The following is a 144,179-nucleotide window of genomic DNA, read 5'->3' as shown; positions in this document are numbered from 1 at the left end:
CATGTTTAAAGCCTCAACGTTATTATTAAGTCATTGAAGATTACTCGAAATTTTTAATAATTTATTTTTATAGTGAATTATTAAATATACATATTATTTTTATACTTGAGTTCTCCTCAGGTGAATTTAGAAAAACAAGAGAACTATTTTCTAGTTTGAGCAAAAATTAGTGTAGATTGCCTTAATCAGTTAACTATAAAACATTTACTTTCCTTTTGGTTAAAATAATTAATTTAGTTAGTGAGATCTATAATTGAATTGATTGATTTCATCAACTTTAATATATATATATATATATATATTATTTTTTATTGGGTAAAATATCAAAATAGTCACTTTTGTTTACCTCAAGTTTCATTTTAGTCACTTATGTTTGAAATGTTACGTTCTTACGTTATCACTTTGTAACATTTTAGTCACTGAGCTGTTAATTGCCATTAACGTTGTAATGGCAAGCTGGCGTGGCACGTTAAATCATTATTTCAAACAAAAATTTTAGGTTAATTTATACAATTGGTCCCCATATATTTTTTTGTTTTGAGCAATTTAATTTTTTTTTATGTTATTTTAACTTTTTTTTTCTTTTTCTTTTCCATTCTCTTCTGCTTCTCCCTCTGTTTTCCTCCCTTCTCTATTTCTTTTAACATAGTTTTTCGATGTTTTCTATTTGTTAAAATTAGTCCCTATACTTTTGTTTTTTTTGAACAATTTAATTTTTTCGAGTAAGACGAGCTTGTGGACTAGTTTTAACAAATGAAAAACATAGAAAAACTACGTTAAAAGAAATAGAGAAGGGAAGAAAACAGAGGGAGAAGTAGAAGAGAATGGATAATAAAGAAAAAAAAAGGAAAGTTAAAAGAACATTATAGAAAAAAATTAAATTACTCAAAATGAAAAAAATATAGGGGCCAATTATAGAATTTAACCTAAAATTTTCATTTAAAATGATGATACGTGCCACGTCAGCTTACCATTACACCGTTAACGACAATTAACTGCTCAGTGACTAAAATGTTACAACACGATAACGTAAGTAGGGGTGTAAATGAATAGAACGTTCGATGAATTGTTCGTATAATGTTCGTTTATTAAGCTAAATACACGAGTATGAACAAAATTTTTATGTTCGTTTAATAAACGAACGAACACGAACAGAGGTGTGTTTAGTTCGTTTATATTCACGAACAATCTCGTTTATAAGCTCGTCTATTGACTCATTTTTGACTCTTTTATTTATTAATGATATTTTCTTATAAAAATTCCATTAGCATATATTGATACAATTATCTTAAAACTCGTTTATTCTTCCATTAGTATATATTAATAAAATTATCTTGATTTGTATTTTTTTCATTTATAATATAATTATTAATATTTATATTTGACTATTTTATATCTAAACAATATATGTGTGTATTTATTGTTTGTTTATTATTTATTAACATTGTTTGTGAAAATGTTCGTTTAATGTCCGTGAACATGTTCGATTAAGTTAAATGAACATGTTCGTGAACATTAAACAAATGAACATGAACACACATAATTTTAAATAAATGAACATGAACAAAAATTTGAAATTCTTAACGAACACAAACTTAACACGGACAAGCTTAAAAATAAACAAACGAAAATGAATAGAGGTTTGTTCATTCAAGCTCGGTTCATTTACAGCCCTAAACGTAAGTGACTAAAACGTAACATTTCAAACATAAGAGACAATTTTGATACATTACCCTTTTTTATTTATTTGAAATATATTTAATAAAAAAATAAATACATAATATATGATTTAAATTAATCAAATTATTTTACTTAATTCTATTTAGTTCTGTTGAGTTTTGAAATTTGTTAATTTAATTTTATAATTAGTGTTTTAAAAAAAGGGATACATTTGTGTTTCGCCCCCTCTAAATTTTTCGAGTTTTTTTTAAAGTTTGATTTATTTTATAAGATTTATAATTTTTAATGATAAATTTAGTAAATTTCTAGTTTAATTTGGTAAATTAATATAAAGTAAAGGTAGCATTCTTAATTTGGTAAGATAAAGTTTAATAATTCTAATATATAAGTATAAATAGTACCTAAATATTAATTAAATAAAAAATAAATTTAAATAATTATAACATATCATACAAATTAAATATTTAACTTATTTTTACCTAAATTTTGGTGATCAAGATTATCCCAAATTTAAAAATACTTTATCAAAAATAGGCCCAACCCACATAGGTTGGGTCTATTTTGAACAAAAATATTTTATATAAATATCTCGGCCCCCCTTATCAACAATTCGAACTTCACCCGTGGTTGGAACATTTTTAAAATATATTGTTTCAATAATTGCAAATAAAAATTATAAGTAACAAATAGTTATATCATTTGTTATTAACAAAGATTTGTCACTATTAAAAGTAATGAATTATGTCATTTGGTTAATTAATAACGAATTATAACGATTCAAGTACATAGCCATTGAATAGCTTGAATAATTGTGTTCATTGTTAATAAATATGACTATACAAATAGGCATCTATTAAATACTTATGTCTCTACGAAAGGGAACGACGTGCCGGTGAAGGTGCCGCATAGTGTACTGGTGAGCTTGGTGAAAGACATTTGCAGAGACTGGGACATTGACTATGAACTCGACTTGGGACTCATCATTGATCTTCCGGTCTTCGGAAACATCACCATACCGGTTAATCAGAAAGGCGAGATCAAGCTTCCCACTCTCAAAGACTTCTTTTGATTTTTTCAGCAATCGTGTCATGTTTATGTCCCTCTTTTATGTGTTCTAATATGTTTTTAATTTGTCTGTCATTATATTATGTTTTTTTTTTAATTCAGTGAACCTCTCTCTAATAGTTACATTTTATTATAATAATAGTTAAGTTTATAGTATAATCGATTTTTATGTTGTATTTTTTCTATAACAAAAATCATAAAGTGTATCAAATTTTAGTAAAATTAATTTTATTACTAATTGAAATAAAAATTATAAATTTTAGTTAAGTTATTACTTTAATAAAATATTTAAATTTTATGTAAAAATATATTAATTGTTGTTTAATAAATGAAATTTTATTAAAGATATAGTTTGATACTCACTATGTACGCAAATTCAAGTACATGTTATATTTAAGTAATAAAACTTTGGGAATCTGAGGTTGATCGGAAGTTGATTAGATTTTACAATGTTACAAAATGCTAAAACAAATGTTTACTACTTAATTGTGGAATGAGTGTAGAAATATTAAAAATGAAAGTGGGTGAAAAAACTACTAGAAATAAAATAAAATAAAAATAATTTCGAGAGATAAATTAAAGATAATAAATAAATACTTGGAGTAAAATATGCTGAGGTTTGAAGATTCACTTATAACAATTTAAGTCCAATGATTATATATATATATCCATAAGTAAATGTATGTCCATCAAAGGAGTGCCCGATATGATAGTCTAATGTTAGGACCGACTCGATTAAGCAATAAGTAATAAAAAATAGCGGAATAAATTGAGAAATTGAATACACAAATTTAACGTGGAAAAACCCCTCCAAAGAGGATAAAAAACCATGGGCAAAGATAATTTTACTATAATGGCAAAAGAACGAAGAGTACAAAAGATGGAGATAAAAAACTAAACCCCGAAAAACCCCAAAACAAAGAACCCTCAAAACGTAAACACAAAATTCTCTAAATGTGTTATGAGTTCTAATCTCTAATAGGTGTATATTCTAAGGTTGTAAAAGAACCTATTTATAGGCTAAATTAGTAGGTCAGATAAACTATGCTAATAAATGCTAAATATATTATACTAATAAATACTAAATCTTTTAGAAAGAAAATATATTTTGTTTAACTTGATTTGCAAGTAATCTCTTAGAATTTGGGTCACACAACTCTAACAATTTACCAATTCAAGTCCAACAGTTTAGCAAATAAATCCATTAAATAAAGGATGGTGTAATATGAAAGTTCAACCGTTTAAGTTCAGTCTAAAAATGTAACATATAATATTATACTCACTTGACAACTTCAAAACTTATAAGAAGGTGCAAGTATTTATTATGCCAATTTTAGATTTCTACAACAAATCAATGTTAATTTATCCAAACATTCATTGTGTCATCTATTGTCAATAATAAATCAAGACTCTACTGCTTTGCAAGAATGACTATAACAAGTGAATGATAATTCATTTTAGCTCAAGTGATGAGTATGAAATTTACCTTAGTATTTTCCAAGATTTCGTCCTTTCATCTTAGCATAGAAAACTTAGATTAACATAAAAAAAATAAACAACTCAAACTTAAATGAAAAAGACATATTAGATATAATAAACTTAATATTTTATTAGGATAGTGAAGAAAAATGAAGAACACAATAAACACTAATAAGAAAATGGTCTTGATCTTAACTCTAATATATCTTTCATACTCAAAACATAAACACTAACAAGAAAATGATCTTGATCTCAACTTCAATATACCTTTCATACTGAAAACTAAAAGTTATTTATAGAAGTTTAAGAAGAGCTAAAGGACGATGAATAATCTTGATAGTAATCAATTGCTAGGCCACTTTATCATTTTTTGGAATAATTGTATACATGCTACTTGATGGCTTCTTTGAACCATGACAATGACGGAAAAGGCCAAAATAATTGATAATACATTCATCTTGTTTATTTACGGTAGAAATTTCTGTTCCAAACTCCAAATATATTAGGAGATATGGTCCAAACACGAAAATACGTTAAAATTATCCATCATTTTGAAATTTGTAACATTCTCTGTACTTTTGCCTAATGCATTTTGATATTGATGTTCCAATATTTGGATAGAACTTCAAATTCCCTTTTTGACGATATAAAATATACCCAAAACGGAGTTCTAGAGTCTAAAATATGATCTGAACACTGAAAAGTGTTTAGGCTAGAAGTCCAAATTATCTATCATATATTATGATTTGAATATCTTTGATATTTGTTTTGCAGAAACATAATGTTAGTCCACTTATTAATTACAAAGAAGAAGTGGTTAGTGGTTGCCTCCAATTATGTTGATGATGTTGATGTTTATCAATTTGCCTATGCCACCATTGCTACCTTTGTTGAATATTACTTAATTTCAATCGTTAGTCTCATCAAACTGGGCAGAAATGCAAATTTCGATATTTTTCGATTTGGTCAAAATTTTTTTTGTAAATATTAAATCTCGAATTTAAATTTAAAAAATTTATTCCAATGCCCTATAGAAAAAAAACATTTAATATAATATTTGATACTGAATTTGGCATTTTTTTCTTAATTTGGCACCTAAATTGATTAAATGTTATATAAATTTCACAAAACACTAACAATGTTACTTTTGTTTTGTTATGCTACAAAAATTTTGTCAGTGTTAGAGGAAATTCATGTTTAAAAAAGTAACGAATTAATATTAAATAAGAAAAAAGAATTTTTAAAACTCAAATTAAAAGAAATTCATTAGTTTCAATTAATAAAATAATTAATTAAATAAATCTAAAAGTGATTGAACATATAAAAAAATTATATAATCTGTCACATGTCGGTCATACATTGATTGTTTTTGTTACCTCATAAAAAAATAACATTGTTAGTATATTGGGTAAAACATTTGACAAGTTAAAATATCAAATCAAACAAACAAACAAAAAAAAGATTAGGTACTAAAGTAGGAAAATGATTTAAGTTCAAGTACCAAATTGGACCGCAAAAAAGATTAAGTACCAATTTAAGAAAAAGTGTCAAGTTTGGGCATCAAATTGGACAAAAAAAATTTAGGTACCAAATTAAAAAAAAGTGTGGAGTTCTGATACCATAAAGTATATTAAGCCAAAAATAAAATAATAAAAGTGACCGTGCAAGGTTAAATTTTCATTATCTCCTATCTCTTTTCTAACTATGAAAAAAATTGGGAAAGCAATAAATACTAACTGTCTCCAAATTCAATGCAACCCGAAAAAAGGAAAAAAAAAGCTTTAAGTCAACACAGAGCAGCCTGAGATTTGAAATCTTGTGTAGGAACACAAACAACAAATTTATGATGCCTCAAATGCATTAAAATGAATCAGAAAGTCCTCCACTTAAACTTGGACTCACCAACTAAAACATTATTATAAAACCACAAAATGAGATCCCCTCCAAGATTTCCTAATCTTCCTTCTTCCCTATTATTCTTCCTTTTCCCAAATTAGCTCTTTTAATCATGGAAAGGGATCAGGTAAAGCCTCTAGCACCAGTTTCGGACCTTCCGAGTAGCGACGACGGCGAGGCAGCTTTGCATCTTAATCAAGTTCGACGCAAAAAATTCGTCAAGTGTTTGGGTTCTGTTGCAGCTCTAGCGATCATCCTAGTTGTGGTGATCATAATTTTGATTTTCACAGTGTTCCGAGTCAAGGACCCGATCATCAACATGAACGGCGTCGCGGTTATGAGGCTGGAACTGATCAATGGCACAATCCCGAAGCCAGGTTCCAACATCTCCGTGACAGCTGACGTTTTGGTTAAAAATCCCAACGTAGCATCGTTCAAGTATAGGAATACCACTACAACACTTTACTACTATGGCAAGGTAGTAGGGGATGCCCGAGGCCCTCCGGGCCATGCAAAGGCCCGTCGGACTGTGAGAATGAATATTACCATTGATATTATCGTGGATCGGATCTTGGCCAGTCCAAATTTGGTCACGGATGTTCGGTCCGGGACGTTGACCATGGTCAGCTACTCAAGAGTTGGGGGAAGGATCAATATATTGAACATTATAAAGAGGCATGTTATTGTGAAGATGAATTGCTCCATGACGGTCAACATTTTCAGCCAAGGAATTCAACAGCAAAAATGCAAGCGGCAGGTTGATGTCTAAGCTAAGTAGAGTGTATATGTGACATTATGAGAGATATTATATAGTTTATGTAGTACGATTATAATTTGGATTTTTTTTCTTTGTATATTATTACATATTGCTAGTGAACTATATGATTTTAAAATTTAATTTGGGGTAAATTAGTACACGGCAGAATAGTACATGTACTAAATTGAATTTTTTTATTTATGTACCACATCACACATTGAGTGAAAATTCAGGAGCCAAATGTGTTATTAACCCCTATATTAAAGATGCATAATATGTAAATGCTATAATTTTTTCCATGAACTATATTATTGGAGTTTCGATTTAATTCAAACTTTGGTTTTAACAGCTTTATATTTTTAGCTGAGAAGTAGGCCATCAATTATAATGGGATGGTTTACATTTTGGTCTAGATTGTAACTGAAAGGCTAATGGGGGACCAAAATGGCTTTAATACTAAGCAAATTATTTAAATGAAATTTTCTTCAACAACTCTGTTTCAGTCTTTTTCTTGCATTGATTATTTGAGTAATTGAATTGCTATATAAATAACTAGTTATAGGCCACAATCAATGCAAAATAACTTTCTTTGAGAACCAAAAAAGAAAAAAAAAGGTCAAATTTCGAAACCATAAAGATCAAACTGCAAATTTGTTGTAGTTGGGTAGCATTTGGTTGGTAGTTAATTTATTTGTGTTTTTTTAGGTGTGTTGAGGAGAGATTCGACTCTTATTTAAAAAGTCTTCAAATTTTAAATGGGTTGTTGTATAAAAAATTGATTAAACTTGAAAACAAAAAATTATAAAAATTATAAAGGCAAGGTATTTTAGAGAAATTTTTTTGAAAATAATTTATTTCCCTCTGTTTTTAGAATACAATCTCTAACAAATCATAATAAAATTTGGAGAACACTCTTGAAAGTTGTTTTTCTCTTAAAATTGAAACCAAAAATTTATATATAATACACAAATGAATGACTAAATGCCTTTTATGAATGATTACAACCTCTCATATTAGATCATCATTTGATGCAACGAGTTTGAATTGAATTTCAAGTTTTTTCCATAAGGAGCAACGATACATATACATATAGGCACTTTGTTGGTTTTATGTTGTATATAATTCTTTCTTTCATTTCTATTATACAGATACACATGATATATATATGATTGTAACATCTCTAGCACCCCTAAGATAAAAATAGTGTTATTTCGGGATTTGTGCATATTAGAATCTTTGGAATAAATAAAATAGGAATCATCAATGTTAGTAAAGAAGGTAGTTGGATACCATAGGGAATTAAAAAGACTCTTGAATTGAGAGAAATTAATTTGAGGTATTGACTAAATTGTAATAGTGTGAAAAGTGTTGAGGAAAAAGTGTGAGAATTAAAAATAAGAATGGTTAAATTGAAGTGAAGTGAGAAAGAGAAAAGGCTAGAAGTGTAACTATACCATAAGAATGTCATGAAGCAAAGATGGAATTGTAGAGATTGTTAAAGGGTAAAATGATCTTTTCAAAAATAGCTATTTATGAGGGGAAAATCTCATAAAATGTTGAAGAATTATGAGTATTAAGATCATGTTGGAAATTGAGAATGAATATGTGCCACTTGATGAAAATGACAATGTTTGGATTTTTAAATTATATTTTATTATTTTAAAAATTAAATCAAATAGATTTTTGTGATAGAAAAATGTAGAAATCTCCTTATTCTTCATCCCTTTTCATGTTACTCTCATTTCTCATGAGACTAAACTTTCATTTTATTCCATCTTAGTCCTTTCCATAATTTTCAACTATCTCAAGCTTAAAACTTCAAATTTTTCCATGGATTCTTAGTGAAATCAATAAAGTAACCTCATAGCAAGCTTAGTTTCTTGCTAAGACAACTATTGCATACATTAGAGGAGAAAGGAAAGTTAAGTTTAACATAAGGATGATAAGGTTTCATTGTTAATTTCATGAATTAGTAAGATGATGATGTTTGTTTCAAGTAAAAGTGCATGGAAACATTATTTTATTATTGTTTCAATATTGAATCTTGTATATTCTTTTTTATGAAAATGAAGAAAAAGAGAAGAGGGGTGCATCTCAAGTTGGTAACAAAGGGAAAGAGGTAACTAAAGATTGAAGGAAGAATAAGGAAGCTCATCCAAGCACTTTGTAACACCCCATACTCGATTTGATTGCTGGTTTTGAGCTATGGAATGTCACAACCAATAACGATAAAATTAGCATCACATAAGCATCAAACAATCATTCATACATGTAATTAAGTAGAAATCACATTCACTTTAAACTATATATGTAACAACCCGATTTACAAAGGTGTCGAAAATAGTGGTTAAGGGGACCACAATTCCGACGATTGAGTCAATAAATATTATTTATTTATATTTACTAGTCCATTATAATGTTTTATTAATGTTTGAATTGGTGAATTCGATCAGCAGGTTAGAAATGAAAGTGTATAAACTAAATCGTAAGAATTAGTGAAAAGCTAGTCAAATGAGTTTAATAAAAATTGTTCAAGGTTCAAAGTGGTAAATAACCACTCTTGCATGGTAGTAAGATTGTGTCAATGTTTAGTGGAAACACCTATTAATTTCCATTAATGATGAAATTAAGAGGTTAAGTGTATAGGTTGAAGTGGTGGGCAAGAGAATCTCATTCTCATCTTTCTTCACCAGAAACATTTTTTCTCTGTAGAAGAAAGAAAAGCTCTAGGTTTTCTTGATTAATCAATTTTGCATGTAAGTGTTCCCAAAGCCTGTTCTTTATGAGTTTTGTGTTTTTGAGATCCTTGTATCTCGATTTAGCTAACCTGCATGTCTAGTCTCAAAACTGTTAAAGTCTGAAGTGTTGTCATTGATAAACTAAATGTATTAATGTATAGATCAAGAACCAACTCAACTAGTAGATAATAGAGGAAAAGGAAAGATCATTGGTTGATCATTGACGTTCAATTCTTGCTACTCTACCAGGTAAGTTCATATGGTGTTGTTATGTATATTTATAAAATGTTGTATATGAATGTATATGGTAAAATGTTAGTAAACTTGTATTGATAAGGTGAGAAAGGTATTAATCAATAAAAAGAAAGTTTTGTTATGTATATGGAGCCTGTAACACCCCTTACCCGAGACCGTTGCCGGAGTCGAGCATGAGGCGTTACTTGACTTAACTTAAAAGTTCGGGGCATAAAAATTTACTTTTAAAAGTTATTTCACTATTCATAATAAGGCTGCCCACCTGCATAGCAGTTACTAAATTAATTATAACTCGAGCTATGAAACTCAAAATTTAGATCCGTAAATTTTCCCTGAAACTAAACTCATATATATTTTTACCATAAATTTTTTAAAATTTTTGGTTCATCCAATTAGTACAGTTTATTAGTTAAATTATCCACTATTTCACTAATCGACTGTCCTGACCTCTCGTCACTAAAATTAAATTATCTCATTGTACAGACTTCATATAGTGTTCTCACTTATTTATAAAAAAAATAGACTCAATAAGGAATCTAGAAATATAAACTACAACTCATAAATATTTTTGTACAAGTTTTAATGATTTTATAAATTTAGAATAGGGGACTTTAGAATCCATTCTGACCCTGTCTCACTAAAATTCAAATATCTCAGAATATAAAATTTATTTACCCACACAAGTATTTTATATGAAAATAGACTTGATAAGATTTAATTCTATATATTATTCACTCTCTAATTCATTTTATACTATCCTTGGTGATTTTTCAAAGTCATGTCACTGCTGCTGTCCCAAAACTATTTCATTGCAAATTTTTACTCTTTCATAATTTCTAGGTATAAACTATCACCTAGGCATTCATAATACCAAACATATTCTTACTTAGCCATTTTAATAGCTAAACATTATCACATATTTACACATCATACTTTAGCAATATCATAAGGACATACATTCAAAATGACTAGTTCCCTATACATGCCATAGCTCAAACATTGATCATCATAAAATACCGAGTTGTTGTTGTTGATAGTGTGAGCGTTCTCCAACGTCTTTAAGATCCCCAAATTAGCTTTGCAATACTATAAAAGAAGGAAAATAAAGGAAGTAAGCATGAATCTTAGTAAGTTTACAAGCGAATAAATAACAACATTTAACACAAATAAATATACTCAAGTGTCATGATCTCTAATTTCCTCTTTACTTAATCTCTTACTCGTTCACTTACTTGTTTACTTAGATAACTCATGATTATAACTTACTCTTCTCTTGCTGAAATGTTGGTTCTCAATTGATAACATAATATGTTCTTAACTCTTATAACTCACTTGAATTTGCTATTTATGCTTTTATCTGAACTTTCATGGAACATAATTTGTTTACTAGCCCGTTAAGCCACATTGGAATAATAAGGATACTTGGGTCTCTTTTCTGATAATAACATGCCAAAACCATATCCGGACATGGTCTTACATGGGATGTTTCTTGTACTGCCAATGCCATATCCCAAATATGGTCTTACACGGGAGTTCTTATATCGGTGCCCATGCCATGTCCCAGACATGGTTTTATGGGGGACCTCTCATCTCGGTGCCAACACCATGTCCCAGACATGGTCTTCCATGGGACCTCTCATCTCGGTGCCAACGCCATGTCCCAGACATGGTCTTACATAGGACCTCTCATAATCTCAATGACGCCAATGCCATGTCCCAGACATGGTCTTACATGGGATCTCTTTACCCAAATGTCATGACATTTGTATCCGATACATTCCTAATGTTTCAACGGGGCTTTTATCACTGATTCTCTATCATCTCATACTTAAGTCAACATTAGATATTTTCATGAAATAAATACATAATTTCTGAAAAATAACAGCATTAATAATAATTATCAAAATATTGCATTTATTTACCGTAAACTTATCTCGGTACAAAAATGTGATCAAATCTAACACTTTAGTCCTCAATCTTTTTCTTTCCTCGGTCCAGCTCCGGATGTTGTTCTTCGTGATCTATAATTGCAAATTTAGCTTATTTAGTACCCAAATTCATCAAAACAGTCCTCGACTCTAACTTTGACAAAATTATGATTTTGCCCCTAAACTTTTACATAATTACACTTTTGCCCCAAAGCTCGGAAATTAAACTTCATCTCTTATTATTATGTTTTATAACATGCTGAACATTTTTTCCCTTTTATGACAACATCAAATTCTTACTCTGACACTTACTTATGAACATTAGGTATTTTTGCCGATTATGTCAATATACTTGTTTTCACTTAAAATCGACTAGCAAAAGTTGTTTAACATAATTTATAGCTTCATATTCTACCATAAAACACCAAAATTCTACCATAAAACATCAAAATAAACATATTTCACCTATGGGTATTTTTCCAAATATGAACCCTAGGTTAAATTATTGCTAGAATAATCTAAATTAAGCTACCAGGATTCAAAAAACATAAAGAACATTAAAAATGGGGCTAGAACAGACTTACAATCGAGCTTGGAAGCTTGAAAAACCCTAGCCATGGTTTCCCCTTGTGAAATTCGACCATGGGGTTGAAGATGGACAAAAATTGGCTTTTAATTTTGTTTTTAATTCATTTTAATAACTAAATGACGACAATGCCCTTAATGAAAAACTTTGGAAACATGCCTAACCATGTCCATTTTTGTCTACAAAATTAACCAATGGTCTAATTACCATATAAGGACTTCCAATTTAAAATTTCATAACAATTGGACACCTCTAATATGTAGAACTCAACTTTTGCACTTTTTACAATTTAGTTCTTTTGACTAAATTGAGTGCCCAAACGTCGAAATTTTCAAACGAAATTTTCACAAAATATTTTCAAACGAAATTGTAGACCATAAAAATATAATAAAATAATTTTTTTTCCTCATCGGATTTGTGGTCCCGAAACCACTGTTCCGACTAGACCCAAAATCAAGATGTTACAGAGCCCGAATGAATAAAAGTTACAATTGGCATGCCAATATGGGTATTTGTGCACTATATGGGAAGAAGGGTGATGGGAAGAAGATGGAGGAAGTTTACTGAAGTTTTCTGGAATCCTACATTTGTTGCAGATTTCTAATTTAATCTCTTCAAACTGGTGTGTTATTGGTTGGAAAGCTCTTATGAGCAAATTGGCGTGTTATCAGGGAAGAATACTTAGCCTACGAGCTTTGCACCATGTGCATCTGGTGTGTTATCGATTGGAAAGCTGTTATAAGTAAACTGACATGTTATCGAAGAAGAATACTTAGCCTACGAGCTTTTCACTATGTGCATCTGGTGTGTTATCGATTGGAAAGCTCTTATGAGATAACTAGCGTGTTATCGGGGGAGAATACTTGGCCTACGAGCTTTGCACCATGTGCATTTGGCGTGTTATTGATTGGTAAGCCCTTATGAGCAATCTGGGGTGTTATCGGATGGTTACCCGCATATCTCATTCTGTTTATTCAGAGTTGTCGGGCTGAAGGTTTCTGAATTAGAAGTGTTGACTGAATGATTTATATAAATTGAAATAAGGTATAATTGAGTGTTGATATGTTTGAGATACATATATGTTTGAATGCGATGCACTCACATTGTACATGTGAAATGTGTTGGCAGGATAAAGAAATTTGTTAACTGGTATAAATGTATGAATTTTTTGCAAGGTAAGTTTAACATTTTAAAACTATGTACTTACTAAGAATATTTAATGCTTACCCCATTTATCTTTTCCCTTCCATGTAGAGATTTTGGCGGAACTCAACAGGCGAATTGATCACAACTCACACTATCCAGCTTCTATTTTGGTAAAATTATTTTAATTCTGCACTGGGTCAGGGGGCATGTATATAAGGTTTATTTGGTGATAATGTACATGAAATGAATGATGATGTTTTGAACATTGTGTGTATATATATATGCCCTTTTGTGATAATTGTTCAATGCTAACACAAACTATTAGCATGCCTAAAATGAAAGTAATTACGTGTGTTACAAATGTTAACTCATTTGGTTAATTGGTGGACTTATAAAAGTGGACTATTTGGTGGATAATAATAAAGTAGTAAGAACGCACGATGGATAGTCTTTTGGCGGATAGGTTCGAGTGGTCACTATTTTAACGGATCACCTTGGCTCGTTTTGTTTAGAAGTATTCTTATAGAATTATAAAATACTAAAACTAATAAAGTTGCTTAAACCATGATTAGTCTCATAAATGTTTATACCTCTAATATGTATGTATGATTAGAATAAGAATTATAGTGACTTTAAAATAGATTTCTTTGACAATCTTGCATGTGAATGCCTCTATTTTTCTATATCACTCCGTAACTCGGGTTCAGCGATCGGTCTTGGTGAGGGGTGTTCCAATATAATCATTTTTGGGCCTCACACGAGCTTACAAAAGCTCTTTTGCTAACCTGAGTGTGAATGAGGACCAAATTGTGAAGTTTTCAAAGTTTCAGATCAACGTCATGACATTATGACCTCCATGTCGCGGCGTTATTGTCGACCCATGTTACGACTTCAAAGTTTGGAGGTTGCGACATTGTCTCCGTTTTAGCAACTTAACACTTAGGTACCTATTCATTTACTTTCAAACCAAAATGAATATGATATATCTCAACCATTTACATGATTAAAGTTATTAAACATGCCTATTTATACCAATTCAAGTATGTAATCATCTACTAAGTTAAACATGCCACATTTTTAAAACTTTAAGAGCTTATCACTTAAATGACTTCTATATGAATCACGCAAGCATAGATTCAATTTCGATCTTATACTTAACATTTAAATTTACCATTTCTCAAGCCATTTATCAATTTGGCTAATCCAATTGTCATACTTATAATCTTTAACAAGCCAAAACATACCAATTAAGATTATTACACATACTAGCATCACTCAAGACCAAAACATGCATCAACTTAATCACATAATAAACATATTACACAAGTTCAACCATTATCACATTTTCACAAGACATTATCTCCAGTTTGACCATTTTCACAACAAAGGTTCTTATGTATATGCCACAATGTCTAGACTCAAAATGAACATATAACTACCGTCTTTTGATAGTGTATGCTCCTCCGCTAATCCAGCTCGGCAAGTTCTGCAAGGTGTCAATTTACAAGGGAAGGAAAAACAACCAGAGTAAGCATACCAATGCTTGGTAAGTTCAAATGGAATTACCATACTTACCTTGGTCATTAAAAGTAAAATATCTACTAATCATTTTGGTATTCAACATGACTATCCTTGTCACTTAATGGCATAACTAGACACATATGAACATTACCAAACAAATATGCTAGTCATGTTTACACATCATGAGTAATATTACTAACATTAAGGAAATCACATATTACATATCAAGTTATAAGCATAAGTATTTCATTTCCAATTCACTTTCAAGTTTTCCATTTCAGTTCAATTGAATATCGCCTGATGAAACTATAGTAAAATGAACTTGGAGACATGGATGATTAAGTTGCTCAAATAAGCTGACATTATATTAGGGTTGCTCACACAAGCTGACATTATATCAAGGTTCCTCACACAAGCTTGTTGGGAAATGTGTCCATATTGTAGTAAACATATAACTGTTTTCTATATATTTGAACGATGAATAAATAAATAAAGTTAATTTCACATTTCACTATTATATCTTTTGTGTTTCTGTCTTTCATGTTTTCCATAAATAACGAAATTGTGATGAGTAAATGTTAGCTCATTGATTGTCTAAGTTCAAACTGATGATAAGTGGCACCGTAAGAATGTTTATATTGCGATAAAGACAACTTACTTTAGTAGACAATCTAAACAAATCTGTAATCCTATAAAAGAATCAAAGTGAGCATTTGATTCAAATACTTAGAAGGATTATTATGTCATCTACAATTCCAATTAGGGAGATGACTAGTATTGGCTATCGAAACAGCTGACTCCACGGGTAGAGATGTAAATGTACTCATTAGAAGGATAATACATTGAACTAGACCTAAGTTGAATCAATTCGGAATCCGTTTGTGAATTAATTCACTTGTGACATTCATTGTGTGACTTGCCTAAATCCTAAGTTAGTTACTGACCATGCGTATGTAACTCATGTGATTTGATATAAGTGGAGGCCTATGCTCTAAAGATGATTGAGTAGATAACCGATATGTTGGGTACATGACTTGTGTATGGCATTACTTTACTAGCAACAATGAAATTCATAGCTTGATTAAAGAGTTAACGATATCCTCTCATTAGTATTGTGTGGATTGATAAATATGAAACGTGACCACAAATTGCTTATTCTCGAACGAGTAATTTATCATAGTCATTAGTTGACAGTGATCATATTAATCATTATGAAGAAACAATGGTGACAATGAGATAAAATAGAATTGTATTGAGTGAACGGATTTAACTCAAATGAATCAATGATATCACATGAGGGTAACATACAAATGACAAGGTTATTAGACAAAACAGTTGGATGAATTGCTTTCATAAATAGTATACAATAAGGAGTTTTCAATCATGGTACTTCTTGTGGACTGACTCCATGATTAATTAAATTGGGAATCATCAGAACGATGCTTTTGGACATAATTGCAATTACTTGAGCCTAATTGTATATGTCCAATTGGTCCCTTCACTAGCTCAACAAAGCTCGACCAGATTGCATTTGAATCAAAAGAAAATTCTACGACTTCAGAAATAATTTAATTGAGTCTATTTATTCGATGTGGAATTAAATTAGGCGATCATGAGAATTGTTCAACTACAGAATTTGATTAAAGAATTTTCTTGAAAAATTAATTTGGAAAATCTTAGTGATTTTTGGGAAAATTAATTTTAATCAAGTAAAATTAAATTAATAAAATTAATTAAAACAAATATGATATTTTTGGAAATTAATTTTCAAGTCTGACAATTGGTTCAGTGAGTAATTGAACTTGAAAATTGAACTCGAAGGCCTGAACTCGAAGGTCAAAACCCGAGACCAAAACCCAAAAACTTGTTGAACTGGGTCGACGGTCCAACTAGTGGTTGAATTAGATTGGCCGGGCCATCATTGGCCCCAAATTGAACCTGTAGTAACCAACTGGCCAGGCCCATTCGGGCAAAACAATGACGGTTCGGGGTGTCGAGGGAGTCACGCCGGCGATGGCACTGTACTTTGCAACTATATTTTGCAATAAGACGACTATATTATGCAACGTAAACGTATTTATTTGGGCAAACGGATCAACAAAGAAATGAAAAAATGTGTGGCAGGAGGTAAGGTTAGAAGCTATTGTCTAAACCTGATCACTGATTTATGCCATCGAGCAAGGGTGGTTATAGACCCAACCAAACAATTCTATCACTCTTCTTGCAGCATCATAGGCAATTCATTACTTTAGCAGTTCTAGAAATTGCAACGCAAGCAGATTCAGGAATGGAGACGTCATTGCAAGCATAAAATGAAGATGTTGCGTACCCTCCCGAAGATGGCCTCCCCAAAGAAGGGCAGCAGGGGCATACAGTTGCAGCTAGAAATGCTCGAGGAATTGCACTATAATAATTTCATGCTTGAGACAATGAGGCCATATATTGACCATTATGTGGCTTAACAAGGGTTGGTGGATTTGGAGTGGTCGGTGAAACCAAGTTGGCATCCACCGGAGGGGACGGAGATGAGGAAGGAAACGAAGAAAAAGAAGAGAAAGACGATGAGGAGGAAATGAAAGACGATGACACCGTTCTTTATATTGACTACTACGAGGCGATGTTCACTCTCGAACACCCCTCCATTAGGGGGAAATTTTTTGTGATCCAAGCGAGGACGCGTCACAGCGCCGACCACCTCAACTTACCTACAAGAGGAACACCAAGAAAAGGAAAGGCAAGATGGTGGTGGAGTCAGAGACTGATTCTAGTCCCAATGATTAGTACATATCTTTGCATTTTTTATTTTATTTTTATGTAGCATGTAAGTATTAAATGATGAATTCTTGATGGATTTTTTGGATTTGTTTTTGTTTTATTTTTTATTTGCTTTCATTTTTATGTGTTTTTATGTTTTTCTATATAGCCACCCCTTCGGAGACTACACTACAATATCGAGCTTAAATGTTAAGGTAGACAACCCTAGCTAACGGCTATGAGCCATCACGCCATTCAGAGAAGTCCGATTACCTTCTAATTTGTTGTTGGGATACACATTGGGGGCAATGTGTAGTTTAAGTGTGGGGGATGCACACTATTTTATTTTGATTTGATTTTATGTGTGTTTGTTTTGCTTGTTTTTGACATTTTTGTCATTTTTCAAAAAAATATTCAAAAATATTTTTATTTTGTCTTTTTATTGTTAGTGTTTTTGCATGGTTCTTGGACTGTAATTTGGCAATAGGCCATTGGTTGTGAATATTGAATAGGTGTATTGGACTATCAAGCATTTAAAATTTGATTGATATTAGATAATTCGGTATTCGTAAATCTAGACTAGTTAGTTCAATAAATTAATTTGCATAATAGACTAGACGCAAATGTTTTTATGCAAAATGTTCAAATTGTGCCATAGAATAGATGGATTGTATAGATGCTTGTAGATAAATAGAGTCGATTCGATGGTTATTCATTCGAATAAATGTAAGCATGATATAATTTGTGTCTTTTGAAATGTTATGGGAAGGACCTAAGGCATTGTTTGTGTTGCCTAGAGCCTAAATTCCTAGCTTGTATGCTTTATACCCTTAGTTCCCATACTTTGAGCTTCAAGTATCCCTTTCTTTATGAGCCTTAATTTTCAAAGTCTTGAGTTTAAATTGAGTCGAAAAACTCAACCACTCTTTATCCTTAATACTAAAACGCACTATGAAATGTACGTCAAGCCATGGATATTAGGGTAGGTAGAGACATTGTCGTGGCTTTGTTATGTTCGTGAGAGAAAAGAGAAAAGTAATGTATATAGACTCTTGCTAAGTATACTTAAAAGAAAAAAAATTAAGAAAATCAAAATTTTGTGAGTTAAAAGCATGGTGAGTGTTAAAAGCATTGTGAGTAAAAGAATGAAAGATTGTAGAAAAGAAAGCTCAAACGAAAAATTAAAATTGAGTTTAAATGAAAATATTTTGATTCATAATGCATTAGTTCTTGCTAGTTTTTTTGTATGCACTAATATTGAACATTATCTTTTAAATTTTTGAAGAGATAAGAAAAGTGAGAGAAAGAGAAATAAGAAGGTGAGCTTAATGATAAAATTGGGGGCAAATAGGGAACAATGTCATGTGCTTCACTATTTCTAGTGCTTGAAACCATTTTGAGTTACCTTTCATTTGAATTACGAATCGTCCTAAACCTCAAAATGTTACAACTTAGAAGACTGAAGTGGTCCGAACATTTCACGTGCATAATTCTCTAGACTTGCTTATGTTTTCTCTGATGAATGCTTTCGATTCACTTTTTGTATCTATAATGTGTCTATATAGTCCATTATGATGGGTAAGATGATTGTATATATATCCATTTGAATTACCTCTAGATTCATTAGCATTTTAATTTATTGAATTAAGTATGTTTGCCTTAGTAGTATTCAAGTTAGCCAAATATCAATTTTAGGTTGTACGTGAGATAGTCCTTGTACGAATTCAATAATTAAATACCTGTACCTTTTTGCTCGATTTAGTTCAAGGGTCATCTTTTGCATGTTTTGTGTGTTTGCTTGAGGACAAACACAAACTTAAGTGTGGGGCAGTTTGATCTACCGTAATTTGATATGTCAAATTAGGCTTCCCATTACATTTAATGAGCTTTTTTTTCGAGCAATTTAGAAGTCTTTGTTGTGTTTTTAGTTAGTTTTAGTTCTTTGCATTAATAAGTGATCGGTGTGCATTTTTTTGCAATTTTGAGACTTAAGATGGCCAATTGGCCCCTAAGGAATCTAACGAGGTTGGTGAGTCATGCAAAGAGTCCATGATGGTTCAAACGACATGAGAACATCACCTAGAAGGGGGGTATTGCGTTATTGAAGCATGAAAGTCGTAAAACCCCTAACAATTTTGAAAAAAAAGGAAGATTGAGCCATCAACAGCAGTATCGCGATACCTTGTGATACCCATAACTCCTGAAGGAACCCCATTTTAAGATTGTCGAGGATATCGCGATACTGGACCATGGATATCACGATATCACTGTCGAGGGGAGACAAAAAATGACTGTAGGGGTTGTCTTTGTCCAACTTGTCCCTCAACCAAAATTAGACGATTAAAGGCAATTTGGTTACTATTTTTTGGGTCTATAATTTGCTAAAAAGTGCCAAAATTAGATACTATTTTTCTCTTCAGTTTTTAGGCTTTAGTCTTCTTCTCCATAGCTTAAAGGTTTAAGTTTAAGTTTTCTCTGGTTTTTCTTAGTCTCCATAACTACTGGTTAAGTTAGTTAACACTGTAGATAGGTTTATTTACTTGTTTAGTACCTCAAAATTCTTTTAATTTTCAGTTTAATCCTAGTTTCAATGCAACTCATTTACCTTTTAGTTTCATCATTAAAAATATGATTTTTAAGTGTTCTTTTACATTCCTTTACTGCCATTGTTACTGTTTTCAAGCTTCTTCGAGACAAGCCCAAGCTTTTCTCTTTTTTCTTGTGTTTTCCATTTATGCCTATTGTATGTGATTATCTTGTTTTTTTTTTGTTTGCTTAAGCATGATAATGGGTAACCAAATATGAAGTGGGAGGTTGATGGAAATGTTGCTAGTTAACTTTTGGGTCAGGGACTAAATTGTAAAAATTAGACTAAATCGAATAGACTTAAAAACTTAGGATTGACGCCTCTAAGGAAAAATCAAGATAAGTGAGACCGGGAGGAGATCTTATCGAGAACCAAATTGATAAGTCTCAAGTTAGTTGGGTGAGGTCGAGAGATAAACTGGACTAATTCGTCTAACTTGATAAAATTGAGATCCAGAGGTAAAATAAGCAAACCTATGAGTCTAACTAGCAACGTGGATGTCAATCGACCACTGCTTGTTATTAATCGATTAATTTCATAGTTTTGGTTATTTTACAATTTAGTCCTTTCTAGCGATTAGCTAGTAAATTAACATAATTAACTTCATTTATGGCCTGTCGTATTGTAGTGCTTATAGAGTAGTTGGCTAGACTTCTTTTAATTACATGTCCATAGTTTAGAAATCGCTCAACCATTGACTCCCATGGGTTCAATCCTTGGAATACTCTGGTATTCCATTGAACATTATAAATATTACAATTGACTTGTCACACTTGTAGATACCACTTTATTAGTTGATTGTGTTAGTATTGATTTCTCAGCCCCGGTGTTCACGTGTCGACGGATGAGGCGTTCAGCAGGTTCATCAAAGATCTTTCATAAATCCCTCTATTCATTAACAAATTCATCCAATGAGGTCATCTCTCACTTAAAGGATTCAGGACATCGAAACCAACCTCTACCTTAAACAGACTTTCCAAATCTACCCATATAAGTTAAGAGGACCCCTAGTAGCCTTAATGCTTAAAGTAATATTTAGCCTAATTTTTGGAAATGCATTGCTTATATTCACCTGGGGTTGCCTTTTGAACTCTTCTAGATCAGAATTTTTACATAACCTTAAAGCTCGCAAAATTAGCTTATTTAGCAATGAGCTTAAATTTAGCCTCCTTTAGTTTCTCCTTATGTTTAGCCTTCAACGAGGTTATCCTTTCCTCCAAGGAATTTGATTTGGATTTTGCCTCAGTTTTCTCCTTCATTAAGGTTTTTTTTCTGCTTTTCGGCGCTTGTAGTTGAGTCCTAAATCTATCTTGCAAGCCCCCACTCTCAGCAATCATTTTGCCAGACTCCATAGCTTTTTTCTTTGTTGTTGTGAATTTTTTTCCATCTTATCAAATTTCTTCTTTAAAGAAGGTAAGACTTCTTCCAGTGCTTTTAAGTAGTGGCTTGTTGCAGCACTTTCATCAAATAATACCTTCATTAAGCCATTTAGCATTAACTCCAACTCCCTTACTTGTATGGTGTTGTACCAACAGATCTTGTTGGTGACCTCAAATATACAACTTCAACAATAGCTTGAGGTAAACCCCAACTCTGTAGCCAAGATATCCATAGTGCCTTTTGGAGGATCTCTAATAGAAGAACTTGATGTACACACAAATTTTGAGTCATAAATTGACTTGGAAAATTTGAAGTCAAATTTTTTATAAACTTTGAAAATAGTAATGTAACACCCCAAACACACCTCGATCATCAGGTCCGAGCTATAGATGCCATATTCGTTGTCAAAGTAACTACGAATAACCATATTCAAATTGTAACATTAAATACCCAAATACGAGGATGTCATGCTTAAAACATGATAATAAATCACTTCTAGGTCAAATCAAGCTTGTGAAAGCTCATTACCATCTCGAGATCGAACAAGGACTAAACTGTAATGTTTTCAAAACATCTCATGTGGATGTCGCGGCATTGAAGATAGTAGCTAAGTTTCCCAACTTGAGGACCAATTTTTAAAATTTCCAAAATAAAATAGGGTCAACGTCACGACCTCAAGCAGGGGAAGTCATGATGAGATGGCATGATGTTGCAACATTCATGGTGTGAAATCACGGCATTGCAGTTAAACTACTAGGTCTCAGTTTCAAATGATTTCCACTAAGCATGATTAACATTATTTGGCTTTAAGGTCCCAAATCAACCATTCCATATACTCAAACTTGTTAAAAACATAACTACCAAACCATTAACATCATTTATAAGCATAACTAAAACCAATTTCATATAATCACAACTTACATACATCCATTTTGACTATTTCTAAAAGTAGACCAAGTATTCCCTAGGTACATACCATTGATGTAACACCCCCTAACCCCAAACCGTCGCCGAAACAGGGTTACGAGGCATTACCGAACATTTCAAACAATTTACAAATAATTCTTAAATAAATAACAAACATATATAAAAGAATCATAAATTCATATAAATTTATACTAATTGGCTTCATTCATTTTTTTAAAAATTTTGACAGTATTTCTACTTATTTTTACATAAAACCCCCTGCAAACTTAAAACCAACAACAAACCAATAACAATATTTCAATCAATGATTTTATACTTTAAAACGCCACTAAATCATGCTTAATAAATTGATTTACTACTTTAATTAATGAAAACCCTATTAAGATTTCTAATTAGTTCATCAACTATTCACACCATTCCAATTCAATACCAATGCCATAAACAATTTCTACCATTTTACTACTTTAATCGTCAAAACACCAAATATCGTTCTTTACAACAAAATTATATAACATACTAAAATACCCATTATAATCCCTATGTACATGCCACTTTCACTTAAAGGAAGAAAACATCACCAAAATCTTTATGCTGGAGTCGGGATTGTCTTGGATGCTGAACCGAGACGCTGACTCCTTTTTAACCTGCGCACGAAAACAACCGTACGCTGAGTATTTTATACTCAGTGGTATTACCATAATTCAAATTATAATAGCAGTAAAGAAATAGAATTACCAAGCATATAACTATCCATCTTCTTAATTATCAATTAATTCTTAGACTTTCATCAATTAACAATAACAATAAAATTTATAGCTATTATTCAATTTCAATCACATATCACATGTAACAATTTCAATCACTACTTGAACATTAAATTCATGTCTTTTTGTTTTCAATCTCAATTTCAATCCACAATTTTAAATTTCCTCATATTCAATACTACAATCGATCAAATTCATTTGATTTTCTCATTTCAATTATTCACCTTATTAACAATCTGGACTTTGACGGATACACGGATTCCAACCCAAACACATCAGTACGACACATTGTGCCTAAAATGATACATAGTACCTGATTAGTATATGACACATTAGTGCCTGAAACGACACACGAGGTACCTGACACGACACATAAATTTCCTGATGTACGACACATAAAGTGCCTGATCGGCAAAGCCGATAAATCCCGTACTCTTCCAAATCCTATGGCATGCCAACTATATCCGACTCAGTCCGACTAGTTAATAGGGTATTTCAATTTCACAATCCAATTTTCACCTTTATTTCAAGAATTCATTTTCAATATCAATTATACTTTTTCATTCACTAATCAAAACACAATTCAATACCAACACATACTTTTCAAATTCATATTTCAAATTCAATTCATTATCATAATTCAATTCCAATTTTATTTTTCCATTTTCAAGTCAATATTCATTTCAATTCTACACATATATCCATTATTCAATTAAATTTCTTTCAACTTAATAATAATACTTACCTTATATTTCACTTACCATACATATAAATTTAAATATAACATTTAATAATGAATAATTTGAATTATAGTAATACAAACCCGAATTTCGCAGTTACTCCTCAACGACCTTCTCTTTCCCTTTTTGTGCTGATACCTCGAAATCTTTATTAGCTTTAAAGCTTTAAAACCTTAAACCCTAGTTTTTCCTTTCTTTTTCTTTTTCTTTTTCTTTTTCTTTTTCTTTCTTTCTTTCTCCCATGTTTCGTCCCTTCCTATTCTGTTCTGTTTCTCTTTTTCTATTCTTTTATTTCTATTATGATTTATATTAAAATAATAATTTTACTTAAATAATAAGTAAATACATAATAATCACAAATATATGTATTTTATTTATACACTTGGATTTATTTCTACCACACACTTGTCATAATTTTAGTTTATTTTACATGATAATATAATATAATATATTTAAAACATAAAAATCTAGTTTTTTTTATCAAACTTATGCCGCCTCATTTATGGGACTTGGCATATTTACCTATTTAGTCCTTTTAACTTTCTTTTAATCTATAATTAGACTTTCACTCTTTATTCAATTTGATTCTTTTTCCTAATTATTCTTAATTAAACTAAACTCACCTAATTAATACCTAATTAAGCACTCAACTAAACTCATAATTACTTCTAATAATTATTTATGACTCAGTTTACTAAGACGGAGGCCCGATAATGTACTTTTCCGGTGCCCACGGATTTTTGGGTCGTTATAATTGATTTAATGAAAAAGGTTATACAAACTTAGGATGAGTTCATTACTGCTGCTTGGATGCTGACTTCACTTTCTTGGGGCTTCGATATTACCTGCACCTGCGCACGAAATAAACAAACAGTACGTTGAGCAATAGGGCTCAATAGTACTTTCATGATTCAATATAATATAGCATAAACATTAACACCATAGTTTAATACAACTACAACTACATATTCATTCCATGATTAACCATTTCATGCCCTACAAATACAAGCTAAGTCTCATCATATCTCAATACATATAAGCATACATATAGCATTGATAAGCCAATTTACTAATCAATTACCATTCTTTAACCTATATCCTTGCTCATCATCAATTATAAACCAAACATACAATTATACAACTTCAACTATTAGAAAAAATGGGTTTGGAAAATGCAGCGAAAAATAAATTAGAAAACCAGAGTTTTAAATTTTTTTCCAAAACAAGATATTGGTTGTTATATCTAAAGTGATAAACCCTCAATCAAAATTGTACCTTTTCAATTCATCTAAGATGAGTGCTTCAGTTGAGTAGTCTTCTCTACTATCCTCAAGCTCATGTCTGTTGGGTGTGGGCTCGCTTCGAATCAAAAATTTTTTCACTAAAATTACTAGTGGGGTAATTTTACAATTTCTCTAAACTTTTGGGTCAAGTTGTAAATCAGAAAAATATCTCTAGAAATTTTCTGAAATAATCTATTTAGTGAATTTTCTCTTTACAACTTTCTATTGAATTTAAGTGTGAAAAATAATGACCAAAGGCTCTCTTTATATAGGGAGCGTTTAGAGAGTTCAACTAAAATTAAACTTAATCACTTTAATATTAAATTAATATAATATTTATAAAAAAAGATTAAATTTAAGATTAAATCTTATTAAAATAATAGAATGTTTATCTACAAGATAACCATTAAATAAAATTTAATATTAAGATAATCACTTTAATAGTAAATTAATATAATACTATTAAAATAAGTATTAAATTAAATTAAATATTAACCTATTAAAATAATATTATTTTTGGAATAATTAATCTGAAATTAAATTTTCTAGTAGAGTTCAGTAGGAGTGTAACTCTTCCACTGCTCAACCACCGAAGACCAACCAGCGTCAGCTACCGGGTTCGGTGGTGCAAGTGCGACACCTTTACGACACCATGAGCCGGTTCGGTCCATGTCAATGATGACTCAACTGGTTCGGTCTAGCGACCAATTGGACAGTTGACTCAGTTTCACATACTAGGCCTAGTTCGGCCAATTTTTGGGTTTTGGTCTCGATTTTTGGGAACCAAAGCCCAATTTACAATTTCAGGTCCAAATTTCAAGTCCAATTTTGAAGTTTAATTATCCATTGAGCCAATTGTTTGACTTGAAAATTTATTTCCAAAAATATCATATTAATTTTAATTAATTTGATTAATTTAATTTTACTTGATTAAGGTTTGCTGAATAGCATGATATCGTCTACTCGATAGTAGCAAGGATTGTTTCTTTCTCTTTTTTTTATCTTCTTTTATTTTTTCTTGATTCCCAATTACTTTAAGGTTTGTTCGTTGTACTTTTGTGGATTAAATCAAGAAAACTCGCATTAAATCAAGAAAAGTAATTAATAAAGACTGATTGGTTGTCTTCTCTATTAAATCAAGAAAACTCGCATTAAATGGAAAGAGAGATGGCGGATCTGCATATAGATGACGGCGAGGACGAGGCATGGGTAATATTGTCTGATTCATGTACACAAGAATCATGTTATGAATTATGTTTGGTAGGATGTTGTTTAATTGCAAGCATGGTACACTTTCTGGCTATGAGAAATACAATGACAAACCTATGACATCCATTGGAGGGATACAAATTTCTGATTTGGGGGATAAACGTTATCTGTTTAAATGTTTTCTTGAATTCGATATAGAACGAGTGTTGAGGGGTACACCATGGACTTTTGATTATCATCTTCTTGTACTTTATCGGCTAAAAGAGGGAGAAGATTCGAAGTTAGTCCCATTGATGTTTACAAATTTTTGAGTGCAGATACATGATCTTCCACCAGGGTTTTTCTCGAAGAATGTGGCTATATAATATGAGAATTTTATTGGAAAATTCTTAGAATATGATACAAATCAATTAAATCAAGGATTCAATAATTACATCCAAGTAAGGGTCTAGGTGGATGTGCGAAAGCCATTAAAAAGGAAGAAAAAGTTGATGATTTCTTTGTCAAACTTTGTTTATGCCAAATTTCACTATGAAAGATTATCGTTGTTCTGCTTTTTGTGCGAATGTTTAGGTCATGAGGACAATTTCTGTCAAATCAGGATTCGTCATGGAATGAGAGGGATGGAGTTGGGTTGGTACCTGTCTTTGAGGGCACAACCGAAGAGGGCAATTACTACTTAGAGTGTATGGTTATGTGATGATATAACTGATGATTCTAAGGGTGTAAAAGAAATAGCACAATCTCAAGAAAGCAATGGATGAGAGCTGATTAGACGGGAGTCAGGGAAAAAAATTTAATCCTATTAATATTAATCTGGGATTCAACCTAGAGGGATCATTATATCAAGAAGGATTAAAGAAAATAGGACAAACGAGTGGGATAAAGTTGGCAGATATGAAAGAGTATGGTAGGGAAAGACCATTGGGTAGTGGAGATGGGAAGAAATGATCTAGATCAAATAGACAAGGTTCTGATAATTTGATTAACACAATATTTACAGAATTGTCTGAAAAGCAAGAAGAAATTTGCAATAAAAAGATATTGGCGGCTGCCAATTGGCAAGCCGACTAGATACAATGAAACTCCTATATTGGAATGCCCGTGGATTGGGGAGTTCACGGGCTATGCAGCGTCTTCAGCATATGCTAAAGTTATATAGTCTCCAAATGGTCTTCTTCATGGAGACAAAATTAAGTGGTGTACAAATGGAAAGGGTTTGAAGAAGATGTGGCTTCTAGCTTGGTATTGATGTTTCGATAGTATGATCTAAGGGAGGATTGAGTTTAGGATGGAAGGAAGATAATAATGTAAGTCTAAAAAGGCTATTTTAATAATCATATTGATATGGATATTTAGGAAGAAAAGGGAGGGTCCATAGTGGTGCATGATAGGGTTTTATGGAGCCCTGGAACCACGAACTAGAACGGAAGTATGGAATTTGTTAAGAAGGTTAAAAAGTGAACAAGAGGGTCTATGGATGGCTTGTGGTGATTTTAACGAAATTTTATATTATTTTGAAAAGGAGTGTGGTTTGCCGAGAGAAGACTGGCGAGTGGAGGAATTTCGAACAGTTTTACAAGATTGTCAAATAGAGGATTTGTGTTATTTAGGTCATTAGTTCACTTGGGAAATGAGAAATTTGCCCGAAACAAATATTAGAGAACGACTTGATAGAAGTATTGCTAATTCCGAATGGTTGACATTATTCCCAGTATATTCTGTACGACACTTATCATATTCTTTTTTTGATCATTGTCCAATTCTTATTCAAATAAAGCAAGAGGCGTTAAGATTGAGGAGAAAAGGGTTTAGATTTGAAGCATGGTGGGCTATGAAAGAATCATGTGAGGAAGAGGTAAAGAGATTATGGACACTAAGTAAGGGAAGTGTGATTGAGCGTCTTGACATAGTGAGAAAGGGATTGCAAAGATGGGCAATAGGGATTAAGAAATTAAGAACAAACCTATCTAGGAAATTAATTGTGTGGTTAGAAGAATTGGATGGGCTAGAAAGAAACGATGAGAATTTAGCATAGCTAATTGATGTAAAGGTACATATGAATTTAGAGATTGAAAAAGAGGAAAGATATTGGAAGCAAAAAGCATAGACGAATTGGTTAAAATTAGGGGATAAGAATACGACATTCTTTCACAAGTTCAAATCTCACCAGAAAAAAATGAATCGTGTGGATGAATTAGAGAATGAGCATGGGTAGTTATGTATGGATCAAAAAGAGATGATTGAAGATGCAAAAAAGCACTTTGAAGATATATTTTCATTGAAGGGAGTTGGTAATTTGGATTATATTCTCTCAGGTGTGGAAAGGTGCATCTCAAATAGTATGAATCAAGTTTTGATTGTTGATTATATGAGGGAAGAGCTAGTGATAGCCTTAAATGGGATGAGGCCAACGAAAGCTTTTGATGCTGATGGATTTCCAGCTTTGTTCTTTCAAAAGTATTGGCATATTTTGGGGTGAGAGGTAGGCAGATTCTGTTGGGATATCTTAAATCGAGGTTGTTCTTTAGAAGATCTAAACTTGACAAATATTGTTCTTATTCCGAAAATGGATCATCCGAAAAGTTTAAAAAATTTTAGGCCAATAAGTTTATGCATGGTATTGTACAAAATTATTTTAAAGACAGTAGCAAACCGACTGCAAAAAGTTTTAAAAAATTGTATTGTCGAAGCCCAAAGCGCCTTTGTCCCAGGAAGACTGATTATAGATAATGTGCTTCTCGCTTTTGAACTCATGCATGCGTTTTAAAAAAGAAGGTTAGGTTAGAAAGGGAGTTTAACACTTAAGCTTGACATGAATAAAGCTTATGATAGAGTGGAGTGGGTTTTTTTTAAACAAATGATGAAAAAATTGGGATTTGCCGCTTCATTTGTGGAATTTATAAGACATTGTCTAAGTACAATTTATTATTCCGTATGCTTGAATGGTGAAATTGGGGAAATGTTTAAATCAGGAAGAGGACTACCACAGGGAGATCTATTAAGCCCTTACTTGTTTTTAATTTGCAGTGAAAGACTCTTCTCTTATGAGGTTAGCAATTCGAGGAAACATCATTAAAAGGGAAAAGCTCAGTCGACGAGGTCCAATTATTTCACATTTATTATTTGTTGATGATTGTATTCTATTTGGAGAAGCATTAGAAAGGGGAGCACACTCTTTAAAAAATTTTCTATGAGAGTGTGAATTGTTTTCAGGGTAGTGTATTAATTTTGAAAAACCACTTTCCTACTTTAGGCTAATGTTCCAGAACAAATAAGAGAATTAGTGTCTTCAATCCTTAATGTCAGGATGTCAAGGGATCTGGAGAAATATTTAGACTTGCCTGATATGGTAGGACGAAAAAAAAAGGGCTTTTCAAGTGTTGAAAGATCGACTTACTAGTAGAATACATAGTTGGAGTACAAAGCATCTTTCACAAGGGGAGGGGGGAAGGAAGTATTTATAAAATCAGTTTTACAAGCGATCCCTACTTATTCTATGGCGTGTTTCTTATTACCAAATTCACTTTGTATTGAAATGGAAAACATTATAAATAGATTATGGTGGCAAAAACAACATGGAATACATTGGTGTGGATGGAAGAAATTGGGTGAATTAAAAGGGAAACGGGGGATTGGGATTTAGGTCTTTGTCAAAATTTAATGTAACATTATTAGCGAAACAAGGATGGCGTTTAATATGTTATTTGGATTCCTTATTGGCTCATTCTTCAAAAGCAAAATATTATCCCAATTCAGATTTTGTTAATGCTCGGTTGGGAAATATACCTTCATATACTTGGAAAAGTGTTTGGGTGGCAAGAGGTCTTCTTGAGAAAGGATTATGTTGGGGAGTGGGATCGGAAGCCAAATTTCAATATGGAAGGATGCTTGGATTCTAGGACCTGAGGATTTAAATGTACAAATATAAGAGAATAATCAATTAGTAAGTTAGGTATCTAATTTAATTGTTCAAAGCTCAAACTGCTGGAAAGAAGATCAAATAAAGGATAACTTTAGTGCGGAAGAAGCATATAGAATTTTGTGTATTCCTCTTCTATGTGTCCTAAAGATGGATAAATTAGTGTGGTGTGGCAAAGTTTCTGGGGAATTCTCAGTGCACAATGGATATAAAAATTTATTACAAGAACATCATTCTACTACTGGCAACAACGGACAGAATACGTATAGCCCTATTTACAAAAAAACTATAGAGGCTGGAGCTACCCTCAAAAATCAAGATTATGAATTGGTGATTTATTAACAATTATCTCCCTACTCAACTTAATCTATTTCAAAGAAGACTGGTAAGATCTGCAAGTTGCCCCAAATGTATAGGGGAGATTGAAAGTACTGAACATGCTTTCCGGGATTGCCCATCTGTAGTAGAAATATGGGAAAAATTAGATATAAGATGGCCACAAGAGCAGAATCAGGTACAATTTAAAGACTGACAATTACATCTATATAACAAGAATTCAATTTACAAATGTAGAAGAATTGCATGCGCACTTTGGGCAATATGGACAGCTGGAAATAAATATGTGCATGACAGGATGCAACAGATGGGAGATGATACAATGCATTTTATATTGAGATTTATACATGAATTAGATGGGTTAAATCAAAGGCTACCCGCTCGAAGGGTGGTAGGCGAACAATGGAGGCCACCAGAAACAGTGGAGGTGAAATTAATTTTGATGCTACTTTTAATCAACAAAACAAAAAATCATGCTCAGGGATTTTGGTTAGAGATTCAAAGGGTCAAGTTCTACATTTTAAAGTATTTATCAATACAAAAATACCAACAGCTTTCGCTGCAGAGGCACTTTCTTGTGTCCAAGAAACTGAATTCGGGATAGATCTAGGACTTGAAAGGGTCATGATTGAGGGAGACTCATTAACAGTAATTGAAAAATTACAATCAACGAATGAAGATAATTCTGAAATTAGGGCATATACATCTAGTGCAAAAAATTTAAGTTCTGGCTTTAAGGCATGTCTATTTAAGCATGCAACAAGGCAGGCAAACAAAGGAGCACATGTTCTTGCTCAAGAACGATTACAAAGCGAAGAAGTTACTTATCTACAAAGTAGACTCCCGAAAGCAGTGGAAATGGTGGTAGATGATGAGTGTAGGAGGATTTCATCCAGAACGGACAGACAAAGATAATGCAGCAGTGAAACAGGAGGAGGGGAACAAACTCAAAACAGGTCTGGTCATTTTTGGCTCCAAGACAATAGTAATAGAAAAGAATGTTGTGCAATGGAGAGAAACCATAGACCCCTTGTTGATTTAAACAAATGGTTAGGGAAACAGAGGTACCTTGAATCTGGGCTTGATATGGATAAAATCCTGTTCAGAGGAGACAGTAGGAAGAAATGGAGGTATCTTCGGTGGTCTGAATCTCATAGATGAGGACAATGGACGGTCATGCAAGGGATTGGAATGGTGGAAGTTGTTTCGTTTGGAAACCTGAACGTCAATAAAAGGCCAGATTGCTGCTTAGGAAATAGGTTTAAGAAGTTAATTTAGGAAATTATGGTTTTCTTTAAAAGCGTGAAATGTTTGTTTCTTTTTATGCTTTTTTTTGTTTTTAATTTCTTAATGCATGCCAACTATTTCTTTCAAAAAAAAAATTACTTGATTAATATTAATTTTTCCAAAAATCATTTAGATTTTCCAAATTAATTTTTTAAGAAAATTCTTTAATCAAATTCTCTAGTTGAACAATTCTCACCACCATCTAATTTAATTTCACATCGAATAAATCGACTCAATTAAATTACTTCCAAATTCGTAGAATTTTCTTTTGATTCAAATACAATCTAGTCAAGCTTTTGTTGAGCTACCGGAGGGACCAATCAAACATATACAATTAGACTCTAGTAATTGTAATTATGTCCAGAAGCATCGTTCCGATAATTCGCAATTACTTAATCATAGAGCCAGTCCACAAGAAGTGTCATGAATGAAAACTCATTATTGTATACTCTTTTTGAAAGCAATCCATTCAACTATTTTGTCCAATGACCTCGTCATGTGTGTTACCCTCATAAGATATCCTTAATTCCTTTGAGTTAAATTCTTTCACTCAATACAATCATATTTTATCTCATTCTCACCATTGTGTCTTCTTAATGATTAATATGATCACTGTGAACAAGTGATAGTGATAAATTGCTCGTTCGAGAACAAGCAACCCATGGCCACATTCCATATTTATCAACCCACACAATGCCAATGAGAGGATATCATTAACTCTTTAATTGAGCTATGAATTCCACTATTGCTAGTAAAACCATGTCATACAAAAGTCATTTACCCAACATATCAGCTATAGGCTCGATCATCTTTAAAGCATAAGTCTCCATTTATATCAAAGCACATGAGTTGCATACACATGGTCAGTGGCTAACTCAGGATTTAGGTAAATCACACTATGAATGTCACAAATGAATTAATTCAAAACCGGATTTAGAATTAATTCATCTTGGGTCCTATCCAATATATCATTCTACCATTGAATACATCTATGTCTCTACCCGTAGAGTCAACTATTCCGGTAGCCAAGATTAGCCATCTCTCCAGTTGGAATTGCAGACAACATAATAATCTTTTTCAGTATTTGAATCAAATGCTCACTTCGATTCGTTTACGGGATTACAGACTCATTTAGATTATCTACTAAAGTAAGTTGTCTTTCTCGCAATGTAAACATTCTTAAAATGCCACTTATCTTCAGTTTGAACTTAGAAAATTAATGAGCTAATATTTGCTTGCCACAATTTCGCTATGAATGCAAAATGTAAAAGATAGAAATACAAAAGACATAATAGTGAAATCTGAAATTAACTTTATTTATTTATTCATCATTCAAATAAATAGAAAAAAGTTACATGTTTACTACAATATGGGTATATTTCCCAACATCAACAACATGTCATTCCTTATCATATTCATTTAACACCTTTTTACCTTAGTAGCTTACTATTCAATCCTTATTCTAGATTTTATTAACTCATTTACAATCATTTTGGCCCCCAAGGCTCGTTTTCAAATGATTTTTTCAATAACTTATATGATCTTTCTATCACAATTCACATTTGAACATAAGTGAGGTCATATCATCAAAAATTTCAATTTACAATATCATTTACCAAGTTTACCAATTATAATCCCCATTAACATGACTCACACTTGGACAGATACACGGATCACCCAACCAACACACCAAACTGGCACCGAGGTGCATCATCGGATAAACCAAATTAGGGTAAACTAGCACGTAAAGTGCATACTGGCACTCGAAGCGCATCACTGGTGCACAAAACGCATATTGGCACACGAAGTGCATCTTGAAGCACGAAGCGCATACTGGCACACTAAGTTCTTACTAGCACACAAGGTCTATTTTGGCGCATACGTGCATAACCCCATACACAATCTAATCCTATGGCATGACAAGTATATCTAACTCAGCCCGACTAGTTAATAGGGTACCAATGTTCAAATATATTATACAATATGATACATATGCCAGCTCCCATTCATATTCATAATCATAAGCCAATTTCATCATCAACTCCTATATTTCATATCAAATGACATATTTCATTTCCATTTCCATATTACATATATCATAATTTAAGCAATCCATATCATTTCCTATTTTATTTAATTTAGTCCCTTATTTCGATATTACATATTAAATTCAATTAAAGCAATTCATACTATTTTCATATACTCATTTCAATGATCATTCATTCAACAAACATGTATATGCAAATAGATATTTCTATCTCGAATCATAAAAGTACAAATTGTAGTCTCGCGTCACTCGTCGACAACTTTCGCTTTCCCTTTTCCTCTTGAAGGTTTCGCGTCGACATTAGCTATGAATAGTCACAAAACATATAATACTATCAATTTCCATATAATTCACAATCAAAAATCAATTAATTCATATTTTATTTTATTCAATTTAGTCCCTAAAATCGAGACAAACATAACTTTCGATCTAAAGCTTCGAATTAAAATCCAATTTCATATTTCCTCATTAGGGACCTCATACTTTCTATTCCTACCAAAATTTCATAACATTTTGTATTTTATTTAATTTGGTCCCTAATGTAAACAAGCTAACAATCAAGTTTGTTTATTAAGCTTTATAATTTAGTCATTTTCATAATCTAAGCTTAATTTCTATCAATGTCACACCTAATTCATCCAATTCTCAAAAATTACAACTTTCCAAAATTTCACCAATTGATCCATAGGTTAGCTTAGTCAAGCTCTCACGATTGAAAATCTATAAAAATCAAAGAAAAATGGCTAGAGACGTACTTGTAAAGTTGATCGAATGCTCAAACTAGGTTTTTAAGCTTCCTTCAATGGCTTCTAAGGTGGATGATGATTTTTGTGGGGAAGATGATTTTTCTCATCTTTTCCCACTAAATTTCCGTTATATATTAATTAATTAATTAACTTAATCATGATTAGCTAAACATTAATCTCTAATCAACTTAAGCAAATGACATTTAACATCACACCTTACTATCCATTTAGAATTGGTTTATTAGCCATTTTAGTCCTTGGAATAATTGTTATTTAAGTCTCCAAGATTTTTCATAATTAAAAATCTATAATGATTAAACTTTTACAATTTAGTCCCTAGGCATTAATTAACCATATTTTTGACTAAATTACTTATCCAAATTTCAATTCATTAATATAGTAGCTCTGTAAATATCCCTAAATACTATTTATGGACTCTGTTTACGAAAATGGGGTTCTACAACTGTATTTTTTGACACCACTAGAAATCGGGTCGTTACAAGTACAATATTTGAATTTCTTTACAAAGAAAACTCCTTTGGTTAAGCTTCGATTCAAGGGTCATCTAGACTTGATCTCAGAAGGATGAGGTTTGCTTTAAGTGTCATAATGACTTGCTCTTGAAACATGTTTGGAAAGATGCTTGCTTGAGAATTTTATTTGAGTTGGATTTATGGGTCATCGAGGCTTGATCTTGAATAAATGATATTTGCTTTAGGGTCATCAAGACTTGATCTTGAAAACATGATTTATCTCTTTTCTTTAGTTGAACTGGATTGAAAGGCGGCTTTTCTTCAAACTGATATGGTGTTCATCAAAATTTCTTCAAGTTCTTCAATTTCTTCAAAGAATTTTTGGATTTCTTAAACTTGTAAATGTATACAATGTCTTGGAGGTGACCCCCTTTTATAGTGTCAGTCAATCAAGTAAAAGTGGGTTGTTGTAAATTAAACTCTTTTATTTAGGATTTATCTCTTATTAATTGAATTAATTAGAGATAAAATAATCATTTAATAATATTACTTAATTATTTTATTTTAATTAGTGATAATATAAATTTTTATTATATGTTTATTTCTTAATTAATTTAAATTAATTTAAAAAAGAGTTATGATAGTATATGATATCATCATTTTCTTTCATGGTAATTTCAACTTGACCCACAGTAATTCCAATTTGACATATTGCACTTTGTAATTGGTCTAAAAATTTCATTATCTACACTCGATTTCCCTGCAAATGGCAAAACGTATATGAGATTAGTTCAAGAAAAAGAAGTTTGTGAACTACCAAATTTTGACATACACCAGAGTCATAAAGTGTAAACAATATGGCATCTTCTAGTTTAACCAAAATAAGTACTCAAATGAGCTATGTCCAAAATATTAACATCATAGTTAAATCAATCTGAGGAAATCAAATCATAGATCAAATTTTCAAAATCTAAAATGTTTAAAAATGAGTAAATTATTAAAATATATCAACTAACTAATAAATTTAACCTGATAATTATGTTTGTGTGTATATATTAATGAATTTGTGGTAAACTAGATTAGATGTTATTGCTTTGAACTCTCCATCAAGGGAAACCTATAGATTTATTAGATAAGGAAATATGAAGAAGTTCTAACCTTTTATTTTATTCTTATCAAATAACATAATTGTAATTATATTTTTAAAAAAATTAAAATCAACAGATTATGTGTCAAGGTGATTGGTCTTAATTTGCAACTTTAAGAAAACATATGCATCTTAGATGTGGAACTGAGATTGTACAAATTTTTTGTAACACCCCTAACCCGTATCCGTTGCCGAATTAGGGTTACGAGACATTATTGAACAAAACACAACCATCTCAAAATCAATACATATACATTGTATATATTATTTAAATATAATAAACTTAGTCTAATATTAAATATGTAAAATGTTAAACTTCTCTTCTAACCATTTTTAATAAACAAATACATTATAATCCAACTAATAAAAACATTACAAACTAGCAAATCCATAAGGAAATAAACCATTTTAGTATGGCTATTATATTCATATACAATATAACAAAGTACGACCTTCAAAAATTTATCTAGTCTGTACATGCAATAGTTAGAATTTAAATATTTTAAATAGCGAGACAACAGGTAGGGTGATGAACTTGCTAACGATCCCTGAGCTTGAAGCTTGATTTTTGATCTATAAAACAAATAGACGTAAACAAACAAAGTAAGCTTACATAGCTTAGTAAGTCTATAGCATAACTAAAATATGTATAAAAAGAAGAATCATATAAATTCATAATTAAACTTATTGAAATCGCAAATACCACATATGTTACTATTTGAATATTTGCTACTCATAATCATCTTATTTGTAATCAAATATATGTACTTGTAGAATGCTTACCAATGAATATATAAATATGTATATACAATATGCATACCACCAATTGTATATTTAAATACTCATCAAAAACTTACAATCGAATACTTTTATATATCATTTACATATAAACAAATGCATACATCATTATCAAATACCTAAAACCGAATGCATATATACTTTATATGTGTATAACCGAACGCATATATATATACTTAACAAATTTTATAACCGAATATATATATACACATCAAACGAATATAACCGAATACATTTATACTTACAAAAATGCATATATAAATTTCTCACATACATCTATCCGAATGCGAATATACTTAACAATTTCATAAAATTGAATATATATATATAAATACATACTCATCAAATACATATAAACGAATGTTTATATGCTCATCAAACACAATGACCAAATGTATATACATATTCTTTAAATCCATATGACTAAATCATATTCATATCCAATACATGTAAACACGTAATATGAACAGATTTATCGGCACAAAACCTGCTAGGCTTAAAGCCTGATTCAATACACTGGCACTTAGCCTGCTAGACATAAAGTCTGAAATGTTTCACCGGCATCAAGCCTTCTAGACTTAAAGTCTGAAATGTTTCACCGGCAATAAACCTAACAGGCACTGAGCCTAAAATCTCAATTCACAGAAGTTGTATCTCATATTTGTATATATTATCCACATAAAAATTTAACTCAATAATTTATAAAATATATCTTTAAACCACATAGGTATATAAAGTTCAGACATCAAATCCAGCTCAATAACTTAATTATACATCCAAACATATATATAACTTAATACATTAAAGCCTACTACTTAATATCATACATTCGAACACCTTATGATATTCCAAGCTAATAATTTCATATCTTCAATTCCATTCAAGAACTTTTACATGAATATACATACATAATCGAACCTCCCTTATACATATATAAATTTCATACTTAAACTCATTACAGAACATATACATGCATATTTGCATAATCGAACCTCATATACACTTGTATAAATGGCATACCTAAATTCAATACAAGAACATATACATGTATATTTGCATATTATAGATCCAATACAAAGTTTTGTACCAATATTAACCTATGTTTATTTCTGAATCTTAAGTACACACACACACATATATATACCTTTTATTAAACCAATACTTTATACTTGTATATACATGTATAAATTCAAAACTTGTACATATAAAAGTATAAAAATTTTATACTCCAACTAAATTCGATAACTTTTATAATTGTATATCCTTATAAACCTTCATACTTTAACTAAATTCAAATGACTATATAAGTATATACCTATGATTCGAACATGTAATAATAATACATATAATTCACTCATACTTTTAATTATTTCAACCAACATATTTTAAGTTATAATTCATAAAAATACAGCACATATACATACCTATATACTGATTTTATGACATTAAACAGCTAATAGACTTGCCTCGGACGGTGAAAAGTCGAAACCAGACGATTAATCGATAACTTTAGTTTTTCCCTGATCCAACTCCGATTTCTTCAGTTCTTGATCTAAATATATTCAAAATAAGCTAGTTTAAATATAAATGTGTTCAATTTAGTCCAAAAACACATAAATGGGCAATTTACCATTTTGCCCCTGACATTTGCACTTTTTGCAATTTAGTCCCTATTGCATAAAACACAAAATACACAAAATTTGCCCACACCACACAAGAGCTGAATATTTATAGTGCTCATACAAGTCCTCACATTTCATTTATTTTACATTTTAATCCCTCAATATTTTAATATTACAATTTGGCCCTAATTACTCAATTTCACCAAAAATTCAAAGACAAAACATGTTAATCTTTCATCTATCTTTCATATTTCATCATCAACAAACAAAAAGCTCAAACATTCATCAATGGCATATCTCAAAATCACCGTCAAATTCTAAATTAAAGCATGGGCTAGCTAAAACACAAAGCAACGATCACAAAAACGTAAAAATTATCAAAAAACGAACAAAAGACTAATCTTAATCTAACTCAACAATGGCCGAACCCTAGACAAGCTTTTATCTTTTATTCTTTCTCTAGTTTCGACAATGGAAGAAGATGATATGATAATGGCTTTGTTTTTCTTTTATTTGATTATAATATATATTAGAATATGATTATTGTAACTTTTATTTTTAATGTATAAAAACCATATAATAAAATGATATGCCATCCACTACCTTATAATATTGGCTAAATTTCAACATAAGGCCTCCAAATTATAAAGAAACAACAATTAGGCACTTTCTTATTTTAACCATCAAATTTTTATTTTACGCGGTTAAGTCCTTTACTCAAATTAAGCACACAAATAATAAAATTAATTCACGAAACTTTCACACAAGCAAATTCACACATAATAAACACATAAAATAATATTAAAATATTTTTTTGACTCGAATTTGTGGTCCTGAAACTACTTTGTCCAATTAGAGTCAAAATCGGGTTGTTACATTTTCTCTTGAAAGAATTTGCTTTAGAAAAATATAAAGACCTAACATCCATGCCCATTTAACATATTTTATTTCATGAAAATTAATTATTCTTTTTGTTGATAGAAATAAAAGAAAAATATTTTTTTATTATAGATGTAACATTATTATATAATACAAATAACATTTTTTAACAAAAATCAAGATGTAAAAATTGAGAGGAACAAGAAGCAAGTCTTCTCTTTTATTAGGGAAAGACTAAGTAAGTGTATTTATAGTTGGAATAATAAGTTTCTATCTTGGCCTATTCAAGAGGTGATGTTAAAGACGGTGGCACAAACACTTCTAGTTTTTTGCATGAATGTTTTTCTTTTGTCCTTTAATATTTGTGACACATTACATAAGATGATGAGCTCTTTCTGGTGGGGTTTGAGTGGTGTTGATTGATGAGAAATTCATTAGGCATCATGGAATGCTTTATGTTTGTCGAAAAATTTTGATATGTTGGGTTTTGTGGCTTACAAAATTTTAATGTTGTGATGTTAGGAAAGCAAGGCTGGTGTTTGCTTTCGTGTCCGAATACTCTATTGCTGAAGGTTTTCAAAGCTAAATACTACTCAAAGTGTGAGTTTCTTGAAGCAACGGAAGGTTTTAATCGTTCTTATGTTTGGCGGAGTATCATTGGTGGGAAACAATTGCTTGTAAAGGGGGGTACACATTAGAGGGTTAGTGATGGGGCAAGAATAAAGGTTTTTTTCTGATCCATGACTTTGTGATGACAATGATTTTTATATTCGATCTGATGCGTTAGAAGGAATGAAGAATATAACAGTGAACCAATAGCTCATTGTTAATGGTTATGGTTAGGATAATGTGTTGCTTGAAGGGTTGTTGGTGCCGGTGATGTTTCAAGGGTTCTTCAAGTCTTGATTATGCATGGCCATTTTTTTTATCAAAAGGTGTGGCATTTCTCTCCCAATGGGCATTATACTATAAATTCAGTTATCGTTTGGCCTATGTGTCTTTTGGTAGGGGTGAGGGATTATCTTTTGCTGGCCTTCGGCAACGACTTTGGAACAATGCTTTACCTCCTAAGGTGAAGGATTTCACCTGACTATATATGAAACAGTTTATTCCATGTAAGGCTCGTCTGCTCAGTAAGGGTGTTGCTGATTGCACCCCTATTGGAAAAAATCCAGTTCGAAAACAATTTTCTTAGCAGGGGAAAATTAAAATTTTGAAAACTGAGTCAGTTTGTGATATTTATAATAATAAACTTTTCTTGAAATCGCACCTGTGTTTTTGGCTAGACAGATCCTTGTTGCTCTTGGCTTTCAATCAAACGACCTTCTCCGCTATTCTCATACGATGAATTTCTTCGAGTGTGGGCTCGAACAAATTTGAATCAAATACAGAACCATATATTATTTACTTTACTTTTAGTAGGAAAGCAAAATTCACTCTTTAAAAGAAACAGGTAGAATTGTTATTCCGGAAAATAGAATTTATACTTACAAATAAATTCTCACTATTTCTGGGTAGAATGCATTTACTGCCTATTTAATAGAAAAAACAATCGTCTAGTTGAACTAAAAGAGAGGGCTCCCTTCATATATATTATGATGGGGATTCGAGCCTCTCTTGTACTGAGCCCAATTATATGTGCTTCTCGGACCTTTTACCCAACACTTTATAATTTAATCCAACCCAATACATGTTTTTTCTATTTTCTCAAAATATACATTATTTATTAAATTAATTTAAATTAATTAATTTTCCCATCAAATAATTTTCTCAACCAAATTCTAATTCCGTTAAAATCATGGCAACTTTATCGTAAAAGAATCTGTGAGAAAATATATTTAATTTCTACATTCAACGGATTCACAATGACCAATTAATTAAATTCTATTTTCAAATTTCAATTAATTAATTAATTAATAAGTCAAAAAACCATAAATTAATTCTCAAGTTATTTCCATGCTTAATGAGAAACCACATTCATTTCCGAATGTAACCTATTTCTCTAAATTTATCATTTCTATCTATTTTTGTTCATTTGATGTAGCATTCAATTTATCATAACAGATTGGACATATATGATTAGGGCTCAAATGATTTATAATTAATTTTCAGCTTTTCACCTATTAATTATAAACTCATTTTGTCACAAAGTCATTCCACTATAGTATCATGACTTAGCACTCCTTAATGACATATTATTACGAAAGCAAATCGATCAGTGCTCGTCCAATAACCTTGCCATGAGTGTGTTACCCTCATAAGATATCCTTATTCTTTCATCAAAAGTTAATTACTATCAAATAGTAATTAAGTCATTCATCACAAAGATGAATGACCCATGGCCACGTTTACTTTTCATCTATCATGTAATGCCAATAAGAGGATATCATTTACCCATGTCTTGGGCTATGAATTCCACTATTGTGAATGATGTTACTTACTGCAGAAGTCGTGTACACAACGTACCAACTTTCAATTCCTTATCTATTTGAACTCAGACTTTTACTTACATCAAAGTATACGACTCACGCATACATAGTTCATCATCCACTTAGGATTAAGGTATGTCACACTACGAACGTCACAAGTGAATAAATCCATAAACGGATTCAGGATCTATTTTGCTTGGGTCTAGTTCGATTTACTGTCAGTCCAATCAGTCACATCTATATTTCTATCTTCTAGGAGTTATATGCTCCCATGCCCAAGACAAAACATCTCCTCAATTGGACTTGATAGACGACATATTAGTCTTACAATCGATTTTTTCATTTATGATTAGACTAAAAATGTTTATGTTCCTCTACTAATATAAATTGTCTTTCTATATTACAATCCGACCACATAATACCACTTAGTATTAGTTGAACATTAGACAACCAGTGAGCTAATAGTTGCTTCTATTTTGCTTTACATGAAAAAATCACATCATGACAATATATAAAAGGTATTAATGTAATTCATGACTAATTTTATTAACCAATCTGTTCAAAAAAATTACAAGTGTACAAACGAATATACTACACTTTGGGCATCAGATCCAATAGCCCTGATGTGCGTGTATCATGGCTTAAAAAATTGAAATTAAATATAAAAATATGTGCGATGTCTCCAAGTGTACAGGTCAAATTGTAATATAGTTAATTGCAAGGAAACACTTTGGAATTATTTCGAGAATTGTACCCAAGAGAGGTCTATTTAAATTAAATTAATAGTAAGGCCTAACACACTAAGTCTAGGTAGCTACTAATTTACTTATTATAGTACGAAGAAATACTAAATTCAAGATTTGAATACGAAAAGAACTAAATTGCATAAATAATCAAAATTCCAAATTAACAAATGAGATTAACAAGTTGAAGGATGATTAACGTCCATGGTTGCGATTAACCTAAAGTTGGGGATTTTACCAATGAATTAAGAATTAGCCTAATTAATACCTTTCAGCCTATAATTAAATTAATTAATTGACTTATTCCACTTATCTTTTAACTTGATGGATCTAAATCGGGCTAGATTGAATCAGTTCTAAGTAGAATACCCTTTCGGTGTCATCTACCTAAATTACTTCTTAGAGTTGTCAATTCTAGGGTTTAAGCACATTCAACCTAATCCAATTAATTGGTTTACGAACCCTAACTTTAAGCTAACCACACCTACTTCGGTCAACCAACCTTCATAGGGATTTAGTTATGTGACATTCTAGATGCAATTAATCCTACCCAATTATCAAACATCAAAATAATGTAAAATAATAAGAAGGGTAAGAAATTCTTAGAAATTTCGATGATTCCAAGACTTGTGATTGATTGAACGTCCACATTAATCCACGAAATATGTCGATTACCGCTTTACAATGAAGCACAAATGAAAACTGAAAATAGATTAAATTGAAAACTAATAAATAAAGTCTACATGTATTTTGACCTAATTAGGTCGATCACACTCTGAATTATATGTTAAATTAGATTGTACGGACGTAAACACCCTTGAAAATTTTGGCTCTTCGTGCTTCAATGTCACGACATTCACTAACCAATGTTGCAACTTTGCAGATAGTTTGCTCGATCTCTTGGACTGGGTTAATGTAGTGACTTTACTCTTCTGATGTCGCAACTAAGGATGAGCATTCGATTGAATCGAGTCGAATCGAATCGGATGAAAAAACTTCAAGTTAATCAAGTTCACGAGTCCTATTTTATCATTCTAACTCAATTTGAAATGAAATTCGAATCAAGTCGAATTGAGTGAAACTGTTTAAGTTAAATTAAAAAAATTAAACATGTCAAATAAAAATATTATTACACTATAACTAATTCCATGTTAGAACACATAAATTTGAAACCATATATATTTAAAAAAAATTTCAAGGAAAAGTAATAAAATAAGATACTTGAGTATGATAAATTTGAATCATTAATTAGATCCCCCAAAATTATTATTTTAGAAAATTTTTAAAATTTTAACTTTTTAATAATTTTTATAATTTTTTTTAAAATATAAATTTTCAATTTTTTTATAAATATTCTAAATTTAAAATTATTTTTAATTTTTGAAAATTATTTTGATTTTTTTTGTAAGTTTTGTTGAGAGAAAGACCAATTTGCTTATTTTCAAAGTTGACAAGGACCAAAAGGGTATTTACACCAATCTGTCATTCAAATTATTCGAGTTATTCGAATTGTGAAATTCAACTCGACTTGAACTCGAAACTCAAATCGAGTTATTCGAGTTGACACGAATAATTCGAATAACTCAATTCGATTAACTCAAAATTTGAAAAAAAAATTCAATCAATTTGAGTTTTGCTCACCCCTAGTCGTTACTTTCAAGCCAATGAGCTTTTCTTGTAAATCTTGGTTGAAAATTCGACTAAGTGTTAAGGCAGCATCCAATGTCGCACTTCCATGTTGAATGTTGCGACATTCTATCCAGGTCACTGGCTTCTTAGCTTCGGTTGTTTCCTGCGCACTCGGTTAACTTGTTAGATCTACCTTAGGCCCAAATAAGCCTAATAGGTCATAGAACATCACCAGAAGCTCAATTTATTCAATTGTAACTAGAAACTAAATACTTCTTAAAATAAATGAAAATAACATGAAAGTACTTGAATACAAGCTTCTTAAGTAGTGAAAAGAGCCTATTTTTCCATAATGAATTATAGCAGATCAATTGCTCTAAATTCGAGGTGTAATATGTAACAACCTATTTTCAGTGGTGTCAAAAATAATGGTTTTGAGACAATAATTCTGACAAGTGAGTCAATAAATATTATTATTTAATGTTTACGAGTATTTATTAGTGTCATATTAAAATATGGTTAAGAAATTTTTAATGTTAGTTAGTTAATTAAGTAAAAAGGACTAAATAGTAAAAATTGCAAAAGTTAGTTTCTATTAGTTAAATGTGTTAAATGGCTATGAAAATGTAAATTAATGGACCTAAATGGTAAGCATACCATATAGATATACAGTGGACGGTTATGGACATTGTTTTGTTAATTGTTAAGTGAATTCTTAAGGGTAATATGGTAATTAAATAAATTATTACATAATCAAATAGGCAAAATGCTATCATCTTCTTCTTTTCTTTGTTTTGATAGAAAAATCATTGTGGTAGCTTAAAGAGCATTCGGCCAAACCTTGTTCTTCATGCATGGTATGTATTTTTTGCTCGTTACTTTTATGTTTTTGTGATCTTTTTAGCTTAATTTAGCTAACATGGGGGTTAATTTGTAAAACTGTTAAATGTTCTGAAAGTTTCCATTGATGAGTTTGAGGTGTTTTTGAAGTTTGATGGTGGATTATTAAGCTTTGATAACTAAATATGATTATTTTGTAAATAGTTTTTAGTGATTTTAATGTTTAGGGATTAAATTGTTAAAATAGTAAAAATTCATAGAATTATTATGAAATTGTCATAAATATGGGCTGTAGAGAGACCCTAGGAAATTCGGCTAGCATGGATTTTTTTTAAAGCAGTTAATTCGTAAGTTTTGGGTTTAGGGGATAAATTGCATAAAGGGTAAAATATTGAGGTAATTCTGTAAATTTATAATGAATGGGCTTATAAGTTTAAGTTTAATTATTTGAGCTGGATGAATGGACTAATTGAGTGGAAACTATTATTTAGATCAAAAAATGAATCAATCAGACTCGAATTGTGGAAAAGCTAAATTAATGGATTAGTCGTTAGCATCGTATTCGTAACCATTTTTGTTTAGGTAAGTTCGTATATTGTTTAAACTTATTAATTGTTGCTTTTGGTAACATGTTAACTATTATTCATGTTAGGTATAGTTAAATTGAATGATATATGTGTCGATTAGTGATTTTGGACTAAATTACGGTGTTGATTAAATTGATGATTATGTTTGGAAAATGTGAAATACATGGATGTGAGCTTGAAATGGTATAGTGAAAATGGAGTTAAATGATTCGGATATGTAATGTGGCCCGCATGAAACTTGTGAATACTTAGGATACAAATGACATGTCATTAAGGGTTATTTACAATTTCAAGTACTGGTCTTGGATGTCCTACCGATGGCTGAGGTCATGCATTTGTTGCGGATTCTCCACAACTCGTGTGAGCAGTATCGTGTAGCCTAACATCCCTACCCACAGTTCGCGTGAGCATATACGGTTACAGTCACAGGTTATGTGATCATTTTCTCAAGTATCTGATGTTATTTCATTTGGTCTAATGGGTGATAAAGGCTTAAACAAATGTATATACATGAAATGTGATATGATCTTGACATGTGAATTGGAAAATGTTGGTATGAACACTTGAAATGGCAAAGTTATGCTTTTGGATATATGATGGATGAAATGTATACTTGACATGTTTATTATTACATGTTCCATGATATGTTGGAATTATATGTTTCATTGTTATAGTTACTAACCTTATGAGGTTTGTGTTGTATAGGAAAGAAATATATGCTTACGATCTAATGAATGAATTTATGCATGAATGGTATGAATATATACATATTCGGTAAGTTTAAGTTTATGTTATACAAGCTTACTAAGCACTAGTTGCTTACGTTAGTTATTTTCTTTCCCTGTAGATCATCAGAAATCTCGGTCGGTTGGAAGTTCAAGTCGGAGCACACACACTATCCGTTCTTCAACTCGATAGAAGTTTTAGTCATTTTGATGTTGGGTTATAAATGACATGTACTAGGAGCTTTTAAGTTCTTTTATTATGATAATGTTGTTTAAAATTTAGTTTAAGCATACTTGTGGATATGTATATATATAATTTGTTTTGGCTTGTATATGTCCATATATATATGCCTTTGGTTATTTGCTTCTTGCTTCTTGGAAGTTGGTTGAGATATGGTAAAATGAATGTAAATGGAATGGATCAAGTGGGTAATGTTTTGGCTTGTTTTAGAAATTATTTTAGGTGCTCACGGCCTGAGACACAGGTTGTCACATGATCACTCCACACGACCATGTGACCTATTTCGAATTGTACACGGTCTAGCGACATGATCGTGTGACTCTATTTTGAATTATAGACGACCTGGCAACACGACTGTGTGACCCTATTTTGAATTGTACACGGTTTGGCCACACAACCATGTCCCTAAGCCACACAACCTGGGCTGTCACACAACCGTGTGACCCCTGTTTTCAGTTTTTCTATATTTTTCTGTTTTGTTTCAAATTAGTCCGTAATCGTTTCCAAATTGATCTTTAGGATTTGTATACTCAATTTAGAGCTCGTTTTGTATGAATGCCATGAATGATGATTGGTTATGAATAAATAGTATTTAAACTAATATTTGATTGATTTTATGATGTATTGAGATTCGTTATGTGCCTAATACTCTAAAACCCTAATTTGACGACGAAGACTAGTTAAGGGTGTTACATAATAGGTTTGGGGAAGTAGAGAGTATTGATCATGTTTGAGTTGAATGTCTACAAGCTCGAATGGGTGGTTGTGCTAAAGTTGGATGATTGCAAGGGTTGGTGTCAAATCAAATCGAAATAGTGTTGTTGGATTCAAATAGTAGATGCTCTATGCGTTTTTTTTACCTTGCTTTGGTCATTTTGTTTTTTCGGAATATGTTGGTATGAAAATCAAAAGATGTTTCTGCCTTTCATATTGTTTCTTTGTAGACAATTTCCTGCATGGCTGGAACTATGTGCATAGACCTTTTTCCCAACTGCAAGCTGGTCGCGTAGGCAATGTAGAACGATGTGCTCATTGGACCCTACCACCAATGGGGAAGCTAAAATGCAATATGGATGTGACCAATGTGACATCTTGGGCATTAATGGTGCAAGATCCGGAGGGAGCTTTCGTTGGGTGTTGTTTGGGATTTTGGGATGGGTGTATGGAGGCCAACACTTCAGAAGAATTAGCGGCTCAAGAGGCTATTGCATGGCTGAAAGAGATGAGTTTTGATATGGTTATTATAAAGATGGATTGCTCCCGGATTGTTGAGTAGTGTAATAGTTTGATGAATAAGATTGAGTTTTAGTGAATTCCCATTTACTGATCCCATCTTTTACGAAATCGATCCCCTACAAGAATATGTGGAGCTCGGCATGTCTGGAAGCACAAGAAAATGTTCTTTTGCTGATATTATTGCCAGTATTCGATACTGGGTCATTCATAGTATTACTATACCTTCCCTATTCATCATGGGTTGGTTATTCGTCAGCAAAGTTTAGCTTATGATGTGTTTGAAAGCCGTCGTCCAAACGATTGTCTCAGAGTTGGGTATAATAGCTTGGGACAGTTTCGAAGCAAGATGACATTTTATTTCTTTGTCTATCCAATGGACGTGTAGGATAGCAAATAGAGCAGCTCCTAGATTTGCTCGGGCAACTTTGTTGCGTGCTAACTACTTTACATCGATTGAGGTTCCTAGTTGTTTTTCGAATAATCTTTCAATAGGTTTTACCGGAGCCAATGGACATAGGTGTGGGTGTTTGGGGTGAGCATATTGGCTCGGGAATAGTGGTCCTGGCTATGGTTTGAAATCTTTGCTCGTTATTTGTTTGTTTTTATGGTACTTTAAATTTAATCGGATGATTTTTACCTTAAAAAGAATCTATTATTAACTTAGATTCAGTAGGTTAATGGGCCTTATTTTAATTTAAATTACATATTATATTCGGCTTTGATTAAAATAATATTGGATTGGATTAATTTAAATTACATGTTTATTCAAAATCAGTTAATTCGATGAATTTAATTATAAATTTATTGAATATTAATTAAATTTCAAATGCATAACTAAAAGTTACAATATATATATTAAAATGTGATGTATGAATAAGTTTATTAAAGTTTTTAAGCCCAATCCTTAAGGAAGTCTTTCAGGTAAAAAAGCAATGAATATGAGATTAGCATGTCAACTACCTTCCTGCAATTTAATTAACAACTGAAAATCTTCCGAGGGTTTTGCACGATTCAACAATACATGTGCAGCCCTTGAGTTTCCTTAGTTCTAATAAACCCCATTGAATTAGCAATAAAATCCCATGCAAAGATCATAAATCCAAAGCAACAACACACGAAAACACGATAATAAATGCCACCCTCGCTGTTTCCAAACCCAGTATTAAATGCAGCAGCAGCAGCCTCTACCCACCTTTCATCTTCTCCTTTTTCCCTACCCCCTTTCCCTTTTCTTTTCCCCTAATGGATCCTAATCATCTTCCCTTCAAATGTCCACCCCTTCCCCTAACTATCTCACTAACTTAGGCCTCGGCTATTCCATCGCCATAGCCCTCGGTTTCCTCGTTCTCCTCTCCACCATCCTCCTAGCTTCCTACATTTGTTGCCGCTCTTCCTCCTCTTCTTCTTCTTCCCCTCGCGCTTTCTCTCCCAACGCCACCGTTGCCTCCGCCTCCGATGGAATCAACCTTCCCAGGATTATCTTCGTTGCTGAAGATGACGACAACGAAAACGCCGCCGTGGGGCTTGACCAAGCCGTTATAAATTCTTACCCAAAGTTTCAGTTCAGTAAAGATCGATCGGCTGCGGTGGATTCCAGTAATGTTAACACGACGTGTTCGATCTGTTTGTGCGAGTATAAAGATTCGGAGATGTTGAGGATGATGCCTGAGTGTAGGCACTATTTCCATGTTCCTTGTCTTGATGCTTGGTTGAAACTAAATGGGTCTTGTCCCGTTTGTCGGAACTCGCCACTACCGACTCCGCTTTCTACACCTTTGTCGGAAGTCGTTCCTTTGTCTCAATACGCTGCGGATCGAAGGAGTCGAAGGTGACTTATCGTTTTTAGTGGTTGTTTTCCGGTTGTGTTTTTGGGTTGTTTCAGTCAAAGAGAGTAAATTTGTATATGCATAATTGCACAAATTTTTGTTTTTTGTGGTGTTTATTTGACAGAGAAACATTGATTTAACTGCCATGTTGCTTTGGTTCCCCCTTATCTGATTGTTTCACATTCTTCTTCAAGCAGTTGACATTTGACAAGAATTATGCCAACTTAAAAGAACAGTCGAGCTTCGGGTTTCGATCATGTTTGGACTCGAATCGAATTAGATCCGATTTTAAGAACTTGACTTGTCATCAATGTCTCCTTCTTGAGTTTTAATCGGCCTAAAGTTTGTAACTTCATTGAAACATAAACCTGTTTAACTGGGAAACGTATACAGAGAGACCCATAGTGTGTAAAAAAATGTATGCTTTTGTTGAGACGACGTGAGCGTTGACCCCCTAAAATTGGAAATATGCCTGAAAGCTCTCTCAAATCCCAGAAACCTTAAATTATCAATATCCATTGCAGATCACTAACTTGTTTATAAAAATAACGCAAATTGTGGGAGATTGAAAGTCAGAAACTTGGAGATTGATGCTTTTATAACATGGGACTGACATGTGAGTCTCGGAAGCGTTGACATGGCCATTACAATGCATTCTCAAAAGCTCAAACCTCAATGAAGAATAGTATAAAATAGTACCCATGTGCCCCAAGCTCAAAGCTCATTGTTTTCCAAATTAATATATATATATCAACTTGGCTCAAATTCACTTTCATTTTCTACTTTGTTACTCATCGTCTTTGCTGTCTCATGATTGCTTGTTTTGTACATTAAGCGATTTCTTTCCCGAGTTAACTCAATAGGTAGCTTTTATTTGTTGGATTCAATCGCCGATTGGAGATGATACTTCTCGTTCTCGATAATATGGCTAAAGTAAATAGTCTAGTGAAGATGGGGACATGGAAAAGTGTAAATAGGACAATCTTTATATTGGGTATTTGTGCTCTTCTGGTTTCAGTGGCTACCTTGTCTGGGTCTTATTCTTTTAGATCTCTCCTTGTTACTAATTCCTTCTGCGACTATGTGAACCCTTTGAATGAAGGCGAAGCGAGGATGAATTTTGAGGTTGTTATTCGGAAAATCCGACAAGAAATGGATGAGTTGAAGAACGGCACGTTGAAAGAGTCGTCGTCATCGGAAATCTTGCTTAGACATAGTGCTTTTCTTGCTGATATCCTTGGTCTAATCGAGTCGATGCAGGCATTGGGTCCCGACGTCGAAAACTCGACCGTCGATCATCCATTGGTAAGACTGAATCATCAATCCGATGAGCCTGCGGATTACTTCCTGATCGAGGAAATTCGGAAGTACGTTCGGGTGAAGCCGAACAGACTAGGGAAACAGAACTTCATGGGAGCAAATGGTACGTTCACGAGCATCGGCCACGCTTGTTTCGCAATGAAGGAGGAGCTGGAAGAGTACATGGATTACGACGTGGGCGAAATCTGCAACGACGATTGGAAGCTAGCTCAGAAACTAATGGTTCACGGCTGCGATCCGTTACCGAGGAGGCGGTGCCTCGCGAGAGCCCCGCGGCTATACACTCAGCCTTTCCCCATCAACGAGTCCATCTGGAAACTGCCCGACGATCGCAACGTCCGATGGAGTGGATATCGGTGCAAGAACTTCACTTGTTTAGCAAACAACGGAACCCGCAAAGGATTCTTCAAATGTGCAGATTGCTTCAATCTCACACACCATGAAATGCCGAGATGGATTCAACCCACGGATTTAGACCCCGAAACAAACATAACCGCAGACTTTTTAATACCCGAAGTGCTTAAAATCAAGCCTGGGGAGGTCAGAATCGGATTGGATTTCAGTGTAGGTACCGGGACATTTGCAGCAAGGATGAGGGAGTTCAACGTGACGATAGTTTCAGCCACCATCAACCTCGGGGCACCGTTCAACGAGATGATAGCTCTTCGAGGATTAGTTCCTCTTTATTTGTCAATAAACCAGCGGCTACCCTTCTTCGACAACACCCTGGATCTGATACACACGACGAGGTTTCTGGATGGGTGGATTGATTTTGTACTTTTGGACTTTGTGTTGTTTGATTGGGACAGGGTTTTGAGACCGGGGGGATTGCTGTGGATCGACAGTTTCTTCTGTTTAAAAGAAGATTTGGAAGATTACATGGAGGCATTCAAGGTGCTGAGGTATAGAAAACACAAATGGGTCGTTGTTCCAAAGCGAGATAAAGATGATGATAGAGAGGTGTTTTTCTCAGCTGTGTTAGAGAAGCCGCCAAGGCCATTCTGATATATACTGTTATCTTTTAGTTCATAGTTTCATGTTAGAAACACAGGTACAAGTTTCTTAATTTCTTTACAGAATTCGATTTTATTTTAGTTTATTGGAATCAAAATGTTTGTAGATGCCAACTAGAAATATTACAGTAACATCATCTTGTTCCTAACTAATTTCTGAATCCTGGTCTCTGTTCTTTGTCACTGCTATAAGATGAAAATGTTTGAATTTGGTTTGATCATTGTCGACAGGGACGGAACTAAATGGAAGGGGGGAGGGGCATTTGCTACTTTTTGGTTTAAATGCGTCCTAAGTTATGCCAATTGAGCCCTGATCCCTCTTTTTCTTAAATATCTTTTATGTCCCTATAAATTTTGAAATTGAATAAATTAGATATTTCTAATATTTAATTTTTAAATTGGTGGCTTAACCATTAAGATTTCAAAAACTTTTATTTTTTATTTTGTGGTATGAAAATAAAAGAATGGAGAAATTACACCACTATCATCCTCGTTTTAGTTAAACCATCCCGAGCCCCTTATCTCGCCGTCAAGATTTCATCTGGCTCAGCATGGTAAATATAGAGATCAATAAGCTTACTGAAGGCAAGGTTCACCATCACATCTACCAATACATTACCTTCCCGATAGAAATGGTTCACTTGCAACCTCCCCCCCCCCCCACATTTCAGCTTCAAAGACCGAGCAACAACCAATATTATGGGTGAAACCCTGTACCGACCATTTCCCCTCATGATCTCTAACAGCAACTCTCATAGTTGTGATCCCGGAGAAGGCATTCCTCACTCCATTTATATTGATCAATGCAAGTTGTCTACCACCCGCTCATTCCTAACAAAAACCTTCTTAATTTTTTATTTCACATTTCTATCTTCTTTTTTCTTTGTTTATCTTCATTTTTACTTTGTGTTAAGTGTCATGAGACTAGAACTTTAGTCTCACAATTTGAGTAGCCTTAGTCGATTTTTTCGCTTCAAAAACACCTAAGTCAACCTAACTCCCAACAATTGAGGATTCAAACAGAATTCCTCCAATGCACCAACGCAAAGCGAAAGCAACTCAAAGATGAAAGAACTTGAAAGATGAACAAAGCCACAGAAAAACAAAAAAACACTAAAAAGAATGTTTGAGTGAATGCTCTCAAGAATCCTATTACTCAAAACTGAAGTGATTTACAATAAGGGGGAGAGGCCTCTATTTATATTTAAGCCTCCCCAAATTCAACGGTACAAGTTAAAGTACATCAACAACTAAGATTAAAAGCTATCTACAAAATCAAATCTCTAAGATTACATAATCATATCTTCTAATATTACAAGTCATATCCAAGATTGCATATCCTTGAAGATTACGTTCCATGTTTTCCATGATTTGTAGATGAGCCTTCAATCTCTCCAAGCAATGGACTAGTCCAGTTGGGCCTAATTGCCTATCTTGAACATGATGGATCACACAAATGTGTCATGGTTGTGGGCTCCCATGCGCAACCCATGACATTCTCCCCCACCTGTTCTAGTGACGCCCTCGACGAGTCCTCCAAATTGAACTGGTCTATCTTGTCTTGGAACTGTCATAAGACCTCGACAGGGTCCCAACTTATTTCACTATTAGGAAGTCCCTTTCATCGCACTAAGTACTCATGCCTCGACCGATAGGACTTTCGTCTGATAACTTGATCTGCCATTATGCAATCTATTTCTAGATCATAAGAGCCCTTTACCCCCATTAGAGCTCGTTCAGACTTGCCTCGATCTGAATCTTCTTAATCCTTATAAAATGACTTAAGCATATTGACATGGAACATCATATGGACCTTGAGTTTTACTAGCAACTCAAGTTTGTAGGCGACATTGCCTACTTTCTTCACCACTTGGAAAGGTCTCCGATACTATCGGACAAGCTCTTTATGCAAGCCATTGTGATGTAATATTAAATGTAATTTTGCAAGGACAGAATCACTAACCTGAAATTCCACATCCCTACGACTCTGATCAACCCACTTCTTGTTGCACTTACTCGCCCTGTGTGGGCAACCTCTGGAAAAGTAATTATGCTCTTACCACTCCTTTGTAAATTTATAAACTGCTAGATTTGGTCATCCATTACAAGTCGCAATAGTATTGGCTGTGAATGTCTGTTGGCCCATTATTATCTTGAACAGATTTTGATTTGTGGCCCCACTTTGCTGCAAATTGTAAGAAAATTGGGCCACATCCAACAATTTTAGCCTATCCTTTTGGGTGGCACTCACATAGTGCCGAAGGTATGTCTCCAACAACATATTCACTCATTCGGTTTGCCCATCAGTTTGCGGATGCATGCTAGTGTAAACTTTCAAGTCTGAATCCATCAGCTTGAACAACTCCATCTAGAATTGACTTGTAAATTACACATCTCTATTACTAATGATAGATTGTGGCACTCCCCAATATTTCACCACATGTCTAAGAAACAAACGAGTTGCCTCCCCAGCAGGTCACTCCTTGGTCGCTAGAATAAACGTTCCATAATAGGAAAATTTATCCACCACAACAAAAATGTTTGCAAACTCATCAGACTTAGGCAAACCAACAATAAAATCCATGAATACACTCTCCCATGGGCCTTTTGAAATGGAGAAAGGTTGTAACAATCCGACCGAAGTCTTCAACCTTACTTTATCTTATTAGCACACCAAACAAGTTTTGACATAGGTTTCCACATTATCACCCATGTGAGGCCAATAGTAACGATCCTCCAAAAGGGCCAAAGTGCAGTGCATACCTAGATGGTCAACCCATCTCGAGTTATGACACTTCTTCATGACTTCCTTGCATAATTTCCCATCTTGAGGCATATAAAGGCGATGCCCCTAAGTGTGTAGTAACTCTCTTTCAAGCCAAAATCTCCTCGTTTCCCCTCCTTGGCAAGCTCGATCAAATTTTTTGCTATGGGATCATAGGACAGTCTCTCTCGAATTCACTCTAAAAGAGAGTTATCAGGCTGGCTGATTGTCACAAACTCCATCTTTTGGTTAAGTGCATCAGCCACTGTGTTGGCACTCTCCGGCTTATATTCCATGCTAAAATCAAACTCTTCTAAGAAAACCTACCAACGAGCCTATTTGGGAGACAACTTTTTCTAAGTTAGAAAATAACTGTTTGCAACATTATCAGTAAAGATCATGAACCTGGAACCCAACAAATAGTGTCTCCATGTGTGCAAGCAATACACCATAGTGGTCATTTCTTTCTTTTGGACCATATATTACCGCTCCATCTAATTAAGCTTTTGACTCTCAAAAGTAACTGGAGGCCCATCTTGCATCAATGCTCACCCAATCTTATAGTCTGATGCATCTGTGCATACCTCGTACGACTTTGAGTAATTTGACAAAGCAAATATTAGTTCCTTTGTCATCACTTGGTTAATTGCATTCTCCCACTAGTAATTCCAATCCCAAAGCTTACTCTTCTTCAACAAATCCATCAAGGGTGTAGTGATTTTGGAGTAACCTTCAATGAAACGTCATTAATAGTTTGCAAACCCAAGGAAAGATTGCAACTACATCACCTTAGTTGGTGGTTCCCAATAAAAAATGGCCCGAATCTTACTTTTATCCATCTAGATCCTGCCACCTCCCACAATGTGGACTAAAAATGGCACCTCTTGTTGGGTGAATGAGCATTTCTCCTTTTTGACATATATCTCATTTTCCCACAAGCGATTTACTATACACCACAATATCATCAAGGTAAACAACCATAAAATGATCTAGGAAGGATTGAAGTACCTTAATCATTAGGGTGCAAAATTTGGCTGGAGCATTCATTAGTCCAAATGCCATCACAAGGAATTCATACAAACTATAGAGTATCAAAAAAGCTGTCTTCAGCTCGTTCCCTTTGTCTATTCAAACTTTATGGTACCCCAATCTCAAATCTAACTTGATAAATCATCTCGCACTACCAAGTTGATCAAACAAATATGCAATAAGAGAAATCGAGTACCTATTCTTCACAGTGATCTTATTTAAGGCCCGATAATTTATGCGCAATCTCAAAGACCTATCATGCTTCTTTTGAAAATTGGATTGCCAATAGTGTCTTTCCCTCCATGCCTCTTTTCCTTTTCATTCGCACTATATATTAATGGTTTGAATCCGATATCAGCATGTAATTGCTAGAAGAAAAAATAGAGACATAAATCCAGTCAAGAAAACTCAATCCAACCAGAAAGTCATTGTCATCAGGTGGTATTACTTTAATGGTTGCCTTACCGGTCCAATCACCAAGTTGGAGCTCCAATCCTTTTGCTACACCCTTTACTGAAACACATTCTAAGTTCACTGTCTTGATCCAATCCGATTCATTCTGGATCTTGAGTAGTCTCTTTGGACATAAACAAATCTAACACACTTATGTAAAAAATGTAAGACTTTTTGTTAATTCTATGAGAGGCAGATGACCAGGAATTTGAAGTACGACTAGAGCCAATAGAAGTGGAATAAAAGATATAGTCATTTGATCTGAAGCTAGAACTCTTGCCGAAGCTTGTATGATCTAAGTATACAAGGAAGTTGTAACAGCCCAATTTTGACCCTAATCGGACAAAGTGGTTTCGAGACCACGAATTCGAGTCTAAAAATATTTTAATATTATTTTCTGTGTTAAATATGTGTGAAATTATATATGTGAAAGTTTCGTGAAATAATTTTACTGTTTGTATGCTTAATTTGAGAAAATGGCTAAATCGCGTAAAGTGAAAATTTGAGGGTTAAATATGAAAGTGCTTAATTGTTTTTGTCTTTATAAATTGGAGGTTCTATGTGGCAATTAAGCCATTTTCCAAGTTAGTGGACGGCATTAGGTGATATATATGGTTTTCTTATATTATTAATATAATATATATATGTTATAATAAGGTATAATATATTATTATGTTATAATAAACATTAAAAAAAAAGCCATTATCATTTTTTTTCCCTTCATCTTTATCACAAAACAAAACAAAAGAAAACAAAGAAACAAAGCTAGGGTATTCGGCCATTGTTGAGCTTGATTCAAGGTGAGTTCTAGCTCGGTTTTTGATAATTTTTATATTTTTGAGATCGTTGCTTCGAATACTATCCGACCCATGCTAGAATTTTTAATTTTGATGAATATTTTGAGTTATGCCATTAATGAATAATTGTGTTCTATGATGTTTGATGATGGATTATGAAATATATGTGTTAGATTAACATGTTTTGTCTTTGAATTTTTGGTAAATTTGAGTAATTAGGGCTAAATTAAAAAATAAATTTTTGAGGGACTAAAATGAAAAATAAATGAAATGCATGGACTTGTATGAATACAAGGAAGATTCGGCCTAGCTATGTTGTTGTGAGATTTTGTGTAAATTGTGTTTTATGCAATTGGGATTAAATTGCAAAAAGTGTAAAATATTAGGGGCAAAATGGTAAATTTCCTATTTATGTGTTTTTGGATTAAATTGAATGTTTTAATATTTAAATTAGCTCATTCTGGATATATTTAGATCAAGAACCAAAGAAATCGGAGTTTGATCGGGGGAAAGATAAAATCGTCGAATAATCGTCCGATTTCAATTTTTCACCGTCTGAGGTAAGTCAACCAGCAATTTAATGTTATTAATTAATATACATACATATATATATGTATTGTATTTGGATGAGCTTAAATTGAAAGTATATAGCTTGAATTTAGTCAAAGTAAAAATGATATGTATATATATAAATATATGATTAATGTTCGAATATACATATATGTATACACATATATGTAAGCTCTTGAATTTAGTTGAAGAATGAATATGGCTTATGTATAAATTCTTGGTTATTACTCGAAAGGTATATATATATATATAAGGTTCGAATGTGTATATATATGTAAGTACATATATGTACAAACTATTGGATTGATTAAAAATATATATGTTATATTTGCATAAGTAGTTTTGAAATGGTATGTACATGTGAGTTGAAATTTATATGTATATGATAGAATTGAATGAGCACATAAATATATATTTACATGTATATGTTTTTGTATTGAGTTTGGGTATAATTTTTATATAAGTTTATATGAAGTTCGGAAATACAAATATAATTGAATATGTTTTTGTGTTAAATTTAGGTATGACTATTATATAAAGTATGTATGAGACTCGAATATATACAAACTTATATATGTACATGTTTATGTATTGAATTTAGGTATGATAATTATATAAGTTTATGTGAGATTCAATTATGTAATTATATTCATGTGAAGCTTTTGAATGGAGTTGAAGGTACAAAATTGTTAGCTTGGATTACTATAAGATGTTCGAATGCATGATATTAATAGTAGCCCTTAATGTATTAAGTTATATATCTGTATATGATCATATGTATAATTAAGTTATTGAGCTGGATTCAATATCTGAACTTTATATACCTATGTGGTTTAAAGGTATAATTTATATATATTGAGCTAAATTTTTATACATGGAATCTTATATACATATACATTTTGAAAGTGATTTTTATTTATATAAATTGAGTGTTCAGGCTCAGTGCCTAGTAGGCTTGATGCCAGTGATATGTTTCAGACTTTAAGTCTAGCAGGCTTGTCGCCGGTGAAACATTTCAGACTTTAAGTCTAGCAGGCTTGACGCCGGTGAAACATTTCAGACTTTAAGTCTAGCAGGCTTGACGCCGATGAAACATTTCAGACTTTAAGTCTAGCAGGCTTGACGCCGGTGAAACATTTCAGACTTTATGTCTAGCAGGCTAAGTGCCAGTGTATTGAATCAGGCCTTAAGCCTAGCAGGTTTTGTGCCGGTGAGTCTATTCATATCATGTGTTTACATGTACCGAATATGTGTATGATTTAGTCATATGGATTTATAGAATATGTATATAAATTTGGTCATTGTGTTTGATGAGCATATAAACATTAGTTTATATGTATTTGATAAGTATGGATTTATATATATATATATATATATATATTCAATTTTATGAAATTGTTAGGTATATTCGCGTTCAGATAGATGTATGTGAGAAATCTATATATGCATTTTGGTAAGTATAAATGTATTTGGTTATATTCGTTTGATGTGTATGTATATATATATTCAGATATAAAATTTGTTAAGTACATAAATATGCGTTCGGTTACACACATATGAAGTGTATATGCATTCGATTTTAGGTATTTGATAATGATGTATGCATTTGTTTATATGTAAATGATATATAAAAGTATTCGGTTGTAAGTTTTTGATGAGTATTTAAATATACAATTGTTATGCATATTGTATATACATATTTATATATTCATTGGTAAGCATTCTACGAGTACATATATTTGATTATAAATAAGATGATTAAGAGTAACAAATATTCAAATAGTAATATATGTCGTATTTGCGATTTCAATAAGTTTAATTATGAATTTATATTATTCTTCTTTTATATATATTTTAGTTATGCTATAGACTTACTAAGCTATGTAAGCTTAATTTGTTTGTTTACGTCTATCTGTTTATAGATAAAAAAAAATCAAATCAAGCTTCAAGCTCAGGGATCGTCAGCAAGTTTATCACCTTATCTATTGTCTCGGTATTTAAAATATTTAAATTCTAACTATGGCATGTACAGACTAGACAAATGTTTTGAAGGTCGTACTTTGTTGTATTGTATATGAATATAATAGCCATACTAAAATGGTTTATTTCCTTATAGATTTGCTAGTTTGTAATGTCTTTACTAGTTAGATTATAATGTCTTTGTTTATTAAAAATGGTTAGAAGAGAAGTTTAACATTTTGCATATTTAATGTATATGTATATGTATAATATATATGCATTGATTTTGAGATGGTTGTATTTTGTTCAGAATGCCTCGTAACCCTAATTCGGCGATGGATACGGGTTAGGGTTGTTACAGAAGTTTCAGTCCTTGACGATATTACTAGTATCTTTTCTATCTCTGATGTTACTATGTTTGCATTAATTAACATTAGGAACTGCACCAATCTCAGTAGTTTTATGCAAAATGTCTTTAACCGAATTAAAGGAATCAAAAGTTCAATTGTAAGGATTAATCGACAGAGGTTTTATTTGAGTGGGTGCATCACTTTGGGACACGCTTATATTATTCTATGAAAACGGAAAACGAGTCGATAAGTTTGTATATAGATTACTTGTAGTTGAATAAAGTCACGATAGAGAATAAACACCTGTTAGTTCGTATTGAAGACCTATTCGACCAGTTGAAAAATGCTACAGTATTTTCAAAGATAGATTACTAATCTAGTTACTATTAGTTTTGAATTACATATGTAAATGTATTGAAACAACGTTCAGAATCCATTATGAGCATTACGAGTTTCTAGTTATGTCTTTCATATTAATTAATACTCAGTAGCATTTGAGGATTCGATGGATCAGGTTTCTTTTCAGTAATGTTTCGACAGAATCATTATTATTCTATATTGATGATATACTGATATGTTATAAGACTAATTTAGAGCGTGCTAAGCATTTGAAAATCTATATTATAGATGATGAAGCTATTACAAGAAAACATCAAATTTCTTTTGTAAAGTCAGGTAACCACTTCAGTCTAAGTTTGTGAAGGAATGCATTATTTACAACAATGCTTCACTCAGATGATCTTGAATTATGCCAGTTCAATTATTGCAAATTTGAGAGTTAGATCGTAAATTCTTCAGAGAGTTTGTGTGATATAAAGAAAAGATTCGAATTTGTTAGTAGAACGAGAGCATATTCAGAATAATTAGAACAATAAATTTTAGTGTAGATTGTGATAATAATCTATATTTCCGAAATAAAAAATGTGTACTGAATAGTTTTGAGATTGTAAAGATATTTTACATAAGGTTCTCAGCAACATCTATTTGATTAAGTCAAACAACGATAAAATGTGTAATGACTGGATATAGAATTATTAGTGGTCAGAATTAAGACGAAAAATTTCAGAGTTTTTACTAAGATGTCTAGTATGTCAATAGGTCAAAGTTGAATAGCAAATTTTATTTGAGTTATTACAGTTTGATATGAGTTCTGATTGGAAATGGGAGCAAGTCAAGATGAATTTCGTATATGGACTACTTTTGAATATCAGAAAGAAAGACTTGATCTGGATTGCTATTACCAGCTGAGAAATTTCGAGGATGAAATTTTCTTAAAGGGGGAGAGTTGTGACAGCCCATTTTTTAATAATGTCGAAAACAGTAGTTTCGGGGCTACAAACTTGATGAGCGAGTCCATAAATATTATTATTCATTATTTATGATTCAAATATAGTGTTTTAATAAATTTTTATTTGATAATTTATGTTATTTGAACGAATATTTAGTTTCAAGCGGTATATCTCTAAAGTCAAGTGGGTTTAAAAAAAATGTATTGAGACCTGGTTTCTATAAACCGAGCCTTTAAATATTTTATTAAATATTTTTTGAGTGTTAATAGGATCAGATTAAATTTTGGTTAAGAAATTTTAACGTTTAAATAGTTAATTAATTGAAAAGGACTAAATTGTAAAATATGCAAATGTTAAACTCTATTAACTAAAAAAGGTTAAATGGCTAAGGACTCTTAAATTAATGGATTAATGTGATAATTATACCAAATTAGTTTGTGATGGACGGTAGTTTCATTGCTTTTATTGAATTTTTAAGTATAATTAAAGAGTAAACTTGTAATTATGTAAATAAATTAAATTAAAACATAAAACAAAAGATGAAAAGAACAAAAAAAATGGCATCATCTTTTTAGTTGGAGAACCGAAACTCCATGGGAGCTTGAAATAAGCTTTCGGCCAAGCTGGTCTCATCTTGCATGGTATGTGATTTAAGCACGTTTCTTATAATTTTTATATTTTTAATATCGTTACAATTTGGTCCAACTAACTCGTATCTATATTTTTGAAACTGTTAAAGATTTTGAATTTTTCCATTGATGAATCTTAGTTATTTTTTATGTTAAATGATGATTTTGTAGTCTTGATTTTTTTAGGACTATTTTGTAAAGTGATTTTATTTAATTTTTAGTTAAAGGGTTAATTTGATAAAATATTAAAATTGACATGGAATTTTTGTGAATTGTGAATAATTTTGGATTGTATCAAAAATATAAATAAGTTTGGCTAGCATTGGGTTTTTTCAGAAATTTTGATAAATTTGGAAATTTGAGTTTAGGGACTAAATTGCACAAAAGTTAAAATATTAGGGGTAATTTTTTAATTTCATAATAGAGGGGCTTATAAGCTAGAATTAATGGTATTAAGTTAATTGGGCTATTAATTGAATGAAAATTTTTATTATACCAAGAAACAAATCAAATGGATTTAAACCGAGGAAAAGCTAAGGTGTCGGGTTAGTCGTCTGCTTTGTTTTTACAGCTATTTTTGTCGAGGTAAGTTCGTTTTTACAATTGATAAAGATGTGATAAATTATTATTATGGTTCAAATAGATGAATTAATCAAATAAAATGATATGAGAGTTAACACTAATGTATTTAGTGATTTTGAATTATAGATTGTTTATTTAAATGTTACTTTAATTAAAGTTCATGGTAATTCGATTATTGAATATAATTCACTTGAGTTTTATAATGTTGTTTCTTGTTAATGGAATTGTATATATATGTATATGTGAGATATCTTTGGTTATTTATATAACAATGAGAATTGCAAGTATTATACATATATATATAATTAAGAAGAGATTGTTAGTAGTAATTCTGGGATTTGAAATAAATTATTTGTGAATGTAATGAGTTTTTTTGTTTACAGAAATGAAGAAGTGCCCATGTTTGCACGATTGTGCCCCTGTTCGCACTTCGGTGCCCCTGTATACACTTAGTGTCCCTATTTGCACGACTATGCCCTTGTTCGAACTCTGGTGCCCCTGTTCGCACTTTGGTTCCCCTGTATACACTTCGGTGTCCCTGTTTGCACATATGTGCCCCTGTTTGTACTTCGGTGCCCCTAACTGCATGTATGTGCCTATGTTCTGCATCTATGATGCCCCTAAAAATGGAGTGATGATTGAGCATGTGAACTGAGTACTAATGATTTAGACTAAATGATATGGATTGTTACATGGAATTGGTGTGGGTACTCAAGTACTCGAGTTAAAATTACTAGTTCATCGGGCTATGGAAAGAGTTGAATTGTAAATTATTTTGTGCTTATATATTATGGCATAATTATAGTAATGGTAAGTGAAAGATATTATAATGAGTTTATTAGTTACATATATGGATTGTTACTTTGAGAATATGTGATTTATGGCATGAAAAAGTCCTTTGAAATGAAGATTGTTTTGATGTATTTGGATTGAAGAGATAACATTTGAGTTATGTGGACGAATGATTTATATAGTGAAATTCTTTTCATGGTATGAATGTGTAATTAAAGCTTTACAGAATATATAACTATATAAAATGATATATGATTTAACGTAAGAATATGGAATTTATGATAAGCTTAGTTAAAAAAAGACGAAGATACATGGTAGTCATATAATAGATGAATGGTGAAATTGAAATGTTTGATATATTACATGCCTTGTTTGGGATAGATTTATATGTGTACTGCTTCACCTATTAACCTTGTGAAGTATGATGTATAGGAAAAGGAAAATTGGCCTATGATTAAATGAGTTTTCTCATGGTTGTTTAATTCAATGCATTTGGTAAGTTTAAGTTCTTTTATATAAGCTTACTAAAAATTAGTTGATTATATAATTTTTTTTCTTTGTTTTGTAGATCACCAAATAGCTCGAACGGTTGGAATCTTTGTCGGAGCATGATCATACTATCCATCAATCCACTTTGGTAGCTTTTGAATATATTGAATTGGTTATAAGTGGCATGTATAGAGTTGTGTGTTATTTTGATATTATTTGAATGTAATAAGGTATTAAGTGTTGTTTTGGTGGTTGGTTTGTTTTTGAATGGTGCCAAGTTCATTTTGGTTTATGTCTTTTTGATGAAGGCTTGTAAATGATGTGTATTCATATGAGATGATGGTAGCTATGCATACTCTCATGTAGGTAGAAAGAAGATGGTTGTTTGATATGTTTGTGATATGGCCTTTTGGTATGTATATGGTATGCTAAATTATGGAAATTATATTGTTGAATAGGTTCAAAATTGATTGTAATTGTGGTACCTATTGTTGGTACATTGGTTAGAACATATAGGATGATTGATTTGGTATATTATGAGTAAGTTTGGAATGAGTTTTGGTATTATGAATGTTTATGGAAATGGTGCATATTGATGTGTAAGTTTTAGTTCATTTAAGGGTTTAATTTGGAAGCACACTGCTTGGGACACGGGATGTCACACGACCATGTGCCACACACGGTCACCCCACACGGTCGTATGCGCTCTGTTAGTTTTAGTGCAGGTTTCACACGGTTTGAGACACGGGCTGAGACATGGCTATGTGTCTCAAGTCAGTAAGTTACACGGTATATGTCACGGGATGGGGCATGACCGTGTGTCCCTACTTCGAATGCTCACACGACCGATTTTCCAAATTTTAAAGTCTTTCCTAAAATTTATGTTTTGATTCCTTTTGATCCCTGATTACTTTCAAACTAATTTTAGGGCCCCGTAAACCTGGATTATGGCCAAAGTGAATATTTATTCTATGAATTGATATATGTTTATAAATTAATTGAATTTTTGTTTCGACTCAAGATAAATTGTTCTATTTGGTTCTGTAACACTTCGATCCTTAATCCGACAACGGAGACAGGATATGGGTGTTACAACCCTAAAATGCAATAACAAACCTTATAAGTACAAGAGTGCTTAGTGAATCCCACTATAACCATACAATTATTATGGATACTTTGCAATATGGTAAGAATTTTTTATGAGCCAACCATAGTTTGCACCATTTACTTCGACTGACACCATCACCGTGTTATCATTTTTTTATACACCAATTATCATGCACTTATCATACTTAATCTTCCATATCTTATTAATTAAGGAATCCTTCCAATCAATTCATGAATCTCTTATCCCATAATACTTACCTAACAGAACATACCCTTAAAAACTACTTCCCACACCCCTCATCTTAACCCATGCTCTTATTTCAAACAACTACCCACTGACATAATCTTGGGTGGATAAATATATATGGCAGATACTTACGCAAAGTTTCATACCATTGGTTCACACTTAGAAATACCCTGATCCAGTTCTGTACACATATTCATATTGATAATTCACAAGGTATAACAACCAATTGAGCTCCATATCATGCTATTACAAAATCTCATAATTCATAATGGCACTAACTCAGATTCAGAATAATTTTAGAAGAAGATGTGATACCCCTTACTTTTCATACTAAGAAAACACCATAACAAATACCCTTCTTGACATACAAATACACATCTCTTTTTCATGGAAAACCCTTAAAACTTTATTCAAATCTTATTCCAGAGTATATCAATACATTATCTTGGTTATACTTATTACAAAACTACTAGAACTTGCTCATATTTTACCATAGAGACAGACATTTAGATTCATAACTTACCATATATTCTTAACAGTTCACGCTACATAGACTTATCAGAATACACCATACATGCAATTAGTTAGAACACGCCACAAAGGCATCCCTTTCAGAGTTTTCCATAAAGGCTATTCTTTTCAGAGTTCACCACAAAGGTTATTCTTAATTGTCGTGTTTACGATATGGATTTGTCTAAACTTACATTACGTGAGGTTTTTCCATCATCATCCTGGGACACATAGAGAACCTCATTAGGTAATCACCATTCTTTAATTGTTTTTCAGAGGATGCCATGTGCATGGATTTTTCCTTCAGAGTTCATGTTTTCAATCCCAACAAACTTCATCAGACACCACCACGGTGAACAAACACAAACTCTCTTGAAAGACTCTTTATGCATTAACATAATCTAAATTCAAACTTTTACTTCACCAACATACACCCAAACAGAACACACCTCTCCTTCATACATATACGTACTAAGCCACACTTCAATGTTTCAATACTAGTATACCAATCATCACATACTATACTTTTCATGACTTTGGATCCAAAGTTTAATCAATTTCTTATAGGCATACTTCGAATATGAACAATATACATGTAAGAGTTAGAATAAAAACTCACCTGATTCTCACCTATTGCAGTTCAAAGCTCCAAATTCAGATATCCATCACAAACCAGCAACAATCATTGCTTAGAAACATAATTTCACCATGAATACTCTCATACAAACAAATTAATTATCATTTCAATCGCTAACCATCTCATGCAAAAACCTTATACTTACAATCTTGTTGTTCATTTACTAAATACAGATTTATTCATCTAGTACTTAACATGCAGAGTTGAAATACTTACCCTAATGCGAAGTAACTATTGATCATAAAATAACCTTAGCCTCTAGATTATCGAGGTGGGATACATTCATATTTAAGGAAGTTTTCAATATATACCACTTAAGGAAGAGGAAGAAAAAGAAAGAAGAACCCCTTTCAGAACATATCCTCACTTATAAATATGAATCATCTTGCTTAATGGAATTTAACAAGTATCATACGTATCAGAACTTGCCTTCTTATTGGCCTATAGTTTCTGAGAAAAATATAAATAAGTTCCCTTCATCGAACTTATCAGGCTAAACTATACAGTTGGTTTCTAACCAGATTACTTAAAATCTAACTAGAATAGTATTCCATACAATTTAGGCGTACTATACCTTTGGCGAATACTCATCCTATATTTCCCTTTTATCCCTTAACATGGATGTCTCCTTAATACATGAGAAAATATTATAAAATCAAATTCTTACTTACTATTGTGGCAGATACTATACGCCCAAACATATATGCAAAAAAAATCTTTTTGGCAGATAATGTTACGCTAGACAGACTATTTACTACTATACGCCGAAACTTTGGATCCTTTAGATCTGGGGTGTTACACATTAGCCCATGATTCGTCCTGTCTTCGACACCCTTAAGTATTGAACCAAGATTTTTTCTTGTTTTTTCCTGCTTATCACTCCCATTGACAGTAGAGAACTCAGATCGCTTTGGGAAATCTCTTACCCTATGTGGGCCTTAATAAAGGTAGCAACTTATCGGGCCTTTCTTCTCTCATGGCATGTCTTGCTTAGCTTTTTGGGTCTGGCAATTTTTTTTGCCTTGTCTTTGTCTCTCTCACCATTACCCTTGGGTTTGAATTTGGGCGTTAAAGACTCAGAATTTTTTGATTTCTTAACATTTAGCTGAAGAAGCGATTCAGCAATGGTTATGGTTTTGGAGAGTTCTTCGACCCCCTCCAATGTTCTAGTTCTTACTTAACCCAAGGATTCAATCCATCCATCAAAAAGAAAAATGTCTCATCTTCACTCAGATTAGTGATTTGCAGCATCAACATATTAAATTGTTTCACGTACTCCCTGACTGTACCTATTGCGAGAACTGACGCAACTTAGCCCGTGCCTCCTTTTTGACATATTCTAGGTAAAATTGTGCTTTGAACTCATCTGTGAACCTACGACGCTACCATAACAAAGCAACATCAATGAGATACAAAGAAGCAGTGTTTACCTTAGCATCGTCATCATTGATGCCTATGTCATGAAAGTATTGCTCAATCTCCCATAAGAATTTGTCCACCTCCCTTGTGGACCTTGCCCCCTTGAACTTCTCCAGTTTGGGAGCGTCAACCTTATAGTTCGATATTCCACCCAACACCCCTTTTCCCACATCAACACGACACAAAGCAAGCTCTCCCTCAAGCTCCTCAATCTTTGTGTACAACTCCTCCATTGTGGCTTCGTTATATGCCTTTATTTCCATCATAATAACTTTAAGAGTCTTATACTTTTTTCGTCAGCTTCACCACAGTAGTGTTAAGGAGAGCTTATAATGCATCCACATTGGAACTAAGGGCCTTTACCACATGCTCCTTGATCTGCTTATTCTCTAAGCCAAGCTCCTCGATGCATCCCCCCATCATCTCGAGAGTTTCTTTTATGTCCCCCATGGACTCCTAAAGATTGACCACTCGTCCTTCTAGTGCCGAAAGCATTTCCCTCAAACGGCTAGCTTTCTTACCCTCCCACGAGTTTCCATTGGTTCAACTTGTTCGACAACTTCTTTCAACATCTTTTAACGGTGCCTTCATAACCCTAGCTCGAATACCAACTGTCACGGGGCTAGAACTTTAGTCTCGTAATCCCTATCGTATTAGGCGATTTCTTTACTTCAAAGTGTAAACTTGAAATTATATAGGATTTTTTTAGTAATTTTTATCACCTTTTTACTTAAAAATAATATTAATCTTGAGTATTTGTTAATTCATTAAGTGGATTTTGCTTAAATGTTAATAATGAACACGAATTTATAAAGTATGTGAATTTGTGCCTTTTATATGATTTTGTGCATAAAATTAAAGTATTTCATGTTATGTATTAATATGTTAAATTTACTTATGCAGTGGCACCATAAAGTTGAGTTTATTATAATGTTGCATGTACATGAGCTATTATTCTCTTTTTTTGGACGACAAGACCAAACTTAATGGGTCATCAAGATGCCACATTGACCCAATAAAAAAAGATGATACATGTTGGTCAAGTCTACAAGCTAGTTGGGTCATTAACTATCCAGTTCAAGAGAAGAGAGGTCCAATCCGGAAACCATAATTAGGCAGACAAGAAATTAATTTTGGGATAATTATTTGAAGTTCCTCACAATTGGGGGAACATTGGAAATCTGTACACAAGATTTGCTTGAGAAACCGTCCACCCCTTGCATGATTCAAGCATGAAACATGCTTGATTAAGCAACCAAACCACCTTCTCTTCCACATATCATGGTCAGTTATAGGAGGGAGAAATCCAAGGGATTGTTGCTGCTATTTTTAGTAAACTTTCCCACCTTTTTCAAGTATAAATACCACACCTATCTCACATTTTCAGTCATCCCTTACTCATCCCTTCATCCCTCATTTTCACAATATTCTTCATTCCGTCTCTTGATCTCTTCATTCACCATGCCTATCATTCCATTTTCCTTTAGTTTTTAGCTAGAAAAAGCTGTGAAAAGATCATCTCTTAGCTGGCCACCTTGATAAGCCATTAGTAAAGGTGCAATAGGAGGAGCGGAGGAAAACACTTTCAATCAGAGTCCGCGAGACTGTCGACTTGGAATAGAGTTTATTCTTCCCTTACTTGTTATTTTAAATTAATTATGTTTGCAATGTGTTTTATGATCTTTACATCAACAATGGTAGCTTAAATTTGTTTAACTAGGTTAATTGCATTAATTCAATGAGATTTGTTTGATTCATGTTTAAAGTGTTTGAAGTGCATACTTAATTTAGATCCTAACTTGACTAAATTAAAGGTTCATAATAACTTTAACGAGCTCTATTATCTTGCATAGTTTTTAGGTTATGTGATTAAACTGTTTCAAACCTAACCCGTCCCTGTTACTTCACATAAATACTAAGAAACCTTTAGTTTAATATGATCAGTAAAATGCATGTTTCACTAAGTAAAAAAGATTCCGAAAGGACTTAATTTGGTTTCCAAACTCGTGAAAGATCGAGTTGCAATGAAATATTTTTCGAACACTGTTAAGCATGATGAAAATTAATCAAGTTGATTAATGTAGTTATCCTAGTCTATTCATGTTATTGATTGTTGAAGTTGTGTTTCTACTACTAAATTTATTCATACATTTAGATAATATGCATACTTAGATTAAAATTGCATTAGGGATCAACTTTGCATCTAGTTAAATTAATCTAGTCATCATCACTCAAATTATTGTGTTTTTACCACCAAATTGTTAACTTATAATTTTGCAATTAATCAATTAACATGCACAATCCTTCATTTACTTACTTATTACTTGAACAACTATGTACACTTGCACAAAATGGGCATTACAGAAACATCCAAGTCAACCTAACTCCCAACAATTGAGGATTCAAACAGAATTCCTCCAATGCACCAACACAAAGCGAAAGTAACTCAAAGATGAAAAAACTTGAAAAATAAACAAAGCCATAGAAAAATGAAAAGCACTAGAAAGAATGTTTGAGTGAATGCTTTCAAGAATTCTATTACTCAAAACTGAAGTGATTTACAATGAGGGAGAGACGCCTCTATTTATATTTGAGCCTCCCCAAATTCAACGGTATAGGTTAAAGTACATCAATGGCTAAAATTAAAAGCTATCTACAAAATCAAATTTCTCTAAGATTACATAATCATTATCTTCTAATATTACAAGTCATATCCAAGATTGCATATCTTTGAAGATTACGTTCTTTATTTTCCATGCTTTATAAATGAGCCTTCAACCTCTCCAAGCAATGGACCAATCCAGTTGAGCCAAATTACCTCGCTTGAACATGATGGATCACACAAGTGTGCCATGGTTGTGGGCTCCCATCCACAACCCATGATAGTAAGCTTTTCTTTATGTTCGCCAAGTTGATCTGCATTTTGTTATTTTCACTTTTCTTTTTTACCCTTACATACTATCGTGTGGCAATTCATATTAAAAATTTAAAATATATATTGTCTATTTTTTTATCAAGATTTTTTTCAATTATAATTTTATTAAACTTTTAAAATTTTGAAATAATCAAATTGAACTTTTTTATTATCAAAACAAACCCAAAGAAACCAAACCAAACAAAAATCATGTATTTAATCACGACCCAAATAAATCAAGGCATGTCTATCAAAAGTAAAAAAAAATACAAAAACAAAAAACCATTCTAGAATTATATCCAGTCATGATGAATGAACTGGCAACCATCTTCATTTCTCAAAACAACATTTCCATGTCAATTCCAGTTCCCCGAGGAGACCAAACGATGCTACCAAAATGAAACCCCAAATCTCAACATCTTCTCCATCGATTGAGTTCCTTTTGATCCCTAATCAGGCTCCCTTTCTCTTTGTATTTCCAGATAAATTTCTTCTCCCCGTTTTAAACTCTCATTTGCGATTAAATGTGCCATCTAATTCACTAATCTTTGATTATACTTGAATAGAATGCTTTGAAAGTTAAATGCAAACTATTTGATGTCTTTGATATAAAACCTGATTTCTGATTTACCAACACTATTGGACTGACATTTCTTAATAATCGTTAATGCATCCCCTTCTATTTCAATCCTCCTCACTCCCATTTGGATCCCCAATCTCACTGCCCGAGTGCATGCACAAGCTTCAGCAGCAAACGAAGATGTAATCTCTTTCTCCAAATTTGCTTGTGAGGCCAGAACCTCGTCGTTGCTGTTTCTAGCAACCAACCCAGATATCGATCGGAACTGATGGCGATTGTATGCCAAGTCAAAGTTAATGCGAACAAAACCATCCTCTAGAGGTCTCCAAGTAACAGACATATTCTGTTTAGTTAGATTCCTAACCCCCAACTCTTCAAGTTCCTAGATATATTTGAAAATCTGTTCAATTATTCCTCTGCCTGAAGTATATTTTCATTCGTGTACTCTTCTATTTCTTTCAGTCTAGATTAGCCATATCGTGCAACAAAAGAGTTGGCATTGATAGCTCAAGGCTCTTTGAAACACCCAGGTAAGCCAATCCCAATCTTCTAGATTAACCTCCGAAATGACCCACTCAAGATTTAATTATTCCCATACTTTAATTGATATAGGGTAGTTTCTAAAAACATGGCCAGTGGTCTCCACCCCCTCTTTGCACCTTGGGCAAATTATGTTCACTCGCAACCTTCTATGTTTTAGATTAACTAGAGTTGGCAGAAAATTTTAGGAAACTTTCCATAAAGTAATTTTATGTTTTTCTGTAAGCTTAAGGGTCTAAAGTTTTCTGTAAAATTTAATCATGTCATTCTGCAACTCAGTAGAATTAGGATCAGTTGTATTTTTAAGTAAAAGTTAGTATCCACTCCTAACCGAGTACTCATCAGAAGCTCACCCCTCCAAACCACTAAATCATCATGTTCCACCAAAGCTAAAGGGATCCACAAAATTCTTTTCCCATCCAGCTCAGAAAAGGTATCTCAACAACTCCAATTTTCCATGTTCTAGTACTACTATCAATTAAGTCGGAAACCTTTGTTACATCAGGATTTCTGATAACCCCATGAATTAAATAATTTTTAGCTCCTGGGATCCAAGCATCATCCACAATAGAAATCTTATCTCCCTTCCCCGCTCGCCAACAAAGCCCCTTCTCAAAGAGAGCCTTTGCTACCCAGATACTCTGCTAGGTATAGGAAGGTAGATTCCCTAACCTTTCTTCCAAAAAATCACAATTTGGATAGTATTTAGCCTTTAACACTCGTGCTAACAAATAATTCTTATTACAAATAAGATGCCAACCCTGTTTTTCTAACAACGCATGATTAAATTTTGCAAGGCTACAAAAACCCAATCCTCCCATTTCTTTTAATTCACATAAACCATTCCAATCACACCAATGTATACCCCTTTTACCATGACCTTTTTGGCACCAAAATTTAGCCATTATGCTTTCTAAGTCTTTACAAAGCGATTTCAATAACAAAAAACACATCAAAGAATAAGTCGAAATGGCTTGTAGGACAGCTTTAATGAATACTTCCTTCCCCCTTGAGACAAAAACCGAGTGCTCCAATTATCTATCTTTTGCTTGACCCTATCTTTTAAAGTTTGAAAAGCTAGTCTCTTTCATCTTCCCACCACATTTGGGAGTCTAAGATATCGCTCTAGATTATTCAAAGCCTTAACACCTAAGATTTTCGAGGCTGATAGCTTCTCACTCTCACTAGTATTCGTACTGAAAAAAGCTGTGGACTTATCATAATTTATGCACTAACCTGAACTATTCTCATATTCCTTAAAAACCTTGTTCAAAACTTGTACTCCTTTCCCATTTGTTTCACCAAACACGACACAATCATCAGCAAAAAGTAAATGCAAAATTTGTGGTCCTCTTCGACTTACCTTAGCCCCTTTTAGCAAACCATCGCTGACCGCCAATTTCATTACAAATAAAAAAAATGAATGGACTCAAAGGGTCCCCTTGTCGAAGCCCTCTGCTTAGTTGAGAAGCCTTCCTAACTTGCCCATTGATGATCACAAAATTCTTAACTGATGAGATACATCGCATAATAAGCTCAATCCATGACAAAAAAACCCATCTTTTCCATTATAACTCGAAGAAAACCCCATTCAACCCTATCGTATGTCTTGCTCATGTCTAACTTTAAGGCCATAAAGCCCTTTTTACCAACCCTTTTTCTGTTTAAAATAGTGTAAAACCTCATAGGCAAGTAACACATTATCATAAATCAGCCTCCCAGGTACAAAAGCACTTTGAGCACTCTTAATACAATCATCTAACACTCCTTGAAACCTATTAGCTTAATCAACTTTTAAATTTAATCACACGTGTTTAGTCTTATATATTTATATAATTTCTTACTCATATTTAACTTTCAATTGTTATTCATATTTTATGAAAACTTAAAAAAATATAATTAATTTAAGATTAAAAAAATTAAAAATTACTTTCTGTTATAAAATAAAAAGATAATATTTACAAAGCTTAAAATATTAAAGAGAGAATGAAAGATTAAAGAGAGAACGTATTTTATTGATCAATCGGAATATTTACAAAGCTTCTCCAAAGTCTTTATTTATAGGCATAAGAAGTATAAATGAAGTAGAGATCTACTTCTAATGACTATTAGAATAGTACATTAAAGCTTATTTTGATCTTGATAGACACCCACTTAATAAGATATTCATTAACACTCCCCTTTGGATGTCCATTGGTAGATAATATGTCTCATTAAGATAAAAACCCTATAGAAAAAATTTCTAGTGAAGGAAAAAGTGTAACCTCCCAAATCCAGCCTAGACGTTATGGCTAAATTGAGAAGGCTACATTAGCCACCGAAATGGCTAAGTTAACTTACGTTACTTTTGAATACTTTAAATAAACTCATTTTAGAGAAAACCGTAGTTGTACTTTGAGTTAGCTTAAAAGTGTTCATTCATTAGGTTGTGTATGTTTAGGATTCATTTTATTGTTAACAGTGTTGTTTTAGAAAAACCGTTTGCTTGTTGCTCTTCTTTAAAGAAAACTCAATGTTAAACTAATACAGCGGAAATTAGGGAACAATGTCAAATTTTACTTAAGCCCAATATCATGCATTTTCCGATTATTATGCTTGAGTAATCCATGCATGCAAAAATCCCCAAATAAAAAGTTACCAAGCCACAGACCAGAAATAATTAAAAATTACAAACCAAAATCAATAAATTCTTAATAATACTTATTAAGAAAAATAATCCGAGGTCCAAAGTGATTCTCCGAATGCCGAGTCCAGTCCTAATTTCAAGGTTTACCTGAAAGGTTAAACACTGTTGGGGGTGAGCTTATGAAAAGCTTAGTGTGAGTCAAACAATTATTTAAACAAACATAAATATCAAATACAGTGAAATAAATTAGCTTTAACAGAAGAAAATAGAACCATCATAGGAATTTCATATCATTACATAGTCATTATCAATATTGATGTCAAACGGTGTATGAGCATAGGTCATCATTCATTCGAGTAACAATCATTAATTTCGATACCATTCAATATAGCGCAACACAATACAACACATATCATATATCAATAACATTCGAATATGTCGTGAGCATGATGCAATGCAAAAAGGTTCCTACCCATACCATCCGCTACAAACCATGAGTTTCCCCAGAACCCGTCATCCGAACTCAAAAATATTATGGGCTTAAGCCTGTTGTGGTTAAAACCACCGATAATAATATGCAGAAAATTCTGCTAGTAATATTGCGATAAATCGTCATTCCCCTCGATACTCTAGGTGTAGTGCACTGACTACGAATAATGCGAACTTAATATGCAACCGGTACTCCACGAAACTCCTCCATCAACCACAAAATCCTAACCCAATGCATATGCAATATGTTACACAATCTCACACATAATCATATCTCAATACTTTTCAAATTCATTTGACATGCTCAGCATGTCCTCAATGATCACATACTTTCAGTAATTGGAAACAGTGTTCCAATATTTCAAATTACCATTGTGTTGGTATCAATCAATATCATTCAATTTCACATACTTTATGGATTTTCATTGAGCATAAATAGCACCCTTTTTAGTACACAATATAACAAATATCTCATGCATTTAAATCATACATAAGCCTAATATCTCAACACATTATATCATTCAGTCAAGCATTCTCATATCCCATAACTCAAATATGCAATTACAAACTCAATCAAACATTCAAACTATCAAACTAGCAATTTTGCCAACATGTCAATCTTTTAAGGCTCGAAACATACATGGTTCGACCATTCACAAAATCAATAATTTGGCTATTAAGTCAATCCAATCAGCAAGATAATTTATCAAATATAACATGATACTTAACATTTTCAAATAATTTTATGAGTTTAGGACCCACACCTTATTCTTCGCTTCCTCGCAGCACACTAACAAATCTTCCAATTTTCCTTAATAATTCCTTAAATGAACACTGTATCAATGCAAACCATACGTACAATTGTTCTTCGCCTTTACAGATAATTTGGAGCGTTTGGGTTAGCACGCTTCGCGATTTGTGGGTTTTGAATGGCCAACTGATCAAGAACGTTTTTCCCCAAGCTAGTCGAGAGAAACGGCAATGACACTTTCTTGACAATATTCGGGATCGATCTTGGAGTTCAAGATTTCAAATTTGGGGATGATTTTAATGAGGAAAATTGACAGGAATATGGTGGAGAATATGTTAACAAATCTTATGGCAAAAAGAAAAAGAAAGAAAGAAATGGTAAAACTAAGTTTAGGTGACGACAACAATGGAAGAAAGGAAAAAGAATTAAAAGCAAAGAGAATAAGAGGAGGAGAGGAACGACTAAGACAATGAGGAGGAGGATTAAAGGATGATTATTAGTGAAAAATTAATATTTATACCTAGGTTAACTAGGCTTGGATGGCCCACACATTAAAACAAGGGGTTTGTATCAAAGAAATTAAATTATTTGCATGGGAATGGAATTGAAGTTAGGACCTCAAGGATAAATTCAGTAATATTTAACCATCAAACTAATAACTCATTCTTGATATAATTTTGAAATATTTATTTTAAAAATATAAGACATGTCACAAACTAGGGTTTAAAGAAAAATTTTCAAAATAATAAAAATTGTGAGAGATAAGGGATTTGAACTTGGGTTTCAAGGAATATTTCACTAACACTTAACCAACAAACCAATACCTCATTTTTTTCCTAAAAATGCATAGATAATCTCAAAAATTAAGGCATGACCACTCTCTCTCAATTCACAAACCTGATTTTACTAACCCCCGATTTTTGGGATGTTACAAAAAGAGTACACATATCTATAATACGCATAATATACTGCCTTATTAAAAACCTTACCAAGAAAACCCAATAGGACAAAACCTAAATTAAGGAAAATAGAGTACAACGCGTATTTACTCCCCCTCATAAAAACATCACATAATATCTTTCACATTCTATGTATTCAATCTTGAATACTAGCTTTTCAAATGACCATTTGAACCTATTTGTTAATTATTTATATCAACATTCTTTTGAAAGTCATGAGTGAGGGAAAATTTTTGGGGAAATATATTTTGATCTCTTTAGAAGTTTCAATAATAATCATAACAAACTTTAATCATGATCCCTCTATAAAAATAAAAATAGGTATTTTGGATCATTTTATAATCCTCTTTCAACTACTATTGACTAAGCTAAATTTACCACATATGTTCAATTATTTCAATTCATATAAATGAACAATTTCCCAATAATTTCAATATGCTTCTGGCATTCTAAATCCTTCAAGGATTTTATTATAAACTTTACTTTATAGTGATTCATAAAAGGTTGTAACAATAACCATTAGACACAAGTTAAATATTTTATGAACTGTTAGTTTAATAATATATCTAAAGGTTATTGCATCCACCATAAAAGAATATTATATCTTTTCATAATCAATGCCAAGACTTAGCAAAAACTTCATATTTTATTTTGTTTTGCAAAACTACTTTATTTGCACCCTCACTGGCTTTATACCTTTAGATATTTGGTCTATTGGTCCAAAAACTCCACAAATTTAATTGTACTCAAGTTGCATCTTTCTATTTTGACCAATTTATTCCATATCTATATTTCTCAATAGATTTATTCAAGATCCTCATTTTATTTCATTATTTCAATAATATTGCATGTAAAACCATTGTTGATCACTTTTATTATCGGTTTGACATTTTCTCAAATTGACATAACTTATTGAGATCTCTTATTTTCATTATTTTAATCTTCAATTTTAGATACCTGAATCTCTTCTAGAGTTTTACTTATTAGTTATGTCTTGGGTCTCTTCTGGAGCACTCGCCTCCACTATATGACCATCTAGAAGAATTTTCATCTTTGGAACCGATCAATCTATTATTTATTCTAACTAATTTTCCTACTAAGACTTTGATTCAAATTAAAATATTAGATGGTATATAACACTTGGTTAATTTCATTAAGTTTGTAAATACATCTGACAGTTAGCTTGTAATGAGTTATCCTTGTTGAACTTTTGGTTCAAATTACTCTCCCTCTAACTCATTACAAGTTATTATTTCTTTCCCCCTAATGTCGGGAAAACTATCAAATCAAAATGGTAATCACAAATCATGTCATAATTAAATCTCTAATACATTCAAAACATCTAATAATACAAATAGACTTAAAATTAATATATATCCCTAACTTTCTTTGAGGATTCACTCATCTTTGTCGTTATGGTGGAGCAATTGGAACATATACACACATACAAAAATTCAAAGATGAGAAATATTTAGATCTTAACTAAAAATCAATTGTAATGGGGAGTATTTATAACTTATTGGCTTGATGCATACAACACGTAAATTAACATAATCTCATGTTGAAATAGGAAGTTTAGTTCTCATAAGTAATGGTTTAGACATTAATCAGAGGCGTTCAATCAATAATCTCTCTAAACCATTATGCGCATAAATAACAAACTTTTACAAAAGTTTTTCAAACTCAATCAATAAAAGACTGAGATATAAACTCATCAATATTAGCAAGATAAATTGTCTTAATTGCATGGTCTGAAATTAATTATTTAAACAAGCAATCTTGCAAACGACAGGTTACAAGTTGATAACACATACATGATTATTTTTTAGATGCATCTACCAAAATCATATAATATCAAAACCATCCACACTGTGGATGAATGGTCCCATATTCATTTCAGAAATACAAGCTATTAAATCTCAATTTTAGCTAATGAGTTTCTAACAATCAATTTTCATTGAGAACAAACAAAAAATGAGAGTTATTTAAATTAAAGAATCTTCTAGTTCTTTAATGAATGTCTATATGAATTCTCAATTAATTTTCGCATCATATATGATCTAGGATGGTCTAACTGGTCACGCCAAGTAGTAAATGCATTTGTATCAGTAAACTTTTGGTTTACTTTAACATGCGTTTCAATTGTACTAAATTGTAACAAATTGATAATTTTACTATCATTTCTTTTACTTTGTATCCACATATAAGTACTATTGTGACATTTACTACTGGAAATATCTAAATCAATGTGAAGTCTATAATGCCAATAAGTCAATAAATATAATTTCCAAATAATTATATGCAATATTCGCTTTAGGGAATATGCCAAAATCTTCAAATGTAGGGCATTTGGTCTAGTGGTATGATTCTTGCTTCGGATGCGAGAAGTCCTGAGTTCGATTCAAAATACTTTTAAAACCCTTTTAACAATAGTTTTGTATAATCAGTTAACTACCAAGAATAATTGTCTAGGTCATGTATAGAAACAAGCCTATACTAAATATATCAATAAATGTCACATCTCAAACATAAAAATATGACATAATGAAAAGTAGCAAATTTTTTTCATAACCATCATTATAAACATATATGAAATTTAATTCAAAATCCAACCATTCAAGCTCATAGAACTTTATTTACAAGTGCTCATCTTATTTCTCTAAATAATTAACAAATGAAATAATATAAAACGTATGAACTACTACCTTTAACAATTATTTGAATTAAATCAAATCTAAATAACCATAAAATCCATTGGTTTGTTAACATAAATTTGCATACTAGATATGTTTTAATCAAATATATTATTTAATTATAAAATCTACTATAACGATATAAATAAATCAGTTAATATTCATTTTCATGAACAAATGAGATTCTTAAAACAATATGTAACACATGTAATCAAAACTTAAAAAGAAAACCATCTCAAAATATTTAAATGATATATCAAGTTGATTTAATATTTAAAGACGTACCCTTTTTTTTGTTCTATGTTGAGTCTTGGCAATAAAAAGTAAGCAAATTAAACTTCAGTAGTAGACTTTGAATCCAATCAAAATCTATTAATAACAAACTTTGAAAGTGGATCTTATTTACTAAGTGTACCATAGGTACATAACCAATGACTCTTCATAAATAAATTGTCTCTTTTCTTAAAAAGTTCTTGGGAATTCTTGTTCTTTTCTTGTGTTATTCATTTTTCCACTTCTGGAGGTGAGAAAATTTATTACGACAATCCCCTGTGACTATTATTATAATCCAATTTACTACATCCACGTTAAAGATTATGTCTTTCAAATTTATTACATATTGTTACATTCTCTTCGGGGAATTGTTATATTTCGTGGTTAAAAATTTTTGTTCAAGCATAAGTAAATTTTTTTTATGATATTGCTACTATAGAAGCACATTTGAATCATAGAAAGTTGAATAAGTTCTCTCTTGCAAGGTTCTCATTAGTAATATTTTTCCTATTCTGAATACTATAGAGTTATACTCACAGTTTTAAAAAACTTGCAACTTCAGGTGCATGCAACCATAATGATCTTTAGATAGATTTACCATATTCTATTACTCATAAGTAGATATTTCATAGTCAAATATTTTGCTTTCAACTGCTTAACGGGGATGATGATAAAAGAAGATCACAAAGATAGTCACGATCAATTCAATTTATAACAAGAGTAATAAATATAAATCAATAACTCAATCCTCTTTTGATTCATATGAAATATAATGTTTTCTCCATTCACAATCCCAATATGATATACATTATAATGAATATCTTTTAAAACTAATGCATTAGCTATCACAAATTTTGTGCTTTTTAGATATTGATATATTAGTTCTTCTAGAGCTTTCAATTAATTTTGTACTATCAAATATTGGAATAATATTTGTTCGTTTCAATATCAAATAAGATAAATATTTTCTATCTATAATGATAGAATTCATTACTACGTTCTCATATCCTTCTTCAAAGAATATTAACAGAAACAAAATATTTGGGCATACGCCACATATGTGGCCAATAATATTTCATATCACATTGATAACATATGTTATCTTTTACCCTTTAAAGAGTTATCTTAAGAACTCTCATTGTTCTCTTATTTATTACTATGTTCTCACTTTTAGTGCTCCATGATTATATCTTTTATTTTCTTTATGTTTGCATTCATTTCGGGGAATGCAACAAATCTAGTAGGACAGACTTCTAAACCCCTCCATCGATTCTTTATTTCATAATCACCATCGCAAAACATGCGTGGATTTCAAATCAAAATCTATCTATCATGATTAGTCTTCAATTATAATAAACATGATCTAATAAATAAATCATAGTAAAATATACTTGAGATTCTTTAACTTCATTGTTATCACCCTGGCTATTATCACAAGTACTATTACAAGTAGTAAAACAGTTTTGTTTTCGTAATAACATTTATAATCTAATAGTAAAAAGAAATCATTTAGTAAACAAAATAAAAATTTTTGTGTACAATGCTTGAAAGTTATTTGATACACATTGTACCAAATTTCAATACAACATATATGTTATAAAGTCTTTTGATGCTCTAATAAAATATTTATAAATTCAATTTAAAAGATATAATACAATAATTTCAAGCATATTTAATAACAATAATTTAATCATAAAAAAATTAATCATCCAAATATCATAATATTATTATTTAAGAAAAGAATCTTAGTTTATAAGAAACCTTAAAGTAAAAATATTCTTAAAGTATTTTTTTATATATAATAAATAAAACTTGGTGGGCCATAAAGTTGAAAGGTTATGTTTTAATACACCTTAACAAAAGTGTTTATTTGTATATGCTATTTTTGACATGCACGGTGTTTGAAATGCATAGTTATAGCCCAACAGCCCATTTGATAAAAAATGTTGTAATTTTATAAATACGGCCTGCGTGTCGTGCCTTGCTACTATTCTCTTGTATTTCTCTTCTCATATTACTCCCTCGTATGTAAAACGAGTTTCTACATATTGTAATTTGCAAGAGTTGCTGTGGGCTAGCCGAGATGGAAGATGGGCCAACCAGTGTGGACTGATAGCTTGAAAACCGGCTTACACCTTTAGGTTTCCTTTTGGTTCTCCCATTGGCTTGGGTTGCGCCACCTTAGTTTATGGGCTATAACTATTGCATTTATTTATTGCTTTATTCATGTATGAGATGCTATGGATGTCTAAAGCATGCCAAATTTTAAACATGTTAAAATTTGATAATAATGAACCACATTAATTGATGAAATCAATTAAATGGCTAAATGGACTAAAGTAAATCATAATTGGTGAGATGAAACGATCTTAATAAAATCCCTCTATTAAAATATTAAGTCAACATAGCCTTCCAATTTTGCCCTCGTTAAGGCCTCGATCAATACTGTGTAGGTTCTGCTAAAGCGAAGTACTAGTATTTATCTTAGTTAAACGCGAAGAATAAACAAGTGATATTCGCAGGTTAAAATTGGTTAATGACTTGACTAGGTTATTCTAATAGGATTAGAAACCTAGAGGCAAGTAATTTGGATAAATCATAAGATGATTAGAATAAGAGTTGTTCACCAAACTTTAGGAGTTACATATGATGTAATTAGCAAGTGTTGCTTACCTAGATAACCATAATCTTGAGAGTAAAGCCAAAGCTGACTTAAGAGGAGGTGAAATATGGATCCTTAACCCACTTGAAATGCTTTTCAAGAAAGCCTTTCTGAAACTAACGTATGAGGGTATTAGTTTTGTAGTAAAATAGTGGGAGCATCATTTAATTAAGTCCTTTTAATGATTAATATAAATTTGATAAATTTTCACACGCATAATTTCATTGTTGTAGATATATTATGGCTGGAAACACAAATACACTATCATTGCGATTGGTCCTTGAGAAGGACAAGTTGAATGGTTTAAATTTTCTTGACTGGTTCCGTAACTTGAGGATTGTCCTCAAACAAGAACGGAAATTATATGTCATTGAACAACCAGTTCCTAACGAGCCACCCACTAATGCCTCGAGGGCTGATAGAGAAGCTTACAGGAAGCATCTCGATGACATGGTAGACATTGGATGTCTTATGCTTGCCACTATGAATCCTGAGCTTCAGAAGCAACATGAGGACATGGTTGCTTATGAAATGATTGAGCACCTGAAAGAACTTTATCAGGGGCAAGCACGGCAAGAGAGGTTCGATATCTCTAAGGCCCTGTTCCAATGTAAGCTGGCTGAAGGAAACCCAGTGGGACCTCATGTCCTTAAGATGATTGGCTATATTGAAAGCCTGTCTAAGCTTGGGTTTCCATTGAGCCAAGAGTTGGCCACTGATGTTATTCTGCAATCGTTTTCGGATAGCTACAGCCAGTTTGTCCTCAATTTTAATATGAATGAGATTGATAAGACTCTGCCACAGTTTCTCAGTATGTTACGAACTACTGAAGGCAACATGAAAAAGGTTGGACCCAAGCCTATACTGATGATCCGTAATAATAAGGGTAAGGGAAAGGCCAAAGTTCAGGCAAAGCCCAAGGGCAAAGCCCAAAGGCAAAGCTAGGCCCAAGCCTGGAAAAGTAAAGGCTGCATTGAAACCTAAAGGAGGGGTGGCTAAGGAAGGAAACTGTTTTCATTGTGGTGTGACTGGACATTGGAAGCGGAACTGCCCTATCTATCTTGAGGAAGTCAAGAAGGCCAAAATAAGCAAAACGTCTGCTTCAGGTATTTATGTTATTGATATTAATTTATCAACTACTACTTCATGGGTATTAGATACTGGTTGTGGTTCTCACATTTGTACTTCTGTACAGGGACTGCAAAGGAGTAGGACTTTGGCTAGAGGAGATGTGGACCTACGAGTTGGAAATGGAGCAAAAGTTGTTGCATTAGCTGTGGGAACATATAATTTATCTTTGCCTAGTGGACTTGGTTTATGTTTAGAGGATTGTTATTATGTGCCCAGTTTGACTAAAAACATTATTTCAATTTCTTGTTTAGACAAAATTGGTTTTGAGATAATTATTAAGAATAATTGTTGTTCCTTTTATCTCAATAATGTTTTCTATGGTTCGGCACAATTGAATAATGGCCTCTATGTTTTAGATGAAATGAATCCCATCTACAACATAAATACTAAAAGATCAAAAATAAATGACTCAAATCAAACTTATCTATGGCATTGTCGTTTGGGCCATATAAGTGAGGAACGCATATCCAAGCTCCATAAAGATGGTTTCTTGGATTCATTTGTTTTTGAACAATTTGAAATATGTGAATCTTGCTTATTAGGAAAAATGACTAAGTCTCCTTTTACTGGTAAAAGTGAACGAGCTAGTGATTTATTGGGCCTAATACATTCTGATGTATGTGGGCCAATAAATATATAGGCTAGAGGAGGATTTCATTACTTCATCACTTTCACTGATGATTTCAGTAGATATGGATATGTCTATCTCATGCGCCATAAGTCTGAATCCCTTGAAAAGTTCAAGGAATTCAAAAATGAAGTACAAAATCAACTAGGAAAAACTATCAAGACACTTCGATCTGATCGAGGTGGGGAGTATATGAGCTTAGAGTTTGATGATCTTTTGAAGCAATGTGGGATTGTCTCACAACTTACTCCTCCTGGTACTCCTCAATGGAATGGAGTTTCTGAAAGAAGAAATCGAACTTTGTTAGACATGGTTCGATCCATGATGAGTCATGCTGATCTGCCGACTTCTTTTTGGGGACATGCACTTGAGACAGCTGCTTTCACACTAAATCGTGTTCCATCTAAATCGGTTCAAAAGACACCATATGAGATATGGACTGGGAAACGTCCCAGTATGTCTTTTATGAAAATTTGGGGTTGCGAAGCTTATGTTAAACGTCAGACATCTACTAAGCTTGAACCCAAATCTGAAAAATGTATTTTTGTGGGGTATCCAAAAGAAACCAAAGGATATTATTTCTTTAATCCCACTGAGAAAAAAATACTTGTTGCTCGAACTGGTGTCTTCCTAGAGAGAGAATTTGTTTCTAGAAACGGAAGTGGGAAAAAGATTGAACTTGATGAAGTTCGAGAATCGCAAAATACTACTAAACCAGAGATAGAACAACAGCAAGTTCCACAAGGGGTTGAGGAACAAGTAATTGCTGTAGAAACACAACCACTGCGTAGATCTTTAAGGGAACGCCAAGCACCTGAGAGATATGGATTTCTCGTTACAACGCATGGTGACGTTCTACTGATAGATCAAGATGAGCCTAGGACTTATCAAGAAGCGGTGACGAGCCCAGACTCTGAGAAATGGCTTGAAGCCATGAGATCTGAGATGGATTCCATGTATGAAAACCAAGTATGGACTTTGGTTGACCCACTCGAAGGGGTTAAGCCCATAGGGTACAAGTGGGTTTTCAAAAAGAAAATCGACATGGATGGTAATGTACAAACATACAAGGGGCGATTAGTCGCTAAAGGTTTTTGCCAAGTTCATGGTGTTGACTATGATGAAACCTTTTCTCCTGTAGCTATGTTTAAATCCATCAGGATCTTGCTAGCTATAGTTACATTTCATGACTATGAAATCTGGCAGATGGACGTCAAAATAGCTTTCCTTAATGGGAAACTTGAAGAAGATGTGTACATGACACAACCTGAAGGTTTTGTCAATCCAAAGGATGCTGGAAAGATATGTAAGCTACAAAGATCCATTTATGGATTAAAGCAAGCTTCTCGAAGTTGGAATCTTCGTTTTAATGATGCAATCAAAGAGTTTGGTTTTATCAAAAATGAAGATAAGCCATGTGTTTACAAGAAAGTTAGTGGGAGCACTATAACATTCTTGGTACTGTATGTGGATGACATACTTATCATAGGAAATGACATACCTACCTTACAGTCTATTAAGACTTGGTTAGGAAGTTGTTTTTCTATGAAGGACTTGGGCGAAGCAACTTACATCTTAGGAGTAAAGATCTATAGAGATAGATCAAGACGACTACTAGGTCTAAGCCAAAGTACATACATAGACAAAGTACTGAAAAGGTTCAGTATGGAAGAATCTAAGAGAGGATTCCTACCTATGAGACATGGTATTTCACTCTCGAAGGAAATGTGTCCTTCAACTCCACAGGAGAGAGAACGAATGAGTAAAATTCCATATGCTTCCGCTATTGGATCTATCATATATGCCATGTTATGTACCCGTCTAGATGTCTCATATGCCTTAAGCATGACAAGCAGATACCAAGTAGATCCCGGTGAAGGTCACTGGACCACAGTCAAGAATATCCTTAAGTACTTGAGAAGAACTAAGGATGTTTTCCTACTATATGGAGGTGAGGAAGAGTTAAGTGTAAAAGGTTACACTGATGCTAGCTTCCAAATCGATAAGGACGACTCTCGATCACAATCAGGTTTTGTGTTTTGCCTTAATGGTGGTGCTGTGAGCTGGAAGAGTTTAAAGCAAAGACAGTAGCCGATTCTACAACAGAGGCTGAGTATATTGCAGCCAGTGAGGCAGCAAAAGAAGCGGTTTGGATCAAAAAGTTCATTACTGAACTAGGGGTTGTGTCTAGCATATCAGATGCTATAGAACTCCGATGTGATAATAATGGAGCCATTGCACAAGCTAAAGAACCTAGATCTCACCAGCGATCCAAACATATACTTAGGCGCTACCATCTTATTCGAGAGATTATCGATCGAGGGGATGTAGAGATATGCAGAGTACCTACAGATGATAACATTGCTGATCCCTTGACCAAGCCTCTGATATAGCAGAAGCATGATCGTCACACTAAGTCACTTGGTATTAGATATATAAGTGATTGGTCCTAGTGCTAGTGGGAGATTGTTAGAGTATGCCCAAAGATCAATCATGAGATGGTTGTAATAACATACTTGATTTATCATGTTTATTAATATAAGGCGTTACCATTATTACTTCAGTTTCTTTTCTGTGTATAAAAATAAACTGTTTTATAATAATGTCCTGAGAATAATATGATTATTCTTAAAAGTTCCTTAGTCAAGTATTATTGTTGGATAGGACAACGATAATGCATTAAGACTAACGTGTAGTTGATTGATGATAAAGAGTTGTCATTGATATGGAATGTCAGAATCATTACATGAATATGTGTTAGAGAACAACATATTGGACTGAGCCGTTATGAGTATGTTTCTTGGATTATTATGTAATTGTCACGACATTACTCATAATGATTAATATTTATATGATCCTCAGACTTGAGATCATTATAATCCCAACATCGTGAGTTGCATATTTTGATACAGTCAAACGTACACCGTAACTAGTTGTTCTATAAAGACTGATGTTGGATATACCACAATCTATGTAGAGGGATATGGTTGGTCGATATAGGATAAGTCCCTCCTACATAATGGGAGTAATATCTTAGGCCACTTGATTAAGTGAGACTAGAAATGCATGGCCATGCTCAAATAAGTTGATATTAGATGTCATACTTATTTGTATATCGTAGTCTGCTTAAGATATCAAGGAATATGGAATGGACAATGCAAGTGTGACTATTCCATGACTTGTGTCCAATCCAGAGATAAAGGACTTAAGGATTATTGCATAAAAGGTTAATCATAAAAAAGGTTATGTCGAATCATGATCTCTTGTGACTTAGGTAGCAATGATGCATTGCTAGATGCCACTCATTGTTCGTAGCATTAGAATCGTTCTAGTGTTACTGCTAACGCTACAAGAACCTACAGGGTCACACCCTATAGTTGAAATGAACGGAATAAACCATAGTTGATATTGGTTTTGGGGTCGCTTGAACTAAATTAATTATATAATTAATTTAATTCGGTAATCAAATTTCCAACACATTATGTACAAGGTTGTTGTACGTATAGTGAGGACATGAATTTGGTTAGCATAAGAATTCAAATAAATATATGGTTTACCGAACTTATATTATAATTAATGTAATTATAATTTTTGGATTAAAATATTATTATATTTATTTAATTCTTAAAAAAACCCTAAAACAAAAGGATATATATAATCCCGTTTTTCTTTGTTTGAGTCTAGCAGCCGTCAAAGAAAAATAACTCTCAAAACTGTTTTGGGGACTCCTTCCGTTCGTAGTCAACTGGGTGGATTACGTAGAGGCCGGAATCACAATAGATTGCGGTTTGGTTCGACAGCAGATCAAACTACTCGTTGTTGAGGTGTTGCTGTCTACTCTGAATAAACATTAGGTAATTTCGCAACCTCTTTCACCCCGATTCGTTCCTCACACATGGATCCCTGGTTAGGATCGCCGGATTTTTATTTTTCGCTGCGCCATAGGGGTGCCGGCGATCCAACATATTCAAATAGCTTGTAAACTTATTGAACTCGAGTTTAAACAGATTTTTAAATTCAATTATGATAATTTAGTTCATTTTTACCAAGTAAATTAACTAAATCTAAGGAGTTTGAAGTTCTCCTTTTGGATTCCAACTCAAATTTTGAAAATAAAACTTCATCAAATTTGAATAAGTCTTTGACGACCAAATTTCGAAATAAGTTGGGGCTTTCTATATCTTAACTTGATTCAATTGCATCCTACCAATGAAGTTTCTTCCAACACCTTTTAAAAATTCCATATAGCACATCTATAAAATACTTATCAAAATATAATTTAGAATATAAAATTATTTTTTTTCTTCGAGTGATGCATAGGTTGATTAGGTATCTTATATTATATTAAATTATTAAAAATCAATATAAAAATTTGTAATATTTCATAAACAATATTATTGAAAAAGTAAATATAATATAATTAATTAATTTTTATAGTGACGGTAGTTTAAATAATAATCAGTATAATTAAGACCAAAAATTACTATTTAAAATAAACTTGAATGATTTGATATTATTCCAAATTATGATTTTAGTTTAACTCTAAAAAAAGTTATAATACAATTTAAAGATTAAAAAAAGAAAAAAAATGTAAATTAAGTTATTAAAGAAAAGTTGTATAAAAAAATATGCTTATTCAAAATGAAAAAGAAAATATTGTTGGAAAATATAGAAATTACATATAAAATAAGAGCAATTATGTGGTATTATTTATTATCATAAAAGATTAGCTTAAATTAAAAGTGGTCTAATTTGATTAAGATTTATTGAGCTTTAATTATTAAATAAAGTATGGGTCAAATATGTGTAGATATTCTAGTAATTAATTTCTAATTGATAATTGACTGATTAAAAATTAAGATTAATGTGCAAAAATTATATATATTAGGGTTATAGTTCACAAATTACACATACGTAAATTTTCTAATATCTCTATCTTTAGGAAAGAGAGAGTCACCTTTGAATTACTTGTGTGCTAATTTGGAAGATCAAAACTATAAAATCCGAAGATTTCAAGAAATCGATGGATTTAAGTACGCTTCTACATCTAGTTTTGTTTTTGATTTATTCTTAATGATTTTATATGATAGATCCCGATTTATTAAGTTTTGTATAAGAATTTTATGATTCTACAATAAACATAACATTGGTAACTAAACTAATAAATTAATCTATATGATTCCAATAATATCTTTAATATAATTCACATTTATCTATTAAAAAAATATTTGATATATATTATATATGAAATTCAATTCTCAATAATTAAAAAAACAATTACATGAATGAATGTGTAAAAATTGAAACACATATTTATATTTTTAAATATTGGGTTTTAAAAATCATATATAAATAATTAATATTAAAAAATAAAACTAAACAAAGTGTGTAAATATTTAATTTTTTCGTAATATATGACTAAATCAATTATAACAAAGATTATGACATATGTAATTATTGTCACATAAATGGGTATTCAATGTTGATATATTTTTATAAAAAAATTAGATTAAAATAATATTTATTTTAAATTTATTTTTGGTAAAAATAAAACAGCATTAAGCGATACTATTGAGTTGGCAGATTAACCCTTATAAAGTTAATATAGTTTATTTGAACTAAATCCGGCACAGAATAAGGTGGAACTTTTATGAATCTTATCGCCGTAACCTTAATCAATAAAAACACGTGATAAATAATTATCAAATAAATGATAATTTCTTAACTATGCCATTTTAACAAACTTGATATTATAATATAATGCTGGAATCTAAAGTAAGATTTAGAACACACAACTACGAGAAGAACAATAAAGATAGCCTTTTTCAACAACCTCTAAATCTCATGTATTATACATCTTCTTTTCAAAACAATATAGTAAAAAAAATATTTACCTTCTAAAAATACATTATATTATAATCAATTATTTGTAATTCGATATTTTAAAATAAGATATTAAATTCAAAATTTTGGGTCTAAAATAAAATGTATAATAATATATAAATAGAAATTAAAAAGGTGGAACGGAGCTAACCCTTCATGTTAAGGTAATGTGGAGCCCACTGCTGCTAACCCCTAAGAGTAATAGCCGCCCATGACACACCTTCATCCATTAGATGATCGACACGTATTCCATTTCGGTTAACCTTTCTCAAAACCCCGCACCGACCCTCCCCTATGTGCCCCCACGTTCCTCTTACATCACATAAAAGAAAGAAAAACATTTCAGGATTCAATTTATGCTGGATCCCACCACACCGTACCATAACCCCGTCCAAATCTAAACGCCGTCAACTTCCTAGATTTCCGAATTCCCTCCGAGCCTTCAGGTTTGGCTCCAACCCTCAGGCTCAGACTACATCGACGTTTTATATATTCCCATCATAAAACCCTACATTTCCAACTTCAATATACTTTTTGGACACCGTGAGAATTGGAGACCGAGAATCCGTCTTTTTAGGGTTTGGTTCGGATTTTAATTTTGTAGCAATGGCGGAGGAATCGGAGAGTAAGCAGTCGGCGGTGGAGTCGGTGATGGAGAAGATCAGCGAGAAGATTCACGGCCATGATTCATCGTCATCTTCGGATTCGGATTCGGATCATGAGAAACCGGCTTCTCCTTCTTCCGTTAAGGCTAAGATTTATCGGTTGTTTGGAAGAGAGAGACCAGTTCATCATGTGCTTGGTGGTGGAAAACGTACGAACTCTGAACTCTCTCATTTCACCTTTTCTTTTTCCATTTTTTAATTTTCAAATTTTATTATGGAGATTAGGGTTTCATGCTTTTAATTTTGCTTGTTTTGTGGACTTGATGTAAATGAGAGTAAAAAGATAGTCCAGTTACGTTTAAAATGGTTTACTTGGATGCTATATTAGTGGATCTGTATTTTACTTTATGCTTTTATGATCTGTTTGATAGTTTAGAAAAATGCATTGCTGAATCTATCCCATTTTTGAATTTTTATTTATTTTTTTGGTTAATATAAAATAGTTGTTTTTCTTTGAAGTTTTGCTTGATAATAAAGCTATTAGATGCAACCTTAAAACATTTTAGGTCTTTTTCTTTTTTATCTTTTTTCTTGTTTGCATTTAGGGTGAATAGATTAAAGCATAGATCAATACTGATGTTGTATCTTTTCATCTTATTTTGTTGGTAATAATTTGGTGCAGCTGCTGATGTGTTCTTGTGGAGGAACAAGAAGATTTCAGCTGGTGTCCTTGGTGGAGCAACCGCAATTTGGGTCCTTTTTGAGTTGATTGAATACCACCTACTTGCTTTAATCTGTCACATTTCGATACTCTGTCTTGCACTACTGTTTTTGTGGTCCAATGCTCATACCTTCATCCACAAGTAAAGTTTTACTGTCTTTGCAGCAAATTTAGTTTATTTGGTTTTTTAGACTAAGGTATTGTATGATTTCTTAAAGACTATAACCCACCCATTTTCTTTATAGGTCCCCACCTCGCATCCCCGAAATTCATTTGCCAGAGGAGCCATTCCTCCAAGTTGCCTCTGCATTGGCAATTGAACTTAACCAGGGATTGAAACTTCTGCGAGATATTGCATCTGGAAGAAATCTGAAGGAGTTCCTTATGGTGTGTTTATTTCTTATGTGTATGGGGATATGCTTCATCTTGAGTAGGGGTGGGAGAATTACTTATGTTTCCATTCGTTGATTTGAATTTTCAGGTTATAGCTGCATTCTGGGTTCTGTCAATTGTGGGGAGTTGGTGCAACTTCTTGACCTTGTTCTATATATGTAATGACACTGACTTTTCTTAGTATATTTATCTATATGATATCATTTACTGAAGTTTATTTATCTTTTATATGAAATCAGGTTTCGTATTGCTGCACACGGTACCTGTATTATACGAGAAGTACGAGGATAAGGTAGACCCATTTGCAGAGAAGGCTGCGATCGAGATGAAAAAACAATATGCAGTATTTGATGCCAAGGTTCTGAGTAAAATTCCAATGGGCCCTTTGAAGGCCAAGAAGGTTTAACAAGGAAAGGGGGGTTCAGTCTCCACCTCTCCGGCAACATTTGGCTAGTTCTGGGATGTGGTTTTATGTGCTGGATTCACATTGGCTAGAGGCATTTCGTCCTCAAATCAAATTGTTCACAAATGTTTTGGTTTGCAATTCAAAATATCATATATGAGTAAGAGGCAATATCAGTTGTTAGGGATAGGCCAAGCTTACAGATGGCACCACTATCAGGTGATGATTTTATTATGACATTTTGTTTCATTTGGATAACAATCAGCTTTTTTATGTATGCTTTCCTCCAGATTTTGTGCTGTTTTATGACCTTGTGTTGTTTCCTTGTTCCTATGCCACTATGAAAATTTCCTTATGGTTATCGTGGCTACAAACAAAGAGAGAAGCCATACCTTTGAATGATTATATGCGGGAAACAACTTAGGTATAGTCTTGATATTTGGATTGGATCACTAGAAGAGACATCGATATCTTTTCCTTTTCCGTATGTCAAGTGGGTCTGGTTTTCGAATTTGGTTCTTTAAAAAGGAATGAACGTGTGTTGTTTTGGCTATAAACTGGCGAAAGATCTCAGCAGGGAGGGGAGGACTTCAATGAATGGAGACCTCACTAACACAAAGGGAACTCGTAGGATGCTGGGTTACTCCATTTTTTGGAGCGTCTTGAACCTTTGGCTACCATCACTTCTCCACCAACGGGACGAGCAGGGTTTTTGCTCGCTCCAACTCTAAAACTGAATTTTATGCCTTCTCCACTTCAACTCATTTTGAATTCAGTTTTATATAAAATTTTAGTACTCCCAACTCGATCACAAAATAGAAAACTTCCTCCCGAAAAATATTATATTACATTAATCTTTACATAAAAATTAAAAATATCTAAGAGCTTGTTTGATAACTCAGTGAATAAATTCAATTCATTGAAAATTAAAATATTGAGAATATTAAAATCCATTTAATTCGTCTTTTTCTATAAAAAGGATAAAAGGTTTAAGTACCCAAGAATGGATCAAATTACTCTTAATTTTTTTTAAATTACAGTTTAATTCTAAAAAAAATTTATTTACAAAACCATAAAACTTAAAAATTAACTTCATTAAACAATAATTGATATTTTTTAAAGCAATAAATACTAACTCCATTTCAATTTGATATTTAATTTTTTTTAATAATACAAGAATAGTAGATGTAATTTAAATTTGTCCCTCCTCTAAAGTACATTTACCAAAAGATAAGTATATCATAAGTAGTTTGATTAAGAAACCTTTGAGATACATTCACCAAAAATATATTGTATGTAACTTATCATACATTAGTCAATCTTTAATTTTTCTTTTCAATGTAATGGATAGTCAATCTTTAGCTTACTCTTTAAAAAAAAGTTCTTGAGACTATCTATCCTTTAAGTAAAAAAAAACCATAATCATAAATATTTAAATTAATTACTTTTATTTAATATTTAACAAACTATAAATTTATATTTTAGTAAATATCAATCATTTTTTATAATTCAAATTCAATACATATTGAATTCAAAATTAAAAATTGAACATATTTTTAATTTATCAAACATTATTGAAACTTAAATAATTACAAAACAGTTAAAACCTTATAAAAATTCAAATAAAAAATTAAAATATATAAAACCAAAAAAGGAGTATTTTGGGTGATTTTCTCAACCAGGATAATGCATAGAAATAATTTAAGATTGATACATCTATTACAAGCTTTCAAGAAATATTTTATATAAAGTAAAAATTAAGAAGTTGAACAACAAAGTCAGGATGGCCGAGTGGTCTAAGGCGCCAGACTCAAGTTCTGGTCCTCGTGAGAGGGCGTGGGTTCAAATCCCACTTCTGACATTTTCCCAATGTTTTTTTCTTTTTGGGTCAGTTTTTTTAACTTCTCTCTCAGTTAAGCCTGGGCTAGTTTTATTATTTTGTAGACTGGGCCAGTTTTTTTAACTTCTCTCTCACTTGTCCGGAATGTTCTTTTTTTCAACCAAAACCATGATATTGCTTTTGACTAATGAAAATCTTTGTCAAAACTACCTGTTGGAATTTATTGTAATACTAAACGAGCCTAGTAAATTTCTTGACATTGCATTTAATGGTGGAGAATCTGTGTCTGAAAACCAGAAAGTGAATACATATCTTGATGATAGACTAAGGTTTGTATAGGAGATCACTAGAGAAAATAAAAACTGGTTCTATTTGGACAAGGTCACAATTGTTTTATAGTGCTTCTTTGAAGGTATTAAAGAAGCTCTCTAAGAAGAAGACAACAAAAGTTGCAGAAAGTTGATTGCATTGACTATGGAATTTAATTTGTCCTAACATATATAGCTTCTCCATGTGCCCCTTCCCTTTCTTGTCTACCTTGTTTCATGCAAGAAACACTGGAAAGATCCTCTCTCTCTGTCTCTATATCAACAGTTGCGTGTGGATATTGGCAACACATCCTTTCGAACGTTCACACCAAGGCAAAAGGGTTTGCAAAGCGAGTTACTGAATTAGTGTTGGATTTCAGGTTAACTTATTGTGTAAAAATGGTTGATTTTTGTCAAGAATTTTGAACTACTACTGCTGGTAAAGGTAACCATTGGAATTAATATTGAAAACTTTTAGCTCCCCATCAATGCTATATCAAGTGTAACATAAGGTGGGACAACTGAATTGTCCTTTCTCCATGTCCCATATATTGAAAAAATATTGGAAGAAAAGCAGAAACAAACATGTTTTTTGTTTAACTTTGGAACCTCTCAAAATGGTGAAATTTTTACCATCGTCATCCAAAGATGTTCTCATTTCTTGTAAGAGAACAATGGCAGCATATAGTTTTCAATGTTCAAATCCCAAACTTCCATGTAAATCTAATCAATACCGTACCATTTTAGTTTCATAAGCACGAATCACAATGAGGGAAAGAATCTGTGATTCCATCCATGGATTGGTGTAACCTTATAAAACAGATTATAGATATAATATGAAAGTTCATTTACATTACTAACAAGAAGCTGGAAAAAATCCATATCACATTAGTTTATTTCTTATTAGTTTAAAAGAAAAGAACCTTGCTGTCGTTCATAAACATCTAAGAAAGAAGAAGACACATAGATGAGACAAAATAAAAAGTTGACACTTGATCAGCTTCCACCCATCATGCATCTCTTTCTTTATTCTGCTATCATCTTTTTTCTCAAATTGAGAGCATGAATGAATCATTTTTCTGAAATGAAACAAGGCAAAAAAACAACATAAGAATCTGTGATGTTTTCAGTAAGTTTAGGGTTTAGAAATTATGTTTAGTTATTAACAAAAAACTTGGAAAATACCTATTGATCTTTTGCAATGAAGAACGGCCTCATAAATAGAGTTTTCAAGATGGCATGAAGCAGCCATTGAAGCACAAGGTGTAAACTGCTGTGGAGAAGCCTGTGGTGAACCGTTCCAGCTCTTAGCTCTCCCCATCATCCTCCTCTCAATGTCATCAACCCTGGTACTTTTTCTCGAGCACCCTAGCTTATGGCACAAAGGTCTGAGATGTTCAAAAAGGCTTCTCAGGACTTTCTTTGTTGATTTCCTATACTTTCTAACAAAGCAGCAACCACTCCTCCCCTTTGGATTCTCAGTTCTTGAAGTAAAAGGTGGGATTTGTATGGAAATGGAATCTAAGGTATTACAAGAATCTCTCTTTGATGGATCAATATAAATGGGTCTAATGAAGCCATTGGTGAAAAGCTCATCAGCATGAATAATAACAGGTTCGGGAGTTTGAGCAGTAGCATCAAAATTGAAGTTCTGGTCTGTTAGAAATCTATTTGACGACTCTCCATAATAATACCCAAAAGATTCTCTGGGGGACTCAACTAGGCCATCTAAGGAGGTTTTATGGTCAGATAACCAACTAGAAGAAAAACTCTCAATGGCTAAGGGTTGTGAGCTTTCCATTATCATCAACCATTAATGTGTTTTGAATGGATTTAAAGAACTTATATAATGGGTAGCTTTGAAATGACCAGAAAACCATGGTGACCGCGACGGCATACATTGTCTATTCTGTCAAAGTCAAGCAGGGGACAAATGGGCCAAAGTAATAGACTGTAGCTTTTGTGTTCTTATCTGTTTTTCTTATATATATAGCTAATCCGTTATTAAAAGAATGATCTGTTTGTCAAAAATGGTTCCCTGTAAGTTACCCATTAATATCATTGAATTCATGCCTGTGATGAGAAAAATGCCCAACTTTTGAAATGGTGTCTTGGAAGATCCCTCCAAGCTTTTTATGCTCTTCCAGATTGATTTTACCATATGTATTGCTGATAGGTTTTGAAACTACATAAAAAATGGCTAACTGTTTGACTGACAACCATGAAACTGAAGTGGTCGTTATACGCAGCAGGCAAATTGAAAGAGTCGGTCACAAGCGGCATTAGAAAAACATTGCTGCATATGTGTCCGATACTGATGCTTTGTGTTTTGAGTGCACAAAACCATGTCCTCTCTCATGCAAATGGAGCGCATGGGAACTAACAATAAATAACAAACACACACGTGTACGTACACAATTTTCATCAACCACAGATATACCTGGCCCTTTTCTAAAGACTAAACACATTTATAATTAGCAGTAAAAGTAACATGCATCATGCATGAGACAATTCCTTTCATTTCTACGGCAAAAAATTAGTCTCAAGAATAGGTACATCTGACGTTACGTAATTTACTAATTATTTTATTAGTCACACCAATTAAAAATAATAAAAATGAATAAAATAGAAATGACCGATTTACTTTTTGATCTAATGTACATAAATTAATTTGTTCATATTTTAAGTCAAGGGAACAAAATGCAATCTAATTTTTAGTATAGGGGCCTCTATAATATTTTTACCAAGAGTGGATGTAAATAAGAAATATTTGCACTCAATTTGAAGTAGGTTAATCTAGCTAGATTAATAATTTAGGGAGGGTTTGGATAGGTGGTAGGGTGTGATGTAGTGCAGTGCAGTGCGTTTAGCTTACTTTTTGTCTCACCCGTCTAAATCCACCTTTAATAAATTCAACTTAAAAATTAGAGTATAGGAATGAAGTTTAATAAAGTGAATTTGAAGAATTTGATTTGCCTTCCCACTTATTGCGTGATGAGAAAATGAGGAGGGACCATTTTCCAAATAAAAAACAGGGATGCAATTTTCATACATTATATTACAATGCTTTTGATATAAGTGGGATTTTAAGCAACCAAAAGAAAACAAGAGAAACAAACAAAAGGTTAGAGTATAATTGCATGAGGTCTTATTCTTTCGTCATTAACCCTGCTTGAATTGTATATATGTAGTCTCTAGGTTTTTCAACTTTTTTAAATTTTAGTCTTAATTAAATTTGTGAGGTCAAATTCTATTATTAGTATTGTACAGTGCATAAGTTATGAATTTAGTCTCTATTCTCTAATTTGACCATTTTTAGTTCTTACTGTTTTCAAACTTTTAAATTTCAATTTAGACCCAAACGATAGCCTTTAAGTCTATTAACTAAAATAAGGTAACTTTTTTTTGAATATTATATGAAAATATTAAGGTAACATAACATTGCACGTTAAAGTATAGAAATTAATTAAAGTATAAAAATTAAATTGACAACTTACACACAGTACATGAATTAATAACAAAATTTGACATTTTTTTAATATAAAAATAAAAATTACACATTAAAATATAAAAACTAAATTGACAACTTACATGAAGTAATAGCAAAATTTGACATTTTTTTAAAATATCTATAGCAAAATTTGAAAATTCAAATAAATTAAAGGAATATATTTAAAATGTTATATGTGTGAAAGCTAAAAATTCCTAACTGAAATAATTTTGTAAGAAAAAAAATGGCTTAAAAGATATGATAAACAAAATTGAATTATGAAGAAGAAGTAGTGGTATTAATCTTGCTATTTGAGAGAAAAAAGAAGCAGCAAAGGGTATTTGGGGAGGTACAAGATGAAGGCAGTACAGCATAAATGGAGGATCTTTACCAAAAGGCTATGCAATGGGAAAGTAAAAAAAAAAAAAAAGGCAAAAGGACAGGGGGTCCTAACTGGTCGGTCTATTAATGGATGCCAAAGCCTTTCCCACCCATAAAGTCAGTAATAATGACAAATGTATATAACACACCCATTCCATGCAAAATATATCTTGACTTTGTTTAAACTATCGATTTAAATATTGATTTTATTATTGCTGTTAAAATAAATATTAATTTTTATATTAATATAATTATATTAATATTAAAAAATACACCTGTCCCTCCCCCTCTCGAGTTACGAATAAAATCGAATGCATTTAAAATGTATGGACAAAAATATTTTAAAGGATAAATAGGTTTAGATAAGAATAGATCCGTTTAAAATATGATCTAAGCTTAAGCTCCACATTCAAAGCAAGAGCTTGATCCGTTTTTTAGTTGTGTAAGATATTATATTGTTTTATCTATATAAATTGCATAATTTATGTCACATAAAAATTAAATCTCTTATAATATATAATAATATTTTAAATATTATTATGATGTAAACATTAAAAAATATGTTATGTTGACTAAGTATAAAGTTTTTTCGAAAGGTAAAGAGATTAAATTAAGAAAACATAGAAACGGAAAACAACGAGATAAGGAAAGGGATAATTAAACTCGAGTTAGTAGGCTCACCCCATACACCTGACGCTACTGTCCTACTTCCTCACTGGTACAATCAACAGTGGCATCGAAAGAGAACTTGGATAAAAGTGAAAGAGGAGGAGAGTCTCGTTTAGTATGATTTGCATACAATAAAACCCTAGTTAGAGAATGAGTCGCCTTATTTGCACCCCTACATGTCCTACAAAACAAATGTGAGCCTAAAATAAACTTAATTTACTTATTTACAAATATGAGCGAGCTTCAGCAAAATTTGAGACTTATATTTTTACTTGAGCTAAGTTTAGTGGTATTTAAACAGCTTGTCTAGTTAATAAATAGATTAATTGAAACTTTAAAATATTTAATGATTAATTAAACAAAACTTTTAGGGAAAAATTATTAATCAAATTGAACTAACTTTGATTAATTAAGTCGATCTTCAATTGTCTAAATTTTACAAATATGTTCAACTTTTTTTTGTCAACATCATCTTAAAATACCCTAACAAATCAAAATATTTAACATATATTAAATTATGACACACTTATGATGTCGGTAAATTTTATTTTCAAAGTAGCATTTAAGAATTAGGATTTCAAAATTTGGAATTTAAAAATAGTGCAATTTGAGTAGTAAGCTAATTAGAAAAAAATCAATGGATTTGCTAAAAGTTTTATTTTTTTGGTATAGTTCGTATCCGTTTTATGATCCATGTTTGGGGTTTGTGACTATTTCTATCAACAATGTTGTTTCCAAGTATTGAACTACACCAACACTTGTTTGTTGCTAGAGACTTATTTAGTAATGAATTTGAAATCCTTAAAATATTTTTGGATTTGGCAAGTCATGACTTTATGCTTTTCTAATATATCATATTGAATCTCATTTAATTTATTTATAATATATGCATTTCATTCATACAACTTACATAATAAATGAAATCCAAATTCTCAAACGAAGCATAAAAGTTTAAGAAAATTGGATATAAAAACTAAATATGGCTTTAGTTAAAATAGTAAAGTTGAATTATTAAAAATCATAATGTTGTGTGTTTGAATCCCATTATGTGCAAAAAAAAATTTTAAGATTTTATATGAAATGACAGAATTACCTTCAAAATAATATTTATTACTTTGTAAAAATAATAAGCTTTTGGTAAATTCAGCACTGAGTTGAAGCCCGATCAAAGAGTAACATCAACTTAGTAAAAATTTTAAATGTTAGTATATATAGATAGACACATTTATAATATTAGAAATCCCATCACATATATATATGCGTGTGAAAATTACATATTTAGAAACACATGTATGCATTTAAAAATAATATACAATAAATAATGAAGCATCAAATTATTTTAAAAAAATTAAAATAGGTAAATACGTCAGATTAAGAACATTGCACTCCAATTTTTTTTATCATGGTATTGTCATTTTTCTTGAGTTGGTATTAAGTTAACTTATAATACCAATTCAATTAACGACAGTAATAGTACTAGAAATTCTCTCGCACGTGTATGCAGAAGGAAATTGCGTATTTAGAATACAAGTATACGTTTGAAAGTAACATACTATAAATAATAAAATGTAAGGTTTGAAACTAATAATAATAATAACATATATGCAATATATATAGAATTAAAATTAAAAAGGTAATTTAAATTGAGACTAATTAAAAGGAAATGTAAATACATCATCTTAAAAATATTAAATGCACTTTAATTGTTTATTGGTATCATCATTTTTATTGAGTCGTATAGAGTTTGTTAGAGTATGACTGAGTTAAGCATTAACTTCAGTCTGTTAATGTCAGTTAAATTCTGTTGCAAGTCTGTTAAAGTTGTTGCTGATGTTAGTTGCTTTTAGCTGTTTGCAGTTATATGGAGTTATCAGCCTATATATAGTATAGCACTATGCACCTATCGAGTCAAGATTTGAGTTGTATTGTTTACCTCTTCTATTCAAGATTATATCTTTTTTATGGATTTTAACATGGTTGTTGGATTCTAACTTAGCAAACAAAGTTTAAAAAACAACTTAGATGAATGTTTTAGATGTTTGAAAGCTTAAAACGGGAGCAAGAACAAGCAAAAGATGAATGAGCAAAGTGTTTTTCCTCATTACCAGAATAAGTGCATGGTTACAAACATAAATAGAACAAAGTTACATAGAAAGAAAACACAGCTTGCTTGTGCAAGTAACTAAAGGTTTACATCAACAAAATGACAACCTAATTTGACTACTAAATCAGCTAAGCACACATTTTAACCTTAGCTGATCAAAGCATACAATGATTACACCATAGGCTAACAAAAGTCAACTAGATGAACAAGGCTTGTCGAATTGCACAACGGATTCCAACATGCTTCAGCCGAGTTTCTGGTTTCATGCATGCAACGTAAGTTTGCATGGATTCTTCAACTTGCTGCTGTCGTTGCCACCTTTTAAACACTCCTCCTTGGCTACAAAGCAGCAAACTCTGATTTTCTTCTTCAAATATTCAAACCTTGGAGCAGCCAATGGTTTGGTTAATAGATCAGCAAGTTGATCTTTTGAGCAGCAGTGTACTAAGCTTATCTCCTTGGACATTTCAGCTTCTCTCACAAAATGATATCTAATTTTAAAATGCTTGGTCTTACCATGAAAAACCGGATTTTTGGCAATGGCCACAGCCGATTGGTTGTCAACCTTAATCACAGTCGCCTCCTTTGGATCAGCATTCAGATCACACAATATTTTCCTAAGCCAAATGGCTTGATTTACAGCAGAAGCAGCTGCGATGTATTCTGCCTCAGCAGTGGATTGAGCCACTGTCTGTTGCTTCTTCGAGCTCCAGCAGAAGACACTTGAGCCAAGGGTGAAGAAGTAGCCTGATGTGCTCTTCATGTCATCAACAGAACCAGCCCAATCACTGTCTGAATATCCCACTAGTCTCAGCTCCTCAGCCCTTTCAAACTTCACTCCACAACTCAGAGTCCCTTTGACATACCTTAGGACCCTTTTTGCTGCTTTAAAATGTGCAACTGTGCAGCAATGCATGAATCTCGATAGAAGACCAACAGCATGCATGATGTCTGGTCTAGTTGCAGTCAAATAGAGCAGGCAGCCAATCAAGCTTCTGTAATTCTTTTCATCCACTCGATCTTCATCTCCTAGGCTGGTGAGTTTTTCTCCTAAAGCCACAAGAGTGCTAGCAGGCTTGCAGTTTGTCATGCAAAACCTGCTCAAAACCTTCGATGCGAATGCCTTCTGGCCTATGAAGATACCTTGTTCATTTTGTTTCACTTCCATGCCAAGGAAGTATGTCATTAATCCAAGGTCAGTCATCTCAAACACAGTTTGCATTTGCTTCTTAAAGGTTTCAATTTCCTCCCTTTTGCAGCCAGTGACCAGTAAATCATCAACATACAATGAAACAATTAGCAAAGTTTTATTACCTTCCTTCTTAACATAGAGAGTAGGCTCACTGGTGCTCTTTGTGAACCCGAGCCTTGTCAGGTAGGTATCCATTCGATCGTACCAGGCCCTTGGAGCTTGCTTAAGACTATACAGGGCCTTTTTGAGCTTGTAGACCTTCTCTTCTTCTCCTTGAACTTCAAAGCCTTCAGGTTGATCTATGAAGATTTCCTCCATGAGAAATCCATTTAAAAAGGCTGATTTGACATCCAGTTGATGCACCTGCCACTGTTTCTGGGCTGCTAAGGCAAACAACATTCTTATAGTGTCCAGCCTTGCAACAGGAGCAAATGTTTCAAAGAAATCGACTCCCTGCTGTTGGCTATACCCTTTCACAACTAATCTGGCTTTGTGTCTGTTCAGTGATCCATCTGCATTATTCTTGATCTTGAACACCCATTTAACTCCAATGATCTTCCTACCTTCTGGTCTATCAACCAGCTCCTAGGTTTCATTCTTTTGAATCATCCTTAGTTCAGCTTCCATAGCCTCTTGCCAGTATTTCTCTTTCGAGGCTTCAGCATAGGAGGATGGCTCAACCATGGTCACAGCACATCTTTCATAGATGTCTGCCAATGTTCTGGTGCCCCTAACAGGCATATCATCAAAATCATCCATAGCTTCATTTTCAACTTCAGCATGTTGGTGATCAAGGTCCTGCAAGTCTTCTTCAGTTAAGCTTGCATCTGTCCCATTCCACTTCCAACAGCTTCCTTCATTGAACTTGACATCTCTGCTTACAATAACCTTTTTTTGTTGATGGATCAAAGATCCTATAACCCTTCTTCACACTGCTGTAGCCTACAAATACCCCTGGCACAGACTTTCTTTCCAGCTTAGTTCTCTTCTCTGCTGGCACAAGTGCATAGCATAAGCATCCAAATACTTTCAAGTGTGACACGATTGGTTTCTGCCCGAACCAGGCCTCAAAGGGTGTTTTACCTATGACTGCTTTAGTTGGTAGTCTATTTAGTAAGTAGACAGATGTGTTTACTGCCTCAGCCTAGAAGTTGTTTGGCATTTTGGCCTCAAACAGTAGGCATCTGGCCATATCAAGAACAGTCCTATTTTTCCTCTCACAAACACCATTTTGCTGTGGTGTGTAGACAGTGGTCAGTTGGTGTAGGATGCCAGCATCATCACAAATCTTCTGGAACCTCTGAGACACATACTCGGCTCCATTGTCTGACCTTAGGCTCTTGAGTTTGCTGTTGGCTTGGTTTTCAGCCAAAGCCTTGAACTTGCGAAAGAAGTCAGTAACATCTGACTTTTGTTTCAAGAAGGTTACCCAACAAAACCTGGTGCAGTCATCAATGAACAAGGCAAAATACTTGCAGCCATTTAGTGAGCTGGTCTTCATAGGTCCACAGATGTCAGTGTGAACCAACTGAAGTTTCTCTTGGGCTCTCCATGCCTTGTTGACTGGAAAGGGCAGTCTGGTTAGCTTGCCAAGCTGACAGACTTCACACACCTCTTTGTTTGGCTCGAACTTAACCATATCTTCAACCAAATTCAGTTTTTGCATTTGCCCGAGTGAGTTGTAGTTCACATGCCCCATTCTTTTGTGCCACAAACTTGCCTCATCAGTCTGAGCTGCATATGCTCTTGCTTGCAACTGATTTACATCCACATTGAAGGTTCTATCTTGCATAGCTACTTTTGCCAACACCTGGTCAGTAGCATCTTTGATTGTGTAGATTTTGCCTTCAAACAGGAGAGAGTACCCTTTCTCCAATAGCTGACCAACACTTAACAAATTTTGGTCAATGTCAGGTACATAAAGAACTTCTGAAATGGTTTTAATACCTGACTTGGTGCAAATCACTGCTTTGCCTTTGCCTTTAGCCTTAAGAAGCTCACCATTTCCAATTCTAACATTGGATTCAAATGAGGTGTCAAGCTCCTTGAACATGCTTTCCTCTAAGGCCATATGATGAGTGCATCCACTATCGATCAGCCAAATCTTGCTGACTTTGCTTAAGCTTGCAAAGCAGGAGGCTGTGAAGACATGTTCTTCCTGTGCCTCGATGTCTTCAGCTACTTGAGCCTGATTATGATTCTGTGACTGAGCTTTTGGTTTGTTCTTACACACTTTCTCAATGTGACCAAGCTGTTTGCAGCCTCTACACTGAATGTCAGGCCTGTACCAGCAATATTTCTCAAGGTGAGTTGTTCTTTTGCAATGAGCACAAGGTGGAAACTTCTTCTTGGTAGTTTCCTTCTTTCCTCTTTCTTTCTTTTCTGACATAGGCTTCTTGCCTTTGTGATTCGAGCTAAAGCTTGAGCTCTCTCTACTCCTAGCTTGAAAAGCTCCCTCAGAATACTCCTCCATTCTGTTTGCTCTTCTTTGCTCTTGAGCATAGAGAGCATTTATCAGTTCTGTCAAGGGAATGGCAGATAAGTCCCTCGAATCCTCTAGGGAAGAAATCTTGGATTCATACTTCTCTGGCAAGGTTGTTATGATTTTCTCCACTACCCTCTGATCACTAAAGTCATCTCCAAGCAGTCTTATGTTGTTGACAGTAGACATTATTCTATCAGCATACTGCTTGATGGTTTCTGAGTCTTTCATTCTCAGATTCTCAAAGTCCCTTCTCAAGTTAATGAGTTGTTGCTGCCTAGTTTTGTCTGAGCCTTGAAACTCTTCCTTGAGTTTGTCCCAGGCCTCCTTTGGTGTGTCGCAGGCCATTATCCTTGTGAAGATAGCATCTGAAACTCCACTTTGAAGGCATGACATGGCCTTGTACTTCTTTGCACAGTCTTCATTATACTGCCTTATCTGAGCTATCGTGGGATTAGCTCTTAAGGGTGGTGGTTCAGTGTCATTTGGACAACATTCCACAAGTCATGTGCCTGTAGATATGTTTTCATTTTGACAGCCCATATATTGTAGCTTTCACCAGCAAACACGGGTGGAGGTGGTGGTGAGAAGCTCATCTTCACGCAGCTTCCAAAACTCTGAGCAACAAAGATAGTTTCTGCTTCTTTTCTTTCAAACACTCAGCACACAACAAGAGGCCCTCAAAGACAACAGGCTCTCGATACCATTTGTTGGATTCTAACTTAGCAAACAAAGTTTAAAAAACAACTTAGATGAATGTTTTAGATGTTTGAAAGCTTAAAACGGGAGCAAGAACAAGAAAAAGATGAATGAGCAAAGTGTTTTTCCTCATTACCAGAATAAGTGCATGGTTACAAACATAAATAGAACAAAGTTACATAGAAAGAAAACACAGCTTGCTTGTGCAAGTAACTAAAGGTTTACATCAACAAAATGACAACCTAATTTGACTACTAAATCAGCTAAGCACACATTTTAACCTTAGCTGATCAAAGCATACAATGATTACACCATAGACTAACAAAAGTCAACTAGATGAACAAGGCTTGTCGAATTGCACAACGGATTCCAACATGCTTCAGCCGAGTTTCTGGTTTCATGCATGCAACGTAAGTTTGCATGGATTCTTCAACTTGCTGCTGTCGTTGCCACCTTTTAAACAATGGTATCTTGCACCAGCGATGTCGTCTGTTCAACCAGATGAAATGGTTGATAATCAGTTTTTCTCTACCAAGAATATCAGCGTTCTTCTTGACGATCACAATTACTTATTGTGGTGTCAGCAGGTTCTATTAGCTGTAAAAACGTATAAACTTCAGAGGTTTCTTGATCCTCAGTTTGTTCCTCCTCCCCAGTTCCTTCCTGATGGTGATGGTGGCTCACAAGACAATCCGGAGTTTGCACGTTTTGAACAGCAAGATGGTGCTCTTGCGTCATGGTTATTATCATCGGTGAGTCCTACGATTCTCCCTCATCTTATTGGACTTGATACGAGTCTTCAAATTTGGAATGCTCTTGTTCGAGTGTTTGGTAGCAAAACTACGTCTCAGTTAATGTTCTATAGGAGGGCATTGCACTCACAGCGTAAGGCTGATTTGTCCATGAAGGAATTTTTAATGAAAATTAAAGGCTACTGTGATAACCTTGCTAGCTGTGGAGAAACTATCAGTGATAGAGAGCATGTTACAGCCATTCTTAATGGTTTATCCTCTGAATATGAGTCAGTGCTTACGATTATCACTGCCAGTCAAATTCCTTATGATGTTCAGAGTGTTACCACAATGTTGCTTGATGCTGAAGCACGTCAGCAATTAGTTGTGTTTGATGTTCCCAGTTCTGCCAATATGGTTACGCATCATCCCGCTGGCTCTACTGATAATAATCCCTCGCTACCAGCATATCGACCCTCATCAGGTTCTCGTAGTCGTGGACGAGGGCGTTCTTCAGGCTTGCGGTTTCAGTGCCAGTTATGCGGGAAGGCTGGCCATCTCGTTGATCGATGTTATTTCCGCTTCGATGCCACTTACAAGAGTACAAACTATAGGCCACCTCCCACTCCTCAGGCAAATGTGTGCATGGTAGGCAATGGTGTTCTGCCTCAGTTCTGGGTGCCTGCCTATCCGCAACAGCAATGGTATGTCCCTCCCACGCCTACTCAGTTGTGGCCTAACCCTGCTTCTGCTAGTCCTATGCAGCATATCAGCACATCTGCTCCAGGGCCATCGTCAATGCCATCGCAAGCTCTTATTGCTACGCCTGACGCGGTGGCAAATAATGCGTGGTATCCAGACTCAGGAGCATCGCATCACCTCACCAGTTTCCCTACTGCTTTGACTGATAATACACCATACAATGGCTCAGGTAAGGTGTATATGGGTAATGGGCATGCGCTCTCTATCAGGTCAACTGGTCAGTCTTCTCTTCGTACTCGATCACGTTCACTGTTTCTGAAGTCTCTGCTATGTGTGCCTGGGATAACCAAAAATTTGTTATCAGTGTCTAAGTTTACTAAAGATAATCGTGTGATGTTTGAGTTTTTGCCTACACAGTGCCGTGTTCGAGATCTTCAAACCAATGAGGTTCTGCTCCGAGGGTCTGTACATGGTGGGCTGTACAAGCTAACTGGCTCGCCTCATCCAGTTGACGTGTCTCCTTCGATGCATTGTTGTGCTGATGCTAAACTCCTTCCTCTCAGCCTCTGGCATTCTAGGCTCGGTCATCCATGTAATGCTACACTCAAGAAGGCATTACAACGCTGTAATATTGATTTTGGCTCAGATATTGATTCTTTTTCATGTATAGCTTGTCACTTAGGAAAAGAATGCAAGCTGCCATTCTCTAAGACTACGTCTGTGTATTCTAAACCATTACAGTTGATAATTGTAGATGTTTGGGGTCCTGCCTCGATTCTTTCTAACGGTTTTCGTTACTATGTAGCGTTTACTTATGCGTGTACTCGGTACACATGGGTGTACTTTTTAAAGAAAAAATCCGAAGTGCTGCATGTGTTTCCTCTATTTCATAAACAAGCAGAACGGTCTCTTGGTTGCAAGCTACTTGCTTTACAAACCGATGGGGGAGGTGAATTTCAGGCCTTAAGACATTATCTGTCTCAACAAGGCATTCAACAGAGGCTTTCATGTCCTTACAGTTCTGAGCAAAACGGGTTAGTCGAAAGAAAACATCGGCAGATTGTTGAAGTTGGTTTGTCCATGTTAGCTCATGCTGCTATGCCATTGTCCTACTGGAATGATGCTTTTACCAGCTCTGTATACTTGATAAACAGACTATCTTCCTCACCTCTAGGTAATGTGTCACCTTATGAAAAGTTGTTTCAGGTTACACCAGACTATTCCTTCCTTCGAGTTTTTTGGGTGTTTATGCTTTCCAAATCTTCGACCATACAACAACCATAAATTACAATTTCGTTCTAGTCCCTGCACATTTTTAGGTTACTCTCATCTCCATAAGGGGTTTAGGTGTCAGGATGCTAATGGCAAAGTGTATGTTTCTCGCCATGTGTATTTTTGTAAGTCCAAATTCCCATTTAAAAATGCTCTTCACAAGTCTGACCCCACCACCACAGACTCATCAAAATCTAGTTCCAAGCTGCTAGTCATACTTCCACGGTCTTTTTCACGTATTCCATCAACTACAGTCCATACCACTCATAGCATTTCTACCTCTACATCTCCTGCTCTACCTAGCCCATCTTATCATTCTCTAGAGTCTACACCCCTTCCACCTGCCCCTTGTCCACCTGGTGCTCCCGTACAAGGCTCCCCGTCTAGGTGTCATCCACTTGGTATTGCCCAACCTATCCCTCAATCTAATGCTCATGCTATTACTCAACCCAATACTCATGCCATGGTCACACGTAGTAAAGCGGGTATATTTAAACCTAAGGCTTACTTAACCACAACAGTTTTGTTCATCAAGTGATACACCTATGGACATCCATGAGGCGATGAAGAGTGAACATTGGCAGGTCGCAGTTCACAACGAGCTCCAGGCACTTCATAACAACAATACCTGAACTTTGTGCCCCCTTCCTACCAATCGTCGAGCCGTGGGTTGTAAATGGCTGTTTAAGATAAAGAAAAAGGCTGATGGAACTGTAGACAGGTATAAAGCTCGGTTAGTGGCTAAAGGGTTCTCCCAGAATGCTGGAGTTGATTTTTGTGATACGTTCAGCCTAGTGGTTCGTGCTGCAACCATTCGAGTCATTCTTGCTGTTGCGGTTATGAGAGGATGGACGTTAAGACAGGTAGACGTCAATAATGCATTTCTTAATGGTGACTTGACAGAAGAGATCTATATGGCACAGCCACCTGGCTTTGAGATGTCTGGTGACAATGGACAGCAGCTTGTATGCAAGCTAAACAAGGCTCTTTATGGCTTGCGTCAAGCTCTCAGAGCGTGGTTTCATACGCTTAAACAGTATTTAATTACTCATCTTGGTTTTAAAGCTTCCAAGGCTGATACGTCGTTGTTTATTCGCCACTCATCAAGAAGCGTGATACTTCTTATCGTGTATGTAGATGATATTATGATTACGGGTAGCTTGGATACATAAGTAAGCAGTGTAGTTCAACAGCTTCACAGTCGGTTTGCTCTTAAGGACATGGGGCAGCTAAATTTCTTCTTAGGAATTGAAGTAAAACATATGCAGGGTGGGATGCTGCTCAATCAAAAAAAATACATGTTAGAAATCCTTACCAAAACTGGTATGATAGGAGCTGCAATGGTTCCTACACCTATGGTGAGTGTTCCAAAGTTAACTTTGTCAGATGGCAGTCCTGTGTTCTCTGATGCTTCCTTATATCGAAGTGTAGTAGGGATGCTACAATATGTGTGCATCACTCGCCCAGAACTGTCCTTTTGTGTCAACAAGCTGAGCCAGTATATGAATTGCCCGAGTGAAACTCATTGGAGGGCAGTCAAGCGTGTGTTACGATATCTTATTGGAACCAGTGATCATGGGTTGTTTTTTACCAAAGGAAATGCTGCGGTTGTTGGATACTCAGATGCAGATTGGGCATCATCTGTTGAAGATCGACGGTCCACCACTGGATATGTCGTGTACCTTGGACCAAACCCTGTTGCATGGTCTTCTAAGAAACAAAGTATGGTGTCCAGATCATCCTCTGAAGCGGAATACAGAAGTCTCGCCAACTGTGTGTCCGAACTTCTGTGGGTAAAACAATTAGTTGATGAGATTGGTTTGTCACAGTCGATACCTGTAGTCTGGTGCGACAATACGTCAACAGTTGCAATAGCCGCAAACCCCACACACCATGCACGAATGAAACATGTAGAAATTGACCATCATTTTATTCGGAAAAAGATCCTCACCGGAGATTTACAAGTAAATTTTGTTCCATCGTCGGGACAAATTGCTGATGTTCTTACAAAACCAATTACGCCCAAGCAGTTTCAGTCTCTTCGCAAAGCACTTCGAGTCTTCACCCTCAACGAGGCTCTCGAATGTTCAAACAAAAAAGAAACTGAGGAGAATGTTAGAGTATGACTGAGTTAAGCATTAACTTCAGTCTGTTAATGTCAGTTAAATTCTGTTGCAAGTCTGTTAAAGTTGTTGCTGATGTTAGTTGCTTTTAGCTGTTTGCAGTTATATGCAGTTATCAGCCTATATATAGTATAGCACTATGCACCTATCGAGTCAAGATTTGAGTTGTATTGTTTACCTCTTCTAATTAAGATTATATCTTTCTTATGGATTTTAACAGAGTTGAGTTGTAACACTAATCCAATCAACGACATTATCAATAAGATTTACTCCACATCCATGATTTGGTTGAAAATAGTTATCTAATAAATTTATAAAAATAATAATAATATAGACACTAAATATGTGTTTAGTTCTAATGCTAAAATTGAAAGAATAGAGTTTATTATATTTTGAGTTCGGATATCATTACTTGCATGTATTTTTTAAATTTCATATAAAAATATCTTCAAAATAATGTTTATTATTCGTAAAAATAAAATATTTTTAGTAAATTCACAAATAAATTAGAAAATTTAAATATTAATATAGTTTATATAGATATTAACCTAAAAGTGAAATTAAAAAAAAAAAAAGCTGTGACTTCAATCGGATTTCAATTGGGTGGAAGAGTTAAACAGCCCTACGCACAGCCGCAATAACTCTTTTAAGGGGTATGTCACGGTGAAAAGAAAAGGGGTCATCATACAAACACAATTCCTAACTTCTAGACTCAACACTCCAACAGTGTAGACAATAGCTGTTGTAGGTGCGTGATAATAAAAATAAATTTATAAAATATTAATCAATATGTCACTTTTTAATATTCTATTTGTGTCCATAAAAATAATTTATTCAGCGGTGTACATTAAGGTTATCAAATTTTATGAAGAATTTATACTATAATTCTTTATAGAATAATGATAAGTACTAAAAGTAATATGTTTTAACTTCATTTTTAATGTGTTTTTAAGTGATTATTCGATGTTAATTGTGAATTTTATACTATTAATCATTTAAATTCATGTTTTAATGTTTGATAGAGCACTTGGGAACAAAAGGAGCGAAAAACGAGTAAAAATCGGAGAGTCGGAGCAAGCTGCAAGAGCCACATGGGCTAAACCATTTCACATAACTAGATCACACGGCCGTGTAACCCACACGAGCTAAACCATTCCACACGCCCGTGTGGTAGTCCGTGTCGTTTTCATAGGATTGCACACTGAACCTCGAAAAATCGCGATTTTAAAGTTTTTCAAGCATTTTAAGACATATATATGACAAAGATAAAAAGATAAAATTGAGCCATTATAAAATATTCAAGAAAACAACTCGAAAAACACCATTGAAGTCAACTTTGAAGCAGATTTCCATCAAGATTGAAGATTCCTAGTTGATTTCTTAGAAGTTATCATGAGTTTCTTTATTTCTTTTGGTTATATTGTATCTTGAATGTTTTTATTTTCAAATATAAACTAATTTTCTAAATACTTAGGGGAGATGAACCTACGATGGATTTTGTTGTTTGAACTAATTTTTGCTTAATTGAGTGAAGTTGCACGTAATTCTAAAAATAGGACGACATAAATATATCGAATTAGAATCAAATCTAATAAGGGAATCCATAGCATGAATTAATATGATAATAGAGGTTTTAATTGAATTAGAAAGAAATTTCAATTAATTAACCTAGAGTCAATTACTCTTATGCTCGAAAGAGATATTAGCATAATTTAGGAATTTCTACATATCAAGTTACTAAGTACAGAAATTGTGTAATTTAGATTGATAGTTACAGATGAAATCTAGGTGAATTCTTTCTTGGGTATTATTTTGATTTTTGGGTGTAATCGATTTTCCTGATTTATTCTTTATCGTATTCGTTAGTTAATTAATTTAGTTAATTTCAGTTTTTAATCAATCGGTTAAATAATAGAAAGACGGTAATTACTAGTACTTTTAGTCTTCATGAGAACAATATCTTACTCACCGTAGCTATACTATTAATTGATTTCATGAACATCAAACAATCTGAAAATAGTAAAAGATAAAGGAAAAGAAAGGATTTATGTTTTCCATTTTTGGTGTGCATTTGCATATCTTACAAATAAAATTTGTCTAATTTCTGGTATCTCTATATAAGGACATAACTATCAAATAAGTTTTTATTTGGATAATAAACACAATCATTCATTAAATACTATTTGAATAATTATAATATTTATAGTACTTAACTTATCGCCAGCCAAATAATATAAGTTTTAAATTGTGTATATGAAACATCTGAGATAGAATACTACTTTTTAACAGTCGCCTAATGTGAAAAGCTATCTTTAACTCATACGGCCATTAAACATTCTGAAATGGAGAAGTCAAGTAGTAGTCTAAGGGTTTACATTGCACGCCACATTTTATTGGCCAACCACCAAACATTGCATGGACATGGTGAGCCACGTTTGATACTCACCATATACTCTCAACTCAAGGGATGAAGCCAATAGTAAACAGTAAACAATGGTGGAAGATGAAAGTGTAAAGACGTGGAAATTTACTTCCAAACAAATCCTCCACTACCCTATGCTTTTCTCCTCTCTATATAACAGCTATTCACAAATACCCCCAAGCATCATAATTTAAGTATATACCAGAGTAGGATCAAAGATGGCATTAACTCCAGCAACCTCACTTGCTTTTTTCTGCTCAATGGTTCTTTTACTGTTTGTTACTGTTGATGCTGGTGGAATTGCTATTTATTGGGGTCAGAACGGATACGAGGGTACTTTGGCCGAGACTTGTGCCACTGGTAGCTATGACTTTGTCAACATAGCTTTTCTTCCGACGTTTGGCAATGGGCAGACACCGATGATTAACCTTGCCGGTCATTGTGATCCCTACAGTAATGGCTGCACTGGTTTGAGTTCTGACATTAAATCGTGTCAGGCGAAAGGAATTAAGGTAATGCTTTCAATCGGGGGAGGTGCTGGGAGCTACTACCTTACCTCGGCTGAAGATGCTAGGGAGGTGGCTACTTATCTTTGGAACAACTTTTTAGGGGGAACGTCATCTTCTCGACCATTAGGGGATGCGGTTTTGGATGGAATCGACTTTGATATTGAAGAAGGAACGATCCAACATTGGGATGACCTTGCAAAGTACCTCTCAGGATACAGCAAACGTGGTAAAAAAGTGTACTTAACCGCAGCACCTCAATGCCCCTTCCCTGATGCTTGGGTCGGGAGTGCCCTGAAAACTGGTCTATTTGACTACGTTTGGGTTCAATTCTATAACAATCCACCATGCCAATACACATCTGGAAGTTTTGGAAATCTAGTAGATGCATGGAAGCAATGGACTACAGACATTCCTGCAACTAAAATTTTCTTGGGACTCCCAGCAGCCCTGGCTGCAGCCGGAAGCGGCTTCATTCCAGTAGCTGATCTTACCTCAAAAGTGCTCCCTCCTATCAAAGGTTCCATCAAGTACGGAGGTGTTATGCTATGGTCGAAGTACTATGATGACCAAACTGGATACAGCTCTTCTATCAAAAGCCATGTTTGATTGCTATTTATTAATCTTGTAACCGTGCTATGAGCTTTATGCTATAATGATATTTTTAATGTTCTATGTCAACAGAATATCGAATTAAGTTAAAAGCAAAGAAACAAAATTTAACATCGAAAAATAAAATTTAGAATTGAGGGCAGAAAATAAGGAGAAAGGTAAAACTTAGTGTACAGTTTGAGCCATTCAAGAATATTAATGACCAGAAGGATGCTGTTAGCTAAATACAAAAATTCTCACATTTAAACAAATGATGCATCCTTTCTGACATAAACAAGGCATAGAAGCAAAAGAAAAGGGTAGAAGAAGATCAAAAATTAAAGAATTATCAAACTAGGTTCTATTGCCAAAGATGCAAAAAACAGATATGAAATTAAACTGATGTTACTGTTGTTGAATTTGAGATCTCAATATCTTCTGGAAGGGGTTTCACATACTTCCCTAATGCTTTTTGACGGTGTTTATGCCTCATCCTCTCCAGTTTGTCTTTGCTTTTCTGCTTCCTTGTCTCTTTTTGCCGGTTCCGGAGATTTCTCTCTCTGTCAAGAACACCTTGCCAGACGACCTCACCTGTTGATGGCCATAACCATCGTCTCTTTGGGTGGTCAGAATCTGCTTCCTCGGCTAAATCCTCATCCATGACCTTTAAAGTGTTGAATGAAAACCATTTGATCCACATTTTACCCCTCCGATCCTTGAACTTGTGGTATTCTTGCATCGCACCGGTTTCAGGATTCACATATACAATCCGACGTGCACTGTGATATGCCCAAACATTTATAAGCAGCTCAAGCACCCGTGAGTAGCAATGCTTGTCCTGTAGAACACAATCACTACAATGTCAACAGAAGAATCGACGGACTTTTGAAAAATAATGTAGTCTACCATCTAAAATATTTGCAAAATCCTGATGGAGATAACTCAATTGATGAATGCCATTCAATAATTGTATAAATTATATAATTTGAGATGAACTTTCATAATAATAATGCACTTTATAGTTTACCTTCGAGAAACTCAGATAACAGTGACCACTTTGATAGTGCTCATCATACATTTGTGCATCTAATGCATCCACAAACATCCTGCAAATAGCAAATGAGAAATTAAGTGTTTACGGATTGCAACAGTTTCAACTGTTCATGCAGAGAAGACATTAAGTGTAAAGGCTCTCACCTTGAGAACATAACGAACTCTAGGAAGGACTTTGTTGGCAAGGCCCAACTCTGCATGACAGACCATGTGCCTTCTCCTTCAGGCATGGGTGGCAAAGAGTTGAAATCCTGCCCTAAGCCATACATCCTTTTAAGAGTCTCAGAGAATGCAAGCCTGCAATGAAATGATAAACGAGTTTAGCAAATAAGCTTAGGCTTTTGCAGTTGAAATAATCAGCAAATTTACAGCTCTTACTTGCACTTTCCAGCATTTATAGCGTCACAAAATGACCAAAAGTCCCTCTGCATGTTGTTTCTTGGATCAGTGTCCATCCGAACCCAAAAGTATAGTGCGTCACCATACTTTCGCTTTTCGATGGCGTCTAACAATGAAGTTTCAGCAATTCCGGACAAGGATGCCTGTTTTGGCCCCACAATTAGGTACGAGTAAAGGGGAACAATTAAAAGGACAAAATATATTTAATTTAAGGTGTTGCTAAGCCAAATGGCATGATTCTCACAAATTAATCTAGAAACAAAAGGGTTTGACATATTACAGTACCTTCCGAGCTGTTGCTCGCCATGACTGAAACCCTATCCAGGCATTCCTGTGTAGACGGTCAATCCGGTTAGCAATAGCAAAGAAGGCCCCATATTCATCAAGAGTGTCTCGGTAGTATGGGTTGTTAAGAAGTTGCAGACGAGACGGTCCATCAACATCATCCATCCCAGGTCTTCGACCTTTTGTGGACTGCAACACACATTAGACATTTTTTAAGCGCCACTGCTTTATGGAGATTCGTCAAAATTATGAATTACAGTACCTTCATGCTTTCCTTTTACAACTTCTATTTCTTGAAGGAGAAATAGGTCTCCAATTGTTTACATATAAGTTTTAAAGAGATTCTTAATTTCATTATAAGTAATTTAATAAGTACAACAAAACACAAACCCATATGATTCTTTCACTGACTTACCAATCCAATTCCACGGTAAAGAGAATTTTGGTGCAGGAAAGGCCATGTTCCTTCACCAAAATAAGGTTCATAAATACACAATGGTTGACCAATCCTTTCGAGTTCCCTTTCATCCCTTTCATGCAAGTCATTTCTCATACGGTCCGCCTTCTTGGCATTTCGATATACGTCCTCCCAGGTTCCACGAGGTTGATCAGTTCTATCTTTCAACTATAACATATTTGAAAGAGCATGAAACTTCACTAAGTAACAACTTAAAGAAAAAAAAGCTGAAATTGTTCAACTAAACTTTTGGCTAACATATGCCCACAGAACAATGCTTACCTCTTGCTCCTCTCGTCTCCTTTTAGTATCGAGAATATGCGTCCTTTTTTCTTCCTCCCAAATTTCATATGAAAATGAATCATCCACAGCAATTAATGAACCAAACTTCTCCCTTCGAGAATGGTTCCATTGCTCCTCTAACTTGTTCAAAAAATTGGCACTCCTGTCTTCGAGAGTAAAATTTAGAAAATCCCCAAACAGGTTCCATTGCCATTCTTCTTTTAACTTTGAAGGAAGTTCAGCAACAGCCTTAAGAGGTGCAACTTCTGATGGAAGCTTGAGAACATTTTCCAGTAGAAAGGCATATCCTTCAACAGTTTCCTGAACCATCAAGTTTTTAACAGTTTCTCTCCCGATCGAAGCAATATTGCGTGCCAATGGAGACAATTTTCCATTTGATATCACTTGCAAAATGATTTGGGTCAAAACTTTAATATTCTCCTTGGGAAAAATATAGCCGTTTACCCTGTCATCAACCTATTTGTTATTACCAACATAAAGTCAGTAACTTGTTTGCCTAATGATACCGAATATGCATGAACAAAAGAGAGTGATATAGGCTTACATATTTCCTGATATTGGAGAGTTCTGGTGCTATGATTGGTTTCCCAAGGGACATGGCTTTCGTCAAAACTTCCGGGAATGATGGCTCATCAAGAAATGAGCCATATATCACAATGTCAGTCATGCTCAGAACGTTGTCGAATTCTTCCTCAACAGCCACATGCTTCACCACACCACTAGGATACCTCAAGTTGAGAGCAATTCTCTAGGAAAGCGAAATATATGTGAAATAGTAGTGAGAAGCTTGAAAACTATGTCCACATATAAATTTAACCACAGCACTCTATGTAGTAATTATGGCCATACCTCAACAGCCATGCTGTAGTTGCTTGTTGAATCACTGCTTAAAATAATGATTTTCGGGTGGGAATTTGAATTATTGTCAGCAAAGAGGGGTAATAAAGCCTGCAAAATAAGGGCATGCTCCAACCACAAGCCCTTGTACATGAATTGACTTCCAACAATTGCAATGAGTACTTCATCAGGTCCATAACCCATCTTTATACGCTGACTATCTTTTAACAAATCCATTGCATTCTCTCCTTTCCATACCACAGCTGGAGAACCAGGAATGACATAATAGTTTCCAGAATCAAATGTCGAATAGATCATCTGCAGAAGGTAGAGTAAGAAATCAGATCATTAGAAACAAAACCCAGGTGAGAAACCACTCTTAGAAGCATAAACACTAGATGAAACTGAAATCACATAAACTAGGCATTGAAGTAAAAACTGGCTCAAAATTTAAATCAGTTACTAGGATGTTTTCTAATAAAATAGGAGCATTATCACTTTGTTGCATGCATTTCTTCCATTGCTCTGACCATCTTAATAGGACTAAATAGCACCTATATACTTTCACTACTTTAGTTATAATATGTTAACTATGAACCAATGATGAAATGATTTTCAAAGATATATTACCGGAAGTGCATAGTTAGGGAAGACAACAACAGTAGCACGACTGAAAACTTTTTTCCAATCATTCACAAGCTCAATCTGTCCACTTGAAGTGTATTCTCTAGAACGTATGGCAAGTGCTCGTTCATGGATTGTCCATATAAGTGGAATAGATTTGAAAGGTTCCTGAATAAAACTATAACAAGTAAACTCACTCACGTTAATTGACTTGAACAGAATAACATTCTAGTGAAATTTCTAAACATGCATCATAAAAGATCAAATAAAACAAATTAATGTCTTCAGCATGTATGGAAAAGTGTCTTAAACTTCAGAAAGCAATAGGTATAGAGTTTTGCCTAAAGAATATAGAATAACCTACCTAGAAAAGACACTCTTGGCCTCAAGAGAGCTAACGAGTATGCCGTCATAGCTGCAGAACAATATATCACAATTACATACCAAAAAAAAAAAAAACTTTATATAGGAAAAACTCAAACCATTTTGAGGAAGAAAAGGATGTCTTATCCAGAATGAAAGCAAAAAACCGTCACAATAGCTTGATCAAACTTCTTAAAATAGGAATTAATGTACATAACTTGTCATATAAAATATCAAGCCTAAAGTGGGTTTTTGGTAGATTACAAAGAAAGAAACGTACTTCAGCCAATCAACAGCAATCTCATTCTGTTCGACTTTAAGAATGGTGACCGGAACTCCGATGCTTTGCCAAGCATTGCGTGCAAGACCATCTTCAAGGGAGTATACCTTTCAACAAAGTAATTAAAACACATTAAGCTAAGATGAACCGTTAACTTCATTTGCTAAGATTTTTAGCCCTGTTCAAGGCTATCACTCCAAACATTCCCAGCAATATACAAGCACTAAGTTATCAGCTGAAAAGACATTTAGGGTTTTCTTGACTAAACAACAGAATTCAACAATTAAAACTAAAAGAGGTCAAACTCACAAATCATGAACTGCATAGAACTCATTGTCATTTACCTGAAGTTCATACCCAATCTCTTTCAATGCGGTTGCAATGGTCACCATTAGCAATTGTTGTGGGTGAGCCAATAGATCAGCAAACACCTTCATTTTGAAGTAAAACAGCACTATAAATATCAGCATGCAGCAAAAGATCCAACAACAAAAACTGACCCCCTTAAAAATGTATCCATTGATTGAATCAACAAAAGTAAGAGACAATTTTAACTAACCAATGCAAGCTGAGGTTTTCTATAATGGAAACGGTGTTGACTCCGGTTGAAACCAGATGAAGAATCCAAATTGACTAGTTTATTTTCTCTCTGAAACTTCTCTAATAGCTTGCACGGTTCCAATCTGATATCTTCACCAAAATCTAGCCCACCCATCTCTTTCAAATAACTCAATTCTCCAAATACCGAATCTTTATCATCCAAGAAGGAACCTTGAGATTTGTCCATTACTGAACCGGGCAAAAACATTTGGAAAAACACAACAAAGAAGAGGAAAACAGCAACGGTGCAAATCCATTGGAGATAATCTAGCTTCTTGAAGAGCAAAAGCCGAGAAAATCTCGATCTGGGTCGGCTCGAAAACGGGTTCCTTTCGTTCCTACTACCGGCTCTCTTCAACGAGATCCCGTTTTCTAAGGAACCCATTTACATTCTCATCCAAAAAAAAAAAAACTTAGCTCTTGAAACGCAAAAAGAAAACTCAGTCTAAAATAACTAGAACAAATAAACGAAACACACCCAACAAAGCAAAGCAAAGCAAAGACTAGAAAGTGGGATGTATTAAAGTTTATTTATTACAGAAAGAGGAAGCTTGTGATATGGCAACAATAGCATTTAGATGGATTTTGAATGGATCATTGAATTGTCAAAGATGAATAGAGTGACATACACAATAATTGACAGACGGCACGAGATTTTTTTGGGGGGGGGGCGGGGGAATTTACAGATTTTTACTACGAAGGGAAAGCAAAAGAGTAATAGATTAGTAAAAAAAAACACAAAACGTAAGATCAGATCAGTAGAATTTGGCTGCGAGCTGTAATCTCTTCGGTCGAGAATCTTATAATATTATTATTCCCCTTTATTTTAGCGTGTTCTGTCTTTAATTATTATTTTTTCTTTAGCCTTAAATAACTTTTTATTTATGTTTTTAGCTTTAAATAATTAAGATATTCCTGCCACGTTTTTATAATATATTTTAATTTCAGTAAAATTATCGGCATGGGGCTGCTGTTAATTATTTATTTTTCCTTCTGACCAATAAAAATAAAATCAGTATGAGAGATGACAGATGACAGATGATAGATGATAGATTCTTGTTTATCGCTTTTTATTGAGACCAGTTAGTTTATTAATGACAGAAAAACAATATATCTGTTTTCAGGAATAGTTGGCCGACACTTTTTTTATGGTACTAATATATTCTATCTGCCACCCATTCCAGGCAGGCGTTTGTAGTCCAACGGTAAGGATAATTGCCTTCCAAGCAATAGACCCGGGTTCGACTCCCGGCAAACGCATGTGATATTTTCTTTGCTTTTTGTGAGAGCATTTTTTATGCATAATATAGCAATCAGATCCTGTGTCAGCATTGGATTTTTAGCAAAGCTATCAAAGAATAGATGTTAGCTGAGACAGATATTATAACAGCAAAGAATATATATTGTATTTGCATAATGTTAAGTAAAAACATTGTGACAAAAATTTGATTGATTGATCAAGTCTTTTCTGGAAACAAAAGTTTATAGTGAATTTCAACAGAATATTTGGACTTTGCCCTGTTTGAACACTATTTAAATTTAAAAATTTTGCTGAAGAACTGAGCATTCTTAGCTGCTAAAGGTCCACATCCATCTGCAGTGTCTTCTGCTAATGATCAATGCCTATCCGAGAGCATCGAAGCAGATGGTTTTGTGAAGAAGATTATCAAACTGGATGTTCCACCTCTTAGGACGGTTTTTGAGGATGTAATTGGTTATGCAGAACGCAATCAGATGGTATTCCAGCTTTTTCATAATCTGCCTAGAGGGGAGTCAAGGGCATGATCATCAACAAACCAAAGGCCATAATCTTGGAAGCGCTTGATCTTCTTTTCAAAGCCGATGATGTAATTATTATGAATTATGACGTGCAATCCCTTGGTTTGCTGCACCCATGTCTGGTTCTTGAAGTATAATCCTCCTGTTGGGAATGCTGCCTGAGGAAGCAGGTAGAGATCCACCTGCAGAACATATTATTAATGTATGATTATCAGAAAATCAAATCTTAATACCACAAATTTTAATAATATATCACACACCATCTATTATGAATATTAAAGACAGAGAGCGAGAGAGAAAAAGGGCTCGTAGAACCACAAATCTAACACCCCAGAGACTTTACATACCCAAACCAAGAGCAACACTTTGCAATGGACCAGAAATGCAAGTAGGACTTTCTAAATATTGGATTGGATTAACAATAGATGTTCCTTTAGCATTATGGTAAGCCGATTTCCAAGTTCCCGATTAACAAAATATGCAATTACACACTACTGAGAATTCATTTGAATATGAATGCACTAAGTGCAGCGCTGATCAAAGGATGTACATGTATTAGCAAAGTTTTTTCAAATTATGGCATGTAGAACAAGCACAGGATATTGTCTGAAACTCCGAACCTTGAGGAGCTAGCCACAATTCAGGAACACAGGCAAATGTGGCATAAAATTTCAACTTAACAAAGAAGAAAAGAAATGAGAAATATTAGGGGTATATGCTACAACCTAAAATGGAACTACTGAGAATTCATTTGAATATGAATGCCCTAAGTGCAGCGCTGATCAAAGGATGTACACGTATTAGCAAAGTTTTTTCAAATTATGGCATGTAGAACATGCACGGGATATTGTCTGAAACTCCGAACCTTGAGGAGTTAGCCACAATTCAGGAACACAGGCAAATGTGGCATAAAATTTCAACTTAACAAAGAAGAATACAAATGAGAACTATTAGGGGTATATGCTACAACCTAAAACGGAAATGATAAGAAGAAGCATAAACATACCAAACCAGCAGTTTTGTTTAGAGCCCAGTTAAAAGCAGGCTGATCATTTGCTTTCTTTGCTTTCGACCATGGCTGAGCTTGAAGTTCTTCGATCCATTTCTTCATTACTAGTTTAGCTCCATCTTTGGGACGCAGAAAAATCATGCAACTACAAATATAAGTGCGACCCTTTTTCCCCGGAGGTGGCAAATCATGGGAATGGTTCAAAGCCTTCACCTGATCAACCAAAGAGAAGTAGCATGAAGCAACTTTACGATAAAGAAGCAGTGGCAGCAATATTTCCAGTATATAGCAGCCTAGAGTCTGGGGTAGTGGGGCGACTATTAGGTTAAGTACAAGATTCAGTCTTCGTTCCATCCTCTCCATTCTTTTTACTACTACTATCCATTGAATACAATCCAATTATTCATAGTTTAAAAATCATGGTGACTGTGGAATGGCTTCAGATAAGCTAGAGTTCATTAATTTCTCATGATCTAATAGAATTGCTTAATATTAATGAATATAGTTAGACTATTATTGCCTAACACAGTAAAACATATAGCAAAGTTAGCATACATACAGCAGCCATGTCATCAGTGAAGTAAACATCATGGTTTCCTTCCAAATAAGGAAAGGGATCTCTCAACCACACCATATCAACATCGTTATACATAACATTGTAGCCAAGCTCCAAAATTTTCAACAAATGTTGAGGCCTCCTGGAAGTAAAATTGAAGAATCCCTAGATCAAGCACCCAATCAGCATCAATTGAAAATGTTAGGGGGAGAAACAAGACCAAAAACCCAGATATGTGAAACAGGGATAGAACCTGAGAGCCAAATTTATGGGCAGTTTGTGAATCAATTGCGGGAGGGACAAGGACGGCATGGCCAGGCCATTTTTCATTAACTTTATAAAGAGTAGCGTAATCCTCAGCTATCACAAGGACTTTCTCTTGGTGCTTTTGTCTGGTAATACTAATCAGCCAATTATTGAGGAAAGGCAAGTAAGGTTGACTCACGGCGCAAACGATTAGGGTACCATTTTTGGCGACGAAGGAAGCGGCTTCGGCCAAAGTGTAGTCACGCCATTTGGCAAGGGAAGAAGATGCCTTTTTAGAGTTAGAGAAGGTGGCTACGGGCATGCCAGACCAAGGAACGAACACTCCGAGGATTACCATGAGGGAGAGGAGGATAATTAGGCCTGTTGGACTGAAGATCGAAATGGGTCTTTGCGAGGTTGATGAAGAACGTGGGGAGACTGGGTAGGCGTTCGAGAATGGATTCTGGATGGGTCGTTGGTGCAAGAAGGATGACATTGTTGCTGGTAATGCTGAAGATCATGAACAAAAGAGCTTGTTTATGTAGTTTTACACTAACAGTAACAACAAGATTCCAATGAAGGGGGAAATTTTGGGTTTAAGGAAACGTGTTCTGAGATCGGATCTGTAAACCATAGTTGATGACAATAGCTTTATAGTAGGAGGAAAACAGTAATGGAAAGGATATGATTGTGGGTCGGGTTGTCGGTGTTGAGTCCGAAATTTTAATGATCTTCCAATGCTATCTTACATAAATAATTTTAGTGTTGATGCTGAGTTATTATTTAACTATAATAATTAATTTAAATTTTTAGTTAAATTATTTTGCAACACCACCATAAAATATATAATTTATATTACAACATATTTTTACCAAGGATTTAGCACAATGATTAACAATACAAAAAAACTGTACCAAAAACAAACAAACAAGTGGTTGAAGTTTTGTGTTAGCAATTTAGAATTCAATGTTGAAACACGGATAATGTTAATTTATGTTTTTTTTAAATTGTTGTATAAGGCCTAACATTTAAAAAAATTTTAAATAAAAGAGAAAAATAATAATAATAACATAATTTGAAAAACTCGCACTTTTGAAAAAGATCGACCTTTATTTTAGCACTTTCGAAAAGATTTAATTTTTATTTGACCAAAAATTAAACCTATTAAATCATTCTATAACCCTCGTTTAGACCCAATTTCAACATTTAACCAAAAAAATATTAGAATTCTTACATTTTGCTATTACTATAATTCTACTAGTCTTTATATTATCCATAAATTATAAATTTAATTCAAGCACCTTAATTTTAGAATTTTAAATTTCAATCTCTTCAAGACACTTCAAATTTTGAAAAATATAAAAACAAAAATACTAAATTAAAGAACAAAAAATGTAAATCTATCTGCGTAACTAATATCAAATTTTCACGTAACACATTTGTTAACATTAACAAATATTTAAATCAAAAACATCAAATTAGAATACAAAAACCCTTTTCCACCATCCAAACCTTCAAACACCAATATATAACCAAATTTCAAATGAGATGGAGAATAAAGATCATATTATAGGATTATTGATCAAGACTGAAGCAATTATTGTTAAGAGTGGACAATGTTACTCACCTTCATTATCGGATATATTATACAAATTGCTTATTATTAAAAACCCAAATTAAGAGAAGAAGAAAAAAAAAAAAGAATTTCATCTGGGGCAAATTAATATACTACTACTACTGTTGAAGGAACCAACAACTGAAAAACATCGAGGGTGGCTAATTACAGGCAACTCCATCCGCATAAAGGAGAGATTTTACATAGTGTGGCATCATCGTTGTCGTAAGTTTGTTTTAGGAGATTCATGCAACATATCCAGCCTTTAGCTTCATTTGTTTTTGTTTGACAAAGAAAGATGACAGCACACTTTTGCTCCTAACAGGTGCACGTATAATGTCGCGCTTTGGGTTATCAAATGACCTGAATGCTGTCAAAGGTTTGGAACCCTCCAACTCCTGCCAATGATAACAGGGATTTTACATAAACATGCAATGTAACAAAGTACATAGGAATATTTACCAACCCACTTGGAATCGTAAGTTGGTTCCCAGTTATAGCATCATGCTGATAATATAATGGTATTGTCCTCTTTCGGTGCTGTTGAAGAACTGACGTCCCCTCAAGATTTTGTCCCCAGCTCTGAGGAGAGCTTAAGGGTGCCTCATAGGTAGCTGAAAAACAAATCCAAGCACACCACTGAAGAACCGATGTATGATAGAAATCCATGGTGCTGAAGAGTGCAAGGCATGGATCAAAACCATGACTTCTATGATATAGAGGTTGGATTTGCTCTTTAGCAACCTAAGAGACACCCCTAGGCTCTCTTTAGAACCAGGGGACAAAACTGTGAGGATGTGTCTTCTTTAGCAGCACCCAAAGAGAGCAACCCAATTTGTGTGGTGTTCCCAACACGTTTCAAATTCTTAAAAAGAAATAAGATAAAACATTTTCCAGAATTCACAAATGAAAATGAAATGAAATGCCTCTCTAGCCAAAAATCAACTAGCATACTAATAGGAATGAAGATGACAGTTCAAGATGAATCATTCTTGTGTTAACATAGAAGCATCAATTTAAAGAACATCAAGCACGTATGTATTCTTGCTGATTTAAACATTACCCTATGTGTGATACCCAGTGATGGGACAAGTGCATTAGAAGCAGGAAAAAGTGCTGCTGAAGACTTTGCCCTTGCATTGTCTCCATTCTCTGCCAGAATTACAGTCAAAATACAAGTATTATCATCTAAAGCCTTTTTTAACAATACTAAAAATGAGCTACTGGTCTAACGTACATACCCACTAACTGGAAAACCTCAGAAGCGGGCGCAGGAGGTTTTGAGATTTCATTGCTGCATGGTAAGCAATGTTAATAACTTCTTTCTCTCAGCTGAACATTAGAAGCGCTACACAGAAAGGAAAATATCCATTCAACATAGAATTTTTAAGCCAAACTAACCTTGCTAAAGTTTGTGAAGTCCCTTTCAAAGTAGACTTGGTTTCTGAGGATAAGTGCCAAGAAAGAGTTTTTGATGCAGGAGTATCTATACTTGAAAATCTTTTAATCAGTACCATGATGTTTACATTCTTCCTTTAAGAAATTATATCACAACAATGCAGAAAACAACTAACATAGAAGAGTTCCTGCCTGCTAAGAAACACTATACCTGAAGGCTGAAGACGAGATTTAGCATGGAGATAATTTTGCCTAGGATCAGTCTGTAACTGGGGACTAAAATGTACCTTCTTGCTGACAGAATCTGGCTTAGAAAAAATTGCAATAGAAGAGAGGCAAAGAAACAGGACAAAAAGGAAATGGAAATGAGAAAACATACAAAACTTCAACCCACTAATTAGCTTCCAGGAAAAAAAGAAGGCCTCTATCAACTACTCTTACTCGGTAAAATGTAGTGCTTGTGATGTCTTGGGATAAATGCCAACAACTGCTGCTGCCTGATACCTTCTTTATCCGTGTATGTTTGGCACGTAAGAAGTTTCTGACATTAAAAAGCTTAAATTAGCTGAGGCTCTCCATTCAATAAATTTCTTGTACTAGCATATTAAACCAGAGAAGTACAAAGAGATTACCTGATTTAAACAAGATGCTTTTAGCTCTATGGTAGACACTTCCAATGTTTGCTGCTCAAGAAGATCAGTCAACTTGTAAGCCACAGTGCCAAGGTGATCAACAGCATTTACAAGAGCCCGTACAGCATAATCTTTCAGGTTGTCCAGTACCCTAACAAATGTAAACACAATCCAATGCATAAGCATTGATATGAAAAACATCACAGAAGCAAGCCAGTGCTCTTGGTAATCGATCAAGTTCTGAAATCAATTATGGTATTGCTTGCATGAACATGAAAAGGCTGTTAAACAAACAATGAAGAAACTAAGCAAGTATTTAAGTAAAATAGGTAACCTTACATCTGCTTCTGCTCATTATGGAGATACGACTTTTCGCAGTACTCAGCAGCTGAATAAAGCTGAGGCCTTAAGTTCTTGAGCTCCTATAAAATCAAAGGGTAAACTAATCAATTAGTATAACAATGAAATGCTGGGAAGCTCAAAAACTCATGAAGACAAATTTTGACATCAACAAGGAGAACAAGTTAGCAAACCAAATTAAAATCTTAACTCTTTTGCAGATATTAGATTCAGATACATGAATTTTCCAATTTTCTTCTGATAAGATATTATTAGATAATACAATATGTAAAGCTTTCCCATTGCATAATTCAATTCGAATTCGCATTCTACTTAGACTAATACCACGGCTCTAAACTCAATAATGGGAATTAAGCGGTTCTTTTTCTTCAATAAACACAATAAGAGACTATATCTAACTTACAATAGATTCATCCAGTGCTGCAACTCTACTTTCTAGCTTTGAAACATATCTAACTTTAGTCAAATGCAAAGATCTACCAATATTAAATCAAAAGGAAAAAAAAAACACAATTTTTCTAAGCCAAACAAAGGGAATTTCTTTATTCAGGTCATTTTCTCTCCCTCACATTTCCCCTCAGCAATCAAGCAGTGACTTTAAACTTAAAGTCAACCCAAAAAACAAAATCTTCACAAAACAATCAAATTTAAAAAGTTAACCAGATCTGGTAGAACCTGCAAAGCTTTAACGAAGTTCTTGCTACGCTCCATGGAAACCTCGTCAAAGGTCATGGCGGGATTATCAGGCCTGGGTAACTCCACTTCCATTTACGTCACCTTCTCTTATAAAAATTTCGAGAATCAAAATCGCAGAACCCTCCTAAACCTCAAAAAAAAACCGTAAAGAAGAAAAAGGAAAACTCAATCCCAAAAGAGAGAAGCGAAGGTGCAGTTATTAAATGAATGAAAGTGGTAAGAAAGAGACTAATAAGGAGATTTGGGGTTAGGTTTTTGGTGGAATAGCTAAACAAACTTGAGAGAGAAAGTAGAAATAATAATTTAAGCCCCAAAACGAAAAAACTAAAAGGAAAAGTGAAGTGGAAGCAATTCCAGGGAAAGAGAATTGTTGAAGAAAGTTTTGGAGTTAAAAGCAAGGGAAAATGACTGTCCACTGAGAGAGAAAGAGAGAAGGTTACTGTTTTATTTAATTCTAAAGTGCTAGCGTTTAATGTGGTGGTTGACATTTCCACTGACTTCACTCACACAATCGGTTTCGGTGATTTTATTTCATTATTCTATCGTCACATGCGCATCTAGATTCCCTTAATAAGATCTCAATATAATGTTTGCATGAAGAGAGGTTGTAGCGGTTTAAATGGAAATAAGAAGAAATAAGTATTGTAATAATATCTGTGCCTTTGATTGAGACGCTGAAATGACAACTATACTATTTAGTTTTTTCTGTTTTCTGTTTTCATTTTTTTTAACATCTAACTCAATTATATTTTAATATACTTTATTGTATACTATTATTTTTGTATTTGCACCTAACCTTATATTTTATAAATACGTTTACCAAATATCCAACATTATATTCCATTAGAGTAACATTATATTTTTGCTTAATAACATCACTAGTATTGCGAAAGAGTGTTACTATCAAAAACAAAAATATTGTTAAAGAGATAGCACCAACAATCCTCTCAACATCCATAATCAAGCTAAAACAACCACTATACTAAAAGCTTCCAAAGCAAACCAATAATAAAGATAAAACAGATTTAAATCGATTGTAGCATGGTTGTTGATATTTTTCATGCTTCTTGCTGCATTTTTCTGTTTTTTGCTCTCTGTTCTTCTTCTCTTAAAAACACCAACATTTTACCTTTAACTAGACAAATGAATCATGGATGTGGGTGTTATCAGTTAAGATTTGAAAACTATATAAGTTATATCCACTGGAATCAAATTCCACTATAAGCATAGAGAAATGTGAAAAGGATAATAATGTTAAAAATAATTGTTAAACTCAGCCCAAAAGAAACCGTTTTGAAGTTAGAGAAGGGAAAATTCTAATTTCGCACGAGCTGAAAAGCCCAGATCTAAAATACCCAATACTTTTCAAATACTAATCATTTAAACACATAAAAAAAAATTAGGAATGTTTCAAATTGATGAATAAACTAGTTAAAGCAAAAGAGAAAATTGAGAGAATTTAAAGAGAAATTTACGAAGGGGGGACAAAGAGGGAGAATTAGGATCTTACTTTCTGAACTTTGCTTGTAAATTTGTAAATCAAATCAGGTTTTCTTGGTTTCCTTTCTAGATTTTGCTTGTAATTACCTTTTTCTCTTTATGGAAATCAAATGAACTACCATAACAAGTAAATTAAACAAAGAGAAAGAAATCAAGGCATACACAAATCTCCAAAGTCGAATGATAAAGAGATTTACAACCTCCAAACTAATATTGGAATTGAATGAGGGTTTGAGATTTGCTAATTAGGGAAGAACTGTTGCAAAAACGGGTTTAAAAAATGCAGCGGAAAATAGATTTGAGAAAAAATTAGAGTTATAATTTTTTTCCAAAGCAAGAACTTAGTTTTAATATATATGGTAATAAATACTTAATCAAAATTATACTTTTTCAATTCGTCTAGGATGAATACTTTGACCAAGTAGTCTTCTCTGCTATCTTCAAGCTCATGTCTACTGAGTGCGGGCTTGCTTCAAATCAAAAAACTTTCCACCAAATTACCAGTAGGGCAATTTCACAATTTCTCTAAACTCTAGGGTCAAGTTATAAATATGAAAAATATCTCTAAAAATTTTTTAAAATAATTTCTTTAGAAAGTTTTCGCTCTACAACTTTCTCTTAAAATTCAAGTGTATGAAAAATAATAAACCAAGACTCTCTTTATATAGGGAGAATTCAGAGAGTTCAACTATGATTAAACTTAATCAATTTAATAATAAATTAATATAATACTTATCAAGAAAAATATTAGATTAAATTAATAGAATATTTATTTACAAGATAAATATTAAATTTAATTTAATATTAAGATAATTACTTTAATATTAAATTAATAAAATACTATCAAGATAAATATTTAATTTAATTTAATATTAAAATTATTAAAATAATATTATTTTTGGAACAGTTACTCTGAGATCAAATTATCCAATAGAATCTTAGTAGAAGTGTGACTTTTCCACTGCTCAACCGACGAAAGACTACTCGTCAGCCACCGGAATGCCACCAACACCGACATGTCTGGTGGTGCCATCGCAGGTGCGACACCATCATGGCACCCTCGAGTTAGTTCAGTTGTTGCCAGTATGGTCCGGGCCAATGATGGCCTGGTCGATCTAGTCCTGCTACCGATTGGATCGTTGGCCCAATTTCACATACCAGACCTGGTTCGACTAGTTTTGTAACGCCCCGCTTAATTTATTTCTATTTCTGTAAATATATGACATAAATGTGTATATGCTTTTGTGGTTAAGTGTTTTGGGTGTATGTATGAGGTTTTGGGTTCAAGTCCCACATTTGCAAATTTTGTTAATTTTCTAATCCTAGCCTTATCCTTGGTAGATTGTGTAACACCCCCTACCCGTATTTGTCGCCGGAATAGGGTACAAGGCATTATCGGAGTTTACCGAATTATTTTTTCGTTATTACGAGTTAATTACTATTCATTTACCTAAACATGTCATGGCGTCCTTTAGAGGGGCCTCCAAAGCCCAAAACATACTTCGAGACCAAACCAAGATTAAATCGAAACCATAGGGAATTTTTCACAAAATCCCAATTTTTTTAACTCAATATAATCCTTTTATAAATTTCCAACCTTCCTTGCAATTTTAAGACCGAGACCAATCCAAACCAACCAATCCAATTCAATTAATTTGATACCAAATCATACTTCTATTATAATTATACCATTAGCATATTCATCACTCTTTACTTTAATACATATTCATTAAACAAGTTTTGGCATTTATATAATCATCAAACCATATACATGCCATATAAATCAAAAAGGGAATTTACAAAAGCTACCGAAGATAATCTGGATAGTATGATCCTCAGTGTTGATCTGATCCTCCGTATATTTTTACGTCAATCTACAAGAGACATTGAATACACTCAAGTAAGCTTATAGAAACTTAGTAAGTTCATAGGCATAAAACATAAATCTTACCAAACATTCATACACTTATACATTATACACCATTACTGAGTTTACCTGTCAACCACAATCATTTGTGAGTCCCCTGGTATAAACTCACTACCACTTATCTATTTACTATAATTCTTTTGGGCCCATTTGTCACTTACCATCCCTAATCAAATTAGGGAACGGTTACGGAAATTGAGTACTTCACTTCCACTTTGCCATAGTATAACTATGGTCTTGCGTATGATTACTTATCACTTTCCGAAGCCATAGCTGCCACGGTCTTACACGGATTACATTTATCACTTGTCACTTGTCACTAATCAGATAAGTGTAGCTAAAGCTACCACTTATCACTTGTCACTGATCAGATAAGTGTAGCTAAAGCTACCACTTTTCACTTTTCACTAATCAGATAAGTGTAGCTAAAGTTACCACTTATCACTTGTCACTTGTTACTGATCAGATAAGTGTAGCAAAGCTACCACTTATCACTTGTCACTGATCAAAAGTATTCAAATCCGATGTTCCGCTCAATTTGATCATTTATTTGGTTTTTACATTGTTATTTTATTCTCAATTCATCAACAAATATATCTCATCGTACATTATATAATTCATGAAATTAACATTTAATCATTAAATTTCAGCCATATGAACTTACCTGGGTTGATTTGCAGAATTTGTGAAAGTTCAAGGACTAATCAGCTACTCTTTCTTTTCCTCGACTTACTTCAGGTTCTCGATCTATCAATGTAAAATCATTCACTTATCATTATTGACTTCACCTTTACTCTATTTCACATCCTTAATGTTTATAACCCGCTTATAAGTAACATTATCTATAATTTCACTATTTACTTTTGTATATTCAATGTTGCCCATCCGTGTCATAGTCGCTAAATTATTTTTATCTTGAGCTACAGAACTCCAAATTAGGATCCGCTAATTTTTCCTAAAACCAAACTCACATATCTTCTTACCATAAAATTTTCAGAATTTTTTATTTAGCCAATAAGTACAGTTTATTCTTTAAAATCACCTCTGTTCCGCTGTCTAACAGTTCCAACCCTTCTTCACTAAAAATTAATTATCTCATCGTACAGGATTCAAATGATGTTCCCGTTTGTTTATCTTGAAAATAGACTCATTTAGTATTTTCAATATATAAATTTAAGCCCCTAATTATTTTCTTAAATTTTTGATGATTTTCTAAAGTCAAAACAGGGAACCCGAAATCATTCTGACATTGTCTCACAAAATTTATTATATCCCATGATTTACAATTCCATTGCTTACACCGTTTCTTCTATGAGAAACTAGACTCAATAAGCTTTAATTTTTTATTTTATTAATCCTCTAATTCGATTCCCACAATTTTTGGTGATTTTTCAAAGTTAGACTACTGCTGCTGTCCAAAATTGTTTTAGTGCAAAATGTTGATTTCCATTTTATCCCAAATTTCACAGTTTATACAATTCAATCCTTGCTTAATTAACCCCTAAATAAAGCTAATTTTTTTCTCAATTAGTACTTTACCTAGACATTATAAGTTATTTCACAACTATTGAAATTCAGAATTTCCACATAAAACCCTAACTTCAAACTCTTTTACTATTAGGTCCCAAACATTCACTTTCTATTCAATTCTTTCAATAAAATCGGTATATAAACAATTTAAAGCTCTAATTCCATGCTAAATCATCATATACTTCCAAAACATATTCATAGAAACTTTCAATTTTCTTTCATAGAATCAAAAACTAATGAATTCAACAAGTAGACCTAGTTGTAAAAGTCACAAAAACACAAAAATTTCAAGAAATAATCAAGAATTGAACTTACTTGCAGTAAAAATATGAAAAACCAGCTTAAGGAAACCCTTCTATGGTTTTTTTGCTGATGAGAATGCAGAAAAATAAAGAGAAATCTAGATAATTCCACTTTAATCCTAGCTTTATTAAGTAAATTTTGCAATATTCCAATTTTTCCCTTAATTCTCCTTATTTTCTTGCTGATTTCATGCCTTTACCGTCCAGCCCAAATAGACCTTGGGTCTATTTGCCTTTTAAGCCATCATTCTTTTATCATTTAAGCTATTTAATCATTTCTCATAATTTTTCATTTGTTACAATTTAGTCCTTTTTATTCAATTAACTATTGGAACTTTAAAATTTCTTGACGAAACTTTAATACTATCTTTTTAACACTCCATAAATATTTATAAAAATATTTATACCTCGGTTTAAAATCTCAGAGGTCTCGATACCTCATTTTTTATTCTAATTATTTTAATATTTATTTCTAGTATACTATTCACTATTTCAAAAATTTTCCTAACTTCACATTTAACTTATACTCACTAAATTAATAATATTTTCTACTCACTTTTTGGATTTAGTGATCTCGAATCACCGTTCTGACACCACTGAAAATTCAAGCCATTACAAATTGGATTATACTGTATCTTTAGTAAACTCATATTAGAATGAGCCTACTGGTTCGAGTGGTAAGGAGTTAGTGTGTTGGAGGTCTTGTGTTCGAATCCCTATGTGAGCGAGGGTGTTAATTTTTGCTCGGTTGCCTGGTAGAGTTTCGGTAGAGCTAAAATTCTAAGGATCATGTTGTTGGTTAGTGGGTTAGTGGGGAGTTGGGATTTAGTAGGATTTTGGATTCAAATTAAATTAAATTATTTTATTTTTTCCGCAAATTTTTTTCCTCTTTTCAAAAAAAATCTGACGTTGGTTTTTCCCTTTCTCTGCGTTTTCTGTCAATTGACAATTCTTTTCCCTTGTTCTTTGCTTTTTGTCATAATTTTATTGTTCAATCTCGGTATTGCGATTCTTCGGTGTTATTGTGCGTTTTGGTAAATGGCAATAGATGTTTTGCTCGAGTTAGAGAGAATTTTCTTTAAATTCATTTAGAATGATGTTGATTTTTCTGTTGGTATTGAAATTGTGTTTTGACAGCAGCAAATCGTGAAGAACGGGACTTTTCTCTCACAGAATCATAATTGGAGTCGTTTAGGAAATCGAGTAAGCGTTGAACCCTCAAATTTCACCTTCATCAATTTCATTAATTTGGTTTAACTGTGAATTTAGAATGATTTTGGGAGATTGTTGTATTGATTTTAGGTACTGTGTGGCTCGAGAGTATTTTTGCATCGAAATCGTACCAGGTGTATTCCCAAAAAGCAAAAAATTGAGTTTCGGCGAAAGCCGAAAATGTATTCTGTTAACGCCACACGGGCGTGTGCTTGGCCGTGTGGTTGGTCGTGTGCAAGACACGACAGTGTGATAGTGTGAGTGTGGTCGTGTGGGCCACACGAGTTAGGCCATATTGGGCGTATGGGCCGCATGGGCGTGTGGGTTCTGGGCTCGGCTGTGTGGGCCATACGGGCAAGGCCAATCTAGGCGTGTGGGCCCATACGAGCATGTGGGCCTATAATTTTGAAATTTCCCCTAGGGTCGCACAGGTCGTTCTGATCGACTATGGGCCAAACGTAGAGTCGGTAAGGGCTAACCAAACCCTAAATTATGTGATCTGATGTTCTAATAGTGTTCTCTGAGTAGGATACTGTTATGCATGTCTAATCATTCTATTAAATATATATTTGTTATCTGTATACGAGTATGTAAACATTATATTTCTATATCTGTGTTTTGTATATATGTTTGGGGGTCGGAATTGTATATGTGGAGGAAGTGTTCTGTATGGCGACCTTCGCCTATATTCTGGCAGCTTAACTGCATATTATCTGTTATGTGTCGTAATGACACTATATGGTATGTAGGGATAGGTGGGTGTTTTTAACCCCACATGTTGTGATGTGATGGTCGAAGTTGGTGTCTAGAGGATGGGGGTAGGATTTTGTATATTTGTTCTACATATCTGATTTTGTTGCCTATATCTGTAAAAGACTTGGGTCCGAATCTGAATCTGATTGTACATGTGATTGTTGTATGTATAGCATGTCTATTTCTGTTGGGTTACATACTGAGTTTACGAAAACTCACATCCGTTTATCTGTTTTTTTCAGGTAATCCACAGACCTAGGCAGATCTGTGCAGTGGAGTCCCACGGTGACCAAAAATTTGCGAACTGACTATAATTAATGGTTTTTATTTAATTAATGATTATTTCTGGGAGTTTTGTAATTTATGGACTCTCCGAACTGTTTGGTTTTATTTTGGATATAAATTTTCGACTTGACACTTTATTTGCAATGGTTGGCTAAAAACATGGTTTTTACTAAAACAAAGGTTTTTAGAAAACACGAATGGGATTTTCAAATATAACAATTTCTAAAATTTTCGCTGTTTATTATGTTTTGGCAAATGAATTGATTAAATAACATTTCCAATAATAGTTATAATCGAATATGGGTTATGAAACTCAGATGACTTTTCAAACAACTATATAAAGCTTTATCGAAATGGCTATGTTTTCAAAATCCTTCTATGTGACACCTCCAGATTCGGCCATAACGTCTAAGCCGGGTTGGGGGTGTTACAAGTTTTTTGGGTTTACAGGCCCAATTTTCGATATCAACTCCAATTTTCAAGTTCAATTACCCCATTAAGCAAATTGTCTGACTTGAAAATTAATTTCCAAAAAATTCATATTAATTTTGATTAATTTGATTAATTTTATGTTAATTAATCAAAATTAATTTTCTCAAAAATCACTAAGATTTTCCAAAATTAATTTTTTCAAGAAATTTCTTTAATCAAATTCTCTAGTTGAACAATTCTCATGATCACCTAATTTAATTCCACATCGAATAAATCGACTAATTTAAATTATTTTCAAAGTCGTAGAATTTTCTTTTGATTCAAATGCAGTCCAGTCGAGCTTTTGTTAAGCCAGTGGAAGGACTGATCAAACATATACAATTAGGCTCTAGTAATTGCAATTATGTCCAGAAGCATTATTTCGATAATTCGCAATTTACTTAATCATGGAGTTAGTCCACAAGAAATACTATGATTGAAAACTCCTTATTGTATACTCTTTACGAAATCAATTCATCTAACTGCTTTTTTCCAATAACCTCGCTATGTGTGTGTTACCCTCATATGATATTTTTTTATTCCTTTTAGCTAAATTCGTTCACTCAACACAATCCTATTTTATCTCATTATCACCATTGTGTCTTCCTAATGATTAATATGATACCTATCAACAAATGATTGTGATAAATTACTCGTTCAAGAACCAACAACCTGTAGCCACATTCCATATTTATCAATCTATACAATGCCAATGAGAGAATATCGTTAACTCTTTAATCAAGCTATGAATTCCATTATTGTTAGTAAAACAATGCCATACACAAGTCATGTACCCAACATATCGGTTATAGGCTCGATCATCTTTAGAGCATAAGCCTCCATTCATATCAAATCACTTGAGTTACGTACGCATGGTCAGTGGCTAACTCAAGATTTAGGTTAATCGCACCTGAATGTCACAAGTGAATTAATTCACCAACAGATTCAGAATTAATTCAACTTGGGTCCAGTCCAATGTATCATTCTTCCTATAAGTACATCTATGTCTCTATCCGTGGAGTCAACTGCTCCGATAGCCAAGATTAGCCATCTCTCCAATTGAAATAGTAGATGACATGATAATCCTTCTAAGTATTTGAATCAAATGCTCATTTTGATTCTTTTACGGGATTATGGACTCGTTGAGATTATCTATTGAAATAAGTTGTCTTTCTCGTAATGTAAACGTCCTTATAGTGCCACTTATCATCAGTTTGAACTTAGACAATCAATAAGCTAATATTTGCTTGTCACAATTTCGCTATGCATTCAAAACACGAAAGGTTGAAACACAAAAGACATAATAATGAAATGTGAAATTAATTTTATTTATTCATCGTTCAAATACATAGAAAATAATTACATGTTTACTACAGTATAGGCACATTTCTCAACAAGAAACTTGTGAATAAATAAGGGCATAGATGGAATAAATTATTTTTTCTCTATTCGATAGAGCGTTGAATTGATATTCATAAGGAGGACTAAGGAATGGCTATCTCGGGCCCAACTGTAATAGAGTGTTAAACATCCCCACCTATAATCCATAATTCATCCAAACCAAACATTTTTTTAGAGCGTTTTACTGTAGAAATCAGAATCGGGCTTGAATGGAATAGCCATTCAACCCAACCAAACATACTGCAAGAGTTGTGGGTGGGTAAAGATGATCGGAGTATAAGTACCGAGAAAAGAATGGATGGGAGATAGGAGTAGAATAGAGTTTATAACTTTTCTTAGAAAAGGTGTCATGGTTTTGCTCTATTCTTTGTTGGCTAAAATATGTCACATGATTCGCTTTTACAACTCGAAAAAGTTGCAAATATATCTCATTAAAAGTAAAGGGAGTCAACTCTCAACATTTTTTTTTATAATCATTAGAAACATCTTATACTTCAACACATTTGAGAATCATAGAATCTCCATGTAATCATAACACTAATTGGTATATTCCTCGAATTCTTTAATTTCATCATAATTCTCTTGTCAAATTCAAATTTTAAGGAAAGAAAGTGCTAACTTGTGACGTACTGCCTTTTGCATATCGTGAAACGCCTTTTACAACTCTTCTATCTTGCTCTCTAGGTCAGTATTCTAGTGAGGTACTTAGGGCATATATTCCTAATCTTTATGTTGGTGAACTTGTTTATTGACTAGTTGTTAGGGATTTCATTTTGTTGATGCAAATATTAGACAAATTTTAGGTTGTGGTGGCGTTGGTCGGTTCACCCCATTTAGGACGAGGTAGAGAGTCGATTGTTTTGGTGGTGGATATGTTGGAAAATCGGGTTCGAAAAATGCAACGAAAAATAGGTTTAACGGAAAATCAAAGTTTTAAATATTTTTTTTCCAAAAACAAGATTTTGGTTGTGTTATCCAAAATAATAAACACTTAATCAAAATTGTACCTTTATGATTCGTCTAGGATGAACGCTTTGACCGAGTAGTCTTCTCCACTATCTTCAAGCTCCCATTTGTCGTGTGTAGGCTCGCTTCGAATTAGAAAATTTTTTAAAAAATTACCAATGAGACAATTTTGTGGTTTCTCTAAACTGTTGGGGTCAAGTTGTAAATAACAAGAATATATCTAGAAATTTTCTGAAATAATTTCTTTAAAGAATTTTCACTCTACAAGTTTTCTTGAATTCAAGTGTGTGAGAATAATAACCCATGCTCTCTTTATATGGAGAGAGTTTAGAGAGTATTGAACTAGGATTAAAATTAATCATATTAATATTAAATTAATAAAATATTATCTAGATAAATATTAAATTAAATTTAATATCTCATATTAATATCTAGATAAATATTTAATTTAATTTAATGTCTCATTTTAATGTCTAGATAAATATTAAATTTAATTTAATGTCTCATTTTAATGGCTAGATAAATATTAAATTTAATTTAATATTAAATTCATTAAAACGATATTATCTTTGGAAAATTTAATTTTAAATCAAGTTATCCGGTATATTTCCACTAGGAGTTTAATTTTTCCACTGCTCTAACATCGAAAAACCACCGTTGCCAACCATCCATCAACCGTCGGATCACTGCCATCTCAACCGTTGTGCCTTGCAGCGCCATCGTCAGCGCGACTCCCCCAGCACCTCGAATCGTCACTATTTTGCCCAAATGGGCCTAGCTAGCTTAGGTCTGCCAGTTCGATCTAGGCTAGTGATAACCTTACTAGCCCGGTCCAGCCACAAGTTAGACCGTCAGCTTAGTTTTATACAAAGGGCCCAGTTTAACTAGTTTTTGGGTTTTGGTCTCGGGTTTTGGTTCTCAAGTTCAATTTTCGATCTCGAGTTTAATTTTCAAGTTTAATTACCCACTAAGCCAATTGTCTAACTTGAAAATTAATTTCCAAAAAGATCATATTTATTTTAATTAATTTGATTAATATAATTTTACTTTATTAAAATTAATTTTCTCAGAAATCACTTAGATTTTCCAAATTAATTTGTTCAAAAAAAATTCTTTAATCAAATTCTATAGTTGAACAATTCTCATGACCACCTAATTTAATTCCACATCAAATAAATAGACTCAAATAAATTATTTCCAAAGTTGTAGAATTTTCTTCTAATTCAAATGTAGTCCAATCGAGCTTTTGTTGAACTAGCGGAGGGATCAATCAGACATATACAATTAGGTTTGAGTTAATTACAATTATGTCTAGAAGCATCGTTCCGATAAGTCACAATTTACTTAATCATGGAGTCAGTCTATAAGAAATACCATTATTGAAAACTCATTATTGTATACTCTTTATGGAAATAATTAATCCAACTGCTTTATCCAATGACCTCTCCATGTATGTTACTCTCATATGATACTATTAATTCCTTTGAGTTAAATCCGTTCACTCAATACAATCATGTTTTATCTCATTGCCACCATTGTGTATTCTTAATGATTAATATGATCACTATCAACTAATGACTGTGATAAATTACTCATTCGAGAACAAGTTACCCGTGACCACGTTCCATATTTATCAATCTACACAAGGCCAATGAGAGGATATCATTAACACTTTAATTGAGCTATGAATTCCATTGTTGCTAGTAAAGTCATGACATACACAAGTTATGTACCCAACATACAAGCTATCGACTCGATCATCTTTAGAACGTAAGCCTCCACTTATATCAAAGCACATGAGTTACATATGCATGGTTAGTGACTAACCTAGGATTTAGGTAAGTCACACCATGAATGCCAAAAGTGAATTAATTTACAAACGAATTCAAAATTAATTCAACTTAGGTCCAGTCCAATGTATTATTCTTCCAATGAGTACATCTATGTCTTTACCCGTGGAGTCAACTGCTCCGACAACCAAGACTAGCTATCTCCCCAATCGAAATTGTAGACAACATATTAATATTTCTAAGTATTTGAATCAAATGCTTACTTTGATTCTTTTACGAGATTACGGACTCGTTTAGATTATCTACTGAAGTAAGTTATCTTTCTCGCAATGTAAACGTTCTTACAGTACCACTTATCATTAGTTCAAACTTTGACACCCAATGAGCTAATATTTACTTGTCACAATTTTGTTATGTATGCAAAACATGAAAGACAAAAACACAAAATATATAATAGTGATATGTGAAATTAACTTTACTTATTTATCCATCATTCAAATACATAGAAAACAACTACATGTTTACTACAAGATGGACATATTTCCCAACAAGATAATGTAATAAGTAAGCTCTTTCATGGAGAGACATAGAGAAAGATGGAGAAGAGAATAAGTTTGGAGGAGAAGAGAGTCCCTTGGTAATGATGGCCTAATCTACTTAGGTTGTCATAGGGTTATGGGGGATGTGATGGTGGTTCCCTTGATGAGACTTGATATGTATAATAATATTATATGTGTATAACACATTATATGTGTTAATAGCTCGTTGAGCTTCCATCAACTCTTCTATGCACTATTGAATAAGATTTTACCATTGACAATCAATCTTGTGCTTGTTGGTGTTGAAATGCATGATGTTATAAGAATTGTCCTTGGAGCTCTATGAACTACGACGGGCTAAAGTTCTAGTTTAGTACCTAATATCTCGAAGTTGGTGAGGGATATCTTGGATAAATATCATAGTATCCTAGAGAATGAATTACAGGAGGAATATTGTTCTTGATTGAATGAGTTGTAGGAATGGTCGTATTGTTAGCCAAATTTTTTGTTTCTTTAAGGAGCTTGGCTATTCTGATTGGCTTGGTTTCGGAGGTTTAGGAAGTTTTTGGTTGTTGAAGTTTGGATAGTTGGGGAAATTATTGTTGGGATAAGCCATTTTTACAACTAATTTTAAAGGTCAGGAGTGAGTCTGTGCTTACCATATCAATTATTCATACAAAAAAGAGGTTGTGGCAGTTTAAGTCAGTTCATTCAAAAGGCAGAGAGCCATAGGAGGCTCTCATAACATTTAACAATGATGAGAAAGCTAAGGAAAGGAAAAAAATATTCTACATTTGTATTGATTCAAACCAGCACTAGAGACTCAATATTTAACAATTGTTAATAGAAAGAATAGTTTTACATTTGTATGAATTTTAATAAGTGTGAATTCATTAATCTTATGTTTGGATTGAAGTAATGGAGGGGAAATGAAATAATTGTTTGGATATACTTTTAATATAGGCTAAGGAAAGTAAGGAAATTTGATTATCCATTACTTTTCCTTAAAAGCTAAATTTTTATTTACTCAAATTTGAGAGAACAATTAAGGAAAGGAAAACAAAACAAAATTTTAAGACATAAATTATAACTTTTTACCTTTTTTATAAATATTTTTATAAAATAATTATAATTGTAAATTTTCGTTATAATTAATGCTTTCCTTTCTACATTTTTGTCAAACAAAAACAATTAATTTTAAGAATAATTATGATGAATTCTCTGGAAACGGATGGAGGTGATGATGATTCTCGACCATCCGAGGATCACAATACTAAGAAAGTGAGGTTCAAGGATGGATTTGATGTGGTAGTGGTGGATATGGTAGTGGACATTGATCCATCTTCGAGTATGGCTATGTTGTGGAAGGACAAACTTCTAGATGTAGGTTTAGCTGGGTCTGTTAAGGAATTAATGGAATCTGATAGGGGAAGTGGTGGAGACCATATCTTATTTGAAGGTTATGTGATAAGATCCATCGTCAATGGAATTTCGACAATAGATTTCTTAGACCGAGTCAAGCAAATTCTTTATAAAGAAATAGAGACGATGGTAGTTTTGAAACTACTAGGCCGGAGCATTAGTTATGATGTCTTTCACAATAGGATCAGTAGCCTTTGAAAGCCATTAAAACCTTTTCAATTAATGGATATAGAAAATGGCTATTATTTGGAAAATTTTCAAATTATCGAAGACTACGAGAAAGTTTTGACCCAGGGGCCATGGATCATTTACAGACAGTACTTGACTGTTCAACTTTGGACTAAAGACTTTTCTCCGCTCCAACCATATCCAAGTGTGGTGATGGCGTGGATCAAGTTACCAGGCTACCGGGGTTTATGTATAAAAGAAAGATCATTGGAGTGATCAGTGGCATGCTAGGTAAGGCTGCAAAATTTGATTTTAAGAATGATAATAGGATCAATGGGCGCTTTGCCAAAATGGCGGTGTTCATTAATCTTGATAGGCCACTCGTCTCCTGGGTGCTTGTTAACGGTGAAATCCAACGGGTGGAATACAAAGCTTTATCGACGATTTACTTTTATTGTGGTAAGTATTGAATGTGAAAGAGATGTGCCCATCATTGACCGTGAATCCTGGAAATGGCAGTACTAAAACAACGGTTGATGGTGAACCAAGAGAAGCCAAGGACAAGACTAGAAGAATGTTCAAAACGACGTATAGACCATGGATACTGGTGGAGCAAAGATCCTTCGAGGCAAGAGTGGTTTACGAAGTTACAGGGGTAAGGATACAGAAAAGGAAAAATTTAGTTCCGAATTCGCAGCCCTTAATAGAGTGGGGGGTTGATCGACGGTGAAAGTGAGATTGGTGAAGAAATCATGGAGGGAACGACTATACAGAATGAGGAGTCTGATAGAATCACTAAAGAAACTAGGGCAAAGGATAATATTAATGATTTTTTAGGCGCACAAACTAGGTCTGGTAAGGATTTGGATATGAGCCTAGAGGCCCAACTGAGTTCTGGTAATGATGATGCTCTACATGCTGGAGAAGGGTCAAAATTGGGCCATGGTGATGTTGGGCCGAATGATTTAAATTTTGGGTCGGTTGCTGTAGAATTGTCCAACAAAGAGTGCGCACTTTAATTCCGGTGCGTCTTTGGCTTCGGGGGTTGCTAGTAATCCAAGTAATGGGCCGACGGAAAAGTAAGCTAGTCAAAATTTTATTTTTAGATCTAAACGTTGCCAATAGTGGTCTCACGCATTGACATACACAAATAAATATCAAGTTCATTCTAACTCTAGTTTTAATTTTGTTCGCTAAAAACATGTGTTTGTTTTATCTGCTGTAGGAACAATTGCGGTAGGACTTGAACAACCCATGCAGATTCATAATTTTGATGGTGTCAAAGCACATTTTAACCCAACATTCGAAGGACTAGAGGATGTTGATGTTCAATTGATTAAGAGTATTTTAGATCCTGGGAAGCACTCTGTTGTAATTTTTATAGAAATTCCAAATCTAAATTCCCATGAACACTCTAAAGGATGAAGTACTAAGACATTGGGAATAGGCAATTCAGGAAATATAGATTGAAAAATGGTGGTAAATTTGGTACTGCTCGGAGAGGTTGAAAATTAAATAATGCTTTAAGGGAACGAGTGAGTCACTTCAAAGCTTTTAGGAACTCTTGGATTCCTCTAACTGATTTTATGGAGACAACGGTGAATCTTATCTCATCTAAACTGACGAATGAAACTGGAAATGGAGTGCAAGATAAGACAAACCCTAATGGTGGTGTTGCCTCTCGACAATAATGGTATGGTTTACTTTTCTGTTTTCCTTTTACATGAAATTTTGAATTTTTTCTTGGAATTTTTAGGGCTATGCTAGTCCTAGATTTCCTCGCGTATTTCGAGAGTATAATTTGGAGTACAAACCATATATCATTAGTTTTCTTGAAACCAAAGTAAGTGGGATTAAAGTAGATAAAATTATTGCGAAGTTGGGTTTTCAATACTCGCATCGTGTAGAGGCTATTGGTTACCCTGAGGGTATTTGGATTGGTTGGAAAAATTATGTTTGGGTTGAGGTGGTTTATAATCATCTTCAATTTATTTTAACCCGAGTTTGGTCTAGTTCTTCTTCAATGCCAGTTAATGTTTCTTTTGTGTATGGGAGTCCGAATCGTTAGAAGCGCAAGGACCTTTGGAAGGAGCTAAATTCATCACTTCCTGTAGGGCAAATTCCATGGGCGACTATTGGTGATTTCAATGTAATCTTATCACTTAATGAGAGATTGGATCGTGCGTTGGGAAATGAGGCATAGATAAAAAAATTTTCCAAATAGCTTGATTACCCATCTTTTGAAGATTAAGTCAGATCACTGATCGCTCCTTCTTATTCTTAATCCAAATATTACTTTGCAAGGTCGTTTTGGTTTTTGGCAGGTTAGGTTTTTGGCTGTTTTGATTTAAAGTAATTTTTTTTGTCATCCAACTATGAAAAACTACAAAATGATTACTCGATTGTTTTAATAGTTTGATGATCATTTTTGTAACTTTTCATAGTTGAGTAATTGAAAAAATTAATAATAATACGTTAACAATTTTATAATGTA

At 33.3% G+C, this 144,179-nt stretch overlaps 10 protein-coding genes, 1 long non-coding RNA gene and 2 other non-coding genes across 15 annotated transcripts in view; 8 read left to right on the top strand and 5 right to left on the bottom strand.

Annotated features, from left to right (window-relative positions):
• The window catches only part of LOC107900263 (probable WRKY transcription factor 43), a 1,557-nt gene extending 1,507 nt beyond the window's left edge, over positions 1-50 (top strand). The window contains exon 2 of the mRNA XM_016825937.2: positions 1-50. This exon is cut by the window's left edge and continues 325 nt beyond it. The gene's annotated coding sequence lies outside the window, so the exon portion shown is untranslated.
• Positions 51-6,057: 6,007 nt separating this feature from the next.
• LOC107900265 (uncharacterized) lies at positions 6,058-7,018 on the top strand. The gene has a single exon (XM_016825938.2). The coding sequence runs from the start codon at positions 6,233-6,235 to the stop codon at positions 6,887-6,889; it is 657 nt and encodes a 218-aa protein (XP_016681427.1). The 5' UTR covers positions 6,058-6,232; the 3' UTR covers positions 6,890-7,018.
• A 23,788-nt stretch (positions 7,019-30,806) lies between these two features.
• On the bottom strand, positions 30,807-32,247 carry LOC107900266 (uncharacterized). The gene is made up of 2 exons (XR_001684856.2): positions 32,022-32,247; positions 30,807-31,075 (listed from the first exon to the last, which is right to left on the bottom strand). It is a non-coding gene; the product is annotated as an uncharacterized lncRNA (long non-coding RNA).
• Positions 32,248-49,469: 17,222 nt separating this feature from the next.
• LOC107900921 (RING-H2 finger protein ATL68) lies at positions 49,470-50,348 on the top strand. Its single transcript, XM_041098274.1, has one exon. The coding sequence runs from the start codon at positions 49,651-49,653 to the stop codon at positions 50,212-50,214; it is 564 nt and encodes a 187-aa protein (XP_040954208.1). The 5' UTR covers positions 49,470-49,650; the 3' UTR covers positions 50,215-50,348.
• A 107-nt stretch (positions 50,349-50,455) lies between these two features.
• On the top strand, positions 50,456-52,685 carry LOC107900920 (probable methyltransferase At1g29790). Its single transcript, XM_016826705.2, has one exon. It carries the CDS (start codon positions 51,109-51,111, stop codon positions 52,531-52,533), a length of 1,425 nt encoding a protein of 474 aa, XP_016682194.1. The 5' UTR covers positions 50,456-51,108; the 3' UTR covers positions 52,534-52,685.
• A 38,137-nt stretch (positions 52,686-90,822) lies between these two features.
• Positions 90,823-93,215, top strand: LOC107900922 (reticulon-like protein B5). 2 transcript variants are annotated; one of them, NM_001326894.2, is made up of 5 exons: positions 90,823-91,107; positions 91,581-91,761; positions 91,865-92,006; positions 92,101-92,170; positions 92,252-93,215. In NM_001326894.2, the coding sequence occupies exons 1-5, from the start codon at positions 90,900-90,902 to the stop codon at positions 92,416-92,418; spliced, it is 768 nt and encodes a 255-aa protein (NP_001313823.2). In that variant the 5' UTR covers positions 90,823-90,899; the 3' UTR covers positions 92,419-93,215. The 2 variants fall into 2 exon arrangements, with proteins under 2 accessions (NP_001313823.2, NP_001387316.1); NM_001400387.1 differs by having other exon boundaries at positions 92,252-93,108.
• Positions 93,216-94,192: 977 nt separating this feature from the next.
• TRNAL-CAA (transfer RNA leucine (anticodon CAA)) lies at positions 94,193-94,276 on the top strand. The gene has a single exon. It is a non-coding gene; the product is annotated as a tRNA-Leu (tRNA).
• Positions 94,277-95,369: 1,093 nt separating this feature from the next.
• LOC107900923 (probable membrane-associated kinase regulator 6) lies at positions 95,370-96,708 on the bottom strand. Its single transcript, XM_016826707.2, has 2 exons — positions 95,749-96,708; positions 95,370-95,642 (listed from the first exon to the last, which is right to left on the bottom strand). The coding sequence occupies exons 1-2, from the start codon at positions 96,368-96,370 to the stop codon at positions 95,635-95,637; spliced, it is 630 nt and encodes a 209-aa protein (XP_016682196.1). The 5' UTR covers positions 96,371-96,708; the 3' UTR covers positions 95,370-95,634.
• A 16,051-nt stretch (positions 96,709-112,759) lies between these two features.
• Positions 112,760-114,009, top strand: LOC107900925 (acidic endochitinase). Its single transcript, XM_016826708.2, has one exon. The coding sequence runs from the start codon at positions 113,049-113,051 to the stop codon at positions 113,943-113,945; it is 897 nt and encodes a 298-aa protein (XP_016682197.1). The 5' UTR covers positions 112,760-113,048; the 3' UTR covers positions 113,946-114,009.
• Positions 114,010-114,095: 86 nt separating this feature from the next.
• Positions 114,096-120,119, bottom strand: LOC107900924 (uncharacterized). 2 transcript variants are annotated; one of them, XM_041098271.1, is made up of 14 exons: positions 119,088-120,119; positions 118,873-118,959; positions 118,529-118,635; positions 118,250-118,300; positions 117,892-118,063; positions 117,274-117,579; positions 116,969-117,172; positions 116,404-116,880; positions 116,080-116,289; positions 115,665-115,853; positions 115,359-115,522; positions 115,125-115,277; positions 114,955-115,033; positions 114,096-114,765 (listed from the first exon to the last, which is right to left on the bottom strand). In XM_041098271.1, exons 1-14 carry the CDS (start codon positions 119,511-119,513, stop codon positions 114,322-114,324), a joined length of 3,069 nt encoding a protein of 1,022 aa, XP_040954205.1. In that variant the 5' UTR covers positions 119,514-120,119; the 3' UTR covers positions 114,096-114,321. The 2 variants fall into 2 exon arrangements, with proteins under 2 accessions (XP_040954205.1, XP_040954206.1); XM_041098272.1 differs by lacking the exon at positions 115,665-115,853 and having other exon boundaries at positions 119,088-119,915.
• Positions 120,120-120,316: 197 nt separating this feature from the next.
• On the top strand, positions 120,317-120,388 carry TRNAG-UCC (transfer RNA glycine (anticodon UCC)). Its single transcript has one exon. It is a non-coding gene; the product is annotated as a tRNA-Gly (tRNA).
• Positions 120,389-120,563: 175 nt separating this feature from the next.
• LOC107900926 (UDP-D-xylose:L-fucose alpha-1,3-D-xylosyltransferase MGP4) lies at positions 120,564-123,430 on the bottom strand. Its single transcript, XM_016826709.2, has 4 exons — positions 122,726-123,430; positions 122,476-122,637; positions 121,914-122,129; positions 120,564-121,089 (listed from the first exon to the last, which is right to left on the bottom strand). Exons 1-4 carry the CDS (start codon positions 123,212-123,214, stop codon positions 120,880-120,882), a joined length of 1,077 nt encoding a protein of 358 aa, XP_016682198.1. The 5' UTR covers positions 123,215-123,430; the 3' UTR covers positions 120,564-120,879.
• Positions 123,431-124,267: 837 nt separating this feature from the next.
• LOC107900927 (protein ABIL1) lies at positions 124,268-127,969 on the bottom strand. The gene is made up of 9 exons (XM_016826712.2): positions 127,399-127,969; positions 126,703-126,785; positions 126,364-126,514; positions 126,173-126,272; positions 125,943-126,035; positions 125,735-125,819; positions 125,575-125,627; positions 125,397-125,485; positions 124,268-124,731 (listed from the first exon to the last, which is right to left on the bottom strand). Exons 1-9 carry the CDS (start codon positions 127,489-127,491, stop codon positions 124,579-124,581), a joined length of 900 nt encoding a protein of 299 aa, XP_016682201.1. The 5' UTR covers positions 127,492-127,969; the 3' UTR covers positions 124,268-124,578.
• Between the last annotated feature and the right edge of the window lie 16,210 nt (positions 127,970-144,179).

The sequence above is a fragment of the Gossypium hirsutum genome, chromosome D08, assembly GCF_007990345.1.
Source record: "Gossypium hirsutum isolate 1008001.06 chromosome D08, Gossypium_hirsutum_v2.1, whole genome shotgun sequence".
Classification (NCBI taxonomy): Eukaryota; Viridiplantae; Streptophyta; class Magnoliopsida; order Malvales; family Malvaceae; genus Gossypium; species Gossypium hirsutum.
This window is presented reverse-complemented; position numbering and strand designations above follow the sequence as displayed.

Excerpts from the sequence above, each read along its gene's own strand:
- LOC107900265 (XM_016825938.2), top strand. The coding sequence starts at position 6,233 with ATGGAAAGGGATCAGGTAAAGCCTCTAGCACCAGTTTCGGACCTTCCG.
- LOC107900921 (XM_041098274.1), top strand. The coding sequence starts at position 49,651 with ATGTCCACCCCTTCCCCTAACTATCTCACTAACTTAGGCCTCGGCTAT.
- LOC107900920 (XM_016826705.2), top strand. The coding sequence starts at position 51,109 with ATGATACTTCTCGTTCTCGATAATATGGCTAAAGTAAATAGTCTAGTG.
- LOC107900922 (NM_001326894.2), top strand. The coding sequence starts at position 90,900 with ATGGCGGAGGAATCGGAGAGTAAGCAGTCGGCGGTGGAGTCGGTGATG. Across the intron at positions 91,762-91,864 it reads GCTCATACCTTCATCCACAA|GTCCCCACCTCGCATCCCCG; the intron begins GTAAAGTTTTAC and ends TTTTCTTTATAG. Across the intron at positions 92,171-92,251 it reads CTTGACCTTGTTCTATATAT|GTTTCGTATTGCTGCACACG; the intron begins GTAATGACACTG and ends ATATGAAATCAG.
- LOC107900923 (XM_016826707.2), bottom strand. The coding sequence starts at position 96,370 with ATGATAATGGAAAGCTCACAACCCTTAGCCATTGAGAGTTTTTCTTCT.
- LOC107900925 (XM_016826708.2), top strand. The coding sequence starts at position 113,049 with ATGGCATTAACTCCAGCAACCTCACTTGCTTTTTTCTGCTCAATGGTT.
- LOC107900924 (XM_041098271.1), bottom strand. The coding sequence starts at position 119,513 with ATGGGTTCCTTAGAAAACGGGATCTCGTTGAAGAGAGCCGGTAGTAGG. Across the intron at positions 115,854-116,079 it reads TTTACCGTGGAATTGGATTG|TCCACAAAAGGTCGAAGACC; the intron begins GTAAGTCAGTGA and ends TGTGTGTTGCAG. Across the intron at positions 115,034-115,124 it reads GAGTTCGTTATGTTCTCAAG|GATGTTTGTGGATGCATTAG; the intron begins GTGAGAGCCTTT and ends TGCTATTTGCAG.
- LOC107900926 (XM_016826709.2), bottom strand. The coding sequence starts at position 123,214 with ATGTCATCCTTCTTGCACCAACGACCCATCCAGAATCCATTCTCGAAC. Across the intron at positions 122,130-122,475 it reads TCACTGATGACATGGCTGCT|GTGAAGGCTTTGAACCATTC; the intron begins GTATGTATGCTA and ends TTGGTTGATCAG. Across the intron at positions 121,090-121,913 it reads TAAACAAAACTGCTGGTTTG|GTGGATCTCTACCTGCTTCC; the intron begins GTATGTTTATGC and ends TATGTTCTGCAG.
- LOC107900927 (XM_016826712.2), bottom strand. The coding sequence starts at position 127,491 with ATGGAAGTGGAGTTACCCAGGCCTGATAATCCCGCCATGACCTTTGAC. Across the intron at positions 125,628-125,734 it reads ACTTCACAAACTTTAGCAAG|CAATGAAATCTCAAAACCTC; the intron begins GTTAGTTTGGCT and ends CTTACCATGCAG. Across the intron at positions 125,486-125,574 it reads TGAGGTTTTCCAGTTAGTGG|AGAATGGAGACAATGCAAGG; the intron begins GTATGTACGTTA and ends TAATTCTGGCAG.